Source organism: Aythya marila (assembly GCF_965140915.1).
Source record: "Aythya marila genome assembly, chromosome: 15".
In the NCBI taxonomy this organism is placed as follows: domain Eukaryota; kingdom Metazoa; phylum Chordata; class Aves; order Anseriformes; family Anatidae; genus Aythya; species Aythya marila.
In genome coordinates, this window is record NC_139056.1 from 912,143 (window position 1) to 1,056,321 (window position 144,179).

Consider the following 144,179-nt stretch of genomic DNA (forward strand, 5'->3'; position numbering starts at 1 on the left):
AAACAAACAAGCAACTAACATGTTATTGAGGGCAGCTATTTTACTGTTTTTATCTTACTGGTATATTTTAGAAGTCTGATTTTCATAACAGTGCAGTTGCTAAGCAAAGTTGATATATGAAGAACATTTCAGATAAAGCAGGATTGAACACGTTTCTCCTGAAATTTCTCCATACACTGTATCTGCCCCCTGCAGTCTGTGTCTCTATCACCTGCTCCCATCTTGGGCTTTCAGACCAAGACAGATGGCATCATGAGTGCCCTGACAGCAAGGAAGAAGGAACAAGAGAGCAGCAGTTTAGCTCCCGCTTGAAACAATGACAAAGACCTTGTGTATCGAACTCCATTTTCATCCTGGTATTCTCAGTGTGAATGTTTGAATGGCATTTCTGAACTCCTAGCGCAGTAGAAATTTGTGCACAGTCCCCCAACCGCAGTTTTCAGCTGCTCCTGCAAGAGGTGAAGCACTGCCATGAAATTACATAGCTTCCTCCAAAATAGGTTATTAGATGCACTTTGGGAGCCTAAAGCAAACAAGTGCTTTGTTCTAGGCATTCCCTGGCTTGCACGGGTGAAGTCACTTAGAACACAATATTCTGACACATAAGAACACGTTTAGGGATCTAAATTGCCACGTAAGGACCTATATAAAGAATAGTCGAGTTTAAAGACTAGTAAAGTTTGTGTTCACATGGCCATGTGGTTCTAACACAAGGAATACTGCATTTTGCTACTGAAGGCAGCATGCCTGCCGTCTATATAATTAGGACTTCATACTGTTCAGAGACATCTTACACCAAGTATTTCAGGTCACATGTGTGTCATTTCAAGAACATGGTTGAGTTTTTCATTATGCTTACTGCGGTATCTACTGCTTGGTAATCATTCCCTGCAGTGGGTTTACACCACGTGATGCACAGATCAAGGAACACAAATTCCACCAAGTAAGTCACTTCAGAAGTTCTGAATCAAAGATTAAGACTTCTGATTTCTTTAGACATTTTAGTGATAGGGAAAAAGTACTTCAGTTGAAAGTAGATCTGACTACCGTCATAACATAAGGCTTATATTTAGTAAGGCTTCACAGATAACAAAAAGAATATGGGCATAAAGAGACAAGATAAGCATTCTTCTCATCCTAAGGGGGGGATATGGTTTAGTGGGGACTGTTAGTGTTAGGTCAGAGGTTGGACTCGATGATCTTGAGGTCTCTTCCAACCTAGAAATTCTGTGATTCTGTGATTCTGTAAAAGGAGATTTTAGAACACTGATTTGATCAGGGTAGCTTTTTTAGGGTAGCCAGTGAATTCAGTCTTCTACACACAAGGCACTCAATTGATAAAAGCATTTTCCATGAGTTTTGTGCCACAAGAGTATCCACCCAGACTTTGAACCTTGATTAATTTAAATACTTGTAACTGCTAAAAGCCTGAAATAATGAAAACAACTTTTTTTGCTGTTATTAGTAGGCAGCTTCAGTCAGAACTTTTATATCTTCTAGTCTGGACGAACAGCCTGCCAGTTGGTCATGCAAGATCCCACTGCCTGTTAGGAAAACATTATTTCTCCATTTCAGACCACTGAACTGGTAGGTGCCAGCAGGACCAAGCTGACTCCCTTGCATATTCCCTGCCTTTAACAGGGAATGCAGGAGCCCTTCACGTGTTACTATGTTCAGAAGCCAGCAGTGTTTTCCCAGTGCTTCAGAGAAAAAAATCAAAATAATTTTCAATAACTACTGCAAGCTACTGTAAAAAGAAATACTTTTATTAATACTTTTAAAAAATCATATATATAAAAAAAAAACACACAACCAAAACACTGCATCAGAATTTACAATATGTACACTATAAGCATGCATCTCCCACTAAGAGAACAGTAGAATACCCAACACCATTTTAGCAGTCTAGACAGTCTTGTAATATTCAGTTGCCTACATAAGGTTAGCGTATTCTTAGATTCAGTCACAGTGAAGCCTAGATGCAGAGTATATCCCTACAGGTGCATTTGTCATTCAAAGGTTAAGTTGAGGAAGCTGAGACAAGGGCTCACCATAGCTCTGCATGGCTGGAGCGTCATAAGCTGATGGGAATGTCACACTGAATTTAGTTCAAACTACTTCCCATTCAAGCAGCTGTAAAGAGGGGGAATATGAATGAGATTTTTCCACAGCTCTGGCTAGAATTTGAAGACCCAAGCAAGTAGTGAAGAAGAATGCCATTTCCTAGTTACAATCACATTCTCCGTAGTGTTTTTCACCTTACTCTCTTGTACTATTGCTTCCACATACTAGGTCTGGTTCCTGGCTATTCAGATCAGCAGAAATCATCTGTAATTTTGAACTGTTTAAATTGGGGTTTGTTTTTGAACCACATCATAACATCTGGAGTTGAGAGATTTTCATTTGCAAAGATCCTTGGTCAGCATTGTCAGTGCTTCCTAGCAAAAGAAACTTCAAGGATGTTGTTGAGCTACTGGTGAGCTAGCAAAATGAAGTACAGAAGCCTCCCTTCCTTATCTGTAGCATATTGAATACTTCTAGCTTTTACTTTCCAACTGATTTCCTGTCTCCAGACAGCATCTGGACATGGAACCAGAGTGAAAGTCCTGACAAATGCCTCTGCACGATTATAAATTCTTTTCATGCTCACAGAGCTGAAGTACAAAAAAAGAAGGAAGGAAAAAAAAAAAAAAAAAAAAAGAGGAAACAATTGTTTTGCTATTGCAGTCAGCAGGGCTGGTGTACAGCCCACATAACACTGATGCCTGCAGAATGGATACGTTAGCACTTTGAAATATGCCACTTCCTATTATTGCCTAATTCTTCAAATTCTTCAAATTCTGTAAAAGCAGGCCACAACAACAACGCAAAGTAGTGATATCTCTTTCAAGCAGATGTATGTACATTTACTTGCCACCTGTAGGTGAGAGACTAAATCTCAGTTCATGTATATGAGTGAGAAAAGTTCATTTCAGAAGCTTAACTTGTGTTTTCAGTTCCTCAGTTTCATGCATATATATGTTAGTTGACAAACTATACAACATAGAATCTCTTATCTTCTCTTAATATCTCACACAAAGTGAAATTCTTTTACTCCTTAAAATTTAAAAAAGCTTTTAAAGTTCTCATTTGTGACAGAGTAAAAAACTGAGGATTTTTGTGCAGAGCTGAAGTTATTTACGTATGTTTGTATTTCTGCTACATCATCAAAAAATCCCTGATACTTTTCTAGTTTAAATTCATTTTTTTTTTTTCCTTAATCTTTTTGAAGAAATCTGTAACAAGACAGTTATTTGATTAAAAATACCTTTCTTAAGACAGCATCACAATTAGCATCAAGAAATGAGCCACTTCTAGATTTGCAACGATAATATTACAATTTCAGACTGGTCATTCCTACTTATGCTTCAGACCCTAATAGTTCAATTTAATCCAGATTTGCAGGTGAAAACTGTAACATTGAGCTTTAGTAGCCTGAAATCAAAGAGAACTTAATTGTAGTTATCATTGGCACCATGAAACAATTAGATTTGGTCTGTTGTTACTTCAGATGTTGCATGTACAGCAGCTTGCAGCGTACACTTCAATGAAGCGATGATGGAATTTTATACTACCAATAAGCTGGTGACTCCTGTTCACCTTTAATGGTGAGCAATATCCAGATGTCCTTTTCTTCTGTGAAACTTGATGTTACTTAACTGTTCATCACTTCAATGGAAGCACAGCCAAGTTTTTAAAAAGCATATAAAATGACCTTTTAAAAACTTGAACTCCATCGTTCACTCACTTCAAGCATCACCCAGAAGCTTAAATGGGACATTTTTCATTTTGCCACTATTATGAAAATCGGCATTTAATTCCTGATTCATAAAGCAGCAAGAAGATGGGAAAACACAGAGGAGACCTTCCCTTCTCCTTTTTGTTACCTGTGAAACAATAAGAACAGAATATCAGATCTGCTTAATCACCATTAAAATCACCAAACCCACATATATATTATGTGCTCTGAAAAAAACATGGCAGTGGCTGGTAGATGATGGATGTTTCCAGCTGGAAGACAGGATCCAGACTCCCTGCTGCTACCAGTCCTCAGTGCTAATGAAGACAAAGGTTTCCTCACCTGCTCAGATGCTACACTAATGTGGCAACCTGTGCCACAGAAATGCATAGGAGATATGAGAGAATAGTTGCAGAGGAAGGTGTGAAGGATTAGAGAAAACTTTGCATTTACGAGGCTTCCCAGCATTGTTGTTAACCCTAATGTCTTCTCACCTAAGTAGGTATGATTATTCAACATGACAAAGAGTTAGTACTTCATTGTGCTGTCAGCTATTAAGAATCACTACAGATTTTTCCTGCTGCCATATAAAGCAAGTCTGTGATGCTGGTATGGTACCAGCTCTTCCAAAACCTGTAGCCTGATCAGAGCTATAAAAACAGCTAAACCTACATATGGTGATCAGTGCACTGAGAGCAAGAGTCATGCAAAACTTTGGCTCCCTGCATAGCTTCAGGAGCCATTGGCAACTGCAGCCTCTACCAGGGCCATTCAAAACCACAGCTCAAGCAGCCTGGAAATGATTCTGCAATCTGTTTTTGCCCATCTGAAAGAAAGCCAGAAGGCCTCTGGTGTCTGACTTAACTTCTTATTCCTTACATAGATTGTTTCACTGATGCATCCTGAATTTTTTTTTTTCAGCAGCAAGAGGAAGTACATGGCAGAAAGCTGGGAGGAGAAATCCTGTACTTAATTTCCTGTAACTGCCCCTGCAGCTCCCTCAGCTCAGCAGCATCAAGGCAGTAAAATCCTTGTGACCATCAGCAAAGTGTTTTCTACAGAAGTAACTATTTCAAGGATCCTTAAGACTGCGCAGGCAGAATCAGTGAAGTGAAAGTGGCTGCCTGTGGGCAGACTGCACAAAAAGGACTGACAACAAGGAATGCAGGGACCAATGGTTTGCTCTGGGTACAGTCTAGACACAGCTTCATGGGGAGGCAAAACAGGTGTGGAGGATTAAACACAGGAAAAGTGAAATGACTGACTAAAAATCAGTACAAAACAATCTCTGAGGAGTACAGAACTCATCTATTAAACATGAGAATAACAGTTATTTAGTTTTGACCAACAGAAAAGAGCAGATTAGCAGGCCAGCTGCCAGTCACTGAACTGGGCTGAACCAGGAGTAGCTGATAAGGTTCTTGCCCACTCAGCCCTTGCAGTCTGCTAGCACTGGTGTTGGGGAAATGGGGGATCGAGGTGAGTGGCCAAAAGGAAATTTGTTGCAATATTGATCTATGCCACTCACGGGCAGCATCTCTTTATGTAACCATGTAGGCATTTATGCTGTTCCTGCGCCTGGTGCCAGTGAGACCTATCAGAATCGACAGCTGCCACAAAAACAAATCTTGTTATCTCAAGGAGCCAGAATTTATGTTACCTTTACAGGATACAACTGAACCTACACACTGATCCTCGAGTCCAGCTGCTGAAGGTGTTCAAGAACTCCATAAGGAATTGTAGGATTCCATATCCTGTAAGTGCATGTTAAGAAAGGAAAGGTTTTAAGACATATAATTTATTTCACATTTTTGGGGGGTTTTGTTTTTGTAGTTTTTGGTGGCAGTGATTTTTTGTTGTTGTTGTTGTTGTTGTTTTGTTTTTGCTTTTAAGTTGCCTTTCCATTTTGAATATCATTCTATTCTACAGAAGTATTTAATCTATGGAACAAATGAAAATTCATTTTAATTTAAAAGAAAGCAGTCCACTCCCCCATACTCTAGCTGACTCTGGTTGCAGGACACACTACAGTCCTGCCTCCCTAACTATTCTTTAGTTTCCCTTCAAACTCCCTTCCCCTCAATATGTACTGGCAGCTTCAGTCTATTTAACCTGTAATGATGGCTGTTAATTGTTTATCCCTCAAATACAAGTCCTGCAGCACAGAGATCATTACAGTTGGAAGAAGACGTGATGGAAGGCTCAGTGTAAACTGTGCTTAAAGCAGTACAAGCTTGCTTGCCTGGAGCAATGGAAAATTAATACTGCTGAAACCAGAGATGACATTTTTAACATTTGTCTGACTGCTTTCATATTTTGGTGATTACTTTTTTGTGCCTCATATAAATCTGAAAAATACAGAAGACAGCTTTAGCATGAGTTCGAATTCAATTTGCAGATCTATTTGATATATCTTAGATGTGAATGTATAAAGAAACTTACAACAAGTTTTTTATATGGGGGCATTTTCGTAGGCTGTCAGTCAGCTGTTGGGCTCCAACACCAGTTATTTTGTTATACTGAACACTGAGGGGAGTAAAAAAACCTTGTTAATTCAGATCAGATCAAATACCAGTGCAAACATTTCTTTCAAAAGCAAAAATAATATAGGGGCTTATCTGTATATAGAGGGAAAAGAAAAAGTAAAAACAAAATAGATCCATGATTAAAAAATAAATTAAAAAAAAAATCAAAAGGACAAACTGGGACTCCATTAAGTTAGGTTACTCCATCTGTTTCCTTATTCTATGTACCTAAGGTCTTTCTCCATCTCCCCATGACCATATTCTCCCAACTAAAACCAAATTTTCCTCTCCATCCAGTGACTGCTTATCCGATTCTTTTTCTCACCTCCAGATTGATTCGTCCTACAGCACTCAGATGTCATGGAGCTAAAGTTTCCCCTTTTTCCCGCTGAGCCAACAAGTCATATATACTCATCAGTAGGCATTAAAGATGGACATGGATGTTCCTCTTCAGTTAGCAAGTTTTGCATCTATGAAACTCTTTCCCTGTTCTGCATCTTCCAGGTATTTTAAGAAAACATTGGCCAGTTTGTAACTGCCTCCTTGAGCTGCTGCCCTTGGGGCTCCAGGTGACATGAGCAACAGCCCAGCCACTAACTGGCTTCCTGACAGAGTGCCTGTCCATGAGATTGGCTAGAGAATGAGCAAGGAATGAAATACATCCAGCTTTGAGTTCCAGATGCAGCTGAGGGGCAAAGCTACACCCAATGGTGGTAGAAGTGTGTAGATTTCCAGACTCCTGCCACACATGTCCTTCATCAGTGGCTGGCTACGTTACCAAGTACCTAGAAAACTATGAAGTCATTTCCTTTGCCATAGCATATAATGGTTCCAAAGAATCTACAGTGAATTGTTCCTTAAACCCTTCCAACCACTGACTATCTAGACTCCACCTAAGTGCCTTTGCCCTTCACACAAGACTGGGAATAATGCATAGCTTTCCTATATGGAGAGGCAACAACAAGACAAGCCTTCAGCATTTCCTAAAATCAGATCAACCTTCTCAAGAATTTTCTGCCACTGCAATCTAAGTTTTCAGGCAGATATGGATCAGGGGTCACCTCAATCTTTCCACAACTTTTCTGTCTCAACGAATGTCAGCTTCAAAGCCCAACATAACCACGCAGATTTTTTTTTCCCTGCAAATTTTGTCTCCTCTACCCTCAGCGTGGAAGATCTGAATGTTCAGTATCCAAGCAAATAAGCTCTCCTGATCCATTTCAAAAGATTTCATACTCACTCTAGCACTCTTAAAGATGCCATCGCATGAAGAACTTTTGCAAGATTTTCTGCTCCAAAATCACAAATGTTATTATTGTACAAGCTGCAGACAACAAAACCAGTATAGTTACAATCAAATAATGAACAATGTAAACAGATTATATATTAGATCACGAAATTCTGGATATCATTGGTACATCTTAACTTCCAATTTTCCTTATCTAATTGCAGCTAATCATTTCATGTTTCTAAACAGTTTCATGGTTTCTATATCAAGCAAGGCAAATAGCCTTTTTCAGCTTACACAGCTACAGCAAAAATAGGTCTAGGATTCTTAATGAGTACTAAGAACACTCCTGACTACATCAGAGAAAATTAATAATCTGCAAGAAAATGAGGCTCAGATCTTTGGTGCACTGCATTCAAAAGATTTCAATGTGAGCAAATTATCCCAGAAGTGCACACCACAGTTTCTTGTATTCCCCCTGAGACACTTCATTCATGCCTATGCCAGAGATATAAATGAAGTGGAATGGGCCATTTGTCCCTTACCAGCAAGTATGCGCTACTTCATTGATGGCTTAGCAAGCTCTGCATACATGTAAGCTTGCAATGGATCATATTCTTGTGTGTGAATTTGTAAAGGGCATTATTAAGCACTAGGTATTATGAATTGGATTTAAAAATCAGTATGTTCATTGTTATATTCCTGAGATATGCTTCTGTATGACTACACTGGGTCATACGTTTATCTTCTCCTTTCAGGCTTTGTAGTCAAAACTTGGCTATTGCAAGTTGTGTGCACATGGATTCTGTTTTCAGTGATTTATGACAGAGACAGTAAGGTGTGTTATGTAAAACAACTGAACAGGACACAACCACTTACCTTAGTGTTGTTAACGAAGATAAGGAAGGAAGAGTTGTAGCTAGTTTCTCTGCACCCACATCTGTTATCTTATTCTGTGATAAGCTACAGTAGATGAGATGGCTTTGTTAGCTGAGCACATTTATTCTAATTGATTAATATATGGAGCAAATTGATTTTAGATGTTGTCCCGAACAACAAAGGTGATGCTACAATACAGTGTGATAAGGCCTAGAGTTACCATTAACCCAAGAGCTTTCCTCAGGATTTAAGATAACACAGTTTCAAGAGTCTTTCCTTACAAAAAAGATTAAATGTGGCACATTTCTGCAAAAAATGGAGAGCAGTAACTGGTACTTCTCAGTCAAAAACAAAAGCAGGAAAAAAGAAAGAAAAACAAATACCCAGAAAAATATTACTTTAAATGGACCCCAGTATCTAGTTCTGTGTGGTGAATGAGACACTGCACACATTTACACTCAGAAGTCTACTGACTTCAAAGGACTATAAGAAGGTAACGAGGCTGTGCAGGGACAAAATTAGAAAGGGCAAAGCTCATCTGGAGCTCAATCTGGCTACTGCCATTAAAGACAACAAAAAATCTTTTTACAAATACATCAACGCAAAACAGAGAACTAAGGAGAATCTCCATCCTTGACTGGATGCGGGGGGAAACTTAGTTACAAGAGATGAGGAAAAGGTGGAGGTGCTTAATGCCTTCTTCGCCTCAGTCTTTAGTGGCAATACCGGTTTTTCTCTGGATACCCAGTACCCTGAGCTGGTGGAAGGGGATGGGGAGCAGAATGTGGCCCTCACTATCCATGAAGAAATGGTTGGTGACCTGCTACAGCACTTGGATGTGCGCAAGTCGATGGGGCCGGATGGGATCCACCCGAGGGTACTGAGAGAACTGGCAGAGGTGCTGGCCAAGCTGCTTACCATCATTTATCAACAGTCCTGGCTATCGGGGGAGGCCCCAGTTGACTGGCGGCTAGCCAACGTGATGCCCATCTACAAGAAGGGCTGGAGGGTAGACCCGGGGAACTATAGGCCTGTCAGTTTGACCTCAGTGCCAGGAAAGCTCATGGAGCAGATTATCTTGTGTCGTCACGCGGCACTTGCAGGGCAAGCAGGTGATCAGGCCCAGTCAGCATGGGTTTATGAAAGGCAGATCCTGCTGATCTCCTTCTATGACAAAGTGACGCACTGGGTGGATGAGGGAAAGGCTGTGGATGTGGTCTACCTTGACTTCAGCAAGGCTTTTGACACCATCTCCCACAGCATTCTCCTCAAGAAACTGGCTGCTCTTGGCTTGGACTGGCGCACGCTTCGTTGGGTTAAAAACTGGCTGAATAGCTGGGCCCAAAGAGTCGTGGTAAATGGAGTCAAGTCCAGTTGGAGGCCAGTCACTAGTGGCGTCCCCCAGGGCTCGGTGCTGGGTCCGGTCCTCTTTAATATCTTCATCGATGATCTGGACGAGGGCATTGAGTGCACCCTCAGTAAGTTCGCAGATGGCACCAAGTTAGGTGCGTGTGTCGATCTGCGTGAGGGTAGGAGGGCTCTGCAGGAGGATCTGGATAGGCTGCACCGATGGGCTGAGGTCAACTGCATTAAGTTCAACAAGGCCAAGTGCCGGGTCCTGCACCTGGGCCACAACAACCCCAAGCAGAGCTACAGGCTGGGAGATGAGTGGTTGGAAAGCTGCCAGGCAGAGAAGGACCTGGGAGTGATGGTGGATAGTCGGCTGAATATGAGCCATCAGTGTGCTCAGGTGGCCAAGAAGGCCAACAGCATCCTAGCTTGCATAAGCAGCAGCATGGCCAGCAGGGCTAGGGAAGTGATTTTCCCCCTGTACTCGGCTCTGGTGAGGCCGCACCTTGAGTACTGTGTTCAGTTTTGGGCCCCTCGCTACAAGAAGGACATCGAGGTACTCGAGCGAGTCCAAAGAAGGGCAACGAAGCTGGTGAGGGGCCTGGAGAACAAGTCCTACGAGGAGCGGCTGAGGGAGCTGGGCTTGTTCAGCCTGGAGAAGAGAAGGCTCAGGGGCGACCTTATCGCTCTCTATGGGTACCTCAAGGGAGGCTGTAGCGAGGTGGGGGTTGGCCTGTTCTCCCACGTGCCTGGTGACAGGACGAGGGGAAATGGGCTTAAGTTGTGCCAGGGGAGTTTTAGGTTGGATGTTAGGAAGAACTTCTTTACTGAAAGGGTTGTGAGGCATTGGAACAGGCTGCCCAGGGAAGTGGTGGAGTCACCATCCCTGGAAGTCTTTAAAAGACATTTAGATGTAGAGCTTAGGGATATGGTTTAGTGGGGACTGTTAGCGTTAGGTCAGAGGTTGGACTCGATGATCTTGAGGTCTCTTCTAACCTAGAAATTCTGTGATTCTGTGATTCTGTGACTACAAAACTGGATAGTTTCTAGAGCAGAAAAATGAAAGCTAGAGACATATGACAGCAAACTACCTTTTCCCGCTTTAAAAATCAGATCACTGCTGTTCCTGTAGAGACTCCTGACTATGAGAGGCTCTGACTGGGGTTGGCTACTCATCCCTCTCTCACTCCCTCAGTAAAGTCAGAAGCAGCAAGGTGAGCTCACCTAGAATCCCTACTTCCACATTACTCCATTTCCTTTTGTTTTCTCCTGCCCTTTGATTTTTGCTGCCCCAAGGATATATCAATGTATCTGCCTTGGTCTGGCCTTCATCGTTTTTCCCTGCATTGCGATAACTTTTGAGGCAGCTGTCTGAAACATTTAAATAAATCATATACACCTTGTTCTTTTTTTTTTTTTAAATGGAATGTGCGCTCGCTGTTTTAGGGAAAAAGTTAAATTATTATCCTTGAATGGAAATAAGGAATTGTCATAGGATTAAGCTATTTCTCTAATGAATGTACAGATTAAATATGTCCATAGACTAATTATCATGCCCATGGGTTAGTTATGCCCATAGTTGTTAACACACAGTCCCTTAAGCTCTTGGTTTGATATATTTCTTTTAAAAGAATTCCAGAACTGTTAACCTTGAAACTTACTTCAATATTTCCAGTGATCTCAGTGTTGGAAAGACTTCAGATAGACTCTTTGCTCCTTCATCTCCTATGCCATTTTCACTCAGAGCATCAAGGCTGGGTGACGACAAAAAAGAGAGAATTAGCTTCCCTTTTAAACTAAATTTTCATGGTTTGTTCACCTCAGAGACCACTCTGTATATCTTGAGAAGCTACTTCTCTGCAGTGGCCTCAATCAGCAAGAACCATCACACAAATTCCATTTTCTCTAATAAGCAGCTTTCTGCTTCTCAAATTTATAGCCTAAGAGTTTTTTTTTCACTAGTTGAATGGCTTGACACATTCCCTTTGATATGCAAATGGTAGCACTTAATGCCTCACTTCCACCATATGCTGAAGATTATTAAAGTGTTTATGAAATAGCTGTGTTCCAGCCATGCTGAAATGAGATTTCCTGTGCACACAGAAACACAAAGCTGACAAAATCCAGCAGATGTCCTAAGTCCCTGCCTAAACATCAACTTTCCTGATAGAAAGCATTAGAAATTAAGTTTTTCCTCATTCGGGTATCCAGATGGAGAGAGTTTTAGGTAGTCACAATTTCAGATACCGAATCCCCTTCCAATCTGATAGACAACACTATGATACATTGGGCTTGTTCCATTTTCAGAGCACTACTGTTTTCCCAAAATATAAAAAGGCCAGATACAACAGAGAGAAATGGCCAATAGATTGATCCATTGTGACCAAATGCCCTCTTCCCTGTGGTATGATGGCAAAGTATTGGCTATTGCTACAATTGTTTCTAGTGTAAAGCAGTTTAAAATTCAGAAGCTTAAAATTCAGCAGCTTAAAAATCAGAAAATCCCCTGCAGTTGCTCCCTCCCCCCTCCCTCTCTGGGATGGGTGAGAGAAATGGGAAAATGAAGCCTGTGGGTTGAGATAAAGAAAATTTATTAAGACAGGAAAATAACAATAACAATAATAATAATAATAATAATAATAGTACTACTACTAATAATGTGTACGAAACAAGTGATGGACAATGCAATTGCTCAACATCTGCTGACTATGTCCAGCCTATGGGGACTGATGTCCCCAAGCAGCCGGTCCCCCCACCCCGGCCAGCCACCCCTCTATATTGTTTAGCATGACGCCAGATGGTATGGAATACCACCTTTGGTCACTTTGGGTCAGCTGTCCTGGGTCTGTCCCCTCCCAGCTCCTGCTGCACCCCTAGCCTGCCCGCTGGCAGGACAGAGCAAGAAGCTGGAAAGTCCTTGGCTTGGTGTAAGCACTGCTCTGCAACAATTAAAACATCAATGCATTATCAACACTCTTCTCATCCTAATCCAAAACATAGCACCCTACCAGCTACTAGGAGGAAAATTAACTCTGTCCCAATTGAAACCAGGACAGATGGTTTGCCTTGAGAGAGAATACATACTGGATTTCTTAACAAATTATTTCTAACGATGCTGCTGGTAAAGGAAGATGCATGTGAAGAATAAAACTAGGTACTAGTTGAGTTTATCTTTTTTTTCAGTCTTTATATCTTTTACATGGAACAAACCCACAAAAGCCCAGTCTCATACAAGTGCTACCAGAAGTTGAAGATGCTGGTTGACACCAGAGGGTGCACAGCACAGGCACACATAGTGAAGCTAACCCCAAAATGCAACACTACTGCTGGTTCAGTAGGAAACCTGTTCTCTCCTGATGCAGACATGAGAGTGAGTCCCTCAGAGACCTCACTACATGGGAGTCTGAGGCTGGAGCCCATTATGGAACTTGTATGAAGAAATCAGAAATCCATGGGCACCCCATGGGGCACTGCATGAAATCTTTCTCACAAGATATTAATCACTGAGTAACACACAAGAAGGTGACCAAAGGTCTGTCAAATGGACCACTATCGAGCATCTTAACAGAGCTGAAGGGCCATAGTTCATATTCTGCAGTTATATTCATTGAATGTTTTTGTTGTTCAGTTTGTTCATTGAAACAAATAGCCTGTTGGAAATACAGTGTTTCTTGGGTACATCAGCTCCTCCACCATTACGGGCTGCTGAGGAGCAGCATTAGCAAGGTTAATCTTTAGCATTACTCACTCTAAATGCTGAAGTGATGGAAATGACGGCAGAATTTCCACAAGTTTTAGAAATCCCTGAAGGCCATATGCTGGACCTAGACTGGAAGAAAATAAACAAATATATAGACGTGCAGCAGTTGTTTCATGCTCAGAAACAGCAAAAGGTATAAATCTGTAAAGTCCTTCCTCTACAGCTTCAGATTCAAGCTAGTTGACATTCCTCAGAAGCATCCATTCCCTACAGTCTGCAGGGAGGACTTCTGCTCTGAAGCCTCCAGATGAGGATCAAGCAAGGCTGAGGTCAAACAGAACAGAGCTGTTTGCACAGATGTGGTCTGCACAGAAGTGGCACATGCAGAATAGCAAGTGCAAGACTCCTCTTGTTTGTTTTAGATTCCTGTATTTCTGTTCTTTTGTTTGTTTGTTTGTTTTGTTTGTTTGTTTTGTTTGTTTGGTTTTGTTTTCCTTCAGGTCTTTCATTTTAAGTATTATAATCTTGATAACAGAGATGAAAAAATATTCACAATTTTTTCAAACTATTGGCAATTCAGACTAACTTAATGTTAACATTCTACTGCAGCTCAAAGCATAAACTGAACTTCAGTGTTCCAGCTCCAAGTATTTGTTCATCATATTGGTCCTTCAGATACTAATCTCATTTGGAGTTTCCTTGGTATCAGAACATGTTCAGCCTAATTAAAAGGACCGGAATTTTAACCAAAATTATAAATTAAAAGAAAAGTAGGAGAGAAACTGAGAAGAGAAAACAGCATAAAATCAGAAGTGAAGCCAAGCACAATAGTTCTAGACTAGGTCAGAAGAAAAGAGCAAGAAATAGATGAAGACCTGGTGAGAGTTCTCCATTGCTCTGGTGCAATTTCTGCCCAAATTACTCCACACTCTACGGAAGGATACTTTTAGGCAGCAGAATGTAGAAAGATCTACATTTGGGGCTGCATGCAGTTTATGAAAAAAGTAGGTATTAATACACCCCGTTTTTCAAGCCAGCGTTTCCAAGTCAGTCTTCTTCCAGGAAAAGGTGCTGAAGATTTTATTTGGAAGGTGTTCTCTGACCTTTTCCTCTCATGGCCTAAGCTCTGATTGGGCAGAAAACTAATGCCAGAAGACTCATATAGAACAGTTGAGCATTTCTGGGGAAAAAGTATTTCACAGGTATAGCACAATCAAGAAATTTTGCATACTGGAATAAGATCTGCATCCGATAATATGGAGGTAAATTTCAGTAAAATCAAAGAAAACTGATAGAACCATGTTGATCCGTACCACTGCAGGATCCAGAAATGGCATATTTTGAGTTTTGCCCATAAATTAATCAATCTAGTTGAGACAAATAAAATCTAAATAAGTGGGGTTTACTTGATTCTTTACCATAAACTAACTACACACTGTAGCCAATATCCATAACTCAGTCTTAAAAGTAATCAAATGTCAATCAACAGAGAAGCATTTCACTTACGCAAATTCTATTTTTCTCAGGTTCTTTATAGCAGTAATTTCATAGCTGCTGCAACCAGAGGCATCTTGCATGCTAAATAAATCACAGTAGAACATGAACATGAGAAAAATTTTAGCAACCAAAACAGTGCATTAAAAATAAGTTCAGAGGAAATATCATAAATGAGCCTACCAACTGATTATCTCCTGCATTTCTACAAGGTCTGAAAGGTCACTGACATCCTTCATTGTCTTTGCCTTAAAGGGATCGAGAACAAATTTTTCTGTTGACAGTTTCAGCATTTCATAGTCTTTTGTCTGTTCTAAGTATTTCCATAGCCTGATTGTATCACCAAGGGAGGCCCTGTGAAGTGATAAAACACAAAGTCAACAGATATAACTGTGGTTGTTGCAGGAAAGTGTCATCTACCTGCAGCCCTACGAATGACACTTGTATTTACAAAGAATGACCAACCTGAATGATGCCACATTCTTCAGGCCAACCAAGTCTTTTAGCCCCTGCATGTCAATGTTGCTGTTTTGCAAATCCAAGGAAAACTCTTTTCTTGACCTTTTTAAAGTAGAGTAGAGTACATGAACATCTGGTGGTGTAATAAAAATGCCATGAAAAGACAGGTCTGTCTTGAGCCTTAAGGTCACATGCTGCAACAGATAATTGTATTGTGTTTCATATATGCAGTGTAAAAGCTCGAGTAATCTCTCTGGACAGAGGTCATTTATCTGCAACCTTCTGACATATTTCAGGAGTGTTTTCTGCTTCTTGGTGGATTGTTTTATTTCCTTATTAGAAAGGGAGCAGAAGTAGGCGTCATCCTGGAGGAACAACAATCCAGCCAAAAATCGAGGCACTAAGTCTAACCAGTTATAAGGCTTTTTCTTCTTGGATGGAAAAGACAGGTACTTTGTTAGACTTTTATCCTTCACATCTTCTGCTAATAAAAGGTGAAGCGCACCCAAGAAATTCTGAATGACAAAATCGGAGAATGTGGTCCCAAGTTCCTCCTCCTCAGTATCTGAATGTTTGGGGAATGCAAATGGCAGGAAAAATCCATATTTCAGAGCAAATTCTTTAAGTTCCTTAGAAGGAAGAATATCACTTCTCATGGTACTTTGGTGCTTTTCTCCAAGATACCAGGCTATACGGGCTAGTGTAGCAAGGCACTTTTGATTTTGCACAGCTGTAACATCTGTTTGCATAGGTATTATCTTTTGCTGAACAAATTTCAGGAAAAGTGTAGTAAGAGTTGAAGGAAGGCCTTTGTCTCCCATTTCAAGTACTGTCTCACAGAGAAAACAAACAAATCTACATATAACAGGGCTGTAACAATGACTGAACAGGTACTCACTCTCTTTGATTAATTTCAGTGCATTATCACAGTAGGGTAATCCTTCAAAGTATTTGGTTATGTACAATTCTCTCTGCTGAGGAGAGAATCCTACTATTTCAATAGTCTTATCCACTTTGGACACATACTGGTTCACCTTGTCTTTTGGTCTTCCTGTAAGTAATAAAGTACAGCCACTGAGTATTTTTTTTTGGATAAGTCCTGAAAGCAGCTCCTTTATACTGTACAAGCCTTTGTCAGGCTGTCTGTCTGAGCAACGAGGAAAATTCTCATGGTCATGCAACCCTTCAAAACCATCAAAAACCAGAAGGACTTTAGCAGGATTTTGCAATATGTACTCAAAGATCTCGTTGCTTCCCTCTTGAGGTTTTACAAAAAAATAAAGAAACAGATCCTTCAAGCTGTAACACTTCTCAGGCAAGCTTATTTGTTTGCAGTCAAACCAAAAGAGAAATTCAAACTGAGGAAACTCTCCATTGGACCAGTCCTGACAGATCTTCTGTACAAGAATGCTTTTGCCCATTCCTGCTTTTCCCAGCACCACAATCACTTTAGTCTCTAAATCTTTACCTCCTGGGATTTGAAATATTTGGCTTCTTTCAAGTGATGCCTTTTCCTTCCATTGTAGATTGTAAGTTACCAGCTCCTTTTCCATTGCTTTTACACTGTGCTTTCCAGTCTTGGTTTCAATTTGGTTTTGCACAAGTGTACCATCAATAAACAAGTGATCAAGAGTCACTTCACGCTCCATGGCCACATATTTGCATATGTCTCCGAAGTAATCCTTAAGCGCTCTACAGAAAACTTCCACTGACCCTGGAGAAATAACACAAACATGCAAACTGAAGAAGACAGTCCAAAAACTGCAACATTGTTTCAGAGTGGTTTAATTACATAATTGTAATATGGTTGAAATACATCAGCTCCCATTCTCCCATTGAGCATTTAGGTCTGGATTTATCCCATGTAACTCCAGGTACTTCAATTGGCAGTGCAGAAAACAGAGACACCTTTACACCTAAGATCTGAATCACTCTGGAGGTATCTATGCAATAGCTGAGTACATTAACCTTCTAAGTAGGACGTACAACTAGATGTCTAAAAATGTACAAGTCAAAGATCTTAAAAACAGGAACTGCGCTCAACAACTTGGAACACCTTCACAAATTGTTGTGAATGACAATTCCGATAACAAGTTTATTTTTCTATAGACAAGAAAAGAGCAACATTTGTCAAAAAATGTGGAAGTTTCAAGTTTGAGGGATCTAAACTCACTTGGTCTTTTGAAAAGTTCTTCAGAAGGAATTAGAGGAACTTGGACTTCTTTGAATATTTCTAAGCCTGGAGAAACATAACAATACAGTTGAGAAAGACACCTTAATGGTCACTGATTCAGATTTACTAGTTATAACAGTAAGACTAGTCCAAATTTTCAAGTTCATTACAATATAAACCATGTACCGTCCAGAGAGAGATAATTGTTTATTTTTTAACATGAGAAAGGTAAAAAAAGCTCCAAAGTGTACATTTCAGCTGACATGAACTCTTGCAGACCTTATGACACTAAACAAGATGACACCTTCACAATGGTGTGAAGAAGACAAATGATAACAAGCTGACATCCACTGTTGTCTTCAAATGTCAGTGTGCATAAATTCATATTCACACATAAGACTTCTTTATGTCATCAAAAGTAAGAGCTTCCTTTTGTTATTCTATTCCTCATGAGCAGGTATTAAGTATGAAAGTCACAGATAAGTGACATAGTGACATGTAAAAACTTGACTATTGGTAACAGAGTTTACCTATTACTCTTCCTGACAAAGTACTGTCACTGTCCAATTTTCTTTTTTTCTTTTTTTTTTTTTTTCAAACTGTTTTCAAACTACTGCAGACCTTCACACTTAATCAGATGAGCAGTGTCTGCCATACACAAAGAAAACTGGAAATTTTATCAGAAAGCGTATTTTCTACAAATATATGATTAATGACAAAGCGTCAGTTCTGTCAAAATGTTTGGTAGCAAAGGCTTTAAGTGGCAGGACAGAGACTAACAAACCTAAACTCACCAATAGTTTTGTGGTAAACACATTCAAGAGAAATGTGAAAGAAACAGGTACATTTCCCTAGATTTGCACAACTGTATTTATTGTCATAATAATTGGTTCATTCTGATGTAGAATGTGGCAATAAACAGTACAAAGCTTAATCTTTTGATCTGGAAATTAATTCCTATTATGCACAGCAGCAACAGGGGTAATGGTTAGAGTTCAGAGGGGCTTCTACCAAGGAAGCACCCACAGACTTCTGATAAGTAAGTCCTTCTTCCAGTAAGACAATACATTTGATATAAGAGTTCTCTCCTGGTAGAAGAAATATCCACTGAAGATATTAAATAAAGAAGGGATATGCCTGATTTTGATTTTACTAGTTATTTCATTTAATAAAAATAACAGAATAGAAAACCAAGAAAAGCTGTAATGAGATATTTAGATAGGAAGCAGCATTGGTCAAACCAATCAGGTGTTAATGACATTAAAAAAGAAAAAAAAAAAAGTAATGGTTAGTAATGGTTTGGGATCTTATATGCTTTTTTTTTTTTTTCCTGCATTAGGAGTTCTGAGGTTTGTGACATAGTCACATACATTGTGCTGCTGTAAATCAATCAGAAATTACTATTATTGTGGATTCCCCAAAGCAGCATCCAACTTTTACGAGTATTTCCCCACATCTAGGGTTATTTGACTATTAATCCCCACTTTAAAATTTTGCTCTTATGAGCTGTGCTAGCCACCAGAGGGCAACGAAACACTTGTACTAAGCTGCAAGTAGCTGTAATCACCAGGATACACAGAGATAAGAAACTGAGTAACCACTGAAATCGAACTCCCAGGTCTAAAAGCTGAGAGTTGGAAGTGCAAGGGAAAGTCTGCTACGAGTGTGACTGTTACAGCCTGACCAAGACTCTGATATATATGCATTTATTTATAAGTCTTTCTGTATTAGGCGTCTGCATCATTTAGTCAAAGACATCAGTTTGGTTTCAGGGCTTCCATAAGAGCTGACCGCAGCCTGGCTTCCAGCACAGAGCATTTAAGATGCCCAGGACAAGTGAGTACCAGCACAACTTGCAGTTTTGATTGTGCTCATACATACTGGGCTTTTGTAATAGTTTTAACCAGGTAAGACTGGTCTTTGTAGCAAACTGAATTGGCTACTAATATATAACTGACCCAGTAGCTCTAAAACCCCTTATCTGCCTCATTTTTTGCCTATTAGACTAAGCAGTCTGTGATCAATACAAAGGAAGAAATGTCTCTATTTTTTCTTCTCCTGAATAAGGTCAACATGAGTAAAGCCTGCAGGGTTTGAACTGTCTTTGAGTAGAAGGAATGTGTTCCCTCTTCCAATACAAAGTACTGTACATATAAAAAATAATTTCACACTTACCACATACATTAACTCGAAAACTCGGGGAAAACATTGTTTCAGTGGAGGTAGTCAGTGCTAGCGAGAAACAAATGATAGTTTTGAGTGTATCACAGCTACCAGTGACCAAAATGAGAGAGCTTAGCACCTTGCCGGCAGCAGTGACTTTCCAGTACTTTCTGTCTACTTATGTGGATAATAGATTATTGTACTTACCTGGATATGCTATAATACTTGATGTGCCATTTCCTATTAAAAAATTATTTTTCTGCTGAGCAAGATCTGCAAAGTCTACATTCTCTTGTTTGTCTTTCATGCCAAAGGGTAGACACTCTGGAATCAAAGGTGCTGAAGATCCTGAAACTGACAGCAGAATCATTACTGTCCTGTTTTTAAAGGCTCCTTGTTTCCAAAAGTTTCTAAAAACAGAAAAGGTTTTCTCAAAGCTACTTATCTTTCTTTGTATGTTCTAGGCAAATACTACCAGCTGAGAGTTTATGAGTTCATAGAATCACTTGAGAGCCACAGAATCCATTAAACAAACCGTTAAAAGGATGATGAATGGGAAATATAAAGGATTACCCACCTTTTAGTGACCATTGTGTCTTGACAGTCAAAAAACAAAGTCTATTAATATAAGGCACAGTACACAGGGCAAAGTCTGTAAATGTATGGACCACAGATCCTCCAGAAGAGAAAACGTGTAGAAAATGTATGTATCCACTACATATCTGAATTAATTTTTACCATTCTTTGCACTGTCTTTCTCACAGAATTGTACAACACAAATGTACAAGCAGCTAGCAAGCGTCCTCCCTCTGAACTTGCACCAGGGAATTTTTTGTTGATGGAGTGCTTGCAACTCAATCACCCATAGCCCCGAGTTTCTGTGGGTGTGACACAATTTCTTATGATACTTTGTGCTGCCTCAACTAGCTTCAGATACTCCAAGACTTCAAACTTATGCAATTGTTTTTGATTCTTTTCCAGCACAGATTTAACAGCAAAGACTATTGGACTGTGAGTCTTTGTCATGAGCACTTTCCAGTATACCCTGCACACCCTCTGCTACACAACATGATCAAAACAAGGTGACTATACAGCCCATCACTTGGATTAGTACTTGCTTTTTGTGAACAAAATTCCACACTAGATTTTGCTCTACTATTGCTAATACACTAATAGTATATATATCACTTCAAATATAATTACCTAGCAGCCCTTTACAAACACCTGAATGAGAAAGAAATTGAAATTAAAAACAAGTTTATTAATGAAAAATTTGTGATTTCATATTCTTAAGACCAATAGATAATTATTTAGATTAGTGTACATTAAATAACTCTGTTCTGTTTTTTAATCAAACAGTATTTCAACAATTAAACGGAAGATTCATTCTATTTCATTATGGCAATGCACTTCAAATTTTCCTTGAATACTTTCATTGTCTTAGTGGGAGCAGTTTTAAGTGCTACATTGAAATGGCTGCCATATTTGGTTTTTCTCCACCATTGTTCATGGTCAACAACTGGACTTACAAGGTAAAAAAAATCACCCTGTACAAGAGTGCACAGGCATAGCTGTCCTGTACATACCAGGAATTACAAAACTTCTTCCCAGTGCATTGATAGCGGGAACAGAAAAGGACATGTGCTGGTGAGTTAGCGAGGTGGAGCTAGCTGGATGGCTGCTGAGAGGCATAGCCAAGAAACTGCCATTCCTTGTAGACACTGCAGGGGCATCCACTTGGAAAAAAAGAAAACAGGAGACAAAAAGAAATGGAGAAAGTTATTTTATGGCTAGCAACTAAGTGGGCCAGAGGAGAGGTCTTTCAAGAAGCGGTCAAATGGGAAGGGAGGCTTACATGTAGTACGTGATTTCATTTGCTTAGTGAAAGTTTCTTATATATTAATTGAGATATACTTTGCTTTAAACTGGTCTGCTGGTTTCCCTGGTGTTGCCACACCCTTATTCTCAGAGCTGGTTGTGTTGCTGCCTGTCTAGCAGCAACAATCAAGTTTATATTTAATCACTTCCTGTGGTCTAATGGTTAGTCAAGAGATACAAACCTGTAGTTTGGGTAGGATGTTTTTACGTTGTCTATCAGAAACTGATGTGTTATTATAGAAATCTATTTTTTTACTGTGGTCTATATATAAACAAGCTTTTAAAGGTGCTTTTTGGTTTGTGTGTAAATAAGCACATAAAATTCCCACATAATTTCCTATCTGAGAACCACTGTGTTACTAAAATTTAAAAGATCAAGTACTGTTATAGCTCCACCTAGCCACAAAAGATTAGGCCAATCTGAAGTTTAATTTCGTTCAACTCCTTTGAAATATTTTGGGTTTATTACTGAACTTTAGTCCACATTATCCTCTTCACTGTAGAGACATTATTTTTTGAAGAGGTAGTCTGTTTGCCTTTTTAAGATCATACAGTGACACTCATTTTGTAATAGGGAAGATTAATTCTGATTTTGTTGTGTAGCTCAAATTTCTGTCAATAAGCTTTTTTTTTTTTTTTTTTTTTTTTGGCCTCAGTACTTACACTGTCATCTATATTTAGTCCTTCCACCAGCACCTTTGTTGGGTCAGTTAAAGTGAAGAGAGTGACAGTATTCTCAGCACTTTCTGAAAAAGGGTAGGTGAAGCTTTACAACGTATGTTAGCTCTGCCATGATTCTGTACACCACAGACTAGAATGCAAGCCCTTTTGGTGAGGTGTTTTACATTCACTTTATTTATTTTAATCAGGAACCGATGTGCCATTTCCCTATCAAAACTCTCTTTGTTAGCATGGCATAAACGTAAGCTTTAAAAAGTGCCAAATTTGTAAAGGAATTTAAACAGGCGATAATCTGCCTTTAATACCTACTAATTGCCTAGAAATTTAACTGCATTTGAATAACCTAAAACCAGCAAGGACCAGTTCATGAGGAAGTCTGTTTACCTTTCCAAATCCATCCAGCTGATTCTGCTCAATCTCTTGCCAGAAATCCACATGAACACTGGAAAATCAGTTCGGGTCACAGTTGCCTGGCTGTATGTGCCCTGGCTGTGACTTTTATTCAGACTAAACCAGTACTTAGAAACTGCAGGCCTCAGGTGTGCTGAGGTGCAGTCCCAGGATCCAAGCTCCATCTGGATGGCTCTCTAGGTGGCAAGGTACTTTTGGCTACCTGTCCCAATACATAAAAGGCTATGGAGTTTGGTGCAATCAGAGCTTCTCTCAGGAAGCCTCAGAAACACACAAGGATGCATATAGCACTTCAAAACACGGTATATCTTCATTCAGAGGTAATTGCTTTCACATTTTTTGAAAGAGTATTTTGCTGCATTAGCTGTATCTGAGATGCTCATTTAGCCTATAGCTGGGTTAAGAACTTGAACACTCATTTACTCTGGGGAACAAGTTACAGCTTGTGTGCTGGCTGCAGTTACTGCCTTGTGGATGCTCTGAGAGCGTGCAACACCTAGAAATTACCCTTTCTCCAAATTCTTACTTTGGTGTAAAGGACTGTAGAATATGGACTGGTCCAAGAAGCAGTTTCTTCACTGTTATTTTTACTAGGATATTTCACTGTATGTTTGGAAGGTGTCACACTTAAGCCATAGTTTGGCATTTCCTGCCAAACAAAATTTTGATTCTCTTTTGTTGTCACATAACCCATAATAAACAAAAAGTGTACACGATAAGCTATGAAGATTGCCATTGGTCTGCTTTCTGCCCTCAGATGAGTTTAGAGGAGTTCAGATGTGTCTCTGTTGATGCAAAGGACATAATTTTTCTATTGCCCAACAGAAATCTGTGCTTTTGAGGCATAAGGATCCTTCTGTCTCCAGACCACAGGACTGTAATCAGTCCTAAAATGAACATCTTAATACCTACTGATAAGAGATCATTGATTTCTTGCATCATAAATTAGACTGAGGTGTATAATAAGAGGTATATGATTCTACAGTTATTTCTACCCTACTGGAAGCACTGAAACATGAAAACACACCTCTGTGTTATATCATCAAATCTACAAGAACAGACTTTCTCTAGAAGGTAGAGCCACAACATTTAACAGAGGAAGGCACTATGGAACAAAAGACAACATATGTTCAATAACCTTTTACTGTTCAGCCAATATCTTACCAATTTTCTTGTATTTGGGTTCTGAAACATCAGCACAACTCTCTATGGAGCCTAAAAATGCTGAAAGAAAAAAAAAAGGTGATATTAAGTGACAGAAATGGAATCCAGTTTGTCATTTTTAAGTGTCCATTGTGGAAACTAATTTTAACTTTTTAAAGTAGAAGGAGATGCTAGCAGTTTCAATTCAGCTATTTCAGAACTGCATGAGTCCAATATATTAAACATGAATGTGAATAGTCTCATATTATTTTACAATACTGAAGTTTGAATTGGGCTTCAGATTATTATTTTTTTTTTTTGCCACTAATCAAACATTTTTGCAGTTCTTGCTGTTAAAAAGGGAATAGTTCAACTAAAGTTCAACTAATGCTTGATAAGCTACAGATATACTGAAAACAAAATTAAAATTTTCACATGGATGACAAAAAAAAGGGGGAAGAAATATAACACACTTAATGTTATGTTAGAGGACAACAGATTCTGCAAATTATGACGAATGTGCTGGGGTGAGATTTTACTTCCAGCCCATAGAGGGTAAACAAAGTCAGAGGAAGCACATCTGTTTATGTCAGTGAAGAACTATAGGAGGAATATACTGAGGCTGCTTTTAAAATCAAAGTACCCTAATGCATATTTGGAATCCAAACACTACAGACTTTCAAGCTCTCACCATTTTTTACTTACTTCTTTTGTGACATTTCTGCATCTTTACATCAGTAAATATCTCAGTGTTTTCAGCAGTCATTTCATCCAAAATAAGGCTCCCTGCTAAAAAGGTGAAATATTGCAAATGTCAACCTTTGTTCTCCTAGAAATATTCCAGGAGGAGGTAAAAGGAAAAGAAAGATACCAGCAGAAAGCAAACATGCTCCAAATAAAAGATGGAAACCAAAAATCATGCAGTAAAACATATCCAAATCTATACAATTTAGAAAGCCCTCAGAACTCTGGCCAAAGACTCTCTCACTGTGTGACATTAATCTACTGTGGCAAATTCAGTGGCTACTAAAACACAAGTACTTCTCAATGCTCTAATGACAAGCAAAGGATTAAACATCACAGCTGATTCACAGATATATTTTTTGTGTGATCTCAGTATTACTGAAGTTACTTGCTCATTTTGTGTATGAAAATGATTAGTTCCTTTAGATGTAGAGTAAAAGGTTCTGAACCATTTATATATGTTGTGTTGTAAGAGCTGTGAAGTTATCTATACCAGTCTTCTACAGGCAAAGACATAAATACTCATACTGTATCTCATTTCCTCTAAGATAAATATGAATATTGCCATTTGGTGTAACCAACCCCTCAAATTCTAAACACAACAGGGAGCAGAAAAAACCATTTAAAGCCGCATAGGTTTCTTGTAGCCAGAATTAATTGTCCTAGTTATGGTATTACCTTTAGTAAGTTATTCCAAAATACTTTCCCCAAGTGTAAAAGAGGATGTGCAGATATTGTGTGAATCTTTTTCGATCTACAGATTTCCCAGCAGCCACACATTAAATATATACTCTAAAATAGCAAACAGCTGCACCGCAGCCAAAACAATGATTTTGTACAACAAGCCAAGTGATTATCCCTGGTTAAGCACTGATATGAAGAAATCCTTTACTACATGTATGTTATACCATCACTGCTTTGATCAGGGAGAGAAGTAAAATCTGACACGCCTTCTCAGGCAACTTTGTGCATCCTGGACAGAAACAAGGGTGCATGAACTGCATTTGTATGCATGATATTTCCTCTTGGTGGCTCAGGCTTCTTGAATACATGTCAATATGTGTCAATTGCTCAGAATAAGTCTGATGGTGCTTGAGAGCCTATATAGCACTAGGCAGTCAAGCAGTAAATACGCTATTGCTTTGATGAGGTGACCTGCAACTTGGTCAGAGATACAACTGCTCTCTTTGAGAAAATCCTTCAAAATACAGAAAATCCTTGGAGTTTTTCAGGACACAATTCCCAGGTGGAAGAAGGAGGGAGGTGAAAGAGGATACCAGGTGACAGAAACCCTACTGGTATTCTGATTGTGGAGATGAGGAACAATGTAAGATGTTAGGTAGAACACTGTCATGGAGAAAATTAATTTTATTCACATAAATCTTACCAAAACTATCTTCCACTTGCTTCTCCTGCTGATCTTTGAGCACATATTCTGCTAATTCAGCTACCAAAAAAAGAAAAAAAGGAACACAGTAACATCATAGTAAATTGCACAGCAAAACTATTGTAGGTTTACTTCATTAACAGAATTCTCCAGTATAAGTGAAATTAAAGAGTTAAAATAATTTTTTCTTGTAAATCGTTGCTCAGGAAACAAAGAACATGAGAAAGAAGAAGTGGAGACAGGAAGTGTTAAGCAGAAGGATCCATTAATAGAGAGATTTTCCCCTGACAACCACAAACTGTTGCGCATGTTTCCTCACAACTCACAGGTTTAGGTACCACGTAGTGGTAACAACTTACTATGCATGAGGACACTTGAATATATGCCACCACTTTAGAGCAAAAGTAGAATTTGTAAGAAATAGATATATCAAGTAAGTAGAAAATAATGACCATGTTGACACCAAGCACTTAAAAAAAAAGTTTTCATACCTATTCTAGCATAAGCTTCTCTGGCATTGGAAGAGGGATACAACTCATCCCCATTTTCATCATTTTCCACTGTACACAGGAAATCCATACTATTCAACTGATCATAGTTGCTGGCATCAATTTCAGAATCTAGAATGAGAAAGGAGTTAGCATTGGGTTCAATGGATACCATAGCCAAAGAAAAATAACAGAAAGCAGGACATGCAGAAAAGGCAGATTTAGTGCTTCAGCATACAGCTTTGGCTTTTTGGTACATGTTGGCTACCTAAGAACAGAACTGAACTCTCAGTAAACTTAGTTACCCAGAAATCAACACTTTTGTTAAACTCTGAGGATCCACCTCTCCTAGTAAATAAAAATGTTTCAGAACCCATTCCATGACACTATGGCCTATAGACATGGCCTGGACTCATCCATACTATTAAACCTCTTTAGTCTTCAGTATGTGGTGATACCATTCAAATTCCCTCTTCAGGGTATTTCTGGGTCCATGCTAGCCACAGCTCTGCAGCTAGAAATTGCCTGGGAAAATACCAGTTGGCCAAGACAAAAAGCATGTCGAACTATATTAGCACCTTAACAATGGAGATGTCCTACTTTCCATAACCTGGGCAATGTCTTGACACTGCTTAATTTATCCATGTCTTCTCAGACAATGGGAAGGCTCAGAAGTATTCAAATCAATGAAACATCTTTGGTGTAGTAAGAGTTAGTCCTTTATCCCTATTTCAACCTACTTTCAGTCCCTGAGCAAGTGAGGCCATGGCAGTGCAGAAAAACTCCTGCAGAGATGTTAGTAATAGAAGTTGAGAGAGCAAAACTCAAACTGGAAAATAATTAATTACGTAGATGATTCCAGATTCTGGTGCTCAGTTTTGCATTGGTTTGCACATGCACCTGCTGACACTGGTCACTCAGGAAAGCAACAAGGATGTGAAATGATATCACTCTAATTTGGTAACTTTTTATGCCTATGTGACACATAACTATAGACTTCATATCTGGTATACACTAACTTGTGTTCTTCTTTTATTGCCACTCTCAACCCATAGTCCAGCTCATTTTTTCAAATAAGCTCAGCTATTGCTCCACAACACAGTCAGCAGCATAGACACACTCTCATACCTTTATGCCAACAAACTCAGGAAGAATAGAACATTCCATAATGCCCACACCAGGTCAGGAGCAGAATTTGAAAACCAAAGCCAACCTTCCAACCTGCTTAGCTGTAGCAACTTGTATGTAAGGAACTGCCACCTTTCCACCCTGGTCTTTCTGCTTTCTCCGTCACAGAATAAAGAAATTATTGGTTTGTGCTCTCAAAAGCTGTAAAACAGCATCTGCTAATGCACATCTATTGTGTTGGTGCCTTAGGATCTCAGCTGGAAATGAAATGAAATAGTTTGCTTGCAGTTAGCTTGCTGGCTTGGCTTCCTATTATCATAGAAAGGGATCTTTAAAGATCACGGTTTAACTTTTAGGTCGTCCTCTGTGGAACTATGAGTTGGACTAAAGGATCCTTGTGGGTCCCTTCCAATTGGAATATTGTATGATTCTATGATCACCCAGTTCCAACCCTTGCCATGGGCAGGGATACCTCCCACTGGCCTTGAACACTGCCAGGGATGGGGCATCCACAGCTTCTCTGTGCCTCACTACCAGTGCCTCACTACCCTCATATGAAGATATAATTTCTTCATTATATCTAATCTATATCTACTCTCTTCTAGTTTAAAACTGTTTCCCCTTGTTGCATAACTACACACACTGGCAAAGAGTCTCTACCGATCTTTCTTGTAGGCTCCCTTTATATTTTGGAAGGCTGCTATAAGGTCTCCCCAGAGCCTTCTCTTCTCTAGGCTAAAAAATAGCCCTCAGATCATCTTTGTCACCCTCCTCTGGACCCACTAACAGTCCTGTGTTTTACTTGTGCTGGGGACACCAGATCTGAACACAGTACTCCAGGTGGGATCTCACAAGGGTGGAGCAAAGGTGGAGAATCCCCTCCCTCAACCTTCTGGCCACACTTTTTTGATGCAGCCCAAGATTCGATTGACTTTCTGGGCTGCAAGTACACATTGCTAGCTCAAGTGAAGTTTTTAATCCACCAATACTCCCAAGTATCTCTCCACAGGGAAGCTCTCCATCCATTCATCCCCCAGTCTGTACTGATGGTTGAAATCGCCCCAGCTGGGGTGCAGCACCTTGTGCTTGGCTTTAAATACATGGTAATTTATGGAAGGAGTCCCTATTTTATATATAGATAGTCACAAAGTTATCATATTGTAAAACCAAGTGTCTGTTGCATTTAGTCCAGCCACCATGATAACTGCCATTAGATGGCTACTTAATCCAGAGGAGATGGCAATGAATTACAGCATGACAGCTAAACTATTCAAGGGCTTTTTAGTGTATTACTAACCTGCAAACAAGTCACCCTCTTCATTTCCAGATGGCTTAGGGTCTAAGAGAGTAAACAGATGCACTGGATCGATGTCACTGTGCAGCAAATCAAGATAGCCATTTTCACACACCAATGCTGAATCCATGATTTGTCTCTTGCTGTCTGAAATCAAATCACAATACAATTAGCTATGATAAAAGTCAACACTTCTGTCAACCAGAATTACAAGTCTGCTGCTGTGGCTTTCTGTTGACCACAAGGCATTAAAATCTTAATGCTGTGGAACTGGTACTGATAAAAAAACCCTGAGTTGAGTTTTAACCCTGAATTACTTAAAATCCAGTTTGCAGTGAGACCTTTCAATTTTTTACCCAAATCAGGGGAGTGGGATACTGCAGTCTGACCATCTGGGCCTAAAGCTCCTGGGAATAAATTATAACTTCTGTAAATTCATCAGTATATAAGTGGTGCAAGCACAGACTCAGCAGGTACTGGGGGAATGAGAAGACTGCTGTGAAGATGATGAAAGAAGAATCCCATTCTGTACTGGTATGACAATTTCTTCTTAGGGCCAGCAGCTTCTGTCTGGGATGCTATATCCCAGTTCCTGAGACCTGCAGGTAGCACTAGGAGACATCTCCTCAGCACAGCAAAGAACAGTAAAAGATTGAACAGCTGCTTCATAGAATTCTTCCCTAGACCTTATGGCTGATTGTGTATGGTCAACTTGAGAATTCACTTCTGGTAACAGGGCATTCACTGCAACTGTGGAATTTACCACAGTTATTTTAAAATCCATTTTCTTTCCAAACTTACCAATATCTGTTGGCACCAGACAAAAAATTATTCATACTACATACATCTCCAGAACTCATGTGAGTACTTACTCATGAGCTAAGAATTGCTATAGTGTTTCAGAGTACCACACAGAACCCAGACAATTCTCACTGCTCTAACATGCTCCCTGCTGCAGCCACCAGTGTTTATATGGGCTAAGAACTGCTTAGGTTGCTGCAGCTATATTTTTTGATAAAGTTTCTCTCTTCCTCCACTTCATTTTCTTCTATTACTTCCAATTACTGCAGGAGGCACCAGAATAAATTCAAACACTCCTGGATATTCCGTAAGTAGTGTAATAACTGTACATGTTGATTATTCATCATCTTTATCAAACTATTTCCAAAACAAATATTGGCTTTTCAGTATTTACAGATCCTTGATATGAATGCTACCTGGGCTGATGATCCCAGTCATTAACTCCACCATAATACCCAGATGCCAATGTGAAATGGACAACGGGCAAATTTTCCAGTCGGTATTCTGTTAAAATGGCCACAAACTGCAACCATGCGAAGCTTCAGATTGGCATCAACAACCATGTTTTGCAATGAAGGATACTTATAATACATCTCTCAAATATTCTGCCATTAGCAGAATGCCACTGATGTCCCTGGTTGCACACATCTACTTTGCCAAGGTGGCAAATGTGGAGCAACCTGCTGGACCATCAAGCCTACCTGCAACAGCAAAAATAAATGCAGCTCTGACAAAAGGAAGCAGGCAGACCTAGTCACACTGCCACCATCTGCTTTGTTATGAACTTATCCTAATTCCTCTCACAGCCCTGTGTGGGGTTGTCCCTTTGTAGAGCTTGGAATTTGACCTCTCTGCATCCTGCCAGAGAAGACATCAGAATCTAGAGCCAAACCTTAGGACGGGCAGTGGACATAGTGAGGCCCCACTTGTAGGAGTGACCTACAGTAAGGTAGTTCCCCTTTTTCATGTTGTGTGGCCTCGTTATGTTACCAACATCACAAAATTTTGATGTTATTGCCTGCCCTGCTATAAACGGAAAGCAGAAGTTGACAAACCTTTGTGAGAACCAGGAATGTGGGAAATTTTCAATTTGCTGCTGTATTTTACATTGCCATGTTCTGTGTTGAATTAACAGAAGATCTAAACACAGTCAGGCCTTTCAGAATACCAGGTTTCCACACTGTGAATAACGCTGTTGAAGCATTACCTCTGATTCAATGTGATTTTGGGGTTAGAGACAGAGAACTAATTAGCAGAAGCTCGTAAGTTACATGGTCCTGGGTGACCTGCTCCAGGTGGCCCTGCCTGAGTAGCAGGGTTGGAGCAGATGACCTCCAGAGATCCTCTCCAACCTTAACCATTCTGTGATCCTGTGAAGCTGTAAAGGGAATGCAAGACAAACAAATTCATTACTCCTTCCAAGTTCAGCAATTAGTAAAGTGCTTGATTACAGCAGCTGAAGAAAAGGGTAAGTCCTATGGATAAAGACTACATAGACCTTCTTAGTCTTCATGGAAATTGAAAGTTTTATTTAACTCATAATCATAAGAGCTTTTGTTATTTTAAAGCTTTCTTTCTATGCCATTTCCATGTGATTAAATATATAAGTAATGCACAATATTTTGCATTACAAGGTCAAGGAGTCAGGAAGCAGCCAAGAGGAATTCTAGAGATTTCCACCAGCTAGACAGGTGAAAATTAAAAACTAAGAGGTACTATAACCCAGCAGCACAGGAATGAGAAAAAGGTAGCCTTCTACCTAGGGAAGAATGAAGACTGCTACTCTTTTAAAAATGAAAAACTTAAATATTTCTCTTTTTTGCTTCTGTTTACCTTTTTTTTTTTTTTTTCCTTCATTGCATTGGGCTTGACATAAATGTACACACAGCTGCCTTTCTATTGACTACACTGGATTTTGGATGCTGTAATTTTTTTCTTTAGCTGAACCAAGAAATTCTTATTAGCAGCTGTGCTGCTGTGTTAAAATGATGGTGGGACCACTAGTAGCACTTTGTCCAAGGCTGCAGGGAAAAAGAAAGGAGTTTAGGAAAGATTTCTACATAACGGGAGTGACAGAGGCAAACGGGATTGTGCCCCAGGGACAGGGAGTGTTTGGCTGCAGGTTGGAACTAAAGCACAGAAAACGAAACCTGACATTACTAAGCATGTTTACAACAGCAATTGCTTTCCCATTGCTTCCCCTTTTTTTTCTCACTGCATCCTACTGAATCCAGCAGCCCACTGTCTGAGACCACAGGGGAATATGTTCTCTATCTTTCAGACACTTTCTTGGTTGTTTCCTACACAATTCTAATTTAGCTTACTGATAATACAGTCCCTTTGGGGTGCCATGCAATGCTGCCAAAATGTGTATATGGCACACTTTCACATCACAGGACTAAAAAGTGTCACTGTAGTCCCTGTGAATTGAGGTTTGAGCATCGTAGTCCCTGTGTTAGAGCTGTGACTGCTGCTCTCAGTCAGCTCTTGGGGGAACAACAGAGACCTTGCATCACCTGGGATGCCAGTGCTCTCATTTGCGGTCAGCATCTGTGCACAAAGTGGAAGTACTGGGTGGAGTTAGACAGGAAGAACTTCCCAATGTATTTCCAGGCCTTTCAGAAAGTTCAATCCTTTGTTGCATGGACCCTTGTTAAAACTATTTTTTGTGTCTTTAAATATTGAAGTGAAACCTCCTTCCCGCAGCAGTCTATATATACACTCCAGCTCCATCATTATATGCAACAGACCCGTGTTCCCTTTGCATTACCTCTACAATGATTCAGCACATAGCTGTTACAGAAGGGTTTCTACACAGGATACACTTGTGTTAATGCTGTATTCTGCTCATACAGCACAATATGATTCATTTGCAAGACTCTTGGTGGTTTTTGTTCAGTGCTATTTCAGAGCACAAGCAAAACCATAAGAATTAACAATGCTGGAAAAGTAGTAAAAGAAATAGTGAGCATCGCCACACTAGGACAAAGAATCCAGTTGAAGAAGCAGTAGGTGTTCACTTAAACACAGACAAATCTTGAGAGTTAGATGGGGCATTTTAGATTTCAAAAGATAAAGGGAATGATTGTGATTTATCATTTGGCCCCAATAATTTGACACCAAATAATGAATTCTGCTACTAACTAAAACCAAATGGTAATTAAGAGAAAGGAGAAGGTTTATACAAAGGCAATAATGTCAAGTTTTCTCCAAAAAGGTGGTAGATACTTCTGAAGAGATTGTTAGGGGGGTTCCTTTCCCTAACTCTGTTGACAGCTGAACTAACGGGTAAGAAAGCATTCTTCCCACGAGTATAGACATTAAGAAAAAATAATAATAATAAAAAAGTAATTTCAGGAACAGAGGAAACCCCCCTGCAATTTAATTTTTATACTAGTTCAGGAAGCTGAGGGTAATTCCTAGCAGGACAGTAGTAGTGCCAGGTAAATCACACATTTCATAACTGGAGGATGACATAACATTACTACTCCAAATCTTAGGTTACAGAAAGATGAGAGAGTGGGACTGTCATAAAGACAGGAGGTTAAAACAAAATCACACAAATATTACTTTAAAAATGTTATTATGTGCTACACTTAGGATGAATCTGAGTTAAGCAAGGTGACAGAAAAAATAAGCACTATCGAACTATCTAAATATACATTTCAGTGAAACACTGTTACTTAGAGCTAAAAGCTCAATAACATCAGCCACAACTTTCAAGACTTTTTTCTTTTTTTCTTTTAACAACTTTCTCCTGATCTGCTCTATTTCTCTGCACCCCTTGAGGGTTACTGTGCCTGTGTGGTCCATAACCCACAACAGAAACCAGCAGGCAGGGTCATGGTTCCTGGGTTTTGCTCCACGTGGTGTTTTGGGGTGATGCTCTCTGGGATATGGGCAGGTCATCAGCAGCACAAGTCCCCTCCATGCTACAATAGCTGTCTCTCCTCTCCCCATGTCCATCGCCAGCAATTCCTCTGCTCCACAAGCAACAGCTTTTTCTTTCAGAGAAGGTCTGATCTTAAACTGTGGATATCAGTGCTCAAACTATATTTAGCTTTGAGAGTTTGGGTTTCTGTTTCAGATCTGTGAAAAAGCTATGTCTGAAAGCATGTTCATCTTTTCCTGTTGTATGACATGATTTAATAAAAGACACTACTTTTACCTACAGAATGTACTTGGCCCATGCAGTATTGTTACTTTCCATGGGTTTTATAGTCTGAAATGAAAGAATACAGGTGATGCCAGAAAAAAAAAAAAAAAAAAAAAAAAAAAAAAAAAAAAAAAAAAACAGCACTATATCCTGTCTTATTCCCCTTTGTCTCCTTTAGGTGAGTTTAAAGAAGTTAGAAAAGTGTAAATATTAAGTAGAAGGATTTTCTGCCTTTCAATGAACTTTGCTGTATGGTGACCAATACAAATTAAAAACAAAACCCAACCAGACAAAAAACAAAAGTCCTGCCTGGGAGATAGCCCAAAGCAGGCAGACTGATCATGCGCTGTCCTGCAGGTGCCATAGGTGGGAAAATATTCAAGAGCAGAATCTGCCTTCTGAAGCCAGCATTGCCTCTGGAGTCACAGCTGTGCTCATCTTGCCCACCTCAGCAGCGAGGTGATATAAAGTGGTACAGTAGACACCTTGCCTTCTTTTGTCAGACCAACTACCTTTGCATTCAGAGACTTTTTTCAAGACAGAACCTCAGCCCTCCTAAATCAGAAAATTTTCCTGCCAGAGCTCTAAGACTGGAAACAAGCCATATTTTACTAATGCTCCACAGTTTCACTTTCAATACAAGCAAAATCTGTACAAAGAACAAGTGCATTCCTCTCAAAATCTGAAAGAAATTATAACAAGCTTTCAAGCAATTAACAGGGCTGGGCACAAAACAAAATCGCAAACAAAATGAAAAGTCTCCAAAACTTCACCCACTCAAATGCAGACTTCATCCCACAAATACTTCAGGACCAGATACTGACACACCGCTGTTACCAATACTCACAGCATCTATAAGATAGATTTACCATGACAAAAGCACAGCATTCAAGAATTGAGGAAAAACTGACCTTAGGAAAGCAGACGGTTCCTGTTCCTTCACTCCGGATTCAGCACCAGAAAAACAGGAGAACTGCTGTCACTGTTTAGGGCTCACAGAAAGTAACAGCAGAAAGGAGGAAATGAGCCAGGCCAGTCACAGCAGAAATGCTAGAGGCTTAAGGGGAATTCCAAAGAGGAAAACTAAGAAGAAGCTCCCTTCTGGCAGCCCCTGTAGAATAAACGTGGGTAACCTGTCGCTAGCCACAGTTAAGAAGAGCCTGTGCTTCTTACTCCATAGGAGCGGAATGATTTATTTGGATGGAAATTGGATGGGTGTCAATGGTAACAATTTTCAGTGCCCTTCAGAATGCTCTTTGTGGTTTTATTCTGGTTCAAACCTGTCCTAAAGTCACGCTGTTAAACAGTCCATCAGTAAGAATAAAGCAAGCAGCATGCAAACACTCTTACCTTGCAGCTTCGTGTGCTCAAACAAAAATGAAAGTACCTTTCACACATTCATAAGCTCTGCCAACTCAGAATTGCTTTGCTCTCTTCTGCAAGTGTTTTTTGCCATTGGTCCAAAATGACGTACAATATTCTGTGAAATGTAAAGCTTGTCTGGCTTACATATGCTGTTCAGAGTTTGCTGGTATCAACATGCGGCAGACAACATTTATTCATTTAATGAATCTCAGACTGAGTCACACCTTTGCAGTGCCTATTTGGCTTAAGACACCTCCTTTTGAAAGCCAACTTACCTAATGAGTGTTCCTACCATGATACTTACAGCTGCTTCTGTGTGTCTCTGCAACCCAGTTTTCCTACTATTTTGTTGTTGTTGTTTTTACTATGCATAGACCTACACAAATTAGAAAATACTTATGATTCTATTCTCAAATGATCAAATATTTCTTCTAGTATTATTCCACCATCAACAGTTTATAACAAAATTCCGAAGTATGAAGAGGGAAGGAAGTGGGATTTGACGAAGTCAATGTCTTCCTAGACTCGTGAGGTAAAATTTTGATCAGCCACTTGGTAACACTGGATTCTGCACAAGGCAGCATGTCCTACAAACAAAGTGGCTGTTGACCTAAGCTTTCTCCCTTTGCAGAGGAGCTCCACTTCCACCAGCTTCCATGGAAACATGCTCACAAGAGGTGATGTTTCCTTCCTGGGAGCAGCTGATCATAACACAAATTTTGCATGGAATACCCCGACAACAGATAATTGTTAACCCTGTTCACAGCACAACGCCACAAGTTATAAGCTCCTTTACCAACCCTGCAGCCAGATTTCTTTATCAGCTTCTGAGTCTGTAATCCCATGAGGTAAGCGATTTACTTCATGGATGACAGTTTGGGGAACAAAAGAGTTCAGCTGTTTACTGTGACTCCAGTTCACACAAACTACAGTAAGCAGTGGTTGTCCACTTTTTGCACAACAACCACAGCTGATTAGAAACAGCAGAAATGAATGGATGGAGCAAATCAGAATACTGTTTCATCTAGTGGACTAGTCTATAATGATGGTCTTAGACTGTAAAGCAGACTGGAAAACAGGAGGCTATGAGAGCCAAGAACTAACTGGCTGAACTCCTCAGATGACCATCATCTTCTGTGCTTCAGTTTTTGCTGATTCAAAACAAAGAAACACTGCCCTACGGCAAAAGGAACAAGCAGAATATACCAATAGGTATTGAAAGCACCACAAAACTGATGTCAATGATGCACTTTGCAAGAGAAGGACAGCTGGGGCTTTCTCACCCAGAAATTTTAAACATCCTTTTCAAGTAAGAGAAACATCTGCAAAACTACTAAGTAGTAGTAGATAAACCTGATGGTATCAGTCTGTTCCTGACCCTAGCTGACTTTGCAGAGTGAAACGGTCATTGAACATGTCTGAAAGTGAACAAATTGGAAAAGGAAAGTTAAAAAAAAATTTGCTTCAGGGGAAGGCTAATACAGTTTGAGCCTCTTTGCGATAAATTTGTCTTTGAAACCACTTTTTTTAAGTTCATCTCCATACTACAAAATCTAGAGAACAGTGACAACGATTGAACATGTGATGGAGGAAGACTAATGCTTCTTCTGATGCACTCTGGTTTCCCTCTGTTGTGTCTCAAATTCAAGCTTTATGAGAGAGGCACAGAGCCAGGCACAACAGCATCAAGCTCTTTGAATGGAGATTTCAGTTCCTACCATTACAAAAATGAGGAGTGGCTATCTTTATGTACACATCACGGATGTAATTAAAAACAGAAAACAAACTCTATATACCCTCAGTTTAAGTGTCACTAGCTATGATATTCTACATTTAAATATAATTTGTTGGCATTAATTTGACTGTAAGAACAGCACTAAGGTCTTCTGGTTAAGTATTTTTCCTCTCATGAATTATCTTAAGTTTTTCATTAGCACTTCTTCTTGTACTTTCAGCAATACCATGAGAAATAATGCCCAATGCTGTATTTTAGGAGAGAAAAAAGTTTGCACCCACAATGACGTCCGAAGTCCTTCCATCAGATTTACAGGATTATCTGGGTATTCTATTAAGTATTCTTTTATTCTCTTTTCTGAGTTGCTTGGTTTCATAAAAGTACATCTTAATACTATGATTTAAGCTGGGGTTCTGTTGTTTCACATAAAATGGACCATGTTAGGATTGTCCCAGAACTACTCCTGTTCTTCATTACATACAACATTAATTTGTTGTATGTAAATTACATACATTATAAGGTCTCAATTTTTATGTCGCCTACTGCCCACTAAGAATCTCAGATTTCTTGAACCCAGCTTCATAAGTCTTTAAGTGCTTCCTGTCCTTAAGTTTGCAGAAGTCTGTTATAGACATTGTAATTTTTGTGCTTATAGACACCTGGAACTTGCAACAGAGTGCATTCCCCCCAGTACACGCTTGACAAATATAAGGGATTTCCCCACATCAGTTGTCAGGATGAACAAATCATCAAGAACAAATGCTGCTCAGACTATCAATGGCTAGGATGTCAGCTGAGAAAAATTGATCTTAGCATAGTCTCCTTAATCTATTTTGCATTTTGTGTTCTGCAAAAGATGGCAAAGAATAAGTCTTATTATGGCGTGACTATGTAAAGGGATATATGGGTGCTACCCCAAATGGGTGGATCTGCTTTAGCTGCTGTTGAATTACATTCTTTGCTTTTCTCTTCCTTACCTGCTGTCCATAGTGCAAAGTGCATCTCCACTGATGCACTTTGCACTATGTCACAATACAATCTCAATATGCAATAAACAAAAGTAAATCTTTAACAATGCAAAAAAGAAAAAGCTGATTTACCAGACATGTGCTTGGTTCCTGTTGGCTCATTATCTATGATGTTTTGAGGTCTACTGCCACAGAGGTTTAAACAAGAGTGGGGAATCAAAGTGTTCCAATACATGTCCCATTTCTCCACAAATGTCAGAGAAATCTTCCTTGCAAGGTCCTCTCTGTCTTTTTCATGGAGCAAGGCCTGATGGTACTCCTTGGATATCACATGTTCTTTCAGCATGAGGTTAAGCAATGCATGGTCATCAGAAGCTGTAGCACCTGAAAGAATCTTCCTTATTCTAGGCAGGATCTCCTTAAAAAGATTCATACTTGCAGCTGAGGATGCTTGAAGGAGGTCTGAGCAAAACCTGAACTGCTTCAATTAAAAGTAAAAAAATAAATAAATAATCTACTCAGTCAGCATGAAAAAGATGAAGTGAAAAAAAAAATGGTCAGAGACTTTGGCTTGCAGTAGCAGAGGTGTTTCCTCATTTCATTAAGCCTTTAAATAACATTTCCAAGAACAAATAGCTTCTTCATGAAATGACAAAACATCACAAATCTTCCAAGCATTCAATTCATAAAAGAATTTTCAAAATCAGCAACCTGATCAACTCAAAAAAATAACTAAAAAACATTTTTTCTATTAAAAAACGACTGTTACAGCTGTATCTTTTTCTCCCAGCAGAGCTGGAATGTAGATGCACTAGTGGACCCAGCTAGGTCACTGCTAAATCAGAACAGTACCAAAAGCTTCAGCACAAAACATATCCTCTGCAAGAGGTGTAGGTTTAAAACTCAGAGACTTCAACATAGGATTAGAGATTCAGTTGTGAATTAATTTTGCTTTCACAAAAGTCAAACAAGTTAGAACCAGGGTAAAAGCTCTGAGGTAGAAAATTATTCCAAATCTGGCTCTGGTTTCTGCCACATCTGAAGTTATGAGATTGAAAAAAGTAATTAGAAAAATTGGTCACAAGTACTATATATTCTTATTCAAAGGTAAGATACTTATATTCCAAGGGGTGAATACTTTAAATTAAATTCCTTAAAGAGAAGTTTTAAAGTCCCCCAGTTCAAAAGAGCACCAAATCTTCCATAACAGTAACTCCAAATCTGCTACCACCTGACCCCTCACCTCAGCTCAAAACTAGGAAGAAATCTTTTTTAAAACTAGCTTTTTGAGTAATTTCTTGCTCTTCAAGAATAGGCAGTGTCTAATTAGAATGCTTCTAAAATTCACAAAATGTCTGACAATGGAAGGAGCCTCAGGGTCCATCCGCTCTCCCCTGCCCCAGCAGGGCCAACCTGAGCAGGGGGCCCAGGCCCATGCCAAGGTGGCTTCGGGAGATCTCCAACGAGAAAACTCTTTGACTCTGTGGGCAACCTGTGCCAGGCTCTAGCACCGGCACAGCACAGAAGTGCCTCCTGGTGTTCAGAGGGAGCCTTCTGTGCTCCAGTTTCTGCCCACTGCCTCTGGGCCTGGCCCTGGGCACCACTGAGCAGAGCCTGGCTCTGTCCTCTGAGTACCCTGCCTTCAGGGATTTGTAGGCATCTGTGAGATCCCCCTGAGCCTCCTCTTCTCCAGGCTGAGCGGGCCCTGCTTGCACAGCCTCTCCTCACAGGAGAGATGCTCTGGTCCCTCCATCATCATTGTGGCCCTACATTGGACTCTGTCCAGTATGTCCAGGTCTCTCTCATACTGGGAGGCTTAGCACAGGACCCAGGACTCCAGGTGTGGCCTCAGCAGTGCTGAGCAGAGGGGAAGGCTTGCCTCCCTCCACCTACAGGCTATACTTTGCCTAATGCAGCCAAGAACACCATAGTAAGTGCTTAACAGTGATTCTACTTTCTACTCAAAAGTTTCTACTTACTGATCTATATGGCATGTTGCAGCATCTTATGTTTGGGAGCTGTTTATGTTTAGGGAGGTGTTTTAGCATAGAAGACAGCAGTGGGTAAATAAACAATTACCCATTACTTTTCAGTTTACAACTTTTTTTTTCCTTTTTGAAAAACAAACAAACAAACAACAATGACAAACACAACAACAAAAACTTTGTTTTTAAATATCTGATGTTGGAGCAGAACATACAGCTTTAAAATGCATACTGGGGCAAAATTTGTAAGGCTGTTTGGGGGCTTACAGATGGATGGGAATCTTTAACATCCAGTCTGCTACATGGCTGCCTAAACAAGCCTATAGGCTAAGTATGGGATTAAGATTGAAATATCTAACTACTTTTCTTATTATTTGCTTCTCAGTTTTACTACCTTGACTATTTCCATGATTTCTTTTCACCATCAGACACATTTCAAAGTGGAGCAATAATTCTACCTAGTTAGAAACAACACACTGACGGGAATTTGCTAATCTTTATAAAAGTTTGAAGTACACAACTGAAAACTCTGGTTTTCAGTTATAATGTCATGTTCTTTCCAAATGTTCATGTTTATGTTCAGTATCAGGAAATACATGCAAAACATAAGAAAAATAAGGAACCTCATTATCTAGCAGTACAATTGTGACCTGCAGTGCAGGTAGGTATCAAGTTTTACTGTAACTATTTAAATGGCAACCAAGACAAGCAAATTATTTTACTATATTTAATTATTATATTTTCCTTAGGGGAAAGTAAATCCCTTCAATTTCTTTTTTTTTTTTTTTTTTTTTTTTTTTTCAGGCATGTTTTACTCATGCCAAATAATGGTTTTTTAAATGTATTTTCCTTTAAAGTTGCTGCCTACATTGATTCAAAACAGGAGAGAACATTAGTTCTGTTGAAGTATAAATAGTAAGACGGCCCTCTCTGCTTGGAGTAGTGCTGAAAAATAGTTTCCTTACTTTTATCAACATAAAGCTGCGCTGAATAAGATGCCTCCACATGTACATTATCATGAGTGGAGCACACATGGAAGGCAGATGAAAGCCTGCCTTGCAGAAAGTTGGAAACTGCTTGCTATTAGAGCAAACGAGAATGAGTTTACCACAGTTTGGTAAACACAGTCCAATCGCTTTTTAAATTCAGACAGGCTTGGTGCAGTGATTACGTCCCTGGGGAGCCTGTTCCAGTGCGCAACCCCCCACTCGGTGAAGAACCTCTTCCTGATGTCCAGCCTAAACTTCCCCTGCCTCAGCTTAACACCGTTCCCATGGGTCCTGTCACTGGTGTTTTCAGAGAATAGGTCACCTGCCTCTCCACTCCCCGTCGCGAGGAAGTTGTAGACCGCGATGAGGTTCCCCCTCAGCCTCCTCTTCTCCAGGCTGAACAGGCCCAGTGCCCCCAGCCACTCCTCATACGTCTTCCCCTCTAGGCCCTTCACCATGTTCGTCGCCCTCCTCTGGACACTCTCCAACAGTTTAATGTCCTTCTAGTACTGTGGTGCCCAGAACTGCACACAGTACTTGAGGTGAGGCCGCACCAGCGCAGAGTAGAGCGGGACAATCACCTCCCTTGACCTACTAGCGATGCCGTGCTTGATGCACCCCAGGATACAGTTGGCCCTCCTGGCTGCCAGGGCACACTGCTGGCTCATATTCAACTTGCTGTCAACCACAACCCCCAGATCCCTCTCTGCAGGGCTGCTCTCCAGCGTTTTGTTGCCCAGTCTGTACGTATAGCCAGGGTTGCCCCATCCCAGGTGCAGGACCCAGCACTTGCCTTTGTTAAACTTCATGTGCTTGGTTATTGCCCAGCTCTCCAATCTGTCCAGATCTCTCTGCAAGGCCTTTCCACCCTCATCAGAATCCGTAACTCCTCCAAGTTTGGTGTCATTGGCAAATTTGCTCAAAACACCTTCTAGTCCTACATCCAGATCATTTGTAAGGACATTTATAAAGGCCCTAAAATGGAGCCTTGAGGGACCCCACTAGTGACTATCCGCCAGCCAGATGTGGCCCCATTAACCACAACCCTTTGAGAAACACAGTAACACAGGGATGCCAGATTTCATTTTGTGGGCAAACGAGGAACTTGCATCCATGAGATAGTTTCCTCCAGATGTAGAAAAGCATGGAAATATCTTGTGATGCTTAATCACTATTACCACTTATGCATGAGGAAAGTAGATTTTCTGTGTTTCAAACATTAAACAGTTTCCACCCGCAAATGTACCCAGGGAACATCCTGCACAAAGAGGAGACTATAGGCTTTTCAACACAAATACATTTTTTTTTCCTGTTATACTTAGATTTGGGACAGATCCAAAGTGGGATTGCCTTCACACAGGTGTGAGTGTATAAGGATCTCAATCGATCCCTGTGTTTTACTCTTGCTATGTGTTTTCAGGATTCCCGGGTTTTCCAAAAATATATCCAAGATCATTTGTTGGGATGCATTTTTTATACAGCTGTCCCCAGCTTTGCTGGGCTACCGGCAAAGATATCAAGTACTAGAAGAACTCTGCCTTTGACTTTAAAAACTTTGACTTGTAGCTGTAAGCAAAATGAGCAGCAGGGGATTACAGTTACATGTTACATTAAGCCTTGAAAGCTTCACTTGACTTCTAGCACTGCTAATTTTCTATTTTGAAAAAATAAAATAAAATAAAATAAAATAAAATAAAATAAAATAAAATAAAATAAAATAAAATATTTCTGCTTTTGTTTTTGCATTTGTAAAATTAAAAAATTCTCTTACTACCTTGACACCAGGTAAAATCTACTAAGGCTCGTGAGATACCCAGATGCCAGGTACTGAAGGCCGTACCCTTGCCTACACTAGTACACTTTCAGCTGTATTACTGTCCCTGGGAAGACAGAGAAATTAATTGCCAACATTTTACTATGGTTATTTGGATTTCAAAATTAGCTGTAGACTACTATTTACTTAGAAGTGATACTTCCTCTCGATGCAGAGAAATCAAAAGCACGACTTCTCCTTTTTAAGTAACTTTCCTCTTTAAAATGTATCATAGCACAAACAATGTGTGTGAAAAAGAGAACTAAGTCAGAACGTGCATTTTTACTATTTACTGCTAATGTTGCCACTGTTTAGCACCTTCTGTAGCTAAGGCAGAGCACTAGATTTCTTCTCCTTTTGACTTCAAGAGAAGACTACCACAATCATCCTTAAAAAGAGATACAGAGGCTATGCAGAATCCCATACCTAAATAGATAAGTGTGTCAGTTAAAGATAATTCTTAAAACAAGAAGGGAAGCTGTGCCACTGAATACACACATTCATCTGTGAAGCAAAGAAATGAAATGCTGATGCCAGTATACTACACAACTTGAATCATTACAATCAGAAAACATGGAAATTTGCTGAATAGACTTTTCAGTCCATGAAAAATTGTTCAAGCAACAGTATATTAGTGCTATGATTAGCCTGGAAAAATAGGGTTTCCCCCCCAAAATGTGGTATTGAATCCACTTTATGGCCAGTGACATAGCTGACTGGAAAACCAGAAACAACAGCTCACTCAACATTAAGGGTATTTTCAAGGAATTAACACATAACGTAGTATCCACTGAAATCAATCGGGTCTTTGCGGCAACATCCATGAGCATTAGAGAATGCTGCCCTTAGTGAATGTCTACATATCAGCATCCCCCCTAACTTTGTTGCATTTTACAATGCTGGACCATGGAAATTTGCCTTGGGTAAATATTAGAATGGAGATGTCTGTTACCAATGTACTTTTTTTTTTTTTTTTTTTTTTTTTTTTTTTTTTTTTTTTTTGTGATGTGTACATAACCAGGATTTCCTAAGCAATTCTGTGTAAAGTCCTTCAGCAACTTTCTACACTGATGCCTCTAGTATTACCCACCATATTGCTTCCCAAACACTATGAAGAGCCTCAGTACTGCAGTATGAAGCCTACAGGTGAGATACATAGAGCCCAAGGTGACACACTACAACACTGCTGGTCATACTGGCTATTTCCCCAGAATATATTTGTCTCAGTTGAGGTTAGAAACTCAAAAGGTAGGGAATTTCCAGTCTAGCAAGTGAAAAAAAAAAAAAAAAAAAAATTAGGACTGCAAATATTTGTGATCATTCAAAATCTCCCAGGACTTGACAAGCATTCTCAGAAAACTGATGGAGCAAGGCAGGCTGAACAAAAGAACTGTTAGATGGCTGCTTGACAACATCCTAATTGACTTTACCTTTGAAAGGTATTCCTTAAGAAATGTTTTTTAACTAGTCTGGGATACCCAATTTTGCTGCCAGTCTACCATAAATGTTCAGTGGAATTCCACTGCTTCCTGTAAAATATTAAAGTTAAAAAACTCATAGCCCTCACACTTTTAGCTTCACAGCATAAATAACAACAAATTTGCCAACCTGGCCTTTGCAGGCCAGATATTTTGTGTCAAGAGGACACTGCTACCACAAGGCTCTCTTCACGGAGAATTAAGCAGATACGTATGAAGACATTAAACTGTTTACAGCAGCAAGGTATCATTTTTCATACATCCTCTCTGTATTGAGAGGCAGACATCTAAACTGATCATTCCACTGCTTTCTACCTCACCTAAAATCACAGTGATTCATTACTTTCACTGGCACTAGAATGTGTGGAATTTCTCAGAAGAACTGCAACAACTGAAAACTAAATTAACAAAAATTTGTTGGTGTTCAAAACAAGCACTGCTCACTGACAAGCATGCTATTATCCTACCACACTATTTTCACCAGCACGCTGGACCTCTGTGATCTAAATTTAAACAGATTCTGTTCCTGTTCCAAGCGATCTGTTCTACCTGGGAGTAGCTCCATAGCTGATAGCAGAGGGGCTCTATTTTTCATGGACTTCTTCATGTCCTTAGACAAGGGACCAGCAAAGTTGAATGTGGGAATGTCCTAATGGGGTCATCAGTCTTAGATGCCTAACGGCTTGCTCACTTGTAAAACACCAGAAAGTTGTACGGGAAGGGAATACAGTGCCAGGGAATGCACCATTTCCAGTGCCAGGGAATGGACAGGAAGGGAATACAGTGCCAGGGAATGCACCATTTTAGGCTTTCTCAAGCAACAGTTTTCCTCCCATCTTCATGTAACACTGAGAAGCAGCTTATCTCTAGGTTTCAATACATAATTGTTCACAGTGCAAAGAACAGAGACATTTAGACAGACTTGTTGAGAAAGAATCAGAACTAGTTTATGGAAACAAATACAAAGGAGATTTTAGGTCATCTTCTGAATTTATGAAAAAAATATTGCAGTTACATTACACAATTGTTTATGAAAAACTGTCCAGATACTCTTTAATTTGTGGTGTACCTGAGCATAGTTTTTCTTACATTGGTAGTCTGTTTCAGTGACATTTCATTTGTTTTAAATGCTACCTGATGTTTGTTCCTAGCTATATGACCCCACCTCTTGCACAAACACAGCAGAAATGAATGAATTACTTCCACCAATCCTGCCCACATGCTCAAGGAGGGTCAGCAGAGCTTTCCACACTTGCCTTGCAGAAACAGTTACACAGTGGGAAACATTCCTGAAATGACTTGTACTTATTCTCTGGAAAATGTTACAGAACTATCTTGTTTTCCACTGAAGCATAGTTGCTGAGGATTTCATCGCAATTAAGAATAACTGCACAAGTCCCATTGAAATATGTTATTTTCACCTGGAAGAGAAGAGGTGAAGAGAAGACAAGAAGTTTCAGCAGACTACCAACAAACATTTCCATAGGAGCAGCATGGCCACAACAGTTAGCAAGGAAAAATTGTGACACTTCTCAGGGTGAGGAAGCCATCACTGTATAGGCAGAGGTACAGACCCGATAGTCTTAGGAAAAGAAGGTAGCACCTGTCACACACAGGAAAAGTAATACCTTAAAGAAAAGGCATTTCACCAGAAAGCCATGGAGTGTGAAGGGTTTTCACTAGCAGTTGGCTGCAGCTGCATGCTCTGCAAGCATGCCGTGAGCACCAGGACCTGCAGCAGCATCCAGCTGCTCCCTGGCCTACAGACTGAGGGAGAGACAGAAAGGAGGTCTTACTCCTTCTCTCGATTTTCAAGAGGTCTGCAAGTTTTATGTAAATGCACAGATCTCTTGCCCATAGTTTTAAGACAGACAGGGCACAAGAGCACTCATCTTGTTAAAGAACTCTGTCATTTATCTATGAGAGTAATTACAAAAATTGATGAAAGAGGAAAAAAAAATATCCCGTATAAATGTAAATATGTAAAAAGAAATGTATATCCATCACTTGGACTTCACATAATTAGTCCAGTACACTGGAGCACGTGACAAAAATTGTAATTCCCCTTACACTAAAATAAAATATAGCAAGAATGGGAAACAGACTACAAATGCAAACCCAAACCAACAAGGAAAAGGACATGTGCAAAACCACAGCTCTGTGTCAAGTTTCAAAATTATGGAGAAGAGAAATCTGGGCAAAAACACTACACTGGCAGTTGAAGAAATCATGTATTTTAGGGGCTTCCCTGCAGTATTTCTGCACACACTAGACACAAAAGATACTAAAATATGCATCAGTCACAGTACCTCTATCTTTAGTCATTTGTATACATGTAAAATTGCCTTTACCATGACTTTTATTTCAGTAGCTGTGCAGTTTTTCTTGCAACTGCAGCCAGCAATTGTGATGATTGTAGGCACGGTCACACAGCCTTCTAAAGGAGCTTCACAATCCATGTTTCTGCAGCCCTGTAATGGAACCTTTGGGCTGCTCAGCTGCGGGGACAGGGAGCTTTCAAATCCTTCTGTTGAAGCTGTTTTACCCTGCACAGAGGATGAAAACAGACAGTTAGTGTATTCTGAAGAAACAACCCAAAGGTTTGTGTTCTTGTCCTTCTTCCAGGGTTTATTTTAATACCTTTATTTGGTGATTATTTACAGATTTTTATTTATGTATTTATTTTGATCACGAATTCAAGCACATCCACAGGAGGAACAGATGCTTCAGCCTCCAGTTTGAGAGTCATGCAGAACAGTTTTCATAAGAACAGCCTTAAGCTTCCTCTTCTCCCAAGCCAGCAGGCTGAGGTTTGTAACCTTACATGTGGCAGAAAGAACTGGAGTCTCTTCCTAAGCACAGATTCCATTGAAAAAAAGGCTCCTAGGCCACTTAAAAGACAGACATGTACTGTGCTTTCGGTTCTGCCAAAAGAGATTAGACCCCGACCCTCAGGAGAGGTTCAGAATTGTGTACTGGATATAGGGCAAGTTATCTACAGTAGCATCTGGTGCATCTTAAAAAGAACATGCAAGTCAATGTGCTGGGCCCTGTTCCAAGATGCTTTATGTTTCTGAGGCTTATAGATCCAGATACCTGAAAAAAGCAACAATCCTGAGTACCTACATGTCTTCATATGATTCAGGCCTATAGAAACAGTATGGGTTCCTCAGACATCTTTTTTGGTGTCTTTGTTTCCTTGTCTTTGTTTCCTTGTACCCTCCTGTCAAAGATACCAATTTAGAATAAGTAAGAACAAATGCAAGCAGACCTAGCAAAAAACACTTAGCCACAGTGTCTACAACAAAAGATGAAGTAGACTTTGCCTTTGAAAGCTGTGGTTAAAGAACAAGGTCCAACATGGGCCTTGGGGATCTGAACAGGACTATCAGATACTGCTATCAGCAAGGAGAAAGCACCTTACAGCTTTTGTAAGTATTTTCACCTTTTACAGAGAAAGCAGTAAAAGCAACAGTACTGTCATTTTTTTCTACTAACCTTCTGTTGAACTCAGTTTCTCAACTCTTTGATTACCTTTAGGGACTTTTTTTTTTTTTTTTTTTTTTTAATAGGTTTAGATTATTTTTACTCAGCAAGCCTACAGAGGACTGGCTCAAGTCAGCAGAAGTTAGATGCTTCTGTGAGTATGTACAGGCCTTTTACATTTATATAGGGAAGGAGGCAGTCAAACTCGAGCATCACTTCTGGTGAAATCAGAAGACTGCGATTCTGTGACATGAATCCGATCCCTGCTTACTGCAATGGATCTGTGAAGTCACATCAAACTTTTGATAGTTCCTTATTTCTGAAGTTCCCAAACTGAAAAATGAAATGATTTGCAGAAGTGACAAGTACCAGGAACTACAGCTGAGAATGTCTGAAGGTTTGAATGTATAAAGGGATGTATAAAGCTAAGCACACTAAGTAGTCTGCATCCCAAGTGCTGGGGAGCAATGCACCCTGACCTAGAAGACAGCTGATGGTTTTGCTTTGTTATGCCTTTGTTTTTGCTCTTTATATGTGACTACAGCATAGTCCAACCAGGAAAAGATACTGGAGTAAACTTGTTAATAATGCAAAACATTTTGTCTCCTGGGTAACTGCACCAGAGATTCCTACAGCTTGAGTTATGTAAGGCCTAAAGCTGCATGGTGATATAGAGAATAAACTGAACTATTTAATAAAAACATATATATATATATATTTTTTTTTCTCTCACTGAAAGCAACATAGACACTCTTGATCTCTACTCTGAGAACATTGCTAGGTATCACCCAACTGAAAGACGCTATTCTGATCTGTCATGCAACTGCTGTGTGTTCTATTAATACAGAACTACCAGTTACAATTAAGGTATGTACAACCAAAAAATCCCACAGAAATTGGTGTGGGGGCCAAAACAGGAAATTGGCTTTTACAAATTAATTAAAAGACAACACTATTAGAAATTTAATATTTAAAAATATTTAATATTTTCTGTAATTTGGCCCATCTCCTTAAAATTTGAGCATTTTATGGAACCCCATCAAAGCCCATAGGTGTATCTAATGCAAGCGAGCTAAAAGTTATTATTGAATTAACAATATTTCAAAGTATTCTGTTCCTCTGAATATAAAACTGTAACTGATATACTTAAATCACAGCAACTCTGATTGAGACATTCAAAATATCCTTGGTACAATTTAAAGGGCAAGTCTCTGAAACCATGCCAGTGTAGATTCCAGGAAATACTCCAAAGAGAAAGAGAAAATCAGCTGACTTCAGTTAACTGAGTCAACAAAGCGCTGCACTAAACTTAGAAGATGTTCTATTTATTGTACGTGAAAGGAGTTGAGACAGTGAGATGCATAGAAGTTGTATAGCACTGATAATGCTCTACAATAGGAAGGCAATTATTTGTCCTGGGGTGATGAGTGTCCATAACCTTCTGTGTAAAGGCAAGTACACAGAAACAACTGGCAGTTTTGAAATATTTTATGCTATAGATCTTAGCAATTAGGTGAATTCTTAATATATTTCAAAAGTGGTTAAGGTTTGCCTGTATAAAAATCTGTCTCCCCTCAAAACCAAACCACAATTCATAATTTATCATAACTGAATCTTCAATGTGTGTTATTTGAGGATTTACGGTACCTTTACTGTGTTACTAATATTTCCACAGTTCAAATCATTTGTATTTTAATAAAAATCATTGTAAAATGTTGGGAATTGGATAGTTTCTCCTGTGAAGTACTAGAAAACACAGAAAACTTCTAATGAACAATGTTTTTCTAATAATTCACACATGAATTCCTTTGCAACTATATACCGCAGACCCGTACTAAACCTGAAGAATTGATTTGACCAAGGATTCTTTCTAGATGCTAATTTACTTTGAAAGAAAATGATAACCCATACTACACCTTCAATAATCACAGAATGTAATTTAACAGAGCTTTCCAGAGAATACTGCTAAAATTACTTGCATGGTGTAGTGACAATCTTCTGTGGGATTGTTTAAAACTTTGTTAGGAAAACAGACAATCCCTGCAGTGAATCAGTGGAGACGAGCACTGGTAGAAGGGAAAATTAAAGAAACATTCATCAATTTTAAATTTAAAAGAATAAAACAAACTGTGCATTCTGTTTCTTTATTCAGCAGTATCATTCCATTGCTATTGAAGTCAATTAGCAGCAACAGAGTAGTAAAACAGATAGATAATGCTGGCTAATTCTTGCCTCTCCCACAGAACAGTATTGTCTTTCTTGAAAAAGAACACAGCATACAGTTTTTGCTGGGGCCTTAGAATAAAAAGTTAACAGCTGAGACAATATAAGAACATTATAGAATTACTAAACTCAAACAATCCAACTTGGAAGAACTGTGCTGACAGGTGAAAGAAGAGCTAATACAATAGCTAAAATGAATAATCTGGCAATCAAAAAGAGGCCAGGCCTCCACTACTGAATACCTGTAACTGCAGTTCTGGAGCTGCTTCTGAGTTAGAAGCTGGCTCTGTTTAAGTTGCTGCTAATTCTCATAAAACCACATTCTCATAAACCATAGTGCCCATTGGTACAGTAAGTGAACTATGTGTCAACTTCAGGTGTGTACAGAATCATTTAATAACTGTATCTCGTGACAGATCTCAAAGAGATTAACTCTCTCTTCTTTGGAGTGGACACTTACCTAAATATTTCAATGTTGTAGGCTATCCACCCAGTTACAGACTGCCCAAGTTTTTAGTACAAGCCTGGTGTACTTACTGACACTGTAAAGTGTTGTTTTAAGGCTACCAAGGTCAAAATATAGCTACCACCATATGAACATCATTGCTTATAAAATATACCTTTCTCTCCTATAATTTGTGTTAATTGCTAATCCTACTGAAAACAGCTCTGGCATATTTTCTGATGCATTACGTATAGTCTTGCTCTAATAGGGCTTACACAGAACTACTTTGCAATTAATATTTTTAAATGTTCACTTTGGCAGCTTCTGTACTTACTAAAAATATACACTCTGCTTCGGTTAGGTATTTCAGAGAAGCCTACTATGCTGTTATTTGCAGGCTTACGTAATGCTAGTGAGATCTACAAATGACTGATGTATCAGCTCTTCCTTGATCCTTCACTTCACACTTTCCTGCCCGAGTTGTTTCCTTGATGCCTCGCTTCACTGTCCCCCAGTTATTGACCTTCCTGAACGCTTCCCGCTGCCGCTATCGCTGTCTCGTTCCACTTGTCCTTTACCGCTGCGCCATCCACCTGCAATTCAAAGCACACCCCACAGTTCTTCCCTAACCTTTTACCAAAGACCGAGCACCCCCGTTACGCTGGTGGTGCCCACAGCACCCTCATCTCCCAAGCCCATCTCCCCGGCGGCGCGGCCCCGGGCCCCTCCGGGGGTGTCCGTGCGGGGCTGCGGACGGCCCCCCAGGCTCCAGCCCAACCCCTGGGCCCCGAGCAGGCCGCGGCCGGGCCCTTTTCCTTGAACCCCCCCCCGCCCGGAGGATGAAGCAGGCGGGGACGGCGCAGCCCGGCCGCCCCTCGCCGCTGCCGGGCGCGCTGTGGGGGTCCCCGCCGCAGGCGCTGGGGGACGACACCGAAGACGTGTCGCTGGACTTGGGCGGCGAGGAGGAGTTAGCGCTGCGGAAAGCCCAAATCAGGTAACGACGGGGGACCGGAGCGGCCCCTTCCCGGGGGTGGGGGACAGGACACGCGTGAGGCAGCACCCGAGCGCCGGGCGGGGAGGCCCGAGGCCTGAGAGGACCGGCAGAGCCCACGGCAGCCGCCTTCTGCTCAGGGCCGGGCACCCGGCACGCTGCGGGGCGGCAGGAGGGCTCCCTCGTCCCCGGCAGCGAGCTCTGGCACTGCTCTGTGCACCCCGCTGAACGGGAGCGTTTGTTTGGGGTGGAAGCAGCAGCTCTTCCCACCAGGGGACGGTGATGCCTGGAATATGACACTGTAGCTCTTACCTGGGAAAGCCATAGAACCCCAACACCCTCGGGGTGAGCTGCCTGCAGCTGGGGACCGCACTTTTGTCCTATACGGAGCTTCACCCTTATCCCAGATCACTGCAGTCCATTACAACATTAATATTCTTGCATGTATAAACAAAGTAAAATAAGAGCTGGACATCTTACCTGAGTTACACAACCAACTGTGCAGCTTCACAGTAAGATCAATCAGTTTTTCTAGTGTCTGCTGAAGCCTTACAGCCCTTCCACTGCATTGGACTTCACAACAGGGCGCGTGCTTGATGAACCAGCCACAGTTAACATGACCAGAACCGCTTTGTTTTCAGTGCATTAGCGGCAGCCCACGGTTTAGATGCAGGTTTGTGTTTTTGTTTGTGTTTTGGTGCAGACTTGGAGCACATGAACAAATGAGACTAAACTGGAAAATACAGCTCCAGGGCATCTTGCACACACCAGCCACAGGTTCAGTCAGTGAGACCAGCCTAGAGCCAGCATGAAGTGAAACTGCTGAAGCATTTATCTGAGGTCCCAAGGTGCACAGCACCAGTTCCTTGGCTGTCAAGATCTGTACTACAGGCTCAGTGAAGTGTTTAGGGTTGTAATAACTGTAGGCCTCTTGCTCACATACTTTCCCAGTAAACAGTCTTCAAAGTCTGACATCAGAACACATTCATTCTGTAATTCATCAGTATTCAACAGTAATTCATGATCTGACTTCCAAAATAAAGCACTATGACTTCTCCAAATAGCTTTTATTGCTAAAACATACCATTCATGGAACTCTTGTGTCCTGTTTGAGATAGCAAGGCCATGTCTGGGGTTGAGAGTTCACAGGAATCCCTCTTCTCCCCCCACCTACCCATCTGCTAGGGTCAGATAAAGCTCCTTTCACTTCAAATGTCACATGTTCAGTTTTTAAGTCAGAAGTAGTTTTTGGAAAGTTTGAGGTTAGTGTGGGCATGATCAGGAAGGAGTAAATGTAAACTTCAGCTGCATGTCATTCTTGCTTGCCCAGGCAAGCACATTTACTACTACAAGCACAACATTTCCATTATAGACTAGTTAATTTCTAGAATAGGCACACAGGAATAACATTCAAATAAAGATATAAACATTAATTCTAATTTAAATGTAATTATATTTCAAATTTATGGAGAATTATAATTACTGTATATATGCATTATTTTTAATTATACATAATAAATAGAATTGTTAAAGTTAATTGTGGCTTGGGCCATACTGCTGTTAGTTGTTTAAAGATGTAGAGGGCCATCACTGATGGAAAAGTTATTTGGAAAACAGATTTTATTCATTCCAGTTTTAAAGGAAGAAGTTACTTAAATGGAATGTCCATTAAATTAATCTGGTTAATTGTCATTTTAAACTAATTAACAGAAACAACTATACAGTACAAGCTTTTGTACCTGGCATGTTACACTTCACTGTGCTTATTACAACTTTCCTCAAAACCCATGTCTTACTGTACAGGCCAAAATCCAGTTCTTTATAGTTCTTGTTCCAAAGTTTCCTTTTATTTCATAATAGAATTGTTTGATAAGAACAAATATCTAACAAAGTTAATGAACATTCATTCAAAAGACCTGTAAACTTCCTTAATTGTACTTCCTCTGTGAAAGGACATTTCTCAGTCATTGCATACTAAGGTTCATTTTGTCTTATGCTATATCTTTTGTTTTGATTTAAAACAAAAAACAACAACAAAAAACCTTCAGAGTTCCCATTCCTGTTTTCAAAATACTTCTGAAAGGCATGAGATCTGTCTCAATTCTACACTGACTGATTTCATGAAATAAGTTCGGAGTGCAGTGGTGAATGCAACCACTAGATTCCTTCATGCACTACCAAAGAAATGGATGAAAGAATGCAGATTTTGTGCCATCTTAGAGGAAGTTTTAACATGAACAACATATCTTTTAGCTGTTGATTGGAGATTGGTTATTGGAAGAATTATCACTTTGGTAATACATCAACATATGAAATAACAGCAGATACAAATACAGATACTGTTACAGACTAGAACTAGTTGTGTTATACTGCATTGTTAGCAAGTATAAAACTGCCCTTCTTGTCCCATAACTTCCTAAGTCCTCTCTGTTGTTTTTTCCAGGCACCCACTGGCCACCTTTTTCCACCTGTTTTTCCGAGTGAGTGCTATTATTACCTACTTGTTCTGTGACTGGTTCAGCAACAGCTTTGTTGCCTGTTTTGTCACAATTCTCCTCCTTCTATCCTTTGACTTCTGGTCAGTTAAGGTAAGATGACCCTGAACAGTAATTACCTTTGGAAGTATTATGTGCCATTAAATGAAAACGATAAGGAAGATGTGTACTGAACAGAGTGACAAAAACAATGATCTGTAGATCTATTAAACGTGTCTGACACATTTTATTGAAGACTTTTACATATCTTTAGTCACTGATATAAGTTACACATGGTGAGCAAGTTGCCTTGCCATAGGCAGATTTGTCTGTACACTTTCCGTCTTAGAAAAAATAAATTAACACTAGCTTTCAGTAATGGATTCCCAAGGATGCCCAAAGCTTCAATTCTGTGCCTCGCTGCCAGTGTGCAGGAGCTTCGTGATGCTGCCGGGAGCCCAGCTGAAGCAGCAGTGCCCTCACCATGGGCAGGCAGCTTGGTCAGGCCAGCCTTGAATCCCCTGAGGTTCAAAACAGAACAATGCTTCTGCACTGAAGCAAAGAACTCATTTCTCAGGCATCCTGAAAAAAATGCAGTATTCATCCAGGCACAAAAATGTTGTCTTAATTTGCTTGATTCCAAACTTGTTTATAATTAATCTTTCATTTTCCCTGAATGTTTTTGTTTTGTGTTCTCCTCTCTTACTAAGAATTTATCAGAGGCTTCTCCAAGATACTGACTTTGAAAGGGCACATCCTATAATTTCTTACCTAAATCAATGTTACTGTGCTACTTATCACATGAGGAGAACAGGCCTCTAATTTCTATTAACTCATCCATCATTAGTGACTGTTGTGCACAGGTTGACATAGTTTTTAGAACTAAATTTACTATTTGATAAAATTATTATTTTTTTAAGACATTTGTCTCAATTTTAAATGTTGTCTGACAAGTGAATTGTGCACTTGGTTAATGCAAATAACTGTGTCACCAGAATGTGACAGGAAGACTCCTGGTTGGTTTACGTTGGTGGAACCAGATTGATGAAGACGGAACAAGCCACTGGGTATTTGAAGCAAGAAGGGTAAGAATGATAACAAAAATAGGTTCAGGACAAACAAGAGTGCATATGAAAGCTTGTAAAGCCCATACTAATTCCAATAAAGGAACAAAAAAAGTAATTGTTACAAAAATGCTCAATATCTACTTTCTTTAGAAGATAAAACAAGTATTCAGCTGCAAGCACACCATGTTGTCAGTTCCTGGAAATATTCAGCTGAGGTCTTGCAACATTTCCATCACACTCATCATCAGAATAAATATTCATATCATGGTTCTATATATGACATTTCTGGTAGTTCTATTTTAATTTCAAGTGAGAACACCTTGTAATAAACACATCTTCCCTTAGTTAATTACAAAAGGGAATTCTCATCAGGAAAGAGCTAGGTTGAAAGCAAGGCTGAATAGTTCAAGTTCAGTTTTTAAAAGTTTTTTTTTAAGTTTTATTTGTGCTCAGGGAATATGCTGGGCTGTAGTACCTGGATCACACTGCTAGTACTTGCCCAACACCCTGAGCAAAAATAGACAAACAAAAACGCAATTTAAAAAAAAAAAAAGGCACTTGGCAGTGCCTTCAGGGTCAAGATTAAACAGTTTTCATGTTGGTTTCCTAACATTGTCCAAAATCCCATTGAGGCAAGCGGCTTGTAGAACAGCACTTGAAGTGCTGCTGACAGGAATGTCCCTTTTTCACAGACCCAGCTGTGCACACACCCCAAGTGCAGAGTCCAGCATAAAACACTGAAGGTGCAGGTCTGGAGCCCTGCCACAGCCAGTGTGGCTGCACGCAGGTAAGAAGCTAAGAGATGCCAGCTTTCTGCCTGTAAGCCACATGAAATTGGGAATACAGGAAAGTCTGCAGGAAAGCAGAGAAGCTAGAAGACCTCCAGAGTATCTTAGTTTCGTTGATCTGTGGCAGCAAGCAAGAACTTTCTTAGATCTTAAAAGCAAGGGTGTTCATGAGATCACCTCCTGACCGCAGTATTACTGTAAAATGAGTAAACATGTTCCCTAGTTCACTTACTACAGTTTGTTAATTCCAGTCTGGAAGTACAAAGTCAACTTACTCCTATGGGCTCAAGGCTTCCAAAACTTGTAGCAAATAGTTTGATACTATGTTCTATACTATGAAAATCATAGTATAGCATGTAATTAGGGTGGACTGTACTTGGTCATGGCTTGTCCATAACTGCTTTATCATTTACAAGCTCCAGAATACACACAATCAATCATCATACTTTCCAGAGTTCCCACCTCCCTTCCCAGTTCTCTGGCAGCTTTTTGAAATCTCTTCCTCTAGGGAGTGGATCTGCTTAGAAATATTCCAAGTCACTCGCTAATAACAAGCGGCCAATTCCTGGTGCACTGCTACTGGGACAGAAGTTCAACCTAGAATTTTTTTTTTATTTATATTTTTTAGGGGGCTGCAGCCTTTTGTAATCTTGCTCATCAAGTTAATTAGTTCTTTCAGGTGTGGAGTTCTGAGGTGCACTGAGATTTTTATTCCCCTGCATAGTTTGTGCTAATACCCTGCTGGGTAATTTGTCAGTAGTTCTAGATACAGGTGATGAAGCTCTTTTACTGACTCAGAACATCTTTCTTTTTCTGTAATTGTGAAGGCACAGACCTCACTGGTTTAGAGTGTATTTTGAAAAATTAGACACTTGCTAATTAATGCATCTTCAGGATTTTCTTTGGTGCAATAGAGTAGCTTAACCATGTTTGCTGGATACCACCATCTGTCTAACATGGGATGGATAGATGAATCTTATTTTCACACAGAGAACTCTAGGTACTGAACTAAGAGTCTTTTCAGTTTTCAAACTCCACAGTTTTCCTTTCCCGCTCAGAAGCTCGTATTTCAGAAGGTAGCACTGGTAATAGTTGAATGGCCTGATGTTTGGTGTGTGATTTTGAATTCTGTTCTCCCAGGAAGGATCAAAACCTTCTGAGCAAATTTCTGCTTGGTTTCTCTTAAGTGCTTGGAGCTAACAGTGATCCTTTTGAGTTGTGCTGACTAGAAGAAATCCACAACCTTTTTTTTTTTTGCAGCCTGCCTTGAGGCTTTTGGTCTCCCTGAAGAATGCAAATAGAGCACCTTGAATGATGAGAGGCGCCAGCAGTTGCTGTGGTGCCTAACAGTAGCGTTAGGCATTTTGAAGCTACATCTTAATTTATCAAATATCAATAGACATCATAAGCAAGACTGAACTGTTAGTTTACATAATATAAAACTAAGCATCACACCAGGTTTAAATTAAATTTAAATTAAATTTAAATTAAGCTATATGTGTTTTTATAAAAAGTGTAGAAATGGACACTTTTATGAGAATTTCATTGTCTGAACTGGAACCAACTGATCAATCCTGTGTGCATCTTTAAAGTTTGCTTGTTAGCACTTGGAATAGATACTCATTGCCACATTAGATATTATAGTTGTTTTCTGATACTACACTAATTTTTTTCCCAGTGCTTTTGACTTTTGATCATGGCACAAGTCACAAAACTACTCCTCAGACTGCAAAATACTCATGCTGAAGTTCTGCTTGTAACACTGTCGTCTGTTTCACATGTCTCTGAGCCCCTGGTAAAGTTTGAATCTAATATCAAATTTAACTTAGTCTTTCTGAAGTTTAACAGCAATGGCTATCATACAGAACTTTTGACTACAAAATACTATTAATCTGTAGCATTAGTGGCAACTACCTTTGACAAAACGAATGGATTATCTAATAAGTGAGAACAGGAAAAAGAAAACAGTGCATTTTGAAAAGAAAATACTGTCATGTACAGTAGGGCAGCACGCAGAAAATTTGGCATCAGTGACTTCTCTTCCTATTGAAACCACCCTGTCTGTATGCATATAATATATGAAATTTGGGTAAACAAGTAGTTTTGTCCATTCCTCCTCCTCCACTGATTTGTTACTTATTATGGGTTTTGTCTTTGTGACTAAAAGTTTCAGTAATTTTCTTGCTAGGTGTCTATGACAGCTGCCTCAACTGAAGCTGAAACTCGAATCTTTTGGCTTGGCCTCATTATCTGTCCAGTCATTTGGACTGTATTTTTCTTCAGCACCTTGTTTTCCCTGAAGCTGAAATGGCTGGTAAGTCTGGCATTACTGAATGAGCTACAGCAGACAAGTAATGTTAATTGAGGGAAAACCCAGATCTGTAGTTTTGCAACAGTCTTTGTACCAAAATCTACAACTCTACAACTCTACAAAATCTACTCCTCTACAAGAGGAGTTTTCTGCAATCAAGCCCTGCAATCCAGAATGGATCATTTTTAGCATCACTTTTACTAGGTTAGCAACTGTAGCTACAATTAGCTACTTCAATTAGCTACTTCAATTAGCTCCAGTAAAGCATCTTAAGTAGTTGACAGAATTGCAACCTCATTTTTAACTGTAGCATTTTACTTTTCTCCAACTTCTTTATTGACATCAAAAGATACTAGTGGGAGAGAACAAAAAGTGAACCAGAAGTGCTGGCTTTCAGGTTTTCACATCTCCTCAGGACTCGAATGTTATTAGCTCTTAAAAGTAAGGATTTTAGATTTCTGGTATCATTCCCGTTTGAATGGACCAGTATGAAAGCACTTAAAAATCTTGATAAATTAAGATATAACTATATAGTTTATAATTATTGCATTTATAAGTCATCCATTCTACGAAGGACAAGCAAAACATTACACATTTTTCTAAATAGAAATTGTACCCCATATATTGTATTATGCTGATGCTTTGTCTATGAAATTTGTTTTCCTCTGTATATTTTTCTATTGTGCTTGCATAATCACCATAGAATACATTTCATCAAGTTCTGAACTGTGCAAAGTACAATTTTATTATTAAAGATATAAAGCATCTTGCATACCCGCTGCTACAGAACAAATAATAACCAAGATTACATTTTGTTAGTAAATGAAATGGGAAATTCAGATAATGGGTATGAATCTATTGCAAATCATTAACTGCTTTCTTAAGCCCCAAGTGGCATAACTATACAAACAATAGTTAAAATTAAACCAGCTGTCTTCCTTCACAGCTCCACCTTTAGTTTTGAAAAACAGATTGTTTGCTAAGCAAAGAGCTAGCTGGAGAAGGAACCTAAGCTAGTGCAGAAGATGCAGGTTGTTCAGGTGTTTGTAAAACCACGTTACCAAATGAAAATTTGATAGCTTCCAGGAAATTAAGACAAACATTATTTTACCAGTTAATTAATTGGATTTTGCCTGCTGATAAGCCTCTAGCACCATGAAAGGACCTACTCATTTACACTGCCTGCTAACGATGGATATTGATATACATCTGTTGATACTATTTGTAAATCTTCAAGTTACAGGATCTTTTGTGTAATAAGGCATTTGGCAGCTAAACATGTCTGCAGGCCTGCTGTGTGTTTGGATGTGAAGCTCTTAGATACAATCGGGCTTAAAAGATGAAATGATTATGAAATTGATCAAATAGGTGCTTTTTTGTATAGGTGCTCTTAGGAAAGTAATGAAGTTTTTCAAAATGCAGAATTACCTCAGCTAGAAAAAAAAAAAAAGCTACACAATTTTGATTAAAAAGGCATTTTGCAGAAAGGGACTACAATGTTTAGTACGGTTGGATCTCTTTTACGGTCCTTCGTTATTTGAAGGGACATTCCTTTCTTACAGCATTTTTGTATAGAGCAAGCGTATATATTCTAATGCATAGTCTATGTATATGGCAGTATATTTGTCCCAGCCAATCTTTTGTTTGTCCGCAGGCTCTTGTGATAGCTGGGATTTCCCTTCAAACTGCTAATTTATATGGATACATCCACTGCAAATTAGAGGGACAAAAAAGCATCGGCAGAATAACTTCGAGATTTTTTGTCACAGCAGATATTCCCAAGAGTAAGTACCAAGCTGGACTGTCAGCTATAAGCCAAGAGGTATCAAATGCTGACCTGTTGGTTTTGGCTTTTCCTGGTATTAGTTCCTAATGTAGATTCTGACAGGGTTACCTTGATTCTCCAATAAGCCATTCTTGTGCGTTCTCAGAGGGGCCGTACCCCATAGCAGTTTGCTCTGTACTCACGAGCCTTGCTGAAGCTTCACAACTGAGCTGCTTGCAAGGTCCATGAAGAATTTCCTCTAAGTTAAACCTTCAGTATGATGCTTTCTGAGGTACTGTAATGCCTAGGCACAGCTGGAAGAACAGTCTTAAACCCTGAGACTTCCACCAGCCTTTTCCATTTATGATTCCTACATAATGGGTTATGGTCACACCTGCCTTTCCTGTGTTCATTCTGCAGGACAGACAAGAATTTCAGATGACTGCATTGAAGAACATGGAAAGACGGGCACTAGATAGTCATTTAAGGAAATAATAAAAAGACAACCGGTAAAAATACTGATTTATGAAAGCTGTTTTACATATTAAGTTACTGAAATGAAGCTCTTCTATAATTATACCTGCATGAAATAATGATTTTGTCATTTGTGTCTTCAGACTGAAAGGATTATAGCCTTTGGTAAAGACTCTACTTACTTCAAAATAAGACTTTCACCAAAAGGCAGTTTGCACAGGCATGAGAACAGTGCTTGTGGTTTACACAGGACTTTCATGAGCAGACCCGTCCTTGAGAAAAAACTGTGAACTAACCTGAAACTATTGGATTGTCCTGAGAATATAATCAAAAGACAATGATCACTTGTTTCATTTTCAAACTACAGTTAATAAAATGAAATTACCTTTTCCTCTTGTAGACATCACTGATTTCTCAGAGCTGATTCTGCAGTAAAAAGCGAAATTACAATCGTAAAGGGCCACTTGGTTATTTAAGATACCAAAAATTATTTTTTTTTCTGTATTCAGGCTTAAGATCTAGTAGAAGAAAAAAAATCTTGCAGCAAGTCCACAGTGCACTTGTGTGGAGCAGCCACAGTTAAGTAATTAAAATATATTTATTTTATTCAATACCTGTAATAAAATATTGTATTTATGCTGTAATCATAGCTGCCTAAACTCCAGCAGGTTTTTATTTTAAAACTGATGCCAATAATAAAAGAAGACATAACTTCAACAATTCTACTCAAAATATAGATCTTTTACACTGAAAGAAAAAAATACTTATGGGATGTTTTGCAGTAAGAATGTGGGCGTTACAATTAATCCAAGTGCAGAGGGTAGGGCGAAGCCTACTACACATGCATATTAGATTCTTCAGATACAACATCCCAACATCAGTGAAATGTATTTTATGTTCAACTTTGTGAACAGAATCTTGCATACAGATGTTTTCAAAAGTCAACTTCATATTCATGTTATTAGTATGGTGACATTGAATTCAGATTACACCTTTGTAACACAGATGTACGTGTTTGTTTGTTTGGTTTGTTTTGTTTTAAACTTTATAGCAAGCTTTAAGATGCCTGTGAACTTCAAGGAAATTGAAGTTCAATTATGGAAATAAAAGCCTAGGGCAAAGACATTAATAATAAGAATTTATTTGCAATATACAAAAAGAATACATTCCTTCTATTAAATCAAGGCATAAGTTACTTTTCTATAATTACACATGAAATACATTTTTACTTCACTCATAGTTAGATAATCTTTTCTTCTTGAGTATGTTGTAGATCACAGTATTCCTGAATCCCTGGAGAGACAAGGGAGAAAGTAATACAGATAACACCTCAGTTGCATATCAGGCATCAGCCTGTCTCCTATCAGTACAAATATCACAGTTTAGGCCTTAATCAGCACTAAAGGGCCTTAGGAATGTCCCCAACTGTTGGTATGTAAAAAACTGTGTGTCATCTGCTCTTAAGGGTGTGTGTTTTTTTTTGTTTTGTTTTGTTTTTGTGTAATTACATTTAGAGTGAAGGCAATAATTAGCCAGCTATATCTTACTCAGTAAGCTCCCCTCAACAGGCATGCTGAACAACTGCTTAAGAGCAAGCATATACACATCTTTTCTGAAAATTAATGACTTACACTAAACATTGAAACTGGTTATTAAATACAATTTAGTTATTGCTTTATAAGCCTATCATAACTGATGAACAAAAGTAAGCATTGTACTTGCGTATGTTACTTTCAGAATTGCTATACATATGTACTGTGCTTCTTTTAATAGTATGTGGCAGAATAACATAATTTTGTTTAACACCTTTATGCACTGCCAAAGGAAACGCTCAGAATGGAAAGGATTCACTTGCACTGAGATTTCCAGACTTACTCTGAATGATGTTCCTGTAAGATGATGTAGCTGGAGACTCAGGTGCTTCAGACAAGAAAGACTGACCTTTGTCACAACTTTTTCCTTAAAGGACAGGGAAAAACATGAAAACATACCAAGAGAAAAATTAAAGAAGAACTTGTCTTATTTTAAACTTCATCCTACTAGAAGTTATACCCTTCCAATGAGCCACTTAATCTATTCCTTCTAAGAAGTCATTGTGTCAGTAATACAACAGCTTAGCTTTACAAAGGAACACTATCAATAGAAAATTTCAGTCGTTATTTTGAAAGTACTGAACTGTTCCTTACGCCATTAAATCAAGTGTTAATTTCTAATAGGTGGTGGGTAAAGAACCAAGCCATCCCACAATCCACAAGAGGATTTGAGTCATGCCAGTAACATTGGGTAAAGCACTAATTTTAGCGCGTAGTATTTACAAGATGTTATTATTGGTAGTGGTTATGAATTTATTAATTCTGTACTTTCACATAATTACACTGAAGAGAAAGACACAGTGTACTTAGAATACAATTATACAGCTTCAGAGGTATATGATATAACCTTTATCAAAATGAATTTTCATGTTAAGTAAGTTATCCTAGCACTTTTCTCTTTTCACACCATGCTGTGTCACACTTCCAGTAACTTTTGATTCAAATAAAAATTCTATCTGAAAGCAGCTATTTAACCAAGAGACAAAAATGTTTAACGTTCCAATTTACCAGTGTCTAGGTCAGGCTTTCAAAGTTATAAATTCAGTACAAGATGAACAATGTGTTTTAAATGTAGTGCAATATGGTGACTTTACCTATTTGAGGATCTAGAGGCACTTTACCCAGGAGGGAAACGTTTAAGTTCTGGCACATTTTCTCTGCACCTCCAGTAGTTGGGGGAAAGATCTGAGATTCATTCTAGGAAAACATGAGTTAAAATACTGCAATTTAGAGTATACGGCATTTTTAGAGAAATGTTTTATATGCAAACAACATCAAGATAAAGAAGTGCTGTAAGATACAGCTAGCTTTACCTTACATTTTGGACATATAAAGCCACTCATATTTTCCACAACACCTATGATTGGCAGTTTCACTTTATGACAGAAGTTGATCTCCTTCCGAACATCCTGAAGTGATACTTCCTACAAACATTAGAAAACACTGCTACTTTGAATGTAATAATTTGATGCTGAAGCTACTAAGTTAATCCTTAGAACTATGTTAAAGTTTATAATCAATTATTACTGTCTCTCCATATTTTGAAGAACAAACTTATACTATGTAGTCCAGCAAAAAAATATCTCAGAATAACAGTAGAACAGGCTAAAACTGTTCTAGCCTACAGAATGTGGTTTTATTTTGGAAGCTGACTTGACTCTAGTGTAGATTCAGCCATACCTATGTTTTATCTCTCATATTCATCTTCAATCGCTAGTTCTTTAAAATGGAACTTTCTTAGTTTACAGAAAGATCCTTGGCATCGTCAACAGCAGAGAAAGACAAGAACCTCTAGGCTTACACTTAATTTTTTCAAGTTACATTTTAAATAGCTTATCATCCCCTCAGAGTTTTTGCATATGTGCCTGACCTCATTTAGTTCTCCTTTTTCCTTCTCCTTTCCTCAACACCTATCTGTTATTGTCCTCAGCATTCCATTTCCTTTACATTTTATATTCTTTTGAGTGTTGTGAAAACACTTGGTGTTTTCTGCTAGCGTTATCTCCTATTTCTTTCCAAACCAGGGATTAAAACCAATGTTTTAATTTGATATCTTTTAAGTTTCATCTCTCCACAGTCAGATTTTTCTTTTAAGAACAAGTATCACAGAAATGTGCCTAATTTCCATTTGCAAGTCAGGTTTTCCTTGAGATTGTCAGTCTGTGTGACCTTCCTCTACTCCCTCTGACTTATGCAAAGGCCTAAACTTCTTACTGACTTCTGAACATTAAGCTATTGGGAATTACGAATTCCCAGCTATGCCAACTCTATTCTCAAAGAAGAAAGTGAAATACTGCATTTCACTTCACATTTCAGATCACAGCTGTTGTTGGTGAACAGATACGTGGTTTAGTGGCTCATTCAGATGGATGCCTCAGTGGAGTACGGGGTCTAACTCATAAAGCAGCCACCTGTAGGCACAAGGTCAGTCACTTCCCTCAGATTTTGTACCATCCTTTCTCTGAAGTTAAATACAGATTCTAAATCAAGGAACTGCCATGATGTTTCAATCAATGAAAATTAAGTTCTCTTACCTGAGGGGTAGTGATTATAACAGCGCCATCTACATGCGATGCACCAAGATACTGCACAATAGACAAGTGTTCGTCTGATGTTCCTGGAGGCGTATCTATTATCAAGTAGTCAATTTCACCCCAGTCCACATCGCGAAGAAATTGCTTGATCAGCCCTAGAAGAAAGGATTAGAATGTGCGATGAATAGAAAAGAAACAAAAACAAAACAAAACAAAACAACAACAACAAACAAACGAACGAACTTAGTGTATTTCAAGCTTTAGAGACTACTTCAAGTTTTAGAATCTAGGTATTAAGATTCTTCTGACTACAGCCAATTTAAGTACAGAAATGCTTGCTTTGCCAAAGCTTAAAAAAAAATATGCTCATGCAAAAACTGACTCAAACTAATGTACTTATTTAAAGGTTACTTAGATACCTTTATTTATGACAATAAAATAAAATGCTCGGAGCTGTATGTTTGTCTTCAGAATGATGCAGTTCTATACATGTAATGAACATCACAAAAAAACAACTTCTCCACATTTCCAATTTTGTAATAATTCTTCTCAGTCAATGTATTTTGTAATTCATCACACCATAACTAAAGCATCTAAGGTTGAGGAATCCTGGACCATTACAGCATTTATTATTAGTGCAGTTTGAGTAAATTTCAGCAAAGCATTACATTTGTTTTCATTTGATTTCACCTTCTTGACAATCATTTTACAATAGTTTCAACAATTAGATAGATTCCGCTCCTATGATTTATTGTCTTGAGAGGAAAAAGCAACTAGAAGTGAGACTTACAAAAATAATTTCCTTTGCAAAACTAAAATCTGTCTCTGTTACTACAGATTCATAATGAGCACAGACCTTTTGTGACCTACTTTTTTAAGCTGAACATGTTCATTTGATGAAGTTAGAAGGTACTACAATTTACAAAACCATGAAACAACATTACCCACTGGTTTAACTGAATTATTTACTGTTGTTTCTTTTACTGTAGCTTGCTATATTGTGCAATTTATGCTATTAGACAAGTAAGTTCATCATTTGATATTCAGTCTTTTAACTACATAAATTATTGCTGAAAACACCTTATACGTACCATTTTTTTTTGGTCCTCTCCAGATGACAGCATCATCAGGACTACTGAGCAAGAACCCCACTGACATGACACTTAAGTTTTCTTCAACATACTAAAAGAGAAGAGAAACTTAGTAGAGAATACTGAACAGTAGAGAAAGAGCAGAGAAACCAACTCTAAACAGTCTTGTAGAAAAAGCAGCTTGAGGGGGGGAAAAAGATTAAAAAACAACAGCAGAGAACCTTATTCTACCCTTTTAACAAACAGCTTTAAAGACTGCGTAGGTTTTTCTGCAACTCTCACCAACTACATTCATAGATTGACAAAAAACTAGTTCTACTAAGTGTTACAGTGTTTGATGGAATCCCTGCGAGCAGTGATTCCATCAAAACAAAAGCAGTTCTCCCTCTCAGCATCAAGCTGTCTTATTAGCAGGACTCACACTGAATGTGGTCTTTAGAAACCAACAAACCACACAACCTGGCATTTTCCCTGCATTTTGTGAAGATTAATGAGGTTTTTTTTGGGGGGGATGTAAGATCTGTCCATCGCTGAAAGGTTGGCATACTGTACATGTATAGCTGCATAATAGTCAAATACAAATATCAAGTAACCAATATTTATCGCCAATAGCATAGCAGAAAAGCCTATAAAGCAACAGAAATACAGTAATAAAGCCATTTTAAAAATACAGTATTATGATTAACAAAAGAAATTTAACACTGATATAACATATAGCCAGATTCTTTAGAATCTGCATATGTAATTAAGAAAAGAATTAATAGAGTAAGTATCTTCCGCTTCTCCCCATCCTTAAACATAGTACAAATTCACAGGGCAAACTCATTTTGAAACAACTGCACCAACTTACCACTGGTGACCATCCAGATCCACTCTGATGAACCTGAAAATTGAAGTGATACATACAAAGCTACATTAGAAAAAATTGCAAAAGTTACACAGAGGATGAACCTACGTCAAAACTGGATAAACAGATATCTTGCCCATGGGAGCAATGCCACTTCACTGGAACAGCTGAATTAAATAGTGCAGAAAGGCCAGATATCCATTAATAAGTGAACTGCTTAACTCCTGCAGAAAATTCCCCTGTGATTTTATGTATTTATATGAAACATTCCAGGTTGGTAAAGAGCACCAGGCCTACATTACTGACGTTAACTGCTCACGTGTATCACAGAATCACAGAACTGCAGGGGTTGGAAGGGACCTCAAAAGATCATCAGGTCTAACCCCCCTGCCAAAGCAGGTTCCTTAGAGCAGGTTGCCCAGGTAGGCATCCAGACAGGCGTTAAATATCTCCAGAGAAGGAGACTCCACAGCCTCCCTCCCTGGGCAGCCTGTTCCAGTGCTCCGTCACCCTCACCGTGAAGAAATTCTTTTGCGTGTTGGTGCGGAACTTCCTATGCACCATCTTGTGACCATTACTCCTTGTCCTGTCCCCACAAACCACTGAAAAGAGGCTGGCCAAATCCCTCTGTCTCCCACACCTGAAGTATTTATACACACTGATGAGATCCCCTCTCAGTCTTCTTTTGTCCAGGCTGAACAGAGCCAGGTCTCTCAGCTTTTCCTCATAAGGAAGATGCTCCAGGCCCTGTATCATCTTTGTGGCCCTCCGCTGGACTGTTTCCAGGAGATCCTTGTCTTTTTTGTACTGGGGAGCCCAGGACTGGACACAGTATGGGGTAGATATGTGATAGATATGGAGCAAAAGCTGGTTTGCAGAACCGAAAGACACACAACTCTTTCACAAACTAAATCATGCCAAACTCACCCATTTCATCTAATTTCCCTGCCTACTGTCACACCTTTCCCAGTAAACATTAAGACTTCAATCTATGTAAAACTGAAACATGGATGAAAAAATGGGAATGCTTTTCAACCAGACATTTGAGCCCTCCCTACAGAAGCAATATGAGCATACCTGCTCTCCTTCCAGACCCATCATCTTCGGGATTGACGGCCCACAGATGTCTATATCCAGCAGAGCAACCTGGAAAACAAAGCACCGCAGCCCCCTGGGAACGAGCTGGCACGGGGCCGCTTTCGAGGGCCGGGTCGGGGAGGGGAAAGCTCCGCGCAGCGGGCACGGTCAGAGCCCTGGGGAGAAGCGGCAGGGGCGGGGGCAGTCACAGCCCTGCCTGCAGCTCGGGACACAGCCCCGTGGCGCCCGGCGCCACCCACCTGTTTGCTCTCGTCCGCCGCCAGCCCGTGGGCCAGGAGGGCGCTGAAAGTGCTCTTGCCCACGCCGCCCTTGCCGGACAGAACCAGCACCACGTGCTTCACACACCGCAGCCGCTCCCGCAGCGCCGCCGCCTCCGCTGCGGGGTGGCACGGCCGCGGTCAGCCACCACCGGCCCCGCCCCCGGCGCGGCCTAGCCCCGCCCCCGGCGCGGCCTAGCCCCGCCCCCCCCCAAGGCCTCCCTCACCCGGGTCCGGGCCGGCGGCGCCGGCAGCGCACAGCTTCTGGTTGGGGCATCCCTGGCAAGCGGCGGCCCGGCCCGCCTGGGCACTGCCGGTCCCCGGGCAGTCTGCAACGGACAAGGAGAGCTGGGACGCGGGCACCGGCGGCGGTCACAGCCCCAGCCCACCCGCCGCGCCCCTCACCCTCCGGCTGCGGCCCGCCCGCGGCGTCCGCCATGGCGTCCACCGCGCGTCACATCCGCCGGGCGCCGCAGGGGCGGTGCTGCAGCGGGGCGCGTGCGCGGGCGGGCGGAGCTGAGCCCGAGAGGGGAGGTTCCGGGACTGAGGAGACGAAGGTGGGGGAGCGGCCGGGCTTAGGGCCCGCGCTCCGTGTTGGAGCCCCCGGTGGCCGCTCGCGAGGGCCCCAAACAGAGCCCGGCGCCCCGCTGCCACCCGTGTGCCGCCGGCACCGTGCGGCGGGGAGGGGGCGTTACGCGGCAATAAACGCGCCATGATTTCCTCTCTCTGAGGTTGTACAGCTCTGAGATTATCCCTTCAGTAAAATAACTCCATTGCCATATTTCGTACCAGTTCTGAGTATATTTATTTCCGTTCCTTGCTGTTACACAATTCATTCCCGTTAATTTAATTAGCGAATACGTTTGCAAGATTTTTCTACCTCGTTTTGGCCCATCAGCTTCTAGCAGTCTGATAACCGCTGTGTATGTAGGTAAAGGTCACTAAATCCACAAACCAAGGAAGCGTGCGCTTGGCTGTGGTGCAGTCTGGGCCTTGTTACCAGCACCTTACCATGACCGCTGCCTCTGTCTGCTTCCCCCACGTGTTTCCCAGCATGGTCCAGCCACACATAAGGTCAATACTATAGTGTTGGAGTGCAGGCTTGAAGCAGTGGTGACTACTCATTGTGCTGCTCATCAACCCATGATAAACCAACACTTCACCTGCCTAAAAGTTGTGGAAACTGCAGCTGTAAAACTGAGACCCCTACAGATACCAGCAAAGAATCCCTAACAGGGTAATTCACATTCAGCAAAAAACAATTCCTGCCCCCAAGGGCTTGTGATCTAAATAGAGGTGAACATTGAACAGAACCGTTTTTAGTCTCATGAGAAGGAAAATGTTTCTTTGTCAATCTTTTTACCTTCCCTTCATTTTTTTCCATTACTTATGTACACAGTTCTTGCAATGCTATTATAACTAAAACAGTGCAGAGCTGCAGCAATTGTAGATGCAGCAGCAGCCATCTGAAAGTAGTAACGTGAGTAAAATTTGTGGTTTTGCACAAGTTAAACCTTCTGAATAAGACTTTAAATAGTACAACCAATTTGCTTGGAAAAAATACATGCAATACTGAGAGATGAAGTTAAGAGAATCTTATCAAGTAGAGATAGAGCCCCGACAGCATTAAACTAGGATGCTACTTAGTGTCTTTGCTAACTATGGTACATTGTGCAAATTAACTAAAGCAAGAGGCCTTGGGCCCCTTACCAAGGTCAGTCACCTAATAAGAGTGTGAGCCTATCTTAAGAAACTGGTAGAAACTGGTCCTATGGACGGACAAGAGCCAAGGAGCAATGGAATCTGCGCAAAGACAACAGGTCAGCTAGTGGTGATGAGGAAGAGTCATCAATCTTCATCCCCACAACCCCTGACGACCACCACCAGGAGACACTGTGCAAGCGCAGATGGGAGCAGTTTATGGAAATGGAACTAATTTTAATATGAAGCAGGGACAGGTTGTGATTATGTTTAGGCATATTGTGAAACTTCATGCATATGTAACACTTTACTGCATATGACCATGGCAAATTGCCACGTCAGGTGCACACGATTTTGGTGGGACTACCCCCCGTGCTGCCCAGTGCTGAATAAACATACCTACTTTACAATCTTATTGATTGTGGAGTCTGTTTTCCTCAAGTCAATACATATGTGACCTTTAAAGAAGTTTTCAGTTTTCCTTGTGGAAATGCATATAATAAATGTAAGCCTTGAAACAGTCTTATATTGTATGGTTACTTTCCATAAAGTGTTGCTTGCTCCCGTGATGAAGCCGACAATTTCCAGTTTAAACACCACTAACAGCAACTCAAACTTGAGGGAGAGGCAGGTCTGTGGAGTGGTTTTGCATGAACAGTGCGTAAATCAACACACTTCCTGCTCACAAAGCCTCCTTCCATTGTTTTGGTTGAAGGTTCTGTAAAAATTGACTTTTTCTGATCTGAACACAGTCTGGAGTCTCAAGTATTTGAGTAAACTTGATTATTTAACATACAATAGTTAACATGTAAGGTGGTCTCACCTTAGAAAAATAGTATATAGAAAAAAGCATCTGGTAATAGCTAGGAAGGTATCAGCAAACTGGTCCTTTTGACAGAAAAATACTGCGAAGTTACCTCTATGAAGACTATTCACTTCAACAACTGAAAATTTTGTGGAAATAGCATTCTGGGAAAAAATAAACAACAACAACCAAACACCATTCTAAATAACTGTCCACCTACAGATAATATAAACTAGGAAAAAGGTTTTAAAGTACATTTAAGTTAAGGTATTTGTGGAGTTTGGCCTCTGGTTCCAGTTATTACTGAATAGTCTTGTTACAAATTTTCCCTTTCAGGGATACTTATTCAGGTAAATGCTCATCACAACTTGATATGTGCAGAACTTCTGTATTTACTGCTCTGTAATTATCTTCTATGGGAAACCAATGACAAAAATGTTATGAGGAAATGGATCCAAGTGTTTAAGCAAATTCAAATGTCTGGACTGGGAAAAAGCTGGCCTTTCCTCTGAAAAAGTTGGCTCAACAGAGCACTTTAGGTGTGTGCTGCCTTTCAAACATATGGATTAGATTCACTGATGTCAGCAGGACTTTCCACAGTTTAAAATGAGGATCATGTTCAAATCTTTTTCTTTTGGGTCCAACAGACCATTCCCTGTTCTCAAGATTATAAAAAGCATTCCCCAGGAAAAGGAATTGCACTGGGCAACAGGTAGGCTTTAGAGAGTTTGAGTCAGGCTGAACTCAGTGCTGAACTCTGCCAACACTCTTGCAGTCTCTCATGCTCAGGATTAACTTCACCCTCCTGGGCAGCTGCTGAGAATTATTTCCATTCATTATTACAAGAGGAAAGTTTTTTATGTGTGAGCATTTGTGTAACAATCCTTTGCTGTTGAGGCACACTGATGCAGAGCCCAGCCAGGCTGTGAGGTTCTGCTGCCTGAATCTCACCTCCCTATAGTTAGCACTTACATTTGTATGTGTTTTAAACTTCATGAGAAGATTTACTTATCTTACAATGACCATTTACTTGAAATTACCTCTACTGTTTTTTAGCTAAGGTGTAATGCCATGCTAGCTTTCTGAGACAAGATACATGTATGCTGCAATGTAATACATATAAATACATATATATTTTATTTTCCCACATTCCAAAAAAAAATGTAGCAAGCCGATTCATAGTTATGTATCTGGAGAAGGAGAATTGACAGCAACTGTTTTGCCTTTGACCTAGAAGAAAGCTGTGCTGATAGAAGGACTCGTAGGAGAATGAAATAGAGTGCCTAATTGCAAATCGTTATTTATGTTCAAAAACCTTGGCACAGAAGATGCGTGACAATGCAGTCTTAGAGCACTGGATTTCTTTGAAAAACAGACCAGAAGCCTGAAAGGAAAAAATTAGAAAAGTAATTTCTCTGACAAGTTACATAACATTTATAATTTGAGAGAAATCATCAGAAGAGGAAGGTCTCTCCAGCCTTTGTACTTATGGAAAATGAACACAGTTGAAGGGAATAGCAAAGCCCAAGGTATTTATATGTGTTTTCTGGTTGCAGATGGACCAAACCATCTGCAGACATCACTAGAAGGTCATGAGAGACAACACCCAGAGAATGTGTTTTGGTTCAGAAGGCTTGTCCCTGCTGCCATGAGTAACAGATAGCTGCGAACCACTTGGAAGTAAAACTGAAATTTCATTTCACTGAGGCACGCTAAATGAAAGCAAGCCCAGAGGCCCATCTGGAGTGAGCCTTCAGCAAATCCCTCTTTGCCAAATATTCCTACAGGATGGCAGGAGAACACCAGGAGGTGTGAAGGCCCTCAGAACCCTATGACACCACCACTGTGTCACAAGGCGTTGGGTGGCCCAGAGAACAGCACCAGTTGGGGACAGCCCTGAGAAGCATCCCACCATTTGGGGACAGCCTGAGGGCTGCTGCCTAAGCCCCAAGCAGGATGGAGTTTCTGGGGACCACACAGGTAGCCAGCTACTGTGGCACAAAGAAGAGCTGCCTGTTCCCAGACCCAGCCCCCACCAGCACCACCAAGGACTCCTACCAGTCTTACTACCTACCAGGATACCGCCACCTCAGCTCCTGGAGGCCCAGTCTGCTTCACAAAGTGATTTCAGTCCCTCCCGGCTCTGATGAGCCATATAATCCCACTGGGCGGCCACCTACCGTTCTGCCCACATTACGGTCCGCCCTGCACGCGCGCTACAGCATTCGTGACTGGCACCATGCAAACATGGTTCAATTAAAAGGCTCTGAAACCTCCAGGTACTGGGCTGGTAGGCTAAACACGGATTCAGTGCGACTGATGCAAGATAAGGACCAATTGACTTACCAGATGCAAGAAGACAGTAGAAGAAACCTGGGAGAGAGGATCTCCAACATTGATTTCTGGCGATCTGAGCTTGTCTATGAGCTGGAGTGTCTGTTGAGAGAGACCCAAGCCTTGGAAACCGCAAAGAAGCGTCTTGAATGTGCTGCAGATGAAATGCAAGGACCTCTGAAGGTAGGTGTGACACAGCTACTTACTTCACAACTGTGTTGTGGAATGGGTAAAGAAAATAGTTTTCTCTTTGTTTAATACTTCTAGGACTTTCACTATTGTCATCAAGACAGATCTTGGTCAAACATTATTCTCAGTAAGGAAGAAGCCTGGCCACTGTGGTTTTTACATGTACTAGTCAATACATGAACCTGTCAAGACACTTGTATGTCCTCTTTTCCCTCCTTTCTGACACTCCAGGAGGCTGAGTCTCCCTCAGTTACTGGTCCATCAGCTCAGTACCTTCCAGGAGAGCAGAAGATGGACATGTGAGCTGCAGTGTCCTGATATTATATTCTAGCTCTGATTTTTTTTTTTTTTTTTTTGTGATTGCTTAGGGAAAATAACGTTTTCTCTTAAAATGTCATGTCATTTGTGTTATATCTTGAAGTTCTCCAGAATCTTAATGGCAAATTAACTGCAACTGAGAAAGCCACGGTGATGTATGAGCCTATGAATGATGCTAGCAAAAACTCAAAGCATGCAGAAACTAAAGTCAAAGTTATCAAAATCTGGAATCTTGTAGATGAAAGCTGTTTTATCAGAAATGTTTCTATACAGGTACAAGTAGATAACCAAAATTCAGTATTCAATAATGACATTGTGTGTATCTGCATGGATTCAGGCTGACAGGCTGAGGAGGCTTTCTATTTAGGGAACATTTTCTGTTGAAAGGCTTTGTGCCAACTGAACGTGTTTCATTTACTGCTATGGTTCTAAACAAGTGGCTGAGACATTACAAGTAAAGTCAGCCTGCTCAGACAGGTTAACTGGACTCATGACTGTAGCTATGAAACTTCCAAACTTCATCACTAGGTAAGGGAAGACTAGGGGAGGTGAGTTTAAAGGATTTTGCTATGAGTAAGTGTAGAACACAGGTGTTTTAAACCACTTTAAATCAAAGCTGGGACAAGTTGAGATGTAGGCCTTGCTACACAATAATGTGCAGCTAATCAAATGGAAGCTAAGGCAGCTGGCAGTCCCTAAAACATGTATTAACAGTTAAGGAAGAACAAGCCACCAAGACTCATCAGTTGTGTGCAGTGAAGCTACCTCCCTGTTCTGTTTCAGCCTCAATAGCTGGTCATTACTTTATGTGTCAGCTCAGTGGCCCCTGCAGTTTGGCATTTACTCTCTATAATGTACAGAGCCTCTTACAAATGTTCCTTGATTTGCTTGCAGACTGCCCTGGAATGCTTGTACTACCGTGAGAAGCGGAAAGGCATAGACTTGGTTCATGATGATGTGGAAAAGAACCTCATAAAGGTAAGACTGGACTTCCTAGTTTATTTTAATAACTGAGGGAATAACCAAAATCCGACTAAATGCTTATCAGCAAAAGAATTAAAATATTTTCTTTCTTTAGTAGATTTGGAAGACTAAGAGGAGAAAGGAGATGAAACTGGGTTAAACTATGGTTAATGTTCTGTTCACTGTCCCTAGAGCAAGAGGAATAGCCTAGCATCCATGTGAGATCTTGTCTGGTTCTATCTTCTCAGAAGCTATAAAGCAATGTAGAAACAATCCCAGGATTGTTTTCTAGGCCACAGTCTGTAAAATCTCAGCAGTCCTTAGGGTGTAAAGTGCTGGTATAAAATGCTGGTTTGCTGCCTTGCTTTCTCTATACTCTTACTGAACAAAGAACATGAGGATAGTAGTGACTCCTAAATCTTTTAAATAATAATAATAATAATAATGAAATTAATAAAATTTTGCAAAACTTTGAAAGAAATTATATTGGATATATATGAAAACAGAAATATTAGAAATTTATGGTACAATACCATTCTTTTCATTCTCGCCTACCATTCTTTAAGCATTTTTCTGGATTAGAAGATTTCAGAAGGATGTGCAGACCACTTCAATAACTGTTGTTCAGAGCCTACAGTTTGCAACTTGGTGTTTTAGAGTTTCCTGTGAAGACCCAAGGACAAAGGACTATTTTGTCATAACATCAAAGCCAGTTCTAAAGTTGCTGTCATTCCTTCATATACAGTACAAGTACAGAGACAAAACTTGTATTTTTAAATCCAAGCTGTCTTAATCACTTCCAAATAATTTAAAACACTTTATTCAGTTTCAAAATGTATTTGTATGAATAATTTTACACGCTCAGGTAAGAGAGTACCTTGGGCTAAAAGAGGGTTTCTAAAAAGGAAAGAGGATGGAATACCAATAAGGGACTATGAGTACCATGTTTGCATAATTTCCAGTGTGAGATGTTTGAGGTTTTATTTCTTTATTTGAATCTGAGTGGAAACTTGGCTTTGAATTTTTTTGACTAGTATCATAGTTAGGAAGAATTTTATAGTACTTATATTAGGGAGCCTGCTTCTGAAATCAGATATGGTTTTGACCTATTCTTCTATTAACAACGTGTTTGTATTGTAGAACAATGTAGCAGTAATTAGAGAGAATAGTTTAATGGACTAAGGCTCATGATACAAGTATCTTCATTATACCTAAGCCAAGGAAATTTGGCTTTCTCTTTATTAGAATGACTCAATCCATTAAAATCTACAGGCATGTTTGATGTAATATAAAAAGCTATACAAAAACAACTCCAGAGATAAAGCTTTGTAGCACTGAGGAAGAAAGGGAACAAAACTCATCCTTTCTTTATCCATATTACTTTTGAGATATATGAGATGGTTGCAACATCTAGAACGTAGAATAAAAATGGTATATTCACTAAAACAAATAGAGTTTGATGAAAACACTGACAACTGAATATTTTCCACTCTAGGAAGTTGATGTATTCAAGGATTGTCAAGAAATATTGGCAAAACTTGCCCAGAGAATCAATCATCAGTTGGGGTAAGACTTTACATTTAATTCCCGTTTTAAAGATAGGAAGCTGAATTCAGTGTTAGCTGATACCTAATGAAGACTATAAATAGCCAGTGCAAAATCAGAGGCTTAGCTTATTAGATGCTTCTGGCCTTCCACTTCTAATTCTTATGAAGGATAGAACAGTATGTTAAACTACAGAAGAGCAATACCTAGCATTTAAAGCACTAACTGAACCAAGACAATTTACCATCTTCTGTCAAAGATTTCTCCCATCTGCAGTTCTTCAGACTCATTCATATAAGACCACTACAAAGATGAGGGCATCTGTTTTTCAACTGTCTGACTTAAAAAAAAAAAAAAAATGTTGCATTCATAGGGATAAAGAACAATCTCATATAACCACCTGGCTAAGAAATGACAATTTCTGTGATGAGACAAGCCATCCTAGGGTTCTGTTCTGGACAGAAATGAGAACAGGACTCCCATGCCATATTGCCATCCTACAGACTGGAAAGGCAGCATGCTTTCAAACAGCATGAAGTAGATGAAAAACTGGAGTTTCCAAAGGTAACTGTGACACAATTTTTAGAGTTATGTTAAACCTGAAATAATTAAAATAGGGGGCACCAGAATTACAGTTTTGCTATGCCAATGCTGCTGTGTACCACACTGGAGCAAAGTTCAAAGAGAATAAAGGAATTATTTATATTTTTTTTAATTACAAAACTAAATTCAAAAGCAAAATTTTTATTCACAAAAGAAACAGTAGTCTATGCACATCATAAGGTATGAATTGAGTTACAGATTAGAATTGACTTAAATTAATTTTATGTATGTTTATTTTATAGTTAATAATAGTTAAAACTATTCTGAATATAGCCTGTTCTGTTGACTACACTGAACTGATGCAAATTTACAAAGTAATGTTTCTATGACATGACATGATTCTCAAAAGGAACAGGTGAAGTACTCACACACAATGAACATAACATTGTGAAGTACTTGATTATTATATTACCAGAGATAAAGACCTAAGCAGACTTTATAAATTATTGCTCTTATTAATGGCACTCAGAACTCACATGAGTAAGGTGATAACTGCAGCTCACCCCACTACTGTGACATATGAGGCATATGATCTGATAAAGGCTAAGTTCATACCTGATGGCATGAACTCTTTCTGGCTCTTTAGGGCAGCATTTCTGGTTACCTTTCATTCAATTTTGTGACCGTGTCAGACAGACTAGTACTAATGGCAATTTATATTTACATCATGGAAACAGCAATATTTGCAAAAAAGTCAACACATTTGCAGTCTTCCTGATGCACTAGAATGCTGCACTTTGATTTTGTTCATGTTTGATTTACTCCCATTACAGTCCAAAGGCCACATCAGGCCTTCCCTGCTTTAGGAAGAGCCAAGGAGATTAAGTTATTCCAAAAGTTCTTTGTGGGTAAGAAAGCAGTGATGGAGCAACATATTTCTCTCCCACTAAGTGATTTTTTCCCCCCCAAATCAAGAGAGATGGCATACTATAACTCTGCTATGCACTTTTCTTTCTCACAGTTTTGCCAGCATGCAAACTATTACTGAATGCTTATTCGCTTTTGCTCCAAGGCTTTCCTTCATGCCACAAAACAGCTATCTGTTGTTTTTCATACCTGTGGTCAACTGTCATCAAAATGACAAGCATCATTCAATGCACTGAGTTAAATGCTGTTCTTTGGGGAATACTCACGATAGGCTAAAAGGAGAGCAGGAATGAATGGTACAGCAGCTCCCTCTAGTTAAATTACAGTGCAGAGCATTTTCATGCCACTGTAAATGCCAGCAAACTATAAAATGAAGCATTGCAGGGTGCTAATGAAGGCAATTAGCTACCTAGCACAAAAGCATTAAAGACAGTTCGTATTAAGGCAAGACTTTCCCTTCACAGCATCAACAGAGATGCACAGCATGCCCTGGAGCAGGACCTTTCTGACAAAAACTCTGCCCATTTTATTGATGAGAAGTGCTTTAACCTGAGGAACACATCAGACAGCATCAACTTCTACCATGGAGTGGAGAAAGTAGATGGGACGTGAGTATAAGTGGTCACTGTCACCCGCTCTTTCCATGTGCCCCGCTCTAAGCAGGAGGCTGGCTGCAGCACAAGTACTTGCTTATATGTGAAAAGTGATACAGAAGTGGCTTCTCTCTGTGTACGCTTCTGTCTTTCCTTAGTGCAAAATCCTCTGTCACCCTCAGTTATTCCCTGCTTTCTAACAGCTGCCATGGTCGGAGGCCTGGCAGTCTGCAGCACCTATGATGTTCAATGTGCAGTGAGCTGTACGTTTCAGAGAAGACAATCCTTTACAACTGTGTTGCAGCTGACTCCTAGCCTTCAAACTGTTTCATGCAGATACCTCCCTGTGGTATTGATTTATAATCTGTGGCCTTCAGGTTTCAAAACCACAGAAAATCAAAGCAAAATCCAGCTAAGGTGTGCAGTTAAGTGCAATGGGGTGAACTGCGTGCAAGTGTACACCAAGGACTATATAGATACTTTTTTTCTTTTGGAAATTAGGCCATCAAGATACAGAGGTACATATTAAATAGTATGACCAGAAAAGATTTGGCATAGTTTAGCACTACTGACTGAATTAAAATTTCCCAATTATAAACAGTTTTAAAACTTTATCAGTAGTTGCCTTATCAACACCTGCATCCAATCCTGAAGCAACAGCAGTGGGAAAACAACTTGCAATAGAGGGCAGTGTTTTTGTGTTGATGACTTGCTAGTTCCCTTCTCACTCTTTAGCATAGCAGTATCTGAATGGTGAATGTACTCTACAATCTCAAATGATGGCGACTCTGTCTTCTTGGACAGAGAAGGGAAATTCCTTGTTATTTGTTTACTTATATTCTGCTTTTCATTAAATGATCACCTAATTCATTACTGAAATAAGGGAACATCTGAGAGAAACTTGGCAAGCATTCTGCTGACTCTAGTAACACTACCTACTTTCAGGATTAGCAATGAATAAAAATATTTTTGTCAACTCTAGTAAAAAAGGAGATTCATGTGGATAAATTTAACAACCCTTTTACTTTCTAACTAACCATAATCCAAGGCAATGCCATTTTTCATTAACATTTTACTGAAATCATTTGGCAGACTGAGACATATCTGCAGCACTCAGGAGCAGAGCAGGTGCTTTCTGCTTGAGTCATTCACCAAAGTCAGCCAGATAAATTAGTCTGGAAAAACGTTAAAGAACAGATTAAGTACTAAATATTTCAAACAGTCAAGATGAAAACCTTCTTGGAAACTTTATTTTCTGATCAGAAAATGAGTATAATCCAGGAGACCAAAAAGATGAAGACAAAAAAAAAAAAAAAAAAAGAAAGAAAGAACAAATGTCCTGCAGAAAGTACACTGAGATCATTTGGATAAATAGTTGTAAACACTGTCAGCTCAGGTTTAATACACTGATTTATGCACTCTACTATGAAATCATGTCGGGTGCATGAAATTTTTCAGGGCAACTGCCTAAATGAATGTGTAGCACTAAGGATTTCTTAAACGATTTAGGAAGATCGGTGCTCAGTTTGGAGAGAGAGGAATGCCCTATGAAAAACTGAAAAAAAGGCCACTTAGAAAACAAGCACTGGCAATTTTTATTTATTTATTTTTTTGCCTCTTTTAGTATTAATTTTCAGTGTTAAATTAAAATCTAAATAAAGTAATTGTGAGACTCGAAAAATGGTGACTTATCCATGCAGAGTTTAATGTGCAGGCATAGTTCTTAGAAGGAAGTTTTGTGTGGAGAAGGAACTCTAAAAGTAGGCAGAAGTTTGTCTCAGCCTTTCAGCTGGTAACTAAAACATATGGATCTTTCCATAAAACATGCTAAATATTTCTGGTTGAAGGGCAAAGTGATCTAGTAGGCTAAGCAATGCATTAAATGGGGTTGTGAATTTAACTCCAAAGAGGGTAGCTTATGTTCCACCACTTTTCAAGCTGGGGGCTCAGGTGGCAAGTTCAGAGTCCCACAGACTCCCAGGTTGGAAAAATCTGAGTCTGGGATTTAGGTTCAACTAATTATGATATTGAAGGTCATCTGTGAAGGCTGAGCATGAAACCGAGCATCCCAAAATTTGTTTGGCTACAGGATATTGCAGAGGGAACATTCATGGGTGGTATTTTCAGTGCTGGAACCCTACATTCAGTTTTTCTCTCTCTATTCGTAGACTTTTCCATAACAATGCCATTTCTGTATGTCCCATAGATACTGAAAATTTAACAATAATAGGCCTGTATGTTAAAGCAGAAATGTTCATTATAATACATGGAAAAGTAAGAGGATGAAAATACTCCAAATGATAGAGATGGAGAGTGATGGAGCTGGGAGAAAATTCCTTTTTCCTTCCTCCTATCCTAGCTCAGTCAGTGCCTTATCCGTTTTCCTGCTACCATTCATTCTGATGATGAAAGCTACTAGGAGGCCTGAACTACTTGCTTTATTGTGTAGGTTATATATATCTCATGAGGCAGGGCTGCTCTGACAGCAGACCAGAAGTGTTGCCTAACAATCCTTCTCTTGTGGTTTCTTTTTCATTTTCCTCGGGTTCTCACGTCATCTGGTAGTTGGTGACACACAACTCAGTTTCCCAGGACAAAGGCTTTGGGTTCATGAAAGTAAACAGTATTTGAATCTATTATGATGGTGTGCAATGGACAGGAGATCATGTGTTGGGAATTGGCACAAAGGGCGTGGACATGAGTCTGTGGAACAGTTGTTCGATCTCAGCTTGTTTTAAGCAACCAAGAGTAGGCCTCAGCAAACCCCATGGCCTGCTGTAGCTGAGCAAACCAAGCTAACAGGGCAACTATGAGAAGTTCCCACGACAGTGTTCCCACGTCGCCCAATTGAGGAATTCAGAAAAATATTGTTACCAGCAGCTGGCTTCAAGGACAAGGTATATGTGTCTGCTAATCACAAGGGGGTTGTTTTCTTGCAGGTGGGGTTGTTTTCTTGTAGTTGTTTGTCTGAGTGCTTTTGACCAATAATCTTGTGTGAAACACTGTCCGCCCCTGTTAAGTTCACTATAAAAGTTAGGCTATTCAGGCAATAAAATGGAGCATGATCTGACTCTACTGGTGTCTGTCGTGCTTTCGGCTGTGCTTCCTGCAATGCGCTCTAACAATCATGTTAAATTATCTAATAATCAATTAAGGCCACAAGCACTCTTAAACTTGAAACAAAGAAATGAGTCAAATTTCATTTGACATATAGCAGGTATGAACTCAGACAACCACCTAGTCTGTTAAAGGCTGGAAGAAGCTGCATTGCTGACATTCTTACTTGATCCCAAATAAATATATTTTTAAGCATCACTATACATATACAGCAAAACATAAACTTACTGTGGAGTTGATGTCAGAGGCAGTGAGACCTTTAGTTAGCAGCTATACAAATATTGCCTGGAAAATGAAGATTTTGCTGGGGATTAATATAATTTAATTATCCAACTTTGAGGAAATTAGAGATTTTCATTCTCTGTCCAAAACAATTTTTTCTACAATCTTCAAGCAAGCCATTGGAACTCTGTAGAAGCAACAGCTCTCCAAAATCTCAGTGTGAACAAATCTTTGCTGTATATGAAATCATGTGAAACAGAGAAGAAAGAAAAAAATGCATATGAAACCCATAAAATCATCTGATGTATGTGCTTGCATAGTTTGTACAATTCAGTGGATGGACACTTAATCTCAGTGTAATTGCCAATTAATAGAAGATAGCTCACCTAAGCTTTTACTTCTATTTTCCTTACTAGTGTTTCAGTTCCTGTAACATGGGCTAAATTCAGTGAAGACAATATCAGATGCTCTCAGCATGCAAGGGCCAACTCTGTCAAGCTCCGTGAGGACACAGAGGTTGGACTGGAGAGCACATCTGAGGAGATGTGGAATCAATTCGTCAGCACCAACTTGGCCTTCAATAATCGCATTGCCGAAGTAGCTGATGCAAAGAACAAACTCCAAGCACAACTGGCCAAGGTAAGATTTACTAAGGGTTGGCAGCTGCGTATTATCTTAGTTGTACCTGAAAGGCAGAAATCTTCTCTAGAATTTACATTATTCCCGAATAAGCACCTCCCCAAAAGTCATGGCTGCATTAGCCATGACTTTTGCATTACCTTTTTGCAAACAATGCACTTGAATCACAGCAGAAGAGCTCACTCAAAGATGAGCAGACTTGACAAGGTGACAAAGTTTTACAAGAAACCACACAATATCTGCCCTAAATGGAGAGTCAGTGTGATTATGTTCATTTGCAACTTACATGTCCAAAGTGGGGAAAAATATCTTAGATGGCTTTTTTTTTTCTGTTTTTCATTTATTGAGGATATTCCCTGGTGATTTCCTGATCAAAGAAAAGTACACAAACTACTTGGGGAGTAGGGGTGTTAAACAGCGAAATAACTTTGGAAAGCAAATAAATAAAAAGTCCCACAAAGAGTATCACGACTTCTTTCCTTTAGAGGAAAAAGATTAAGTTTTTGCACTTTCATTTTGCTGCAGCAAATGAAAAGTCCTGAATTTAAAAATACTTATATTCAAAATGTCATTAGTCTGTCTCTGAACCTAAGTTCCAAGTTTTTTTCCACCTTTTAATAAAACACTTCCACATCTTTAACAAGAATTTTTGCCTGGTTGTGGTTGAAAACAGTCAACTCAGTTGAGTGGGTCAGACAGTTAACTTTTCAAACGTTTGTTCTGTCTTTGTTTTCACATGGTAAAATGCAGAAATGGAAAAGGAGACCTGTATTAAATCCTACCTGTATTACTTTTTCATTCAATTTTCACTGAAAAATGTGACATGTTGGAAGTGTATTAGTTGAGTTCTGAAACATAGTCTGAAGTTAGCAAGAGGTGTTGCCTTTGTACTGACAGATAAAATCTTGTTAAGCGATCAAGTCTCACTGTGTTACTTTTATATGACTTCAGGGTTCACTAAGTTCTTCCATTTAGAATCCTTCTCTTATAGAGGAGACTCATGTTCACTCGTTTGTTTCAATGCACATTTGGAAACAATAGAGTTTTCCTGCCATTCTATTTGCCATAAGTAGTTTAAGATGTTTTCAGTTTATTTTTAGGGACTTTTTGGAAAGTGCAAACCAACTAGCTAAATATGTATGAAGTCACAGCACATAAAGTAATGTTTTTTTCTATTTTTTCCTTCTTATAAAGCATAAAAGATACTGAATGTAGTTTTTGTGTGGTTTGGAACTTACACAAATGAAGCACTTTATCCCTGAATTGGCCATCCAGGTTTCTCATGGATTTAATCTATGAACATTTGTTTCACATTTTCCATTGGCATTTTCTAGTGCTTTTGAGTGTCCTTTTTGTAAAAGAATGTACAGCATAAGGTAGCACAGGGAGTACATATGGAACCACAAAGTGCATTGTGAGTTATCAACCTACTACAAAAGATTTGGTCACGAAGTTCAGCTGACACAACCTAACTGCTGACAACTTGTACATAAGGGAAGAAAAACTGACTTGTGTCCCTACGCTATCCACACCATTAAATTGCAATAATAAACAAACTGGAGAAACTGAAGTAATCACATTTGTATAAAGAATATTTAGTTTGTGTCATACACACAGATAAAAAACATCATACAAATTTGCACTCTATGAACTGCTGTTTTTACTGCTGAGTTGTGTAGTGATAGCACATATGTAGCAGAGAGATCTTCATCTCAAACTCCACAGTAATGTAGTTATATCAGAATAACAAAATGCTGGAAGAAAACTGCACAAGCTAGTGAGGAATAATTCAGGCTGGTCAGTGTTGTCAATTTTGAAGGAAAGGTAATGGTTTTGTTTTCATTCACCATGCAGCTTCCACAGGCTGTCGCTTCCTGAGGAACTGAGTAAAAATTATTCTCGGGTCTTCTGGATAACAGAAGAGGGCTAAGGGCCCTTCTTAGTCTACCAGTATCCACACTATAATGTGGGTGTCTAGTTTTGATTTTTGATTGCAACCTACAGGTCTATACATGGCAGAAGCCAAAAGCATGGAGTAACTATGAAAAGAAAAATGCCATGGCTTTATTGAGCAAAAGCATTGCTGGTTAAGCTGTGGATGAGGTTATATGATAGAAATCCTACTATTTCTCTTGCTCGTGATGATACCTTAAAAACACAAGAGCAAAGAGAAATAAAACAAGGGAAGAAGTGAGTAAGGAGTGAGTACTCATTTAACAGCCATCTATAGCTAAGCATAGCAGACTACATTTTCTTCTTTCTCCTGGCTTGCAGTATAGCCTGTAACACTCAGAGAAAAAAGTACTGCTAGGGTATTTTAATAAGACAGCCAACAGTGTGGCTGGGACCCAAGGCTTTCCCTTAAACTCTACTACATTTCTGTTCTTCCTTTGGGATGTGATAATAGTCAAATGCAGCTAAACTATGGTTCCTGTTCCTTTCACATCTAATAGCAACCAGACAATGGGTGCCACAATTTTTTTTTTTGCATTTAGAAAATGAATCATTCTTTCAAAGGCTGTCTTTGCACTGACTTCTCAAGCAATGAATGCTGCTATTAGAGACCTCCTTCCCTCTGCAAAACTCTTCTCATAGCTAAACAGTCTACCTCCATGAATTGACAGAAGAGTGAGCATAGAAAAGGTATGCTGTCTTGGAAAAATGAAAAGTTTTATATTTAATGAGGTCTGGAGCCCATTTCTGAATGAAAAAATGTTTTTCTGCTTTGTGAAACAACCAAATCTCTTCCAGACAAAAAGGCTATACAGGGAACCTCCTACAACCATTTGTTTCTAAAATCTGTACCCTCAGAATGGAAAGAATAAAAAAAAAGTATACATAAAAGAGTAAACACTATGACTATGTGGTCAAAAAATTACCACATATTGAAATAGCATATTTTCTTCTGTTTATGTCACTTGCACATAAAAGATCAGCTGGCTAAGATTATGAACCAAATGTCCAGTGCCTCAGCTTGTGTTCCACTACATTTTCTTTAACAACATAGAGGACCAGGTGGAATATTTTTTGTCTTAGTTGTAGATTTCATCTACTGGCTCTGGAAACATTTTGTTATCCTTTGGAAGTAAACCTTTTGTAAAAACTTGGAAAATCTGGGATCCATACACTGAGTTAGTGTCTGTGATTGATACTGTGGTGGAGATGCATGCTGTGGTTAGCATTTGCACTTAAAATGTTGTACATTTATGTACCTAAAATGTTTCTCCTAGCCTGAGTTTTTTTCATATTTTGTTTATATTGCAGGGATATATAATGGTGAATACCAGTCAAACTAATTCCACCCTTTCATTGAGTTATTTTAAAAAATAACATCCCATATGGAAAACCCCTGTTTATTTTTCTTCTGCTAGTTAAAAAAATAAAATCTCCCTTATTAGAGGAGTTCTATGTCACTTGGCCACAGCATGATAATGCCTACTCGTATACCTATCTTGCTATCACAGCAGAAAAACAACTCTGTTAGTCTTCACATGTGCAAAAGTACATATGCACCTCCATCCACTGCCAGTGGATGGACTTTGACTGAAGCTCAAGAAATAATATTTATCCAAAAATAAAGTGGGTGACATTATACATGCCTGGGTCATGACTGTAGCGACAAAAGGCCAGCCCCCGTTTCGGGGATGGGAAGCATCAAGGAACAGTTAGCACCCAACTCCCTTTGTCAGAATCCTTTAATATTTACATGAAAACAGTTCACATACTCTACATACATGTGTTCTGTGCTGTAGGGATATGCCAGAAGGAGGGAATGACTGTTTCTGTCAGAGGGGTAGGACCACAAGACAACAAAGTCTAGTCATGGATAAATTGCATTAAAAACAGTAATACCAAGTGATACATGGAACAGAGGTGTATCAGTGAAGTGTGAGATCTCTGTTCACCATGTAGACTGTCCTTACAGCCACACTTTTATGATCCTAACTTTCTCTGCAAGAATGCCATTGCTTCAAACCTGTTTAGGAAAAGGCACTACCAAAAGGAACATGGAGATTGATTTTGTAATAGTCCATTAGAACATTGTTGTATTGCCGTTCTCAACTGGTAAATAGCCTCTCTCTTCCTGCCTTTCTTTCCTTTGCTTGATGACGGTATTGTATCACACACAAGATTATGTGAACAGAGTGCTACTTCTTTATTGCTTGGAAAACAATCAACTAGAAAAAAATACAGGAATGAACAAGATTTACTTAGTTCTGAATTTATGCAGGCAAACTAAGAAATATCACATGGAGATTGCTATACATGTACCTGTTATTTTTCAGAGCTAGGATTTTCTCCTTAGTGGACATTTGCACGTGTTGCATCATGTATCTTCTTTCCTGCATGCTGTTGCCTGCAGGGCTGCTTTACAGAGCTGCTGTGCAGGAGAATTGTTGGGGAGACATTCTAGTTCACAAGTGCCTGGTAACAGTTATGCTATCGAAGGCTCTGTGTGGACGCTCCCTAGCATTCTTTCCAGCTCTTCTTCCTCCTCCTAAAACAAAAAAATACCACATTTATATTAAAAAAAAAATATATATATATATATATATATATATATAAAGAAGAACAGTATCTATTATTACATCTGTTTAGTTTTACTGTAGGATATTGTCTTCCTTTATGTCCAGCTAAATATGTTCTTTTTACTGTAAGACACACAGAACGTCTCAATGCAATGAAGGTATTCTGTTGTTTTTACTTCTATCAAGCATTATGCCAGGAGTTTTGCCAGGACCTTCTCCATCAATGACATAATGTCTCCATTTCATGTTACAAACTACAAGTCTGAGTAATGACTACACAGCAGTCCGTCTGCTTTTATAAGTATTTTGTCTGCTACTAGTAGTTCTTTCTAGTGGATTTGTACCTCAGTTTCTACCATGTTCTTGCACCATTTACCCTGAATTATTGACACACAATTAAATAGCAGATCCCAAGAACATTCCTGTTGCAACCGATTGAGGTACTGTCACAGCATTTAGCCTTGTTTCCCACTACAGAGCATCCACATGGCATATTTAGAAACACATGAACAAAACACATTCTTCAGAGAAAGACTTCGTATAGTTTGTCTTAACTATATACAGTTCCCAATTCAGTTAAGGTCAAGGGATGCACCTAAGAACTCTTCCTGGCAGGCATTTGATAAACAAACCTGAAAAAGATATTTAAAGAGCAGTGGAGCAAAAACTCCAACAATCAAATGCATGACACAGCCTTTGCTTCTTTTTCTTATCTAAATCAGTCCAAACAAGACCAAATACTTTCAATTTTTCATCATCAGACAATGCACAAGGAGGAAAACACACATGCACTATCATTTTATAGTACATATCACCTGCTCCACTGCATTTTTTAACAATAAATCTACACTAATTTGCATTTAGCTAAAGGAATGCTTTAGTGACTTACAGATGTCTTGTCTTGTGTTAGAGCAGCTATGTTTTTACCCTTTATTCTACTTGGAGTTTGGTCTGAGTGTCAGTACTGAATAGGCTCCAAGTTCAGATCAGGTTTCCAAGTCAGCACAAGGAAAGTCTCCAAAGAGCATTGTTTGTCAGTGATTCGTACTTGCCTTTTTACATTCTCAGTCCAGCTGCTGTCTGCTCTCACTGTTACTCCATTGATGTATTCAGGAAACCATCTGAGTTCTCTTCACTTTGGATTTTCATCACCTGCTATTTGGCTTTTCCTGCCTGCCACTTCTTTGTGTGAGGCTGGCTGGTGAGGCTGACAGCCTCCAAGTCTATCAGAAGAGACTTGAATAGGGGAACAGTAAAAAGGGATTGAAGTGCTTTTATACGGCTTTGAACATTAATCTACTGAATGCAGAAAGGAAATGCTGTCCTTAAAAACTTGCTTTATAAGTTTCCCCATCTAGTTCATGATACAGCTTCCATGCAGAATTATCCCCTTCCCACTTAGTTTGATTGCCACTGTAAAGATGGCAAATTGTCTCAGTCCTCTAGAAAAAAAATCAACCAAAGTACATGGAAGCAAGGGTGTGGTATAAAGCATTCCTTACTGCAACTCCTAGAAGTCATCACTCTTACTGCCTTACTAGTCATAGTCTTACTGCCTAGAAGTCATCACAACTGCAAGAATGCTTAAAGGATTGGAAAGCAGGCATTTGCTTGAATAAGTTCCTCAACTTTCTCCATAGCAGGCTGAAAAGGATGACGTTAGTAGCACTAGATGACACCACTTTATTTAGCTTATCCAAATAACTGTTGTGTAGGGCAGAGAATTTGCTAAATCCACAAATATGTATACAGAAGACAAAAGAATTATAATAGAAGACTCTTTGCTTGAGCAGACAAAAACAAAGAAGAATTGGTGGCCAGACAAATCCAGATGGAAAACATAAACCCTTATTTTTCAGAGCAAAGGAATTCATCACTGCAACAGCTTACCACAGATAGGTTGCTTCATTAGCACCAGGAATCAGGATCACTGTTCTCCCTGAAAGCTCAGCTCTTTCTACAGGCACAGGCTTATGAAGAGGAATTACTGCAGGACTGCCTAACATCCTGCAGGCAGTGCAGGCAGCTAGATTACTAAAACTTCCTTCTCACCCTGAGATTGAATATTTCCTATTTCCATTTTGGTCCCAACTTCACAAGTCTGTCATTAATTCTTCTTACTTGATTCTGGGATTAATCAAGGTCATAACAATGTGAGGTTCATCCAGAATTTGGATGGCAGAACCCTAGAAATATGAGGTGCTGGAGGCAAAAGACGAAGAGTCCTGGCTGGCTCATTGGCCAGGGTTAGCGCCCAAACCAAGGAAGGTGTTACAGCTCCGCTGTGTTTCATTGTCACTGGGCTCCCAGTGGATGTGGTTGTTTGGGGATGGAAATGTTCTGTAAGAGTCTAATCACAATGTATAACTCTGGTCAGACTCAGAGCTTTTCTAGAACCTGATTTTTAGGTGAATAGAAAATATAGCCTATGGAATACAATGTAGGAGATAGTGATATGGCACCTTCATGCCTCACTGCAAGAAACATTCAATTTATGACAAGAAAAATTATGGTAAATATATTTTACATCTGATGTAAACTGTACACAATCTTTAGGAAAAGTAATAAAACCTTTAATCATGGTGCCAACCCCTCATTAGTATGTTTGCATCTGTTTTCCATAAAGTTAATATTAACATAAGTATTTACCTTGGCCTCACTCTCCTGGAAATACCCAATAGGACAGGATGTTTACACGCAATAGCTCTGAGAATCAGTCAGACCAGACAGCAAGTGACCTGTCTATGTAGCCCACTATTTATACCATGCCTAAACACCAGATTATCTCAGCGAGCACCATGCAAGACAGAACACCTGCACTCTGCTCAGAAGCATTTGTATGCTCAGAGGCAGAGCTGCCCAGCACCACCCTTCCTGCAAGGTTTGCTATTCCTCTACCTGGGAGCACAGGGATCAGAAACATTCTGGAAAAACAGATACATGTTTAGAAAACCATGAAAAAATAACCACCTACTCCAAAAAACAAGAAACCATGATTCTGAGTATTTCCATTCAGTTCACTGAGAACATATGCTCTTAAAAACAGTTTCCCCTGCTCTTTTTTCTTTTTTTCTTTTTTCTTTCTTTTTAACCCCTAGGGTCTGAAAAGTCAGTGTACTACATCAACATATGATGGAAATTAACTCTTGCCTTTTTGCTTGATATATTTTACTCTATACCTGAAGAACCTACAGAATTCTTTTTTAGTAAGCTACTCCATCTCTTAAGCAGGTCACCCTCTCAGATGTTCCATCCCTCACACAGTATTTTTTATTACATTTAAATTTATTTATAAATTAAATCAACCAACCTTTCCTGTCTTAGCAACTACTGAATATGTTTATATGGTGGCTAGACAAAAATATGGAATACATTTTATACTCAAACCATTTACTTCTAATTCAAAGAATAAACCTACTTACATATATAACTAGCATAAAACACAGGATGAAAACCAGGAAAACCTCAGTGGCAGTAGAACAAGGAACTGCCTACCAGCCTCTGAAAGAATTTTCAAAATACGCATCTGTGAAATTCTAAGAGGAGCCTGCCTATGGCTGTTGAAAAGGCCTTGCTCTGAACAGGGCCATAAAGAACTCCTGAAGTCAGACAGGCAGTGCCCACCCAAGCTGCATAAAGGAGAGGGGAGGCAGGGCTGTGAGCAGGAGCATGCATATAGGAGAGGGAGCACCTTCCCCATGGCACTCTCCCCACGTAAGGCATTCATCTCAGACCCTGATGTATCCTCACGTAAATTTTATGCATGTTTTTTTTGCCACTTTCTTCTCTTCCTTATTTTATGTCTTAAAACCTGAGTCACTTACAGTTACTCGTGCCTGTTCCTGGTGGCTGGGTATACACTTAAGCTTATTGTTTAATATTGGAACCTGTTGAACGATTAACAAAGAGTGACTCAGAATTGGTTGGGAAGGTGTGTGCTGGTTGGTGTAAGCAGCTCAAACTTGCCTGGAAAAACCTGTTTGAAGGAGGAAATAATTATTTAAGCTGGGACTACATACACATTAGACTGTTACCTACAAACCGAGAAGTTACAGGTGCAAACTAAGGCACTAACTTGAAAACAAAAGTAGATTTCTGTCTCCTAAAATGGTTGCGTCATCTCACAAAATCATAAAGACTTGCGTAGACTAGACCAGAGTATTAACTCTGGGCAAGTGGAGAATCCTGGCTTCTCAGCATGCCATGCAGCAATGCTCCACTTCATGGAATAGCCTAAGGGGAACATGAAATGAGGTAGGCTAGAATAAGCATAATCAAATGAGAGCCATTGCTCATCAGGATGCATTCAGGTTATCATGAATCCATGTGCCTTTATTTGCAAAATCTCACACCAAGGGACACACTTCCAGCTGCCAAGTACTGGCAGCCTGGATTGAATGAAAACAAGCTTTTTCTGACATTGATATAGAAGACAACATTTTTCTGCTGTGACATTTAAATATGAGAAACAGAGGTGGTTGTTACTACTACTGCTCCCTCCCCTGCAGCCCATCTGCACTCAGGCAATTCATATAGGCTTCCAGAGGAAACAGGATTTAGTTCAAGGCAGCAGTGCTCATATATGTTTACAAAACTGTTCCTTATTCTCAGAAAGGGCTGTCTTGTACCAAAACAAGAGATGAGTGTATGCAGTAGCTTGTCTAGAAAAGAAGCATTTTCAGGCTTTAAAGATCATGAGACAAGCATCGACAACATAGCTTAGTGTGAGGGGGTTTACGTTTCTTAATGACTACAAAGAATCTCATTTCTAACAAGAATCAGTAGCTGCACGAGCCATAGCGGTTTCTCTCTCTGGCATCATCTCTGTCTAGAGGCATCTTTTCTCTATTAAAGGGATGTGTACACTTCTCTCAGATGAAGTAACTTGAGACAGAATGGTGTGCACAAGACTCAAACTGCATATTTAATTGTTATTTTGACCAGGTTTAGCAAAACCACATTAATAATAGAGTATTTTATGATACGCCTAAAATGCTGGTCCCGCAGCATCCGAAGGTATGAAACAGTGTAAAATTGTAGAAAAATATGACAGAACTTCTGAGCCTTATTGTTGTCCTTCAATAGTTAAGCATATAGCAATGATGTATACAAATAGTTAAGCATTTTCTTGTGTATAGTTATGTCTTCCTCTGTTATTTTGAAAATATTTTTGCAAATCCAGGCCAAGTTAAATGATCCCATACTTTTCTCCCCCTTTAATTTAAATAAAGCTGTTTTAAAATAAACATCTTGTACATTTTAGGGAGAGTGGAAAAGTTAAATAGAAACTGCATATAAGTGTGAAATTGATTGGATTATTCTCAAGGATAAAAATTAAAAAATGCATATATGAATTCAGTGGAAGGAGGCTTTTTAGAGGGTTGGAAATTGTTTCAATAAATATATGAAAGGCTCAGATTTCCTGGTCCTCTTTCAATCTGTACGGGGTAGACGGGTAAACCATGCAGAAACTGATTGTAAGGACACTGATTAAATATCCAGATATGTATTTAATGACTTCTTTGTTCTATAAGTAGTATTTACATTCTAATAGTTTTTTTTTTTCCCCTTCTCTATCTCTTCTGTGAAAATGTTATGTTTAAGACAAGGTAAAGAAAATGTTGGGAATTTTGTATGTTTCCTTTGGCACACATGATGTTTAAAGTATGCTTTAGCTTTCAGATTTGTTGACTGTACTTATGCCATCCCTATTCCCATTGTTATGAAGCTTTATAAATAAAAACTTGCAGTATTCCCAAGCACAGACCAATCCAGTGGAGACTCTTGATGTCCCTGGTGAATTGTGCAATGCATTGATTTGAAGATCTTTTCCTAGGGCCCAAACTAATCAGCTGCTTCTCTTAACTGTGGCATTTAGACATCCCATACAAATATACACAAAAAATGCACAAAACCACTGCTCAAAATGATTCTAACTTTTCTAAAATACAGTTAAACTAGTTGAGTCATTACCTCCTGATATTACATTCTGTTGAGAAATGTGACTATTAAATGTTTGTTTTCTTTTGTTAAATGATTCCCGGACTATTTCTTACCATCATCTGAATTAAACAAACAAACAAACAAACAAACAAAACTTTATAAATCATAAAATGATGACCTGCAATTAAGCTTCAAAAGAAATAAACCCTAAACACCAGAGCAAAGAACATGGTAATGTCTATTAAGAATTTGGCTATCATATGACAGTAAAAATTATTCTAATGCATTTCACATTTGAGATCTGGGTTACACTTGTAATCCAAAGATTGAAAGATAACATAGCTTTAATATGAAATAATGTGCTCATGTGCTCTAAAATGAATGAGCCACATTTACACTATTTAAATATGGTAACTTACAATAAACTTAAAAATTTTAAAGAATTAATTGATTGAAATATGGAAATGTGGATGAAAAAAGTTTTTAAAAGTGAGATACACAATATTAAATATAAAGGAATTTACAAAAGTAGGAGGCAGCTGCCTCCCACCATATTATGTAGCTGCTGCTTTTTGCATTCAGCTACCAAACACTGAGTAAACTTCAGAAGCAAAAAGGAGTAATGATAACTGTCAGACCATAGCATTTTAAAGATGCTTGTGTTGTCCATATGACTATCCTGATTACAAGATGAAACACGTGTGACTTTAGTGCCTCTTTCTCCCAGTCTTTCTGTGTGCTCAGCCTATGAAAATTCACGTCCTTGGTGAAGTGAGAGTGGCAGGAGAGCAGTTTTCTGAAAGCTCTCAAGAATGCTGCAGCACAAAACTTTCCTCATGTCCTGGAAGGGAAGGTTTCTGGATGGACAGCTGCCTGAGCCAGTCCCTCACCATGCTCTCTTAAGAACACACTGCTCAGCATTTGTTGTTTTTGCTCCTTGCCTTTGGAGGTCATCCAGAAATGACGTAGGCTGGTGCAGCACTATCTGGTGATCCTCCCCACCAATCCGTTTATGTAGAGTAGATTATCTAAATCATTTTATCCAATGTGTAGCCCGAATGAATAATCAAAAATTGTTAGTACAAGGCTTCTGTGATGTGTTGTAGGTGGTTCCCCTGAGGGCATTTTAGTCTGTAGGTCTCAACTGACAGCACTTAAAAAAAATAATAAAAAAAAAAAGTAAGAAAAAAAAGAGAACACACAATGAATCTAAACCACATCCACTTATAGGCAGCCAGGCAGGATTTAAAGATGGCTGCATAGTTTAACATTTGAATTTTAAGTTCACAGGCAGGTTTAAACTTTTTTTTTTTTTTAAGCAAATGACTAGGATTTGCTCAGTAGCACTCATCATTTGCCTTGGTTGTGCATAAAGCTTTTGTGGACCGCTGGCATTATTATAAGCACAAGGTGCTTTAGTGTCCTGAAGTCCTGTGGCATGAGGGTATTCTGTAGTTACTATGCATTATGCAGAAACAACATTACAAGGGTTGGATATACAACTGAATTCTCTGTGACTCAGATAAAAGCTCTTTTTTCACAACTTATGAATTACCAGATTTTCAATAAAGGGAAATATTTTCTATTTAGACTCATGCGCTTGCCCTTCTCAAACATAAACATTGTGTGAATTTGTAGGCTGTGCAAGCTTTAAATACTTTGAGTCACTAAATATGACTAGATACAAGAAGACTCTTGTCCTATGCCAGTTTTATGTGTTAGTATTCTAAAAAGAAAGGACTATACAATCTCCTGCCTCTCTATCACTAAGATATCACCAAGGTGTTTTTTACATGTGTAGCGGGCAACAAGGTCCAGCCAGATGCAAACTCAAAGCACAGTAAGTGCTGTGAAGGGACAGAAACAAATCTCAGGTTTGATGAATACCAACATTCACACACCTGAAACATTAGTACTGAAATCAAAATACATGGGTTTGTGGTTTGGTGGTTGTACTTGCACTGTGGCCATATGAATGCATGAGAAGAGGATTCAAGAGAAGTGTGGCTTCGGAAAGCCTCTCTTGTAAAGTTCTTTCTGCTAGGTGAACTTGAAAATGGCACTCCTAAGGGACTGAGGATAGATTATACATGGGCAATCTGCTCAGTATGGTATGTACTAGAATCGGCTTGTTCCTCCTACATCTTAATGTAATTTACCTTTTCAGACATGCAGAAGGCAAGAGTAAAGGGCACCAAGCCATAACAGAAGCACTATCATGTATTAATAGACTTGCCATTGTTTGCTATAGCCCAAATAATGATTACTGTTACCTGAAATACAGAAGACTACTAAATTTCTTCCCTGGTCTTCTATATAAATTTGGATACTGCTTCCAGAATTTGCTGCAGTTAGTGTTTCTGAGCACATGCTGAGTCCCCTTTGAGGGCTTCCTGTTTTCCTTCAATGTATAGAATACACATGAGATACTTACGAGAGAGAGGGCAGAAAAAAATATATCAGAAAATGTTCTTTTTATCTCCTTACACTTCTTTAACTTGCTCAGATCAACTTGCATTAATTACCCACAAAATAGCTTGTAACTTCACTCCACTACCTGAATAAATGGCATTTTGATTCATGCTGTCATGAGACAAGGTAGCAGCACAGTGACTATATTACATAGGTACTATAACATGAGCACATTTCTAAACTGCTACATTGGTCTGCGGGAGCTGCTTTCACAGACACAGTTCATTTCTAATGAAGTGCTCTAGGTAGCTTTAATTGCTCTGTTTCACTGACAGATTTCCCCCACAAAAGTGGATTTCCACCTGATGCCAAAGAGAGAAAACGTTACCACCAACAAAGCTCAAAGTGTAAACCACAGAGGTCTTACTCAGAATCAGGACTGAGAGAGAACACAAATCCCCCCTCTCTTTCATTATAGGTAGAAAACAAATATTCACCCAATTGTTTCTTAAATTGAAACATAACTTTGCCCTGTTCTTACTAGGCTGAGGAGATGTGTGTGACTTTGTTCCATTGCTTTTACTTTGATTTACACTTTATTATTAGAAAGAAAATCTACTTACAATTTACTGTAAATTGGAAGATGTTTACTATAAATTGTAAGCAGAATGACTGTGAGAGGCAATACCCTCACTGCAGGTACCAGAAGACCAGCACAGTGGACTCAGCCCCCTACACGCAGCAAGGCGTAGCATGGGAAGCTCCATAGCAGTGAGAGAAGCTGTAAGATAAACACAGGAAAGGAGGGCCCTGGCTCAGCAGTGGGTGACCTCTAAACACATTGCCTGTTCTTTCCTCTCAGCCTTGGTATGTCCCCACAGGTTGATATTTTGGTTGGCAATGAAGGTGAAAGATGTGAACAACAGTTCGGACCGACAAGCTTGTAAGAGCTCCCCAACATCCCTTTAATTGCCAGCAGCCTACCTGGGGACTATATCTCACCTTCATCATGTACAAATGAGCAAACAGAGGATACTCTTAGCAAATTGCTAAAGAGTGAAGTTCTGGCAACAGCACAAGCTACTCTAATTCTACTTCTAAGCAGCAGAAGACCCAAAGCCTTTGTGTTTTCAGGGAAAAAAAAAAAAAAAAAGATGACTTTCTGCATAATGAAGGCACCTAAGTTTATTTATATATGTGTATATATATATTAACTACAGAAAATTGTGTATGTAACTGGTAGAACTGTAAAAAAGTTAGAAAACAACATATTTAACAATGCACTCTGACCATAAGTAGCTCCTCAAATAGCTACCCAAGCACACTGGCCTACCTGCGTATTCCCGTACCAGTGTGCTTTGTATTCCCTGTAAAACACAGCTTACTTACAGTGATTATTTAATTAAGAAAGAACTGGTGTAGAATGAAACTACAGGGAGAGATATACTACTCTGAACTTCGTTTTCTTTCGTACTGTGTTCCTTTCATAACAAACCAGCCTTTTCCCCAGCAGTCTGTATGCAGTAAAGGCTTCTTTCAGGTGAAGATGTTCTCAAGCCTGCTCAGTGAGAACCCAAATGAGACCCAAAAGACTCAGTGAGGAGACACTTGCTGCCTTTAAATCACAACAGGCATATTCATAGGCTGCCATTGGAAAGTGGCGTTACTGCAAAGGGCGAACTGGTTTGCACAGTGCTAGCCAGGTCTCTTGCCTTGCCCCACTACACATCACCAACAAGCTCTTAAGGATTTGGCCTGGGGTGCAGGCTCTTGGCATCCTTAGCCCTTTGGGTTTTGTCTATAACTAACTTTTCAGCAGCAAGAACTAATTGTGTTTTTAAACTACATACATCATTAGATAACACAGTACAACTGAGCACATAGGCAAGATCCGAACAGCAGCATAACTCAAATAGCATTATGACATTTTTAGTGGTTGTTGAAATTCAAGTTGCATTGATTTTAGTAGACTGGCTGAGAAATGACATCAGTTCAATTTGTTCTCTTCCATTTTAAACCTGTCTACAGGAAAAACTTGAACTTGTTCACTATGTTGGCTGTAATTAATTGTGGTAAATTAAAGTAATGTAATAATCAATTGGCTAGGGAACGTTACCTGAATATAAATGTTTTAATCCCTCTCTCTCTTTTTATGACTGAGAAAAGCTTTCCCCTTGCAGTTTGTGTGTTTCCATCAGTATGGAAAAGAACGGAAAGAGCAGTTACAGTACCCTAAGGAATAACATAAAGTATATGATAATATACTCTGCAACTAAAACTATGCTATTCTAATTCTGTGGGCCTCTTTTTGATGATGTTTCACTCCATACCTTTCCCATTTAGAGAAAATAAGCTTTTAAAGCAAGCTGTTCTTCCCTTTAGAGTTCCCAGTGTGTTTGCAAAACTTTCAGAAGTTAGTTTCAGTATGAAAATATTATTTGTGCTTATATATTCTTGCAGCAGATGTCCTCAAAATACTTGGAATATGAAACAATTTCAGAGAGCACATATTTGATGGCTTTTGAATTTTTATGAGGCAAAAGGAAATAAGAATTGAATGAAAGTTTGAATGAAAGTGGCAGTTTGTTGAAATTTTAATGCTGCAAAATGGTCCCTGGTCAATCAGCAGTTATTTTATTTAATAGAAAAAGTAGATAATGAAGTAAAAATGGAAATGAGTCTATTTAGAGCTATAAACTTTGCCTCTATGAAAATGGCTTTACACACACACACACACACAATTCCCTTTCACAAGAATTCAGTGCTTCTCCTGCTTGTTATATAGTTATATTCCAGTTTGCATTAAAATTCCGTAATGTTATAACAGCAAACAATGTTGCATTTCTTAGCATAAATATTGCCCAGTGTTGCTATCCAGCTTTCAAGGAACAACATCATTACATGCTTTAATGGCATTTAATGGCCTCTGGCTCTTCTAAGAACTGTGATTGCTGTATAACCTTTGTAAAAAATGGCAAGATCAAGCCAACAAATTATACAGATACATCTGATTACTGTGAGATTACAGCAATCTCCTCCCTTAAATTAAAGGGAAGTGACATGCCAGAATCGAAGCAGTTCCAATAGGAGTGTCTAAAGCAGGGGGGAGTTATGGTTTCATATGCACACGAGGCTTACAAAAATGTTCGACTTTTTCAGGTACTTCAAGAAATCTTCCAGACAGAAGATACAATCATGCTATTGGAGAGATCCATAATGGCAAAGGAGTACCCTCTGAAAGTGGCTCAGACACGCCTGGAGACGAGAACTAAACGACCCAATATAGAGCTCTGCCGTGATGAACCTCAGTACCAGTAAGTAGAGGCCAGACCACTCCATCCCCTCCTCAGTCAGCTACTCAAGAAAGAGAGATTTAGCAACAATGAAATTGTTCAACAGGATTAGAATTGTATTCATTATGTGACGATAGAAACTCTGGAAAAACAAACTAAAATCCAAGTATCTATGTTGAAGTAATGGGCCAAATGTTACGTGCGTGTGCCTTTAGAGACCCTTTCCGAGGACACTTTGGAGTTCATTTGCTTGTTGGTGGTTCATATGCTTGGGGTTTCAGTCTCATGCCTGAGTGGGATTTATTAATTGATTTTAATTCCATTCAGGATGAAACACCAAGATTTCAATTCAGGAAATACCTTATTTTAGAAACATGTTTTCCAAGACAAAATTCTGTCTTGATACAAAAGTTATCTAATGGTCAAGCTCCTTTAAAAGTTAATTGCAAATAAGAATGAGGCAGCAACTCTTACTGCCTGAACTCATTTTCAGTACTTTTATCCAACCATATGGTGATTCCAGTATCATCTCTGGACACTTTAGCTCATCTAGCATGCATTTTGGTCACGTAGCTGTAGGGCCTTTCCAACATATGTTGGCATCAGCTTGGTGATCCTTGTGCTACAGTACATTGAACAGTGTGTATTGTGTCCTCCTGGATATACAAGAAGGTGTCCAAGAAGGTGTCTTCCCTCCCTAATGAAGGAAGCTTCTTCTGAAATTTAATCCTGTTTATCTCCCTCCCGACACGTTAGTGTCCAAGAGAACCCTATCAAGTATATCTTATTTAAAATACTGTCTCCAAAATATTCTGTGGGGGTTTTCTCAAGAAATACTGCAGCAGGGTTCCTGCCATAGATGGAGTGAATTTCACAGTCCAGTACAAGAATTTTTGCATATTTTTCCAGAAAGTAGGAAGCTAGTCCCTTTTGGCATTTGTCTCTAACAAAATCCTACTGCATACAACAGGTTCATATACAGTAAGATTAATAAAGTACATAGTGTTTAAGCTGAGTATTTATATTACTGTTCCTAAACATGTTTTATCAGCTCAAAAACCTTCTATTCAAACAAGGAAATGGCAGTGAATCATAGTTTATTGTACTGGCATCTTTTCACTTTTTCTTCCAACTTCTTAGCCCATAAATTGTAGAATGCAATATCTATTTTTTTCAGCTTCATAACTTCTTAATCAGATCTTGACATTTCCTTTGGTGTATCCTCATATTAGATTCCTTCAACTTAATGCTCTGCTTTCCAAATCCATTCTCATAAAATATTGTTTTGGATATGAAGTCTTTTATATCCATTTGGGTAGTTTTATTTATGTGTCCTTTTATATCACACAAATCATGCCTGTTCTAGATGCAGGAATTCAGCTGTGAAAAAATAAGAACTTCTGATCTAGGCACTATAGCATAAACTCAGCACTTATCTTTACTCTGGGAGCAGATCACTCACAACTTCAGTTACTGCTGCACCATCAATTAGGTATGGAAATAAACTAGTGTCAGCTTTTTATTTAACAACAAGAAAAAAGAAAAAAAAAACACCACCACCAACAAGACAGCCTTAAATAATACAGTTTCAGTCCTTACTCACTGAGTCTTGTTCTCTTCCTGTTTCCCCCTGACAATCTCTTCCACAAAAATGTCTGCAGCAGTAGGATTGATATCAATCTATTCAGCAGGACTGCATATATCGAAGATACAAAACTTGTCCAAACTGGGATCAAAAGTGTGCTGAAGCAGAGTCACATTATTCCTCTTCCTTCCCACAAGTGCCAGTGATGCTGTTGACATTCCAAAGGGTCCTGTTCGAAAAAGTTCACAAGCCTCATCTGAAATTACTGTAAATCAGAATGTCTTTGAATATTTTCTTAAACTAGAGTGAAAAGACATAAATGTGAAATTCTTGAATATATATATAGGTGTTCTGAATCATTCCAACTCCTACCAGCTTACAGGTTATATAAAAACTTTGCAAGCAGTTGTGCAGGTATTCAGAAGTATTTTAGGTTTATTGTACACACAAGTTCGCCAACAGCCTGATATGATTTCTAATATTTCAACACCAATTTTTATACAAGTATGCTGTTTACTAGACACAGTTATAACAACAGATTATTAGTGTATCCTATTCTCCTTCCTCCAACATATGTGAATTTTGTTATGCCACAGCTCCCCAGTCCAGGCCAAATTATTTTGGATGCTTTAGTTGATCCAAATCTTTGTATGTTATGTTCATCATAACCGCAGTTAGTGGTGGAAATTCTGACAGAGGGTATTTGAAACATGGATGCTTTTATTTCTATTGCAGTTTTTGGCTGAGCTCACATCTCAAATAAAATATATTTTCTTAGAGAAGTTCCTATCTGAGAAAGCAAAACCTTTTGCTAATTCACTTTTTAAGGATTTTATTTTTTACTTTTAAATAATTCAAGTGCATTTCTCTTGTTGTTTAAAGCACAAAGATTCAGCCTAATAGTTCAATTGCAATAGAAAAAGAAAACATCAAATGAACCACTTCTTTGTAACATGTAAATGTTATCTGAGTTTGCTGCTTTTTAAAAAGGAAGTGCTGATGTTGGCACTTGTTCTCTGTGTGTGCTGCCAACTTTGTAGTGAAGGGATTAGATAGAAAACAAATTAATAAAGCCTAGTTTTTCTGTGCTGTTTTGTGCTAAATCAACTGGGACTGTCCCAAAACAAGTTAAAGCTGATTCTAGAAATTTGTATTTATTTTTTTTAATAGGCTATGGTGCTTTGCTCATTTAATAGAACATTAGATAATAAACAAAGTTGACAGCATTAAAGAGAATTTATCAACTCAGTGACTACACAAGAAGCGTTGCCACATCTGTGTTGATAGGCCACTGGAAGAAATATGGCTAGTATCACAGAAAATCTTGATTTCAGAGCTCTACTTTCAGTGGTTGTTCTGATAAGTAATTCTTGTTTGTATTAATATGCTCCTCCACCAAATCTAGATCATTTAGCACGCATGCTGCACAGGTTTGAGCTGTCAGAAACTACAAGGAGTCCAGTAATATCCATCCCAAACATATAAACATCCCAAACATATATATATCCATCCAAAACATGTACTTCAGAACTATATGTTAAGCATTCAACCTGGTCATGCTAGCTCTAGAGAGGCTACACAAGTAGTCTGCAAGTGAGGAGGTATCAGATAAAATTCAGAGTGGCTTCATGGGCTATTGCAGGTCAATGCAGGCAAGAAACCACACTTACAGGTGCTATGCAAGTTAGTTTTGTATAAATTCAGTCCAAGAAGGCTGTTCAAATTCTGCCTCAAAATCTGACCTGTCCACTGTCAAAAAAGGAACATGGTGAGGGACTGCTAAAGTTACGTGAGCAACCTGTCCCCTTCTTTTTTTTCAGGCTTGTCACTGAAGTTTACACTATAGATGACACCTTACAGACCTTAAAGAAACGTCTGCAAGAAGCCCGTGATACACTGCAGATGCTGCTTGCCAACAAATCAAAGATAGAACATGACATATCTGTGAAGGCAAACTCCTTCTTCATTGACAAGAAGTGTATGGACATGCGCAAAACTTTCCCCAGCACCCCACGCCTCATTGGCTACACTTGAGCAGTAAACTTTGATATCTTTTGTGCACAATATAAAAGTTGCAAAGATTTTCTGAAGAGAACTTTTTTCCCCCAATAACAAAATCCAATAGAAGTAAAATAACCCAAATCAATATTGTGCTTCTCTCCTTTGAACAACTGCGTAGTCTTAGCTGAAGCTGCACTATGGTGTACTTGTGGACTTGTTCTAACAGAATCAGAGCATGCTAAAAAAGACAGACAAATATTACAGGACATTTGTGAGTTACTAGCTAGAGAGAGCAATAGACAAATATGCTGTAGTACTTCTCAATGGAGTAAGTACAATACAGGCTTTAACTGTCTGGCATATTGTGCTGTTTGTGTTTCAATCCTTGTATGGTAAAGTTGTGTTTAAATGCTTACCCTGTCCTTCGACTCTCCTCCTGTGTAGCAGTGATAAATTTGGTGTTTGTTTAGAATTAGAGGACATCGAACAAGCTTGATTTGTAGAAGTTGAAGGACAATTTCAGTGCAACAACTTCAGGTGCACGTGTAGCCTGTATTCACTGAGAGAGAATCTTTTCATCCCTACTTTTTTTTTTTTCTTCTTTAATTTGATCTTTCATACCTTTAAGCATAAGGAAAATATTGTGTATTTACATGAACTATTCATGAAAGATGTCTAAAGGTCTTAACTTTATAGAAATGTGTAGTATCCAGCAGTGGATCTCAAAGGACTTCGTGAACAATGACAATACCATTGCTCCATCATCACCAGTGAGAAAGTTAAGATAAAGAAGGGGGAATGGAACCAGCATACAGACTATGATGTAACTACAATGACTGCACTGTCATTGTCCTTCAGTCTGTAAATCAAGATCTCTCAGCTTTCTAGATCTCAACAGAGCACTACTTAGTGTAGTGGAAAGTATTTGGAAGAATGGGCTTTGAGATCAGACTTTTCCAGGTGAAGGTTGAAACACTGATCGTGCAGTGAAGGACTTGAGGAAGAACTAGTTTTAACTCATGCTAAAACCATCTGACTTTTGGACAAAACGGAATAAAAATGTTTTTCTGCTATTTGTGTTTCTCTACTGGGTTTACTCACACCCACGTAGTACAGCATAACCAGCAAAGCACAATTGTAGTAACTGAGCTGTTTCCTGCTCCCTTAGGTCCTCTTTACAGAACAGCTCTAGAAACACATAAAACACTTTTTTTTTTTTTTTTACGCTGGACCAAAGCCCAATCTGAAACAATGCTAGATGTGAATAAACTGACTGTGTTCCTTACCTTTTGTTTTGCGTGGGTGGTGACTTAATCCAGTACCCAATAAAAGGAACATTGCTGAGGATCACGGACCCCAGTGGTGCTGATACTTCCTTGCAAGTTAACCTCAGTTTTCAGTGAGTGTGGCTGTGGCTGAGCTGTTTCACACTAAATTTCATTCCTTCAGTTAAAAAAATAAAATAAAATAAAATTGGATCTCCTGCTTATTGTGTCAAACTATTTACACAGTGAAATATTTCTACATATGTAAAATCCCAGGAAAACATTTTGGAACACACATTTGGTAAGTGACATCTGTGCCTACTCTGGTACTCGTTAAATGTGTCTCACATTGACTGCACTGCACCTTGATTTTCTAAATTAGGGTAATTCCTGGTAGCGCACACTGTCTCCAACTCCCTGGGAGGAATTCCCCCCAACATGGGGAAAACAGAAACACAACTTGTGGTTATATTGCGATACATGACTGCAGAGCAGCCCAAGGGGCCACTGTATGTAGGAGGGACTCTTACAGAAGACATCTCTGGTAATCTGGTTTGAATTAAGTCATATCTTATTGTTTCTTACTTGGAAATGCTTAACAACAAACTTCAAGTGCAGACTCCCCTTGGGACAAGCCTTTAGGTAAGAGGAATGAGGAATCTGGCTGTGTTTTGTTTCTCAGCGGGAAGACTGTTACCTCTGTTAACATTTTCCTCCTTATGTATGCCTTTGTAAGGCAGCAAGGGAGGTTTTATCACTTTTTTTCTGTTACCACCAAAGTGTAGGTGTTTGATTTTCATTTCTTATATTATTCTTACAATGTATGAAGAATAATATATGTGTTGAGCTGTTAAATATTGACAATAGTACCTCCCTATTTGTCAAATACTGACAGCTGACCAAGCAGAAGAGTAAAAATTATTTGGAAATTTGGATCAACTTCAAGTCTTTAAATACATTTCTAGAAGTTGGAGGCTTTCCCAGTTCACGCAGCTACTTTAGAAATAGATTCTCCCCTCCTTATGCCAAGAACCCAGTTAAGAAGCATATAGCAGAAGGAAAGCACGTTTAAGAGAGTTGAATTCTTACAACACTTTTTGACAGAAAAAGAAAAAAGGAAAAAATCTTTTTGTGCAAGCAGGCAACATGACTGACAAGCGGGCCTGAATCAAAGCCCTGAATTTGTGAATCTGGGGGCTTAGGGACAGAGATGCTGGGGTTGAGCCATGGCTTGGAACATCATAAATTCCAGCTCCTTACCGTGCCTTTCTTCGGTCATGTTCTCTCCAAGACTGCAGCTCTGCTTTTGGGTGGAGTGCTCACTTTATAGTCAGTGCAAACACTGAACTTGTTTGAACAGTGCGAACTCCTCCCAGGAGTGACTGAGTAAAACCAGGGGTCTACATTCTGCACAAGAACAGTAGTTCTGAGATTCAGCGACCATTGACAAGAATAAACTGAGTACTGCAAAAACAAGAACAGAGTAGACAATCATTTTCTTCCTTAAATACCCCAAATTATTATTTATTAACCTAGTATATTATATATACCTTTATATATATTTACATATTATTTATATAATTTCCTAGTATACTATATATCAACCTAGTGGAAAAACCTTAGTGAATAAAATGTTCACATCTTTCATTAATGATACCGATACATGCAGCATATTTAAGTGCTGATAATGTATAGCCTCTTTGTAAATGTAAACAGTGTCCTTTATACTATCTAAGAAAAGGGGGAAACTTCTATAGGCCTAGGCTATAAAGCTATATAGTTCAAAAAGACTGGATCTCAGCTACCAAATTTTAGAGGATGGAGAGATAAGTCAGTATTTGCTTCTTAGAAGTCCGGGTAGATGGATAAGGCAGAAAACCTGGATTGTCATCTTGTTCTGCCAGTGATTTACTGTGTAAATGAATTCACAAGGCATCCAGAATGCTGTTAACAGAAGCTATGATGGGAATACGTCATAAGAAACACATTTCTAATAAGCATAAAGATACTCACCCAGATAAACCCGAGAATATCTTAAGCATATATAAACATCCTTTTTTTTTTTTTTTAATCTCTCTCTCCTTATGAACAGGATCCTTAATGTACTCACATGCAGCCACAGACCTCAAGAAGCCAGATCTACTGTATTTCCATGTATAAACCCACAGATCTAATGAGCAGATCCATAAAATTTGAAAGATAAGATCTGTTTTTATAGCAAATAAACCAATGCAAAAGAGACCAACATCTGCCCTTGCCTGTTTCAAACAATTAGATACTTTTAGTTCCAGATAAGCTATTATCTAAACTCTTAAAATTTAGGGACACAACCTCCAGAGTAAAAGAACAATGGATCTAAGTATTTTCACTACTGATAATCCCACTTCAGCACAACACAATTAATGTATTGAAGACAGCTCATTTTACCCAGATCTACCAGTAGTTTATTCCTTTTATTTTACGAAATCACAGCAAGGAAGTAAAATTTGTCACGTGTAGCTAGAGTTTCCTTCCCCACAGAACTTACAGATGGTGTCCCTAGTCAATATACATGACGGTGCTCATTTGACAAGTCTTTCCAGTAGAACTACTCACCATGTAAGACTTGGCGTGCGTTTTCAGCACAGGATGTTAAGGTGTGAACAATGGGAGACAAAGAAGGAATATTAACTATGGAGACAAGTGCTGACTTTGGAAATTACATTCAAATATAAGTTACAGTTTGGTAATATGGTTGTACGATTCCATTTTTCCATAACATTACTATATTTTTGTTTCACTAGGTAGGACAAGGTGGGAAGTCTTCTCTAGTTTTCCTTTTGTTGCTCATACACTTGTAGCTCCTTTCTTGTAGTTCTTCACGTGCCTTGCAAGATTCAGCTGCAGGTGGATTTGGGTTTTCCTAACCATCCCTGCATGCTTGGACACTGACTCTGTACTCATCCTGTGTGACTTGACAGCATTTCCACTTCTTATATGTTGTTGGTTTTTTTTTGGCCTGAGTTTTGTCAGCAACTCTTTGTTTATGTGTACAGGCCTCCCGCAACCTTTGATCTATTTCCTGAACGTTTTAATGGACAATTCTTGAACTCAGAGGAATTGATACGATTGGGGAGAAAAAAAAAATCAGTAAGACCCCGATGATCCCCCTTCCCTTCATGGCCATATCACCACTGGATTCCCAAAGAGGTCAAAGTCTGTCCTCTTGAAGTCCAGGGCTGTCATTCAACTATTTGTTTTGTTTCTTTTCAGAATCTGATCCTCAGAATTTTGTTCCTTGAAACATGGAAATAAAACAATCCACAACCTGGACATCTCATGTTAAACCTCTGAAATTAAACATAAGGAAAAATTAACTCACTCCTGGTGGTAGTGCTAACAAAACAAAACCCTACTATTTCTTTCTATCCCTTAGATATAAAATCCCTTCTTTTCCCCACAAGAATGGAGGTGGGTGAAAGAATTTCTTACTTCTTTTTTTAAATCCTTTCTTACAAAAAGGAAACACACCCTAAGTAAATTATTACAGGCTTCTTTTTTAAACCAATGGACTCAATTCTTATAGTAAAGTTACAACCAATTCCAACAATGAAATATAAATTACCAAGGGACAAATAGATAAATGCTTTACCATACAATAAAACGTTTAAATTTATAGGCAATGCAAAACAGCAGATCTTTCTTCTACTGCACATTGCTTTGAAGTGTTAAGGAATGGCAGAAATTTTAGTATCCCTGCGTTATGATCCCACAGCATGTAAGAACATGCTTGCTGTATTTCCTCAAGGCATAAAACCACCACTGCCTCCTTATTACATGTTACCAGTTCAAATCTGTTCTCTGGCCTCAAGCCTGCTGAAAACCATGCTATAAAACAAACCTTCTATTATAACTTAGTCAGGAGAATAAGACACAGGTCAGACTGGTCTGAATGTTATTAGTTGAAGGAAAGACCCTCCTAACTATTTGGACTTTACAGATCTTATTATTTTTCAACTGAAATCTGTAAATGTTTAGCCACTCTTCCTATGATGTCCTTTGATCCCTTAGATTTTTATTTTCAAAAACATAGATAACATTCCTGTATCTCTATTAGACAAATATGTAGAGGGGACAACACAGTAGCTTAAACTTTTGTTTGGATGTTCTCTGAGGATTTATAAACACCAAGGCAGTCCTTCATTGGTTGCCAATGCAAAGAAATTCAAGCTTATATAAAATACCCTGGAGTGTTTAATCTAAGGCCAATCTACGCTATACAAATAAGAGTCCCCATCATTTTTTTTTATTTAATTATTATTTTTTAAGGATTTTTCTGTTATATTACTGTCATTGAAGCCAACAATATTGAATGGAACTTTTAAAGTGGAAAAAAAAAGGAGGGAAATATGTCTAAATAAACAAGGCAGAGGTTGTCTTCTGGAGGGAAATTTCTTAAAGTTGTGAAACAAACATTCACAAGAAAATTCAGCACAAAAAAAAACAACAAGGCTTTATACAAAGAAAAGTCAGTGGTAAAAATAATCTCTAGGTCAGAGGGCATGGAACAAAGCATGGTCAGGAAGGTGTTGGGGCACTGAGTGACAGCAGGTCCCAACTCTCCAGCCCCTACAAGCCCATCACAGTTGCTGATTTCACAGCCAAGTAGAGCTGGCACAGCAAGAGTAAGGGGCTTCAGTGAAACCACAGGGCACTGAGTGGCATGGGCTGATGCACTGGGCTTCAACATAGTCACAGAAGCCACCCTGCGCGCTGCCGACTGCTGAGATCACAGCCATCCTGCAACGAGCCCTGCAAAATGCCGCTTGCAGCCTGTTCATCTGTGTGGTGCTTTGCCTTAGTACACAAGAAAGAAAGGCATACATCACACAGGCAGCTGATCCAGATGGGCTCGGGCTGCACACCAAGGCACTTCAGCTTCCATGCTGTAAGTTAAGGTACTGTGGGAGGAAGAGGCAACATTATTTTAAAAACTGGGCTTCAGAAACAAAAACAGTCATGTTACTACAAACATGCAACAGAGAGGAGCGTTCATCCCCTCATATCACATCTGTGCCCTGCAGGCAATGTTCTGAGAGAAGTCTGTGAAACTTGTACTTGCAGCTATCTCAGCCAGCTCCACCTATAACTGTCTCAGCCCTGAATCCATGCCAGGAATGTGTACGTGACCCCTCATGTTCCTGCCTAGTACTGGCTGCATTCAACTAGCAAGCATTTACAAACACGTCATACAGGAAAGCAAGGTAAACATGAAAATGGGATCAGGAGTTTCATTTGTATCTGCAGTGTCTGTTTGCCTGCACTCAGGCAGGCACAGGGAGCCAAACACACCGGCACCACTGTGCCTCTGGGAAGGGCTCTGCAGCTGCCATAATCCTGCCCCATGGCCAGGCGGTTTGTGGTACCCCGGTGCTGCAGATGCTGCTGTGACTTCAGCCTGTACAATGAGTTCATTAAATGTTAACCAAGAATTTCGGTATGTGTTTTAGAGCCAAAACTGAGCTCTATGCTGCTGTGTTTTTTGCATTATCACCATTAGTTGCATTATTATTCGATGCTTTTGTTTTGACCTCTGTTGTCTGGGCCACTCTCTCCTGCAGCATCAGCATTCCCTAAACCTCAGTGATCCTAACCCGTAAGTGGCATTAGCAATACTGCTGCTGCCCCACTGGCGCCAGGGAGTGTTCCCAGTCCCAGTGCTCTGAGATCAGGAAGGACTGGCTGGAGAGCTCCGCCAGATGCCTTGGCTGAAGGGAAGACAAGAAGCAGCACCCACAGGGCTGGCCCACCAATGGGGAGCAACAGCAGCTTGGCCAAACCCAGCAGGTAGAATCCCAAGCCAACTGCCCACAGGCATCCTTTATGATACGCAACATTTTACTATATCACAGGAGATGTTGGCTAGCTGGCTAAAAACATTTACAGGCACAAATCAAATCAGCATCTTGGTTTGTGGTGCCTTTGGCTGCCTGTAAAAGCAATCTATCCATACAGCTAAAGCAATGCTATTTTCAGCTGTTTTCACCCTGTTTTCAGCAGCCTGTCTGCACTACTGTTCAACATCGCACAGCACTGCCCAGTGCACTTCAGGGACTTACAGTGGCTGACACTCACCTAGCTGTTACCACACAGTTTTTACAGCCAGCTATGCCAAAGCCTGCTCTCACCCTTGCTGCAGAATTACTCAAAGGAGCAAGAAGTGGCTGTTGAGGAGAAACCTGGAAAACCTCACCTAGAAGAGCAGAGCAATTTTTGCTTCATTACTGCCCATGGCTCCATGAAGGAAAAGTGCTTTTTCCCAGGGTCTGGAGACACAGGCCCACAAACATTTGCATAACACACCAGATCTGCACAGACTTCAGTGTGAAACTTCTCTTCATCCTTTCATGGCAAGAGTACACACTGGAGTGAACCATGCTGGTACCTTCACTATTAGAAAACCAGCTATTCTGGCTAGCTACTTCAGATACCCTGAGAACTGCTTTAGTTTTGGCACATCAATGGTTGTTCTACCCATGGCACAGACCTGGTGTAAATGCTTACCTCTTAATTGTCAGTGTTAATGATGCACCTGAAACACACCTGCTGCCCCGAGAATGTATTTTCAAACCAAATGGAATTAGCAATTAATACTGCACATCCTACCTCTTACCCTTCAAAGGAAGAAACGAGAAGTATACGTGCTTTCTCTGCAGAGTCTGGGGGGCATGAGGATCCCTGTGCACACTCCCTTGCTGGAGTTATACAGAGCCATGCCCTAGCAACAAAGAGCCACCAAGAAAACTCAATTATGCATGCAGCCACTGCAGAGCTGGGCTTGTGCTCTTACTGGTTAAGTTTAGTTTGGTTAAACTGGCTGCTGAAATTGCAGCTGCTTGTTCTAACCTGCCTCTGGCAAGCTCTAGTCTGCACCACTGCTGCTCCCTGTCCACAAAGCCTGTCCCCTCTCCCTGGGAGCTACAGCTCGAGCTTTGCCCTTCCCACCGACACTCCTTTCTGCTTGCTCAGGCTCTGTGTCCTCACTTTACCTTTCTTGTGTAAGGAAAGAGCACAGCCCTTGCCAGGACCCTCCCTGCAGCCATATGAGGCACCAAAGAAAGGGCACCACCATGCCCCCATCTCATGCAGGAAAATATGCATCTAGCAGACTCAGAAGAAAAGTCATTAGATGCCAGTGCCACAAATGGTCTCTGCACCATCCAACCTCCTTGATGGCAGCAAAGACACACATACCCCTATAAAGAAGGCAAGTCCTCAAAATGATCAGGATTCTATCTGAATCTTGTAAATGGCAGGTACCACCCAAGCCACCTGGGCTCAGTGGTACCATACAGTCCATGCTTAAAGCAAGGCGAGTTTAATGGCTAATTGCTAATGCACATCCCATATCTTGCATTACAAATCATGCTTCCTCTTCCAGAACCTCAAAGCTGTGATTATTCCTTAAATCTACTGGAGGAAGAGTCCATCTGGATCAGTTATTTAGTGACTAATTCGTTGTACTGACCATGAATGGATTTGCCCAACAGAATACCAGCTCATGTATTTGTCCTCATGTTTGTTAGTCTGAGTAGAGAGAGTCTACAGCTAGATGGAGGAATGCCTGTTAAAAAATGTATTCTGAATACTCTGGTGAAGATTTTTGGCATAGCTGAGGTTTCCTGTGTCCCGAACACAGAACAGACAATACGTGCCTAAGCAAACAATGCCATTTTACTGAAGTCACAACTCTATACAAGGAGAAACTCAGGAATAATATGGCCTAGCAGAGATGTTAAGTGCTGCAGAGAGACTACTGGGTGGGCTTTGCTTGTTTGTTAACCTGCAAGCGATGCACGAAGTTTTGCTGCTAAACAAATCTTTAGGAGGTGGTGGAAAACATTAGTTTTTCCCTCATCAGCAGTTTGTGCAGCAGAGCTGACAGCCTTGCCAGGCTGACAGCCCCAAATGAAACTTTTTTTTTTTTTTTGTACCCCAGCTGAAGGCAGAAGAGCTACAACCTTGTTTTCCCCAGGGGCAGCTAAATAACAGCTATGCATTGGAGAGCTGCACAGTTTTCTATAGATAAACATAGGCACTAGGATTTATTACTAGTAGGTAGCTCCAGCACACAGTCCATATATCTTTCATATTCCTAGAACTATTTTTGGTATGAGAACATTTACAACAGAGTTTATGCAGCCAGACAGATTTACCTACTTGAGGCTACCACTTTGTATTTAGACCTGTCATAAGCTTGCCGAGTGCCCTGGCACATGGCACTGAGCCTGGTGGCAAGCCATATGCCACATGGGAAAGCAGCACCTCCAGACTACATGGGGAATTAACTCTGTTGAAAATAATACCAAATAATACAAGAATTGTTAGGTAAAGAGGTGACAAGGGGCTGCAATCTCCACCATCACTGCTACTTTCCTGCTCCCACCATTTCCTCTGCAGGGCTGCTGAACATGGACCTCTCTGGCTTCTCCCCCACTTTGTTGACAAATGTAACAATTAGCCAACAGAGGCATCAACTGGTCAAATCACAACTCAGTGCTGAGGTGCCTAAATGCATGCTTTAGAATGATTTTTTCTTCCTTTGTTTTTTTTTGTTTTTTTTTTTGTTTTTTTTTTTTTTTTTTACCTGAAAAACAGATATTACAGACCACTTACCAATATACAATTTATAGCGCTAGGTGCTTGTATAAAAAAAATGTCTTTCAAAGCTGGTAGTAAGAAATCAAGCAAAGCAACAACAGAGGAAGGATAGAAAGAGGCAAATAAATTAAGAAAGCCAGTTACTGTTGACAAAACCCCTTCCTGATGAACAAGAGAGATACTGCATCCTATTTTCCTACTGAGGAAACAATGACATTACAAAAAATTGCAACATATTAAGGCTGATAATCAACTAAACATAGCAGAAAAGTATTTTGTCCAGATTTCATCTTTATTGCTAGTATGAGTAGACTGTCACGCTAGTCAGTCACCTGATGGTACTGTTGTGACTACACCAGCCCTACGAGCTGGTGGTTTGTGTGTTGGTGTCTGAAGCCAAGATGTCTGACAAAGCCCACGGCCTTCAAAGTGATCAATGTCTTAGCAATGCAAATTGATGCCCAATTTTGTGTGCTCAGTCTGGATTTTCCATCATTATAGGAACAACTTTGTGAGAAGCCTGGGAATAAGGGGAAAGATGAAATAACTGCAACCCTTCATCTTCAAATCAGTAAACCTACCCAATTCTTCCTAGAGAAGAACAGTCTTAAAGCAGCAATGCAGACAACAACTGTTAGCCAAAGACAGTTCCCAGCTTTAAATACACAGAATTCCTTAAGATGCTTTTCATTGGAATCAGTATGGATTTCCAACTCAAAACTAGCAATCAACATGCACAGACTACAAGAGCAGCAATAGCTTTTTATTTTTGTTCAGAATGCAGAGAAAGACTCACAAGGAACAGGACAGCTACTGAATTTGGTACTGACAAAGCTACAGACCATAGATATTTAAAATGCATTTATTATTGCATTCCTGACCTTTTCTTTCAGGGAGATTAACTTGACAGGGAAAAATAATCCAAGGTAATGTTGTTTGGCTCAGTAGATGCCTTCATGACTTAGAGAAGAATTGCTGTAAAGTTCATACATAAAACTGGATTTTTTTTTCTCTTCTCCATTTTTTAATTTCAGTGGAGAGTAGTTGCTTTTAAAAATTGCAATTTTCTTACTGACATTGAAGCAGACTCAAAATCTTAATTCCTCCATCCACAGCTTTTGACAAGCATTGCCCTGCAAGCTCACTTTATCTCAGGTGCCAAGACTGAGAACTACTCTTTTAACTGGAGCTAATGTATTTGGAGTCAGGACTCAAATTGTTTCACTACCCAAGGAAAACATGTTTTTTCTCCATTACTAATGCTCACAACCATGCACTGACTGACTTGGCTGCTCCCTGGCAAAACAAGTAGTGACTGCCACCCAGAGCACAGTAAGCACTGAGAAAGCTTTTGAGAAGAAAATTGGTACACTGCTAGCTGTGAAAGACAAGTGGTGGAAAAAGAACATCCAGGAAGAGTAATATGGGACAAGTTATAGAAGAACGGGGGGAAAAACACGTACAGGCAAAAGAGGGGCAGGGGAAGATGTTCAGAGAGGGAGTTATCAGCATAATTTTATCATATACACGAGGAAAGTGGAGAATGTAATAGTCACCATCCAAATTCTTTCTTGCAGAAGGCATTTCCTTCCTGCCTGACAAATTCACCAATGGCAGCTCAAGCACATTGTGACCTTTGCTTTTCAGCTCATCTCAATAATGAAGTGAAAGAATTGCAATGAACAGCATTTGCTGCAGAGTAAACATACTGCTTTTTTCAGTCAGGCACTGACAATTAGATATTCCAGGCCTGCAATTCAGGCTGTGGTATACAGTTATGCTAAGCATTCACTGCAAAACCTTACATGCTTTATTGCATCCTCCCTGTTCCCTCACTTGCTTGCTTCTGTCCAGCAAACAGCAGATCACGGTCTTCTCTCCGGACTCATTGTGCTGAGATGTTTTACAGCTCTTCCCCAAGCTACCACAGAAAACCTCATCTGTGCTTTAAAACACTTGTGGAAAGTGTGTTCAAGAAGAAAGGGAACTTGAATGATTTCTAACCGCTTCCTCACAGCAGAACAATCATACTGCAAACTGTTAAATACACAGCTCCAGCTAATAGCTAATTTTAAAGCACTCCCATAGGTGTGTTGAACGTGTAGAACTGGGTAATGTAGTCAGTTAATAGTACAAAGTTCATTTTGTAAAGAAAATAAATGGATAATGGACATCCTTCCCTTGGGAGCAGACGCAGAATGAAATGACACTGTCAGATCAGCGAGAATCACTCACAAACAACTTTTCCTGATGGTGGTTATCAGCCACTCAGCCCTTACTTACAGAAGTCTGTCATTCTGACCAGGGAGCATTGATTCTGGGTGCAACAGGTTTTAGTGCTGTAGCTGTGGGTGCACTTTTTTTTTGTATGGGAAGGCCATATTCTACTAAAATGTTAAAGGCCTTTGGCACCAAGTCTGTGAACAGTGCTGAATGGGAATAACCTCTGAACAGGCTTATAAGAGAACAAGCTTTTTTAAAGCCAGCTCCACTGTCAGGAATGACAGGACAGGAAAGAAAAGTTAATCACTTCCCTAGTTGCTACTCTGTTCATCAGACCCTTTGATCTTTATGATTTATGTGATATAGTTCATCAGTGGTCCAAATGATACTGATATGTGTGTGTCATTTCTTTCTTCAGGAAGAGAGTCTGGGATTTATACTAAGTAAAATGTCTGACTCTCTGGGCATGTCTAATTGTTCTCAATATTCCTAGTATAACATATGATTACCAATCAAATTCATAATAAACTTTTCAAGTTGTTATATTTGGCAAATCCAGGAGAAAGACAACTCTTCCACAAGTGTTCTGCATTCTTCTCTTGTTTAGAAATGTCAGGGTGTAAACAGAAAACAAAGTAGAAGCTTGTTTCCATTTTTGCTGTGGTGAGTGCACTAAACAAGTGGCCTCTTACATACTGGACATAGGGGAAAAACAATGCAAGCAATTAAAATACCAATTTTATTATTTTCAGACTTCTCACATACAGGACATTCCTCAACATTAGCAAAGCTAACAGCCATTTATTTAAAAAATGAAATCCTAAGAAGCTGGAAAAGCCTTAAGAAATTTTCTCCATTTCTCTAGAACTAAAAATGCCCAATGTTTCTACACAATATTACTCAAACTAATCTTTCCACACAAAAAAAGCCTTCTACTTTTTTTTTTCTTCTTCTTCTTCCTCATCCTTAAAACACAAAAACTTGTTTTGAAAGAAATATGAAAGGAATCAAAGGGGTTGTGTTGAGCCAAAAGACCTCCTTTCTCCAACCTCTGTGTACTCGTCTGGAAAGTGTCTGACAAAGAAAGCTACTGATAGCTTAGAAAAACCTTTTATCTATCCTTATGAGCTTAAGAGAAGTGGATAGCATTAGTATTTCATTAACTCATTCATTGTATGTTTCCTTTATATTATTCCAACTTTGAAAACAAAGAGTACAGCAGAACATCTACCATGTTCCTAAAAAAAAAAAAAAAAAAGCCTTCAGGACAGAGCACCAGCTATGCTGTCTCAATGTTATCCTCCCAGTGGCAGCACAAAGACATGCCAGCACAAGGAGCCTACCTGACTCCAGCTGGGACTACTGCTCATTATTTGGTTATGCTGGATCAACTATGCCCATATCCTAAATCTCATCTTACTGCTTTATTCTTTCCTTTACACCACATTTTCCAGCCTTTAAGATATTCAAAGTAGCTATATTGCTGCTGACTATAGAGAAGAGGAGCAGAACTAGGTCCAAACTGGTTCTGCATGCAACTGCTGGGCTCTCCCTTGAGTCGCACTCCTCATTTTCCACATCCTTGGCATTATAAATAACACAGGGGACTTCGGTTCTCATTAAATGCTGCTGCGTTCAAATGTATAGAAGGACTTTGTACTAAATACAGAAGAAGAGTTTTTATAGCTCCCTTAAAACATGTTGAATGTTCACTATTAAATATGACTGTTGTCTGAACAAAGTTGGTATGCAGATAACTTATAGAAATACCATCACTCAAAGTGAATGAAGACAAATGATACCATTCTATAGCCTTCCTAAGGGAAACCAACTTACAGAAAGTAGTCAATGTACAATTAGTCAGAATTATTGGGAATAAAAGCAAGTTTAATAGGAACTATATAATTGTTTGTGATTTTTTTTAAATTTTTTTTTTTCTGGGGGGGGGGGGGGAAGGGAGAGGTCGGGGAGAAAGCGACAAAAGCCAAATTTCTGAGTCTGACCTGCTACTCTTCTTCCCTACAGCAAGGCCTGCATGTGTTCACACACACACTCTTTCAAGGAAGTGGCATGGAAATGAACAAGTTCACACCTCCATCTTCATGCAGACTACAGCAGGGAAATAAAAGGGACTCCTAGACAGGATTCATCCCATATGACATTAAACCAGATCCTTGGTGTCACACTTTCTTCTATATGGAGTCAAAACTGAAGTTTATACATGTATAGCTGAAAAACTTTATGGCATGGCAGCATTTGGAAAGGCCCCTTAGTCCATTAGACCACTGTTTAATCACTCTGTTGACCCAGAAGGTTCCAGTTCTTGTCTTAAATATAATATACTTGAAGTAGTGTTTTGCTGTTGATATCAATTGGAAGGAGGCACAAGTTCAGAGATGGTCCAAAGACTTTGGCTGCTGAAATTCAACTTTTACATTTAACCTCCTTATTATAACACTCCGATAGCTACTAATACAGACCGTTGTCCCTAGCTCAACTGAATTCTGAAATATCTTCCAAGCTGCAAAACCAGATAGGCATAGTTTTCAATAATGCTTCAGTCATTACATCGAACAGGAATAATTTCCTTTGGGTAACAATGTTAACATCAGTTCCTCCCACCCTTTATAACCCAATTGCAGTGGTAATTCCAAAAAACAATTCTTTCCCAACAGAATATAACTAGTTCCATTCTCTCAGATGACCACTTTTCATTGCAGTTTTGTTTTTTTTTCCCTAAGTAACTTTTTTCTAGTACATTGCACTCTACACACATAGCTAGCTAACAAAACTAAGTGCAGTCAGACAGCCTATAAATCTTGCCTCCATACTTGAAGTCAAATCATAACCTCTACAACTAGCAATATAAAGTATACATTTCTCTCCTGGTGCATAGAATTAAAAAGCATGTAGGACAGCAAGAAGGAAATTAGGAGCTGCACTGCCTTCCATCTACATTTATGTAAATTCCATGATTACATTAACTAATCAAAACAGCTCTATGTAAAACTGAACATTCATAATTGAATAAATGCAAATATTTATACAAGAGAGTTTAAGTGGAAAACACTTTGGATGGTTCTCTGCAAGGAAAAGATTAATTCTCAAATAGCTGATCACTCTAAAGTGCAAGCTGCTTATTAGAATCAAGCATTCAGCAGACATTTGATCCCTTAAGGAATCCAATTCCCCCCACGGTGAAAACTTAACCTTAAACCAGTATGAAATGTCTAATTAATATCCTGTCTATAAAAAACTCCCAATGTTTGTTTACAGTTTTCTTAGTATTTATCGCTGCAGGAAGCTAAATACAAGTATTCTAATGCCATTTCCCATATAAAACCACCACGGCACTGTTTTCTTGATCCTTCTTCCTGAAATACGTAGGATGTACATGCAAAGTTAGAAAAAGGTCAATCTGTTTTGTTTTGTTTTAAAAACACATTGCATGAACAACTGCAATGTATTTTTTGGCACATGCATAGTCTCAGAAGTTATTTTAAATCTGTTAAAGAAGTTAAAACAGGTTTGTGAATGATTCAGACTTTGTGGAGAGCTCTTGGGAGTGCTTTCTTGGCTGTCTTGCAAGTCAAAACTGGGAAAAGAAGGAGGAAGGAAGAATAGCATTATGCACAAATGGTTTCACACTTTTAATGCTATCAAAGTGCATATTCAAGGCCTTCATTTCTGCCGTTAAGATTTCACACGACTTGAAATCTCATGTACCTCAACCATACCCCACACAGCATTCTTCATCAAAATGAAAGAGCTTCATGCTGCTAAAGAGTACAAAGTCTTCTGGGTAGTATGAGCCACTAAGTTTCTGGGATGATACTTCCAGCTGGAAAGCAAAAGAAAAGCTTTCATTTGTCCACGTTTCTACTTCAGATTTACAATGAGGGCTAAAATTTGTTTTGAAGGACTTATTTGAGAATGCAGTGCAGATCTGTGGAAGCTACCGTGCTAATGATATTGCATAGTGTTTGGCAGCCCTCACTGTCTTGCCACATACACTTCCCAGCTGCAATTCCATTTTTGCCATTCCACTGAACTCCTTTTGGAGAGCTATCAGACCTTGTGGATAACCCTGGTGCTAACAGCTACCAATAGCTAAACACAAACCCAATTACATTTTCTTTTCCTGAATGGATGACTACTCTTCTCCTCCTAGAGACAGCAGATATTTGAGACTGAGTGAGTTACCATTCTAACAACACACTATCATTACATAGGAGTTTCTACTTGACTGTCATACACTGGGGAGAAGACTCACTGCCTCTCCAGCAATCTGGTTTATACACAGAAGAGTGCAGTAGGTTCTCTGCCATATTATTTTGCTTTCCTTCTTTTGATTTCCTTCTACTTGATACACGTTTTACCTTCCTATCTCTGCATTCAATTATTAGAGCCTAACTTGAAATGGACAAAACCTTTGCTACTAGATTACTTTTACACAAAGATATTTGGATCCTTTTCCAGGATAAGTGAACTGGACAAAACTTTAGTGAGAAATTAGAGAAGTTCCAAGGGCTGCTTGTCATCTGTTGGCTGGGTAAGAAGAAACAAACCCCAGACATTAAAAAAATAATCCTCTTTCAGTAGAATAAAAACAACATTTAGAAGATTCAGACTGAGCTAGCATACAATGAACTACTACATCTGCCAGTCCTCACTTGTTATTTATTATATACTTTTTAAAGTATTACAGCATCCCACTTCTCTCATGAAGCATCATATGATGTGTGCTTCATTGAGAATTTTCAATTTATTATTTCAGCCACTTATTCCATCTCAGATTTGGGGGATAGAGAGCTCTCTGACAAGAAAACCCATTGGGAAACTGACTCCCAAACTGTTAGGAATTAATGGAGAGAGGCATGAACAGAAGAATAAGCATGAGCTTAACATAAGGTCCATTTAATGCAAAACAATGAATGCCACTGCATTAAAAAAAAAGTTGGGAGGTGACTGTGCTTAAGGTTGGGTGGAAATTTAAACTGGATGCCAGAATTTTGGTCAAGTACCAGAAAATTCAGAATTTATGTTGTTTCACAGCTACCACGAGAACACTAGAAAACAAACACAATCTAGAAAAAAAAAAAAAAAACAAAAAAAAAAACCACAAACTAGAAAAAAACACAGTTAGTGAAAAGCCCAGCCATAAGGCTAACTCTAACAATGCAGTGGGTGCATTCAGGTTGATTACATCCAGACTTTTACAACAGGAAAGGAGAACTAAGTTCTCCTTTCTCAGTTTTAAGATACTGAATGTCCTGAAGTGACACGATCAGATTTCATGCTGACCATTTGGCTTCTATATACATTTGACACCCCAGAAGGGTTCTGACCTCCTTTCTCTTTGCAGCTCACAGTTTACATTTTATAGATGTGATCTATAAAATGTATGAGAATCTTCCTAGCACAAAAGTCACTGATTTAGAAGATAACAAGCAAGTACTAGCAGGACTAGGCAGTTTACAGTAGAGATCATAGCTTCACAAGTCAAAACATTACCAGTCTACTGCTAGACCAAGTAAATGGAAAAATTAAACCAGATTTTGGTGTTTAAGACTTTTTCATTTTTGCCTGCATTCATCTGAAGCAAAACAAGCCCACACATCCATTCTACTTAGGTTTTCTATGTTTGCATTCCTTTGCAAAAGCTACATATCTAACTCTAATTATTATTTGTGTTAATTTAATTAAGGATCAAGGAGACTTGCACCTTGCAGCAGTTAATGCAGCTCAAAGAGCTGATGCCTCTTCTCCCCCTTTCGTGGTTCACTTTGTCCATTTTTTTTTTTTAATTATTTTTTTCCTTCCTTTGTGGGTCCGGAGCTGTTCCTGACTCTGTTGATATTAACTTGCAAAGCTGCAGGCACAAATGGCTAAGGTTCCAAAATAAATAAGTAAATAAATAAATAAATCAGACTCTCACTTAGACAGAATCTTGAGGTTAGATTCAAGTTTGTGCCAGTTACCTTGTGTGTATAGATAGCTTTTTATCAAAAATTAAACCCTATTGACATATATATATATATATTAAAAGACAGATATACTGAAATAACCAGTAAATGGGTTGATTTAAGTGTTTTTCTTTTCATACTTTCCACTGCCTTGGATCTTGTTCTACACTGAGAAAAGGCTCCTAAAAGGATATTTATTTACTTGAGAAAGAAGTGTTCTTCCTGTTACCTGTTATTCAGGTGTCTTCACAGAACAGAATCACAGAACAGAAGGGGTTGGAAGGGACCTCGAAAGATCTTCTCAGTGTATATACATATCTGAGGGGTGGGGGACAGAAGGATGTAGCCAACCTCTTTTCAGTGGTTTGTGGGGACCTTGAAAGATCATCGGGTCCAACCCCCCTGCCAAAGCAGGTTCCTCAGAACAGGCTGCCCAGGTAGGTGTCCAGGCAGGCCTTGAATATCTCCAGAGAAGGAGACTCCACAACCTCCCTAGGCAGCCTATTCCAATGCTCCGTCACCCTCACCGTGAAGAAGTTCTTTCACATGTCAGTGCGGAACTTCCTGTGCTCTAACTTGCAGCCATTGCCCCTTGTCCTATCCCCACAAACCACTGAGAAAAGGTTGGCTACATCCTTCTGTCCCCCACCCCTCAGATATATACACTGAGAAGATCCCTCTCAGTCTTCTCCAGGCTGAACAGGCCCAGGTCTCTCAGCCTTTCTTCATACGGAAGATGCTCCAGGCCCCGTATCATCTTTGTGGCCCTCCGCTGGACTCTTTCCAGGAGATCCCTGTCTTCCTTGTACCGGGGAGCCCAGAACTGGACACAGTACTCCAGGTGAGGCCTGACCAGGGCAGAGTAGAGGCGGAGGATCACCTCCCTTGACCTGCTGGCCACACTCCTTTTAATGCACACCACGATCCCATTGTCCCTCTTGGCCACGAGGGCACACTGCTGGCTCATGGTCAACCTGTCATCCACCAGGACCCCCAGGTCCTTTTTGTCAGAGCTCCTCTCCAGCAGGCCATCCCCCAGCCTGTACTGATACTTCGGGTTGTTCCTTCCCAGGTTTAGGACTCTACACTTGCTCTTATTAAATCTCACTTGGTTTCTTCCTGCCCATCTCTCCAGCCGGTCCAGGTCTCGTTGAATGGCAGCACAGCCTTCTGGCGTGTCAGCCACTCCTCCCAGCTTTGTGTCATCGGTGTACTTGCTGAGGGTGGACACTATCCCCTCATCAAGGTCGTTGATGAAGATGTTGAACAAGACCGGACCCAGCACCGACCCCTGGGGAACACCGCTAGTCACAGGCCTCCAGCCAGACTCTGCTCCGCCATTGACCACCCTCTGAGCTCGGCCAGTCAGCCAGTTCTCAACCCACCTTGCTGCCCACTCATCTATCCCACACTTTCTCAGCTTTGCTAGTAGGATGTCATGGGAGACAGTATCGAAAGCCTTGCTAAAGTCAAGGTAGATGACATCCACTGCTCTGCCCCCATCTACCCAGCTGGTGATGCCATCATAGAAGGCAAAGAGGTTGGTCAAGCACGACTTCCCCTCGGTGAATCCATGCTGACTACTCCTCATAACCTTCTTCTCTTCCAATTGCTTGGAGATGGCATCCAGAACAAGCTGCTGCAATACCTTTCCAGGGACAGAGGTGAGACTGACTGTCCTGTAGTTTCCTGGATCCTCCTTCCTGCCCTTCTTGAAGACTGGAGTGACACTGGCTATCCTCCAGTCTTCAGGCACCTCACCCATTTTCCAGGACCTTTCAAAGATGATAGAAAGCGGTTCGGCGATCACATCTGCCAGCTCCCTTAGCACACGCAGATGCATCCCATTGGGATCCAGGGATTTGTGTGCATTGAGCTCACTCAGACGCTCCCGAACCACTCTCACATCCACCAGAGGGGAGCCCTCCATTTCCCAGACCCTTTGTCCTATTGCCAGGGTCGAGGCGTCCTAGGGGAGTGTCCTTGAAGCAAAGACAGAAGCAAAGAAAGCATTCAGTATCTCCGCCTTCTCAGCGTCTCCCATTACCAGCAAGGGACCCACATTATCCCTAGTCTTCCTCTTGCTGTTTACATACTTAAAAAAACCCTTCTTAGTATCCTTTATCTCTTTTGCAAGCCTCATCTCTCAGTGGGCTTTAGCCTTCCTTGTCGCGTCCCTGCAGGCCCTGAAAACACTTCTATACTCCTCCCAAGAGGACAGGACCTTTTTCCACATTTCATAGACCTTCCTCTTCCTTTTGATCTTATTGATGAGCTCCTTGCTCATCCACGCAGGTTTCCTGCTCCCCTTCCCCAATTTCCTATTCTTCTGGATGCACCGATCCTGAGCATGGAAGAAGTGCTCTTTAAATGTAGCCCAGCTCTCACATGCACCCTTGCCTTTTAGCAACCTAGCCCATGAGATACCCCCAAGCAGGTCCCAGAAGAGGTCGAAGTTGGCTCTTCGAAAGTCCAGGGAAGCAATCCTGCTTTTAGCCTTACTTCTTCCACCAAGTTCCATCATGAACTCCACCATCTCATAGTCGCTGCATCCCAAGCTGCCCCCGACCTTCACATCCCTAACAAGGTCATCCCTGTTGGTAAGGACAAGGTGCAGGAGCACCCCCTGCCTCGTCAGCTCTTCCACCACCTGCGTCAGAAAATTGTCTTCAATGCATTGTACGAACAGTTTAGACTGCACGTGTCTGGCCGAGTTGCTTACCCAACAGTTGTCTGGGTAATTGAAGTCCCCCATGAGGACCAGCGCTTGCGATTGTGAGGCTATTACCAGCTGCTTGTAGAAGGCCTCATCGACCTCCTCATCCTGATCTGGTGACCTGTAGAATACCCCCACAACAGTGTCCCCCATACCAGCCCACCCCTTAATTCTCACCCACAAGCTCTCCACTTGTCCTTCACCCTCCCCCAGCTGGAGCTGGGTACACTCTAATTGCTCCCTCACATAAAGGGCAACCCCACCCCCTCGCTTCCCCAGCCTGTCTCTCCTAAAGAGGACATAGCCCTCCATGACAGCATTCCAGTCATGCGAGCTGTCCCACCACGTCTCAGTGATCACAACGAGATCATGGCCCCGCGACTGAACACAGATCTCGAGCTCATCCTGTTTATTTCCCATGCTTCGTGTATTGGTGTAAAGGCACATTAGGGAAGCAGCAGGTGCAGTTACCCCTGGGGGGATGCAAGAAGAAGATACTGGATGGGGGATCGGGAATGCTACCTTCTCTGAGGAGCCCTCAGACAATCCTATGGGAGAGCTCAGAAGTTTTTCCCTGTCTTCAACACTGACAGTAGTGATGACTTCCCCCAGCCCTTCTCTGTCACTTTTAGCTCCCCTCCCTTCCCCCATCAAACCTAGTTTAAAGCCCTGGTAATTAGCCCAGAGAGCTTGCTCCCTAGTTTAAAGCCCTGGTAATTAGCCCAGAGAGCTTGCTCCCCAACACACTTGTGCCCCAGCCCCACTTGCTGTGCTGAAGTCGGTCAGCAGCCCACACACCCAGCTTCTCAAAGGGCTGCCCAAGATCAAAATACCCAAATCCTTGGTCCAGACACCACCCCCTCAGCCAGTCGTTCACCTTTCCTGTTCTCCTTCTTCTTTCTGGGTCCCAGTCACTCAGGGGAAGGACAGAGGAGAATACTACCTGCACCCCCGATCCTCTCAACAACCTTCCCAGGGATGCAAAGTCCTTTTTAATATCCCTCAGTTTTCTAATAGCAGCTTCCCGGGATCCAACTTGAATGACAACAAGAGGATAGTAGTCCTCCGGTTTAATGAGTTGTGGCATAAGCTTCCTAATGTCTCTGACACATGCCCCAGGAAGACAGCACAGTTCTCTGGCTAGGTTATTTGGGCAACAAATAGGAGCCTCAGTGCCCCTCAGCAAGGTGTCCCCAGTCACCAGGACTCTCTGTTTCTTTTTTTTTTTTGTGGCACAGGTTACAATGTGGTGCTCCATCCGGCCCTGATCCAAATGTTTTGCATTTCCCCCAATCTTGACTCTCTTCTCAGGGTTGATTCCCAGGTTTGGACTACTATCCAGACCCTCAGCCTCTTCCACAACCTCCCTGAGAGCCTCAAATCTATTTCCCAGGGACTCCATGGGGGTAGGTGGCACCGTGGGTGTTGGGGGCAGACATCTCTTTCTGCTCCAAGCCAGGACAAGGGTCCAGCCCCTTGTGTCTTCTGGACAGTCTAGCCCTCTGTTCTGCATGTGTTCAACAGGGGCATCCTCTACCCCTTGTCAGGACATAGGAGAGGGCTGCTGAGCAACAGCAGCCTTCTTCATTTAAAACTTGATATATATTTTATTAAAAAGGTGGAGCTTAATTCATGAGATGGAAGGCAGGGAGAAGAAATACTTTACTTACATCAATAAAACTAGAAGTAAAAAAGGAAAGCCCAACCACGCAGAGCATTACAAGAAGGAAAAATGAATTAACAGTCCTTGCCCTTAAATTCATACTCTACTTGGGGCTGCTCTCCAGCCTGAGGATAACATCCAGCTGTGACTCACAGGTTAGCAGTGAGAATCTGGCAGCTTTCCACAGGGTCAGGGCATTTGATGTCCTCTGCTTCCCCTCCAGCTCTACCCACAGGACTGCTGTTAGGTCATGCTTGCAGGTAAGATCCAGAGTGCTGCCTAACAACATGATTCTGCTTCAATAGGGAGCTTAGTTACAAACCTGTCAGGTCTGAGCTCCTGCCTCAGCAGCCAGGTCAAGCTAGACAGTTGCTAAACAGACCACAGTCTGCATTTGCCTGAATCATTGACCCCTCTCCCAGAGGAGAGTATTGTCTCTCTGCCAAGGGGTAGTGGATATCCATGCTCTCTAGGTGTCATCGTCATGAAGAGACAGCAGCGAGACTGGATCTAGATATATTTTAAGTGGAATTTCTTTTGCTATTACATACAGCTGTAAAGTGAGATATCCAGTACAACAAAGAATTATTGTAGATGCTCCCTAGGTTGTATTAACAAAACAGTTCTTATACACCAACCATACCACCAATTCATACCTTCACGCTATTTGGGGTCTATTCATATCTTCTGCAACTCAAACCTCACACATCTCAGCGTATCAGAAGTTACCCTTTCTCTAGGGACAGTTTTCTCCTTCCTGAATTTACTTTTTTCCTGGGAGTCCATTGCAAGTAAACTCAATGTTATCCATACTCCCTTTAAGAAAAGCTACTTGCAAGCTGACTCTTGCTCAATATGCAACAGTTAGATGAGAAACATAACAAGTGTGCAGGAATTTTAAGGGTGTGCCAAAAATATGAGGAGACTATAAGTACATACTAGTAGAAGGTTTCAGGCAAAGGAATCTCCATCAGCATATTACCGCTATGCTTGTATGCAAATCCTAGCAGCACATCACTTAGGCATGGTCTCAAGATAATCAGCCTCCTAGATCTTTTATTTTTCCATTGGAAGAGCCTCAAATCAAATTTAGCCTCTGGATAGCATTGCCAATGGTGCAACTACATATATACATTAGATAAACAAATAAAGCTTCTCCCATAGTCCGTACTGACAGGCTATGATGACAGGCCTACTTCTTTTATTGACAAATCCTATAATCTAATGCTTCCACAATCCAAACGCAACCCTTTGGATCCTCCTGAATGCTCCTTCTTGTAGTTGTGTTGTTGGCAGAGCAAGTGCAGTGACAACTGGTATTAATGGAAAACTCACACAAGCCTTGAACTGGGACATTCACAGACATCTAAAGGGTAATCTCTCTTGTAACTATGGCCATAGAAATACAGCACAAAATACAAAATTATTGAGTTTTTTTTCCATGTTGCTATGTTGAGGATTTCAACCTGTAGGTAGTGGACTTTTCTTCTAGACTGAGAAGCTTGACGCATTTAATAACAGGTTTGATTGCAGGAAAAGACATAAAATCCTATCCAGATAGTTTTCTATAACTGTTGGTACATTCTCCACAATCATCTCTAGTTATGGAAGGCTTGGGTCTCAGAAAAAAAGAGCACAACACTAAGTTCCAGATATCCAACACTAAGTTCCAGATATCCCTCCCACATCCCCAAAACACAGAGATTTGCATTCCTGCAGACTATGTTTAATTATGAAAAATATACATTCAGTCTAATGAGAGAAAAAAAAATGAAACTGGGTGCCCAGGCTGATATGAAAAACACCATTAAATGCACAACCGCTGGCAATGAACAGTGTGTTGTTTGCTTACTCCCTGCAACAGTTTATCCACTTAGACATGCCTTGAAATTAGAGGACAAGCAAAAAAAGGTTAATAAGAATGGATAAGGGAAAAGAGGGAAGATGCAAACAACCCTCCCTAACCATCCTCTTTACCACTTACCAGACTACTCCTGTTTAACATTGCCTTGAGGTATCATCAATAGACATTGCATGGAAACATACTATATGGTGTTAGAAACACTCGTACATATGTACAGTTTTCATGGAAGAGCAGGATTATTTCCTATGCTAGTTCACTCAATGATTTGATCATCTATTACCTTACTCTTTCAGACCTTCCAAAAAGTCTTTTCCTGACAACTCTCCTTTATGAAGTTTAAAATGGATGAAGTTCATCTGCCTACAAAGTTTCAGAAGATCAAAAGGTATCACACCATCTGTGGAAAAGTGAAAAAGTCTTCGGAAATCAAAAATAACAGCTACTTCCCTTCTTCCCCTCCCTTACCGTTCTTGGGTTTACAGAACATAGCATAAATTGGACTGCATGAAATACATGAAGTGGCAGTCAGAGGAATTTAGCTTAGTGATATGTTTAGTGGAGGACTTGTTAGTGTTAGGTCAGAGGTTGGATTCGATGATCTTGAGGTCTCTTCCAACCTAGACAATTCTGTGATTCTGTGATTCTGTGAATTGTATTCTGCCTTGTCCTTGTCAGGGAACACATTTACTAGGTGCTATTCCTCTCTCCTGTTCATAACATGGTCATATTAGCTGTTAAACCAACCTTGGAGAGAAGCTTGGAGAGAAACTATCCACAAATTAGCTTCCTGAACTTTTTCTGGGTTTCAAGTTCTCTGTTCCACTACAATAAATACAGCTATTTTGGGAAAGAGGCAATATGGTTTATTTTTGGCACAGTTGTGTGAGGCTATCATTAATGCTAGACATTCAAAAAAGCAAACAAGTTAAATCTAGCAAAACAGAATATTACATTCTTGATTACAAAGTAGGAAAAAAGTTACCAAAACCAAAACAAAGACAGAACACACTTGAAACAGCTCATTTCTCCCAGCTGTCTGAAGACTTTTCTGAGTCATGTCTCAGGAGAAGATAGGGGAGATTTAAGAGTTGTACAGAATCCTGAGTTTTGACTTTCAGAAATAACCTCATATTATCATAGAACTGGAGTTATTCCTTGAAGTTGCTCAGACCTGAAGCTACCACTCTCTTCTCTAGAGTGGCAGGGAGGGGTACAGAGAGGACACGGAAAGCCCACCTGTTAAACACTTGGCTCCAGGGCTGGTGCCAACGCAGAAATCTTGGGTTTTTCGATCATGGGGCACTTTACTCAGTACCTGGCCTGATGGCCACAGACGGGTCCCTATCTTTTAGGGGAAAAAGGATCCTGGGCCAGGAGCTGGCAGGGCTCATTGAGAGGGCTTTAAACTAGGTAGGAAGGGGGATGGGGCTGAAGCAAGGATTGTTGGGGATGTGCCAGGGGGAACAATGGCAAGGCTGGGGGATAAGGCAATGGCCCAGCTGAAGTGCATCTACACCAATGCACACAGCATGGGTAACAAACAGGAGGAGCTGGAAGCCATCGTGCAGCAGGCAGGCTACGACTTGGTTGCCATCACGGAGACATGGTGGGACCAGTCTCATGACTGGAGTGCTGCAATGCCTGGCTATAAGCTCTTCAGAAGGGACAGGCAGCACAGAAGGGGTGGTGGGGTGGCTCTCTATATTAGAGAGTCTTTCGATGTTGTAGAACTCGAGGCTGGGAATGACAAGGTCAAGTCCCTTTGGGTTAGGATCAGCAGGGACAACAAGGCTAGTGTCCTGGTCGGGGTCTGCTATAGACCGCCGAACCAGGATGAGGAGACGGATGAGGAGTTCTACAGGCAGCTGACAGAAGTTGTGAAATCTTCAGCGCTTGTACTTGTGGGGGACTTCAACTTCCCTGACATACCCTGGAAGCACAACACAGCCCTGAGAAAGCAGTCTAGGAGGTTTCTGGAGAGCGTGGAAGATAGCTTCCTGACGCAGCTGGTTAGTGAACCTACCAGGGGTGGTGCCCTGCTAGACCTTCTCTTCACAAACAGAGAAGGACTGGTGGAGGATGTGATTGTCGGGAGCTGTCTTGGGCAGAGTGACCACGAAATGGTGGAGTTCACTATTCTTGGCAAGGCCAGGAAGGGGACCAGTAAAACCGCTGTATTGGACTTTCGGAGGGCTGACTTTGAGCTGCTCAGGACACTAGTTGGTAGAGTCCCTTGGGAGGCAGTTCTGAAGGGCAGAGGGGTCCAGGAAGGCTGGGCGCTCTTCAAGAGGGAAATCTTAATGGCACAGGAACGGTCTGTCCCCATGTGCCCAAAGACGAGCTGGCGGGGAAGAAGACCAGCCTGGCTCAACAGAGAATTGTGGTTTGATCTTAGGAGAAAAAAGAGGGTTTATAATCTTTGGAAAAGTGGGCAGGCCACTAGGGAGGACTATAAGGATGTAGCGAGGCTGTGCAGGGACAAAATTAGGAAGGCCAAAGCTCATCTGGAGCTCAATCTGGCTACTGCCATTAAAGATAACAAAAAACGTTTCTATAAATACATCAACACAAAAAGGAGGACTAAGGAGAATCTCCATCCTTTACTGGATGCGGGGGGAAACTTAGTTACAAGAGATGAGGAAAAGGCGGAGGTGCTCAATGCCTTCTTTGCCTCAGTATTTAGCGGCAATACTGGTTGTTCTCTGGATACCCAGTACCCTGAGCTGGTGGAAGGGGATGGGGAGCAGGATGTGGCCCTCACTATCCACAAAGAACTGGTTGGTGACCTGCTACGGCACTTGGATGTGCACAAGTCGATGGGGCCGGATGGGATCCACCCAAGGGTACTGAGAGAACTGGCAGAGGAGCTGGCCAAGCCACTATCCATCATTTATCAACAGTCCTGGCTATCGGGGGAGGTCCCAGTTGACTGGCGGCTAGCAAATGTGACGCCCATCTACAAGAAGGGCTGGAGGGCAGACCCGGGGAACTATAGGCCTGTCAGTTTGACCTCAGTACCAGCAGATCCTCCTGAGAGTCATCACGCACCACTTGCAGGGCAGGCAGGCGATCAGGCCCAGTCAGCATGGGTTTATGAAAGGCAGATCCTGCTTGACGAACCTGATCTCCTTCTATGACAAAGTGACGCACTGGATGGATGAGGGAAAGGCTGTGGATGTGGTCTACCTTGACTTCAGCAAGGCTTTTGACACCATCTCCCACAGCATTCTCCTCAAGAAACTGGCTGCTCTTGGCTTGGACTGGCACACGCTTCGTTGGGTTAGAAACTGGCTGGATAGTCGGGCCCAAAGAGTCGTGGTAAATGGAGTCAAGTCCAGTTGGAGGCCAGTCACTAGTGGCGTCCCCCACGGCTCAGTGCTGGGGCCGGTCCTCTTTAATATCTTCATTGATGATCTGGACGAGGGCATTGAGTGCACCCTCAGTAAGTTCGCAGATGACACCAAGTTAGGTGCGTGTGTCGATCTACGCGAGGGTAGGAAGGCTCTGCAGGAGGATCTGGATAGGCTGCACCGATGGGCTGAGGTCAACTGCATGAAGTTCAATAAGGCCAAGTGCCGGGTCCTGCACCTGGGGCGCAACAACCCCAAGCAGAGCTACAGGCTGGGAGATGAGTGGTTGGAAAGCTGCCAGGCAGAGAAGGACCTGGGAGTGATGGTGGATAGTCGGCTGAATATGAGCCAGCAGTGTGCTCAGGTGGCCAAGAAGGCCAACACCATCCTGGCTTGTATCAGAAACAGTGTGACCAGCAGGGCTAGGGAGGTGATCGTCCCCCTGTACTCAGCTCTGGTGAGGCCGCACCTCGAGTACTGTGTTCAGTTTTGGGCCCCTCGCTACAAGAAGGACATCGAGGTGCTTGAGCGGGTCCAGAGAAGGGCGACGAAGCTGGTGAGGGGCCTGGAGAACAAGTCCTATGAGGAGCGGCTGAGGGAGCTGGGCTTGTTCAGCCTGGAGAAAAGGAGGCTCAGGGGCGACCTTATTGCTCTCTACAGATACCTTAAAGGAGGCTGTAGTGAGGTGGGGGTTGGTTTGTTCTCCCACGTGCCTGGTGACAGGACGAGGGGGAATGGGCTTAAGTTGCGCCAGGGGAGTTTTAGGTTAGATGTTAGGAAGAACTTCTTTACCGAAAGGTTGTTAGACACTGGAACAGGCTGCCCAGGGAAGTGGTGGAGTCACCATCCCTGGAAGTCTTTAAAAGATGTTTAGATGTAGAGCTTAGGGATATGGTTTAGTGGGGACTGCTAGCGTTAGGTCAGAGGTTGGACTCGATGATCTTGAGGTCTCTTCCAACCTAGAAATTCTGTGATTCTGTGATTCTGTGATTCATTTCATGCCATTTCCTTCCTCTTGTGTTCCCAGCTTCCCTGCTGGGGTGATTTTCTGGCTTTACAGTTAGTCTCTTCGCTTTCTTTTAGTTTAAACAATCTTAAGGGGGGATAAAATTCTTCAAGGTTCACGTAGCATCTTATAAGTCATACTGCTTAATCAACACCAGTATACCTACTCCCTAGCACATTTTGTTATATCTTCAGAGAGGTCACTGTGCAATACTAATCATAAAGATGATAGACCTGGTTGCAAAATTGCATTCACTCACCAGCATTTATGGGAAAAAAACTTTCAGTTAAGGCATGTTCCCCTTTCCTTCATCCTAAAACGCCAGAATGGCTGAGATTGGAAGGGACCTCTGGTTGGACCAGGTGACTTCCACCTGCTCAAGCAGGGACACCATTCCTCCTCTCCCCACAGAGTAGCAACCTAACATCACACCTAACTACTATCTCCATCTTCACAGGCCTTCAGGACTCTGCTAGACACAGCTACCGCTGATCTGGTCTAATGATAACAATAGCTCTGCTTCACAGAAGTGGTTGGACCAAATGATCTGGAGAGCTACCTTCCACCCACATCTCTAATTTCAATATATCAATGTGCTTCATTGAATTGAATGATTTTCTTTGCCAAAGAACTATCCCACTAACAGCAAATCAAAGATCACTTCAGCCACCCTGCCTTATTCCATTTGTCTTCATGCACACATTGCATCTCTACATCCACTTCCAGACCATTAGACAACTCCCTACAAACTTCAGGTGCTGCCTTTGTAGAAAATATACAGCTATGCATTTTTAATGCTGTTATAGTTTGGTTCTGTAACAACTCTAGATGAGCCTCATCTTCCTTTCATTAAATATTCATGGCTTTTGGGGAATATTTTGTACACCCATCTTTTTTTCCATTCAGCTAAAAGCTCTTGCTCCTATTTGCATAATAAGGAACTGTTTTAGTGAACAAAGATAACAGCAGCTAGGTGAAGAACAATAGGAACAAATTAAAGCAGATAAAGCCATATAGAATTAAACAAAGCAACATACACAGCCACAATATTTCAGTTTATTATTCCTTACAAAAATATTCTTCACATTACACCTTGTATTAAATGAACAAGAGTTAAGCCATTATGTTCCATTCAACTACAAAATCACCATCAGCTTTTGGGAACAGTTTTGCTGTGTTTATTAAACACCTGCAAAAGAGCTTGTATTTGGAAGTACTAGAAATAAATTTTGATTTGTTATCGAAAGCTATACAACCAGTTACTTTTCTCTTATTCATAGGCTGAGTCTGTTCTTGACAAAGTCACTTCCCTTCCATCTAAGCCCTGCCATGGTTTCACCCAGCAGTTTCTTGGTTCCAGCGGAGTGCAGCCATTGTTGGAGCTCTGAGCATTTAGGCACTTGTACTAATCCTGTGGAAGGTTATCAGTTGTGCCTTGGGCCTGGTATGGATTTATTATGTTCAAGAAAGCCAAGACAGTAGTAAGGTAAGCATTCCTTGAGGAGGCCTCTGTTCATGGAAAACAAAATTTGACAAGGGTTTAATAGCATTTTTATTTAATAATCAAATTTTGTTTCTGTATAGAAACAAAGATGGTAGGAGAACACATTTCTGGTATGTAGTTCTATCACTCAGCAGAAGAGTACATCTAAAGCTATTTACTAGTTCACTAATAAAGGAGAACATCAACCAGAAATCTTTCCAATATTTCCATACGCTTAATGAAGTATCTGCATGAACGGGCTCAATACAGTAGTTTTATACAGAATGAACCTGGCAAAGAGGCAGGAAGAATAAGAAATAATTGAACATGATGATCTCATAGCCATTAAAAAATTGTCAGAAAGAAATTAACTGGGTTCTTGTTGGTACACAGTAGCTTCTGCCTTTGATAGTCCAAAAGCATCAGATGCATAACTGGCTAGATTATAAGAACAGCATTGGGAAAATGTGATCTAGCTGCTGGTGGTCATATGAGAACTGTCTGCTACAGCCATGTACTAGAAAAGAGACAGTAATGAGATGTATCATTTCCTCAGTGGAGGTGGAACAGGACTGATGGAGGAAGTTGCCTAAGAGCCCATGGAGGGAGATCCCAAAGAACAAGGTGGGTCACAGCTCTGATAGATAAAAGAACATTCTTTCTTATTTGGTCAATGAAAGTTATTACATTTAATATAGGCCATTAATCTTTCCTTGTGCCCTGGAGACCTAAATGAGCCTATGCACACTGTTCTGATGTTTTTGACAGCAACTAATTAATCTTGAGAGGGAGTATGAGTTTAGGGGTTCTATCTCACTGCACTGCCATTTGTTTTCACTGGCAATTGGTTGAATTTTCCTTTATAGCATGCAGGTTATGAAGATTTCATTTATTTTGACAATGCAATCACATCACAAAGGGACAGTGATTGATACTGTTCTGTTTAAAGCATTACATTTTTTTAAATTGCAGTTTAAATGCCCATTTAGGAGGGTGAGCAAACGGCTGTGTGGTGTTTAGCTGCTGGCTGGGTTAAACCACAACACGAGCCTGCAGTGATTTATTTACGGTTTTATTGTATTCTCATTTCAGTTTCTCTTTGAGCTTTTTTCATCTGTCCAACTAGGAACTGGTGGCAGAGGCCAACTGCTGTACATCCTCCATTTGGTATTCTCTGAAGACCTCAGTATCCAAACCGCTGCCTGATTCTTTTCTTTTTTTTTTTTTTTTTTCCTCTTTAACAGCAGCAACATAGAGACAGTGTCAAAGGAAGTTGACAGAGGTACTAAAACTGTCACCACTTTAACAAGTTCATTAAAGGATATACTTCATTAAAGACTATACCAACTGGAAGAAGTTACTGTATACTAATGGAATCAAGGTAGTATATGTAATCAAATGGTAAAATTCTACTTAAATTAAAAAAATCTGAAAGGTAAGCAAAGAAATACAAAAATGAAAATTAAGTCTACAATGCTAATGAAAGTAATGAAAGCAGAACCCATTCCTTTCAGCTGCTGAATTTAAGTGCTGTGTTTAAAATGCATTTTTAATTGAACTAAGTATTTAAAAGCAAAAATAAAATTTGGAAGCAGTTCGTCAAAGTTAAAATTCATTTTGTATAGCATGAAGCATAGAGCGGGGTAGAAGGGGAGAAGAACATGGTCTTTCTGAGTGACAGAAATAACATATGTTGTTTCCATAGATCCTAGACTTTTCATTTGTACTGGCAATAACCTATTCTGCGTAATTACTGTGAGCAACTGGATTTATTTTAAACATAGTTCTATCACAGCTTTTTTTTTTTTTTTGTGCTGAAGAAAATAGTTTTATATAAAGGAGAAAGTTAAATATAAGTTCAAACTTTTAAATGCTTTGGTTGTAATTGTTGCACTCTTAGTGACCTTTCCCAAGGGAACATTAGAAGTTTCCATCTTCCTCTTTATGTAGAGAAAATCAGAGATGGGCAAGCATTATAAAGAAGGAAGTATTTATTAAAAATCAAACCTCTTTCATTAGGCTGTAAAGCAGGCAGGACATGTCAGAAACCGTCCTGCAGCTGATAACAAGGCTGCTGGATAGGAGCACACATACAGTAGGCTCCCTGTCTCCATTTCAGATGGTCTTTCATTTTGTTAGCTGGCACATTTTCAAATGCCTGTGTCTTTAAGCAAAGTCTTCCTGGGGCTTTGCAGGTCAATAGGGACATTCTCAGCTTCTTATTTTTTCAGAAAGTCAAGCCAAAATCTCTCAGCCTAAGTCAGAAGGCTCAGGCAATGACTTGATTGCAAAACAATCTTGAGTGCATGAATGTAATTGGCACCATCCCTGTTCTACCAGTGATCCCCTGCTAACCACCATTGCTAAGTCCTAGATGCTTTCCTTGGCAGTCAAGGGCCCCCCACACCCACACAGTGGAATGTAAGTAACCTTTTATCTTGAGGCTTTAGTGCTCAGCCTGTGAGAAACACTCTATAGCCAATAACTTAGGCTCAGGCAAGGATCTCAGTGTAGGAGTAATTTATTTGTGATTGCAATGGCGTGTATCCCACAAGCAGGAGCGCACCTACTAGTCACACAGTACAGTTTATATACTTTATTTCTCAATGACCGGGACCCTCCCCTGTTTCCCCATTGACTGAGTAATCCAGGTTCACAACCTATCCGATGCTTCACAGACAATACATGGCCTTCAGTTGCCGGCCTGTAAAATTTCAAATTTCTTTTGACTTTTTTACTGTTTGAAGTGGTAATGTTTCTTCACTTATCTTACTTGACACCATGATCTTCACTTAATTGTTCTAAGGAGTCTGGGTGTCTGCATTTTACAAGGTTGCCTGCTTAATTTTCTTATCACTGCAAGCATATCTCAATACCACATTCCTTACCTTTAAACAATGTAACTCTTAAAAAAAAAAAAAAAAAATTCCCACAAGTCCCATCACACAGGTTTATAAAGATGCAAAAGAAACTAAGACTGTAAAGATATGGTTGTACTGAGGTACCAACTTTTTCTTCCCCAGCACACGCAAAGCTTCTTTCAAATATAGCCCTGATTAACAATGAACTGCAAAGAAAGAAAGAAAAAAAAAAAATAACACCAGCTATGTGCTTCTTTTGATCAGCAAAGGGCTTAATTCTTTTAAGATACAAGTAAAGCAAAATAAGTACCCCTACTTCTTCCCTTCCCAGCACTGACCTCCCACCTTCCAAATTACATCACCCTGTTTCAAAAATCTCACTTGATTTTCAAGGCAGACATGCAACAGAGATTAGTTGCTGCTAATTTATCTTCTATTTCTTTCCATCTTCTAGAATATTTGAACATTGAACACTGGTTTCATGTTAACCTACTAAAATCTAGTAATGATTTTAATTGGCCTAGACAGAGTTTTCAGAATGATCAGCACAGGTCATGGCACTGCCATAAAGCAATAGAAATATGCATTAATGCACTAAGATCAGGCAGAATCGGTGCTGTTGGAGACTGAATGCATTCAGGTTGAACAAAAGGTTACTAGTAATCTTCTGTATAGTTCTTTGTATTGCTCTCTCCTGGGAAGCAATGATGAAATTTGAGAAGTGCTTAGGCCCCAGTTTCAAAAACAATATCCAGAGTTTCTCAACACATCCCATACATCAGTATAATGAACTTGAACTGTGCACTGGCTGGTCAATTTACAACACTAAGCAGAAACAAAAATCCAAGTTCAAAACCTCAAAGTTACTTCCTTAAGTACACATGAAAACATAAATATTTTATTTTTGCATTCTGTTGTGTTAAAAGACGTGAACTGCTTACATTTTAAAGAACTTCAGAGTTTCAGGAGAACCCATTAGAGGAACTTTACTGACTAGTAAGTTTAGAAGAGAAGAACAGAAGAGTTATGAAAATTGCCATGCTTACCTAGTCACATTGTCCAGAATCATTGCAAAGGAAAAAGATAAAAACTCCTTAAGTTAATTCTCTGCTCTAATCTATTGTAGATCTAACATTGAGAAGATCTTCCTGTCACTTCTCTACAAGTTATAGAAAAATGAAGGAATTCACTAGCACAGGAAAGTACTCTGCTAGATTAGTTACCTTTATTGTTGATAATGAAAATGAATCCAAACACATGTCCTATTTGTGATCTAGGGAAGTCTCATAACATTTCTAAGTTAGTTTGCCTTTTTTTTTTTTTTTTTCAAATGTGGATAACTTCACTTGTAGGTAGGCTTCTGACAGATGCATAAATATTACTACTTTTATTCCCCCAAATATGCCAGTGCTTTTAATGATCTAAGATAGTAATAAAGCAAAGACAGGAAAATCTGACTTCATTATTAGTGCTTATGCATACTTCATTATTGCACTTGCTCACATTTCCTGTAAATGTCAACCAAATTACTTTCAGGGCTCTCTGGCACTGTGGTAGAAGGTACGAGTCCAAATCCTATTATTTTTTTCATGAAAAATTTTTCACTCTCTACATAATCATAATATATATATATTATATATAATATATATATACATAATCATAATATATAATCATGAAAAATTTTTCACTCTATATCTTGTGCACATTTTGACAAAGCTACACATTTTTCAGTAGAATTTCTACTGACAAGGGGATATCATTGTGATTAAAATATCAGAATGGACAGTGGGTGTTACCTCCTATTCTTTCTCTTCTGAACAGTGACTGGGCTCCGTGTACCCATCTTCCAGCAAGGAAGCTAACACCTTCACAGAGACTATGCACCTACATTTCTCAATGAGTAAGGCTCCACATTGAACCCAATGTTTTATACACTGAAATTTCTCACTGAGATCATGTGAAATGACCCTGCACATGCATTTTTGTTATTCACAATTCTCCCTCTTTCCCCTCAATACTATCATCAGCTTGGCTTTCATGACTCTCACCTGTTGACTTTCTGTAGAGGCAACTGGGATAGGCTGTTTTTAATAAAACAGATTTCATTTGAAACACTTTTTGTACAGAATGCAAAGCCTTGAATGTCTTCCATGAGACTGAAGTGTGTTGAATTCTGTACTCAGAATAAACACAGCTGTGCTTGACTAACAAAAGTGGAGATGCAGTTATATGTTACCCGTTCACAACAAAGAGGTCAAAAATACTTCCACCCTGCCTACTACATCAATAAAGGTAATGGCATCATAGCCACAACCATTATATACAGCCACCTAAGCTCCTAACATGAATAGGGATTGGTCCTTTAACTTAAAGTGTTGTATCCAAGTTGTTGTGTGAGAGTGATTTTCTTTTTCTTTTTCTTTTTCTTTTTCTTTTTCTTTTTCTTTTTCTTTTTCTTTTTCTTTTTATTTTTCTTTTTCTTTTTCTTTTTCTTTTTCTTTTTCTTTTTCTTTTTCTTTTTCTTTTTCTTTTTTTCTTTCTTTTTTTTTTTTTTAATTAGTAGTTCCTTAGACTTGCAGCCAAGACTTCAAATAGTTCCCATTACACAGATGACTAATTATCAAGGAGCTCCATGCAGACTCTGCTACTGAAATGTGCAACCCCCTTGGTAGGGCATTACCCTACGCTAAGTAGAAGCAGAGTGTGCCACTTTGCATCAGCAGCAGACAGCCTGGGAAAAATACTGTTTGCCTGCCATCATAATTCTTTAATTAAAAAGTGTTCAAACTCAAGCCTCTGGGGATGTTAAGTTTAGCTAAAAATCTAAATGTTAAATTATACTCAGTTGGAGTGCATGGTAGCATCTCAAAGCAAGATGCTGTGACTAAGGATATGCTAATGCCAGAAAGTAAAATAAAAGCAAAGCACAGCTGTACCCAAGTCAGGCAGTTTAAAGCTGACTCAGGTATTATAGAAAGCAAGTCATGCCTGCTCAGAGGCAGGACTTATCCATCTTCAGCTAATTCCCATTTTGTGCCTACACAATATCGATGCCCAAGGCAATATTCAGATAAGTCTGTCCAGTCCTAATATCACTACCATACCTAGGCTCACTGTGAAAAGTTTAATCAGATTGTTCAGGCCATAGATCAACAGATCAGCCAAGTACAGGGGGAGCTGCTGCAACCCATGAAGTCAGCTTGAAATCTTATTATAACCATTTCTTATCTAGTCATCAGCCAGCGGAAAAAACAAGGCTGGCCGCAGGAAAGAGATGCATTCTACATCTGGGCACTGTCTTGTTTTGTTTATGCCCACTTCTGCTGCAAATAGTCAGGCAAAAAATATTTGTCTTTTGCTATATACAGTAGTCTAGTTTTCTAATTGCTTGTATTTTGCTTACAAGCATGAAAGCAAAATGTGATTTTCAGCTTCAGATATTTTCCAGCCTCATCTGGTACGAAAACTTAACTTCTTTATCAAGTATATGGGATGTTCTCTCTCTTATTTTTATTAATTCAGAGATGTTTTGAGATTTTATGCTACACTACAATAAAATATGGCATGGACTGAACACCACTAATCACCACCTGCTCCATCATCACTGAAATCCAGAAGAATTCACACCATCCTTAAGGTATATGTGGCTGATTTGGTTTTGACTGAGAAGCAATTTCCTTCCAGGGAATTAGAAAAAAATCAATAAGTGAGTGTAGCCTCAAAAGATCATTCATTTATTTTGCTTCCTGGAAATTAACTGCTAAGTGTTGAACTTCATGCAGAGGACCATGAGGGGACATATCTTACAAGTCATCAGACTTCTGATCTGCTTGTGAAATACTTGAGCACAGCTGTTAAGCAGGCATTGACAATTCATTTTCCCCACAATTTTGCCTTAATTGTAGTCAGACAGCAACTATTACTTTGAAAACTTTGAAAAGGACCACCTATTTTGAAACACTGCTATTCTTGATGCATGTGGCAGGAGTTAAAGCTCCACACAGGATCCCTATTTAAAGCCTGTCACTGCCTTAAAGATGGAGCTCTGCTCTGATTCAGCTCTACCACAGCCACATTTCACCTTCACATCTATACAACATCTGAATTTTCCCTGTAAAGTCTTCAAAAATAATCAAGCTCAGCAACTGCTGAGCAGATTGCATCAGTATTTTGCTTTCACTTGAAAAGCAGAACAGGAGGGAACACCATCAGCAAGATTTAATTGGACAGAGCAGAACACTCATCTGTAAGGGAGCAGGCATATTTTTCTAGCTTTCAAAAATTCCCAGCAAGTTGGTAACTTTTCGAGTAAGATTCCTGGTAGGTTCCATGGAAAATCTTTTATTAGTACAAAATAAAAATATTCTAGTTATACACCACCATGCTCCACCTTAGCCGTCTGTACATCACTTCACAACTCAGAGTCCTGCCATTGCGCAATGCAAGGCCAGTGTGAGATAGAGTATCTGCCAGTCATGATTTCAGAAACTTCTGGGATGCAGCACTTGCTGTGTATTTTGATTGTCTTTGGGCCAAATCACAACTCCTGCTTACTGCATATGTCAGTCTGGCATCCATAAGTCAGACATAGTTCTAGAAGAACCACCTGAATACATTTACTATTTGATGTGGTTGCCTCTTTGGAATAAAAGCAAAGCCATGAGAATCCTTGGAATCCAACTGCCTTCCAAAGCCAACTGGATTTGCTGACTGTGGGAGAAGACTGCCCTGAAGGGGTCTGCAGAAGGACTTAATTGAGACTGTGCTACTAAAACAAGCCAGGTTGGCTACTGCAGTGGTGGGAAAACATTGCCATTAGCATCTCCACCTCTGCTGTACTTCCAAAACGTTTTATTGCATAACTCAGGAAAAAAACGTGATGCAACACCGACATTTAAATTACTCCCCTCAAATATTTCCGTATTAGTTGGTAATAAAACTCACATCACGGAAGCATATTAACAGAAGGATGGGAAGAACTAGGTCACCTGCTTTTCTGTATAAACCGTCACTTTCTATTAGGTTACTGATTGCAGTCACAGAATGAGAGCAAATACATTCACATTTACCAACAGCACAGTTCTCCCTTCCCCGTATCTTAGGATGTCACGTACTTTTAGAATATAGATTAGGCTCACAAACTTGAAGCTACCTGGATGCCCTCCCACTTCAAGGCTTCCAGAACTGCCTACATTGCTGGATTGAACTGGAACTACTAGTTTTAAGAAGTTGTTCTATAGGATGCAAGTTGACTGAAATACTGACGTCAATCAGAAACACTGATTATTCTCTCCACTGATAATAACTTAAATAATAATCCCCTTTTGGTGGGATGCAGCTCAGGAGCTTCTGCATGCAAGATCCTCCTAATCAAAATGATCAAAGTGGTACAGAAAAAAGCCCCAAATTAGGTCAAAAAAATCATACTGAGGTACATACAAGACTGAAGGTTTGTGTAATGGCCTATAAAGCATAAAGACAATTTAGTGGGTGCCTAAATTTTCAGGTCCACAGTTGTTTTCTGGACGAAAAGATGAAATTAATTACTATTACTCTAGTGCCAGGGCCACCATTCCTGATGTAAGCATGGTGAAGATGAAGTAAGCAGGCTGTAACCAATACTGTGTCATACACAATTTTGCCTTCAAAGGAAGAACTCAAGGGCTATAGCATCTTCAGATATCTTTGAGCAGTTTGTTCTGCAGGACATGGCAGTATTCTGAGGATCAATATCTTGTAAGTTATTCACTCAGAAGAGTTGGGGTAATGGTAGATCTGTAACCTTCATAGCCTTTCTTATCAATCTTTCCTTCAAATACCTTGTTGGCAGAGCTCTCCACATGCATGGCTGGGATCAGCAGATGGAAAGAGTGTCTATCTGCACACCTGATCTCAAGACAGGACCTTCCATGGTCCATGGGTGGACCTCACAAGTGCCTATCCCTAACAAATCATCACTAGATAAACAATTCTACACTGTAAAAGTTTCAGTAGCTAAGTCAGAATGACAAACAATGCAAATCCTGTGCCAGTCCATCAGCCCAGCAATTATATCTTTTGTCCTCTGGCAATTTCTATCTTTGGCTGAGAGTGTTTCCTTTGGGAATCCAGAAGAAGCAAGCAAATCCCATCAGGTCCAGCTGCAGCGATGCACTTCCTCGAGGTTAGAAAGGTAAAGAGAAGTAAACCTGTTTCCTTAAAACTGGCAAAGATCCAGATAAACTCATCTAGATTTCATTAGTTAATTGGTAGAGGCATTGCAGTGAAAATAAAAACTCCACTCAGTGGCTTGATTTGTCACAACAAGGTTCAGACTTGTGGAGGATATCTGTAGTTATTGAGGAGCCAAAGCTTAACAGCAAGAACAGCTGTTAGGCTGAGAGTTATAAATTACAACAATTTGCTAAGAACCACAGCAAGTTTAAACCCATTTCTTTTCAGAATTCTCAGAGGACAAACCATTTACTGTTTGAAGCCTATAATTCAATCCTTATTTCTACTCCACTACTTCCCAAACTGGGTTTTGTGTAGATTGGCATTGAAAATTCTACCAACTCGGGCCATAATAAGTGGCACTTTATTCCACAAGTAATCTTACAAAGTATTAGTGATCCTCAATAAATATCAGCAAAATCAAGCTGGTATTTAGTGTCAGACCATGGCTTCATCCTACCTATCTGCTTCATTTTAAAAGCTAAACTGGACAACAAGGAAATAGTCTCTTGCATATGGATTACTTCAAAGTATTTCGTCATTGGTTATGCAGAGAAACAAAGCAGAAATACATTTAAGAGATAGTTTCATGGAAGGAGATATTCTGGCCTGGATTTCAGGAGAACCACCTTTAAAACCCTTTTTGCAGTATAGGTGCTTGTTTTCTGGACATTTACCACTACAGATAGACTTGGGACACAACAGGGGTAAAATCTGTTAACCCTGAAAACCAACGATTGACAGACTACGCTAGGTGGCACTGCTACATGTGGCTTCAGTTTCTTTACCGTGGGGTTCATATTAAGCTTCTTTTTGGAACAAATATCTGTATTAAGTTTATGATGGGAGCATTTTGAAGGAGCTTTGTCAAGCAGAAAGAAGCTGTTCCCTCTTCTGTAATTACAGACAATTTCTGCCATGAAGTTACGACCTACAAACCAGCCAGTAGGAGTCTTGATGATAACGCCTTCAGGAATTGCATAGGTGGCGTTTAAGCCAGTCCTGTCGATACACATACAACCAAAAACTGTCTTTACAGCATACATGGGAGCCAGTCACTGGCTTCAGCAAGAAGGAAAGCTTGACCTGACAGGCCTGGACACTACCAGAAACTACAGATGGAAAAAGGCTGACAGTACTTTGGAAGCTGTCTGGGTTAAGGAGACTGACAATGAAACAAGGCACCTTTAGATGGCATGGTCTAAATAACAGGATAGAGGTCATCTTCTAGCATTATTTACAAGTTATTACTACACTATGTGTTCTTCAGTTTATAACTAATCTACTATTACCTATTTCTGTCTTTTGCCTATTGCTACCACTTAAATGTAACCAATAAATAGGACAAAACACGCAGCAAAATGGATAGCTTCAGGCATGTGAGTGTTGTTTACATTCATTCAGAGCCCTGTGCATTACACAGTGGGATGCTTAAGGTTAGATGTTTATAATTTCATGTGTCTATTAACTCTGATTCCTTGATAGCAGTAACTGGAATCAGCTGAATGTTTCTTAGCACTACAGCCAAGAGCAGGTGTGGGTCACATGGCTACCATTGAACTGCACAAACTCAACCTTCATTTTGCATCTTTATAGCACTTACATGGAGACAGGAATTCCAGCCACCATTTGTTCTAGGAAATCAGAAGGTGGGGAAGAGTCTGGCAGAACTGCCTGCATCCGTCTGCCCAGCAGAGTAATTTACGGGCCCAGAACACTGACACTGACCTTTATTATTTCACCTTTTCCAGTGTTTCTTGTCTAAAAAGGAAGGCAGGGACACTAAAATTATAGCAGAAACTGGTGTGACTATTTTTTTCAAACAAAAAGCCCTAACACTACAGGTTGTTTAAATTATTGCTGTGTCATAATTTTCCACCAGAGTAAATCTTGTAAGTCTTCAATAGTGAAAAGCAATTTCAGCCTAAGATAAAGTAGGTGGAGCACATGGATTTTTGGAGAGAAGTATGGGCTTACCCTGAAGAACAAAGTTTCTGAATATGGACTTGGCTATGGCCAAACTCAAATTTCATTCTAAGCTTCAGGATTTTTAAATCTATTTTCATAGAAAGCATTGAAACAGAAGAATAAGTCTGGCATCCTCTCGTACAGCTATGGTACGCTGTATGGTTGGGATTAATTCTGTTTATGTGCATATAGACAAGTTAGACTTGTATCTTGCTGAGCATCTCAAAATACAGGCACATTTAGCTATGAATAACCCCACAAAAACAGATTTCTATGACTTAGAAAAAAAGTAATATTTTGTGGGATTCTCACTCATTTGTGATAAATATCAACATTTCCTTAGAATTTCCTCTCAAGTCTTCTCTAAATAAAAACAATTTACAGTGCAGTAGAACAACCTTGCTACCCACTTAGTGTTTTAATATTAATGATAAGATAGGGTGATTTAACTTACGTCAGATAAGTATATTTATACAATAGATTTATAACATTTATATGTGTAGGAATAGAAATGTTGATTTTGCAGAGTTACATTGTTTAGAAGGAAGGAATGTGGTACTGAGATATGCTTACAGTGATAAGAAAGCTTAAGCAGGTGACCTTGTAAAATGCAGACCACCAGACTCCTTAGGACAATTAGCTGAAAATCATGGTGTCAAGTCAAGTCAGATAAGTGAAGAAACATTACCACTTCAAACAGTAAAAATGTCAAAAGAAATTTGAAATTTATCAGGCCAGCAACTGAAGGCCATGCATTGTTTGTGAAGCATCAGATAGATTGTGAATCTGGATTACCCACTCAGTGGGGAAACAGGGGAGGGTCCTGTCATCAAAAAGTATATAAACTGTGTTTTAGAACTAGTAGATGCGCTCTCTCCTGCTTGTGGGGCGCCCGCCAATGCAATCGCGAATAAATTACTACTTCACTGAGATCCTTGCCTGAGCCTAAATTATTGGCTACAGAGTGTTTCTCACATATGGTTTATATATCAAATATATTTAACTCGTAGTTAACTTTAAGTATAATCAAAGTGTCAGTGTCAACATGTGATACATTTTTCCTTCACACTAATATCTTCGCCATCTTCTCCCTAGATAAAAAACATTTGATCTATAGATTTTAGTGAAAAATTACATAAAATGTGTTCTTTTTCTCCCGGTTTTGAATAAAGTGATGTAGAACAAGAACTAAGACTTTGGCAACCAAGTGTCTTTACTGAAGTAAACAAGAGCCCTAAGAGACAGAACTTACACTTGTCTCTTCCTCAAATGAGTGTTAGCAGACCACTACACAAAACACTGATTTGTCAGCCTATTGCTAGCTTGAAACAAAGTTTGATTAAAGTTTTATCATCAGAGAAGGAAGCAGCAAACTGAAAGCAGACAATCCAGTTCAATTCAGCTTTTAATAGACCTTTAGCTTTGGTTTCATTTCAAGTGTGTGACTCGTATTTATCCAAGAAAAGGAAAAAAAAATCAGTATCTATGGAAAACTGCAAAATGGAAATGTTGAAATCTATAACAGCTCATTGGCAGGTCCTCTTGACAGTCTAAAGCTATTAGAATAGATTGCATCTTTCTTAGAAGGCAGAAAGCATCATGCAGTTATTGAGCATATTCTACCACATGACTTCAATTAAGAAGAAAACCAGCAATAACTATTACC

General features: G+C 39.9%; 4 protein-coding genes across 14 annotated transcripts; 2 read left to right on the top strand and 2 right to left on the bottom strand.

Annotated features, from left to right (window-relative positions):
- Positions 1-1,779: 1,779 nt before the first annotated feature.
- On the bottom strand, positions 1,780-46,627 carry CIITA (class II major histocompatibility complex transactivator). 4 transcript variants are annotated; one of them, XM_082772684.1, is made up of 21 exons: positions 46,545-46,625; positions 38,061-38,409; positions 28,907-29,050; positions 26,485-26,613; positions 25,994-26,053; positions 24,568-24,651; positions 23,884-23,943; positions 21,336-21,485; positions 19,957-20,103; positions 19,762-19,818; positions 17,587-17,652; positions 15,420-17,127; positions 15,138-15,308; positions 14,967-15,038; positions 13,509-13,589; positions 11,422-11,514; positions 8,411-8,494; positions 7,544-7,627; positions 6,221-6,304; positions 5,439-5,532; positions 1,780-3,926 (listed from the first exon to the last, which is right to left on the bottom strand). In XM_082772684.1, the coding sequence occupies exons 1-20, from the start codon at positions 46,545-46,547 to the stop codon at positions 5,460-5,462; spliced, it is 3,699 nt and encodes a 1,232-aa protein (XP_082628810.1). In that variant the 5' UTR covers positions 46,548-46,625; the 3' UTR covers positions 1,780-3,926; positions 5,439-5,459. The 4 variants fall into 4 exon arrangements, with proteins under 4 accessions (XP_082628810.1, XP_082628812.1, XP_082628811.1 ...); XM_082772686.1 differs by lacking the exon at positions 21,336-21,485 and having other exon boundaries at positions 46,545-46,627; XM_082772685.1 differs by lacking the exon at positions 19,762-19,818.
- Positions 46,628-50,999: 4,372 nt separating this feature from the next.
- TVP23A (trans-golgi network vesicle protein 23 homolog A) lies at positions 51,000-64,327 on the top strand. Of its 8 annotated transcripts, none has more exons than XM_082772691.1 (7): positions 51,001-51,341; positions 53,782-53,926; positions 54,808-54,897; positions 57,856-57,981; positions 59,633-59,762; positions 59,910-60,035; positions 60,164-60,239. In XM_082772691.1, the coding sequence occupies exons 1-6, from the start codon at positions 51,187-51,189 to the stop codon at positions 59,990-59,992; spliced, it is 729 nt and encodes a 242-aa protein (XP_082628817.1). In that variant the 5' UTR covers positions 51,001-51,186; the 3' UTR covers positions 59,993-60,035; positions 60,164-60,239. The 8 variants fall into 8 exon arrangements, with proteins under 8 accessions (XP_082628822.1, XP_082628817.1, XP_082628816.1 ...); XM_082772693.1 differs by lacking the exon at positions 59,910-60,035 and adding an exon at positions 60,361-61,210 and having other exon boundaries at positions 51,002-51,341; positions 60,164-60,252; XM_082772694.1 differs by lacking the exon at positions 59,910-60,035 and adding an exon at positions 60,727-61,210 and having other exon boundaries at positions 51,002-51,341; positions 60,164-60,252.
- On the bottom strand, positions 61,343-68,109 carry NUBP1 (NUBP iron-sulfur cluster assembly factor 1, cytosolic). The gene is made up of 11 exons (XM_082772688.1): positions 68,042-68,109; positions 67,864-67,965; positions 67,619-67,755; positions 67,359-67,427; positions 66,285-66,317; positions 65,435-65,525; positions 64,344-64,498; positions 63,123-63,233; positions 62,904-63,006; positions 62,093-62,176; positions 61,343-61,510 (listed from the first exon to the last, which is right to left on the bottom strand). The coding sequence occupies exons 1-11, from the start codon at positions 68,073-68,075 to the stop codon at positions 61,458-61,460; spliced, it is 972 nt and encodes a 323-aa protein (XP_082628814.1). The 5' UTR covers positions 68,076-68,109; the 3' UTR covers positions 61,343-61,457.
- Positions 68,110-72,098: 3,989 nt separating this feature from the next.
- Positions 72,099-101,328, top strand: TEKT5 (tektin 5; the record flags this gene model as incomplete). Its single annotated transcript, XM_082772765.1, has 7 exons — positions 72,099-72,659; positions 73,878-73,961; positions 75,442-75,512; positions 77,426-77,569; positions 81,310-81,532; positions 97,576-97,730; positions 101,115-101,328. 7 exons carry the CDS (start codon positions 72,099-72,101, stop codon positions 101,326-101,328), a joined length of 1,452 nt encoding a protein of 483 aa, XP_082628891.1.
- Between the last annotated feature and the right edge of the window lie 42,851 nt (positions 101,329-144,179).

Coding starts and splice junctions, on each gene's coding strand:
- NUBP1 (XM_082772688.1), bottom strand. CDS start 68,075: ATGGCGGACGCCGCGGGCGGGCCGCAGCCGGAGG. Junction 67,756..67,863: donor CGCCGCCGGCCCGGACCCGG/GTGAGGGAGGCC, acceptor GCCACCCCGCAG/CGGAGGCGGCGGCGCTGCGG. Junction 62,177..62,903: donor GCCTCTAGATCCTCAAATAG/GTAAAGTCACCA, acceptor CTGTCCTTTAAG/GAAAAAGTTGTGACAAAGGT.
- CIITA (XM_082772684.1), bottom strand. Junction 29,051..38,060: donor AGGAACCAAGCACATGTCTG/GTAAATCAGCTT, acceptor ATTTGATTTCAG/ACAGCAAGAGACAAATCATG. Junction 26,614..28,906: donor AGAGGGTGACTTGTTTGCAG/GTTAGTAATACA, acceptor TTCTCATTCTAG/ATTCTGAAATTGATGCCAGC.
- TVP23A (XM_082772689.1), top strand. CDS start 51,187: ATGAAGCAGGCGGGGACGGCGCAGCCCGGCCGCCCCTCGCCGCTGCCG. Junction 53,927..54,807: donor TTGACTTCTGGTCAGTTAAG/GTAAGATGACCC, acceptor CTGTGTCACCAG/AATGTGACAGGAAGACTCCT. Junction 54,898..57,855: donor GGGTATTTGAAGCAAGAAGG/GTAAGAATGATA, acceptor TTTTCTTGCTAG/GTGTCTATGACAGCTGCCTC.